This window comes from Schistocerca cancellata, chromosome 9, assembly GCF_023864275.1.
Source record: "Schistocerca cancellata isolate TAMUIC-IGC-003103 chromosome 9, iqSchCanc2.1, whole genome shotgun sequence".
NCBI classification, from domain to species: Eukaryota; Metazoa; Arthropoda; class Insecta; order Orthoptera; family Acrididae; genus Schistocerca; species Schistocerca cancellata.
In genome coordinates, this window is record NC_064634.1 from 398,086,067 (window position 1) to 398,230,245 (window position 144,179).

Sequence of the window (144,179 nt, forward strand, 5' to 3'; positions counted from 1 at the left end):
TCATAAGACAGAAGGATCCAGTTTCTCGCATGTACAGCTCACTATAACATCGTCGTGCCCCTGTTTCACTGTATTCAGTGAATACATACAGGAGGTGCATATCGACCAACTCTTCGTCTGTAAACCTATCCATACTGGTGTGAACCACGTCTGACGTACAATTAACACTATCGGGTAAACAGACCCGAGAGAGAATTGAAGGCGAAGAATTAAGACATTACCGTTGTCAACAGCAAGTACCGGGAGAACATTGTAAAAGTTAGTTTCTAAGCAAGACAAACGTCGCGTACCGATGATATCTGTACTGTTGTGCAGATATTTTCAGTGCAATACGAGTACGTAGATGACAGTAGATAGGAAGTGAAACCAAATGCTGTTGCTCAGTAGCGAGACACCGAAGATTAACTGTCCTTTACACCGACGTAACAAGAAAAACATTTCTGAAAAAGATTAGTTTATTAACATCTAATACAAATTAAAAATTTAGGAAGCGTTTTCTGAACGTTTTTGTCTATAATATAATCTTGTACGGAGACGAAACGTTAGCAGCTGAGACAAGAAGAGAATAGAATCTTTTGAAATATGGTGTAGAGAATAACGCTACAAATTGATTGAGTACATCGTATAGCTAATGGGAAGGTGCTGAACCGAACCGAGGAAAAAAGACAATTATGCGAGAAACTTACTAGAAGAAGGGATCGGTTCATAGGACCCGTCCTGATGCATGAAGGAATAGTCAACCTGGTACTGGCGGGAAATGCCGGTGTTAAAAAGTGTAGAGGGAAACCTGGGCTCGAATGTGTAAGCTGGTTCGAATGGATGCAGGTTGTACTAGTTCTTCAACGAGTAAGAGACTTGCGTAGAATAGATTAGCACGGAGAACTGCATCAAAACAATCTTCATACTATAGATCACACCAGCACACTGAAATATTCAAAAAATAACCCTGACAAATTCGGAAATTTTATCGGTGGAGTACACGATGTCCCAGTCAGTGAGGTGACTTAGGCGAAAGTAGAGTAACGGCTCTTAGCGGTGTCGCGTTGGACAGGGAATGTAGGAACGTGATGCACCGGGCACCTCCGCCAAGTGCGGCAACAGCGAAGGCGGCGGGCAGCTGTTTGTGGCCGCCAAGGCCGCACGTGTCGCCGCGGAAGTGACCGGCGCCGGCCCCGGGCGCGCACGTGCCGCCCACCTGGCCGCGCCGCCCCGCCCCCACCACCGACGGCCGCCGCCGCTGCAGCTTTGATGAGGCGCTCTCTGCAACAGCGACAGACCGCCCGCAGCCTCACGGCGCGCGCGCTTGTGCACATGACAGTTGTCTATGTGTCTGATATGGTATTTCCTTTGTCACCAGTACCAAGTTCTACGTCTGATACCTTTATATCTGATTATCCTGAGATAAGCACACCGTATAAAAAACAGTCACCCCTGGATACATCAGGCTGAAACCGTGTAACACCGCCTCACTTTGGAAAGTACACAAGTTTCTTCTCGTGTGCCACATCCACCTGTAGCGATTCATTACGATTATTCTCGTAGAGCTACCTAATTGAGGGATACTGATTGCTACATTTCGCCAGCTCTCCCACTCTCCCAAATAGTGTTATGGCGCTTAGCGCCAGCTTCAAAAGACAAGTGTCCGAGTGGTAAACACGCGTACAGAATACAATTCTTTTCAGGAAGGTGCATAAATCAAACATGGAATAAATAACAAACATCAATGTGAAATACACATATTGTGAATGCTCAGCTTATACACTGAAGATCTGCATGTGGTGGAGCACAAAGTCCTTTGCCAACTGATAGCGTTGACATGTACGACTTTTTCACAGAAGTAACTGTTCTAACCGTCCTGCGGCGCAGGAAACCTGAATAGCGATGTACGTCACTACAATACTGGCGTCGTTGTTGACTGTTCTGAGTCCCGACGAGTAACTGGAGAGTAATTGCTCTGTCGCAGCAGACGCGGCGCATTTATGTGCGGTCGTGTATCGCGCCCTGGTTGCGATGCCGCACGTGGGGCGTGGGCCTGGCGCTGCTCGGGGTCTCACGAAACTCACCCTGAAGACATCGCAGACCACCTCCAGCCTGAACTACACCCTCCACACACTGCGGATTAAATGCCACGATAGGTTGTCGGCGCACTAGACGCCTAGTATCTTTTGAAAAGCGAAGTACACACCTTTAGTCAACTAGTTTCCAGCTTGTGTGTTGTTTGCCCGATTGAAGCGGTGCAGCTTTATCTGCCGCTGCGGGTAATGACCTTTTGCGAGGCACCCGACACCAAATGTCCATTGCACGCAGTTCCCTTCGCAATGTTTGCTCGAAAACTGCTTTAGCTGGATCTATATTCACGGACAGCATCAATTCTTGCTGGCTGCGGAACCGATTGTTCGCAATCTGTTACTCATTTCCAGTCCCTGTCGGTTAGGGCCTCTGTACTACTACTGTCCATCGGGCCTATGATGTGTTACTTAGCTGCTCCGCGTTGATACACCAACAAACTGGACAACTTCATTGACTGTATACACGATCACGCTAAAGCACATGCACGATCGTCGGTTTCTGATATGGTTAAGAATCGACGTCGATCCATCTTACCACGCTAATTCGATACAACTGACTGGATACAAACATCCGCTTCACTATCATGACCTTGTCCTCTCTTAAGCAGGTGTCTGTATTTTATCTGGTGAGCTTAGCTAAATAATAACTGAAAGATGAGCAACTTAAATAGTTATAAATTTAATGATGATGACAAAATAGTATGCCATTTAACTACTAGGAAGATAATTACCGTCATGTACTGAAGGCCATGCGTATTCGTTCTAATCACGTTTTGTCTACACTTCACATTAGTTTCAGTATCTCATGTTTTGCTCCAGCTCGCCTATTGTGATTTTCAAACCACAGTCGGCTATTGTAAATCACCTCGGTTCCGAGAGTTCTGGAACCTGTATAGAAAACTGTAATAGCGATCATCATAAACGTCACTTCCGCCCTTTTTATTGCTCATGAAAACCCCACATTGCATGTTGTACCATCATACAGCGAGACCTTCAGATGTGGTGATGCAGATTTCTGTACACACCAGTACGTCAAATACCCAGTAGCACGTCCTATTGCATTGATGCATGCTTGTATTCGTCGTGGAATACTATCCACAAGTTCATCAGTGCACAGTTGGTCCACATTGTCCCACTCCTCAACGGAGATTCGGCGTAGATCCCTCAGAGTGGTTGGTGGGTCACGTAGTCCATAAACAGCCCTTTTCAATCTATCCCATTATCCTGAAGGGAGTCATTCACAAGATGTACACAATGGGGGCGCGTATTGTCGTCCATGAAAGCGAATACCTCGCCAATATGCGCCGATATGGTTGCACTATCGGTCGGAGGATGGCATTTACGTATCGTACAGCCGTTGCGACACCTTGTGTGGCGACCAGTGGCGTACGTCGGCCCCACATCATGCTTCTCCAAAACATCAGGGAACCTCCATCTTGCTGCACTCGCTGGACAGTGTGACTAACGAGTTCAGCGTGACCGGGTTGTCTCGAAACACCACTCCGACGATTTGTTGGACGCATGTGTGACGCTCATCGGTGAAGAGAACGTAATGCCAATCCTGAGAGGTCCATGCTGCATGTTGTCGAGCCCATCTGTGCCGCGCTGCATGGTGTCGTGGTTGCAAAGATGGACCTCGCCATGGACGTCGGCAGTGAAGTTGCGCATCACGAAGCCTATTGCGCACAGTTTGAGTCATAACATGACGCCCTGTGGCTGCACGAAAAGCGTCATTCCACATGATGGCGTTGCTGTTAGGCTTCTTCCGGGCCATAGTCCGTATATAGCGGTCATCCACTGCAGTAGCCGCCTTTGGGCGGCCTGAGCGAGGCATGTTACCTCCATGTCCGAACAACATCGCTTTGGTTCACTCCGAGACGTCTGGACACTTCCCTTGTTGACAGCACTTCCTGGCACAAAGTAACAATGCGGACGCGATCGATCCGCGCTATTGACCGTCTGGGCATGGTTGAAATATAAACAACGCGAGCCTTGTATCTCCTTCCTGGTGGAATGACTGGAACTAATCGGCTGTCATACCCGCTCCGTCTAATAGGCGCTGCTAATGCATGGTTGTTTACATATTTGGACGGGTTTAGTGACACCTCTGAACAGTCAAAGGGACTGTGTCAGTGATACAATATCCACAGTCAACGTCTATCTTCAGGAGTTGTCGGAACCGGAGTGATGCAAAACGTTTTTTGACGTGTGTATAAAATTGTCTCCTGGATATGAAAAATGAATCGATTTTGAAGTTGAAGAAAGCAAACAGAACGGCAAATTGCGCAAAGAACGCCTACTCCACTGATTATTATGCTTTACACGTTTAAAGACAAACATTAGCAAAGGTACAGTCACATGCGCATATTAAAATAAGTAGATGTATTCCATATAACAGTTTATTAAAAATAAAATTTACAAAATACGCTTTTTCGGGTCGTCCGTTTAGAATGTCAATGATTCTGTGAACTGACTGATTTGCAGTCTAAACATCGATAGCTCTGTCATACAGAACGCGCTCACACACCCAGACGGATCTTATTTAAATGGACTGTGGAAGCACAAGTCCACATTTATATAAAAATGGACCTTGTATTCAAGTTAAAATATGAAAAAATTTTGATATGTAGGTCTTGGAACACTTTTGAAGAACTTATATCACTGATAATAACTGGAGTAGAAGAATAGTGCACATCGTCAAGCAGACACAGATTAAACATAATCAGCCTCGAGTGTCTAAAATCATATCTTCCCAGTATCAGGCCATATACTTACGATAATATGCAAGAAATATCAAAAAGCAGTTTCGTGAACAAGTTGTTTTGTTTTAGCACGGTAAAACACATTGTTGAACTGGGTCACATACAAAAAACGAGCCAACCAATTTAAAGATAAATTAGTTAACAGACCAATCGAATTCTGTTCCAATCATGCCTTTGCTAATTCAAATGATCTCATCGTATGAGTCCGCCTCCGCAGCCGAGTGGTCAACGCGACAGACCCTCACGCAAGGGACACGGGTTCTATTCCCGGGCCCGCATCTCGTGGTCGTGCGGTAGCGTTCTCGCTTCCCACGCCCGGGTTCCCGGGTTCGATTCCCGGCGGGGTCAGGGATTTTCTCTGCCTCGTGATGGCTGGGTGTTGTGTGCTGTCCTTAGGTTAGTTAGGTTTAAGTAGTTCTAAGTTCTAGGGGACTTATGACCACAGCAGTTGAGTCCCATAGTGCTCAGAGCCATTTGAACCATTTGAACTATTCCCGGTACTGCGGGGGATTTCTTCTTGGTGGGAGGACTCATACGAGGTACACTGAGCCTCGCGATGCCATTTGAGGAGCAACCTGATTGAGAGGTCCTGCTTGCAAGCTCAGAACGTCGACGATGGCCATAAATGTCGCGTGCTTATCTAGTGCGCCACCATAACGCATCCGATGATGACTGAAAGGATAATACGGCGGTAGATCGACTATCGCGTGGTCCTCGGTATCACACCGCACCGTTTCCTTTTCATAATGTAACACCATATCCTTTATTTCAAAATGATGTAATTCCTCATCCTTTTTGTCACTAAGTAAAGAATAAACTAACTCGGAGAAGTATAATGTCGTCTTTAGAAGCAAGTGTAACGGCGTTTTCGAGTATGTTATTAGTTTTACGGATATTAACCCCCTGGGAGAACTATTAAGTGGAAGTAAGTTTACGATTTGCATCGTGAGCAATTTCACTCGCACCTAGGCCTGTTCCAATTGTGTGACTAGGCGACTGCCTTTCGTGATTTTCTGTCACTTTCTGTACTTCTCAAACTACAATGAAGATCGTCCGTTTTCTTACTCACTTGATATTTTGTATCTGATTTTCTGCTGAGCTTTTCTGAAGAGGGATAAATTCGTTTCCTGTCTCTGGGTTTCTTTATTACAACCGTCTACACTATAAGTAAATTGTATAATAATGGAAGGCTGTAAGGAACGTTAGTAAGACACGAAATTCTAAAATCGAACCATGGTATTTATTGATATTTTTTGTAAGTGATAACGAGGAATTTGAACAATGATAGTAGAAGAATTTGAACAATGATAGCAAAGAATGCTCGTTTCAAATGTTTGCAGCTTTCACGAATTATCACCGATTATGAGAGTAAACACATCGTGTAAGAAAAATTGTGTCGTTCACACACTCTAAGTTCAGCACCTGCAGTGTGTATAATTTAAAATTTAAACACAGTTTCTGCTACTGTGTTTAACATCCCAAGTGAATGCCAGTAGATGTGGAAACTTATTCAGTACTGATGCGCTTTGCTGGAAACAATATTTTATATTCCGAGGATTAATTTAAGGAACAACAAATACGTCATGAATGTCCAGGAATTGATTGTTAGGTGTGGGAGATACGGTAGTGCGTCGGCTTTGTCCTGCTTTTGGCGGTCAATTTTGCATAAATCTAGTTTACAAGCGGATTAGCAATAGCAGCTATACCATAAACGCTTTGTGTGTGCAGTTACCGTTTCAGTATTTTCGTCAGAAGTAAGTTCTTCAGCCGGCCGGTGTGGCCGTGCGGTTCTAGGCGTTTCAGTCTGGAACCGCGTGACCGCTACGGTCGCAGGTTCGAATCCTGCCTCGGGCATGGATGTGTGTGATGTCCTTAGGTTAGTTAGGTTTAAGTAGTTCTATGTTCTAGGGGACTGATGACCACAGATATTAAGTCCCATAGTGCTCAGAGCCACTTGAACCACTAAGTTCTTCAGACATACTTTGAGCTCAGCAGTAACTTTCTCCGTAGTGATATTCTGGAGATAACTGTCGCTCTATAGGTACTGAAATACTATGATGAATAAGTTAATCTTGCATCTGAAGTACTAGTAGGGGAGGAACAACGAAGCACGATCACATAGTTAATGTTGTGGGGAAGGCAAACAAAAGACTGCGTGTGGAAATATTTTGCATCTGAAGTACTAGTAGGGGAGGAACAACGAAGCACGATCACATAGTTAATGTTGTGGGGAAGGCAAACAAAAGACTGCGTGTGGAAATATTTTGTCGCCAACCGACGTCGGGAGAACTGATTATTGTGAAAACATAAGAGAAATCAGAATTCGTCCACAAAGACTTAAGTAATCGTTCTTCGCTGTTAAAGAGTAGAACGGTAGAGAAAGAATCTGAAATAGAGTAGCCAGCCGTTGTGGCCGAGTGGTTCTAGGCGCTTCAGTCCGGAACTGCGCTGCTGCTAAGGTCGCAGGTTCGAATCCTGCCTCGGCCACGGATGTGTGTGATGTCTTTAGGTTAGTTAGGTTTAAGTAGTTCTAAGTCTAGGGGACTGATGACCTCAGATGTTAAGTCCCATAGTGCTCAGAGTCATTTGAACTACACTCCTGGAAATTGAAATAAGAACACCGTGAATTCATTGTCCCAGGAAGGGGAAACTTTATTGACACATTCCTGGGCTCAGATACATCACATGATCACACTGACAGAACCACAGGCACATAGACACAGGCAACAGAGCATGCACAATGTCGGCACTAGTACAGTGTATATCCACTTTTCGCAGCAATGCAGGCTGCTATTCTCCCATGGAGACGATCGTAGAGATGCTGGATGTAGTCCTGTGGAACGGCTTGCCATGCCATTTCCACCTGGCGCCTCAGTTGGACCAGCGTTCGTGCTGGGCGTGCAGAGCGCGTGAGACGACGCTTCATCCAGTCCCAAACATGCTCAATGGGAGACAGATCCGGAGATCTTGCTGGCCAGGGTAGTTGACTTACACCTTCTAGAGCACGTTGGGTGGCACGGGATACATGCGGACGTGCATTGTCCTGTTGGAACAGCAAGTTCCCTTGCCGGTCTAGGAATGGTAGAACGATGGGTTCGATGACGGTTTGGATGTACCGTGCACTATTCAGTGTCCCCTCGACGATCACCGGTGGTGTACGGCCAGTGTAGGAGATCGCTCCCCACACCATGATGCCGGGTGTTGGCCCTGTGTGCCTCGGTCGTATGCAGTCCTGATTGTGGCGCTCACCTGCACGGCGCCAAACACGCATACGACCATCACTGGCACCAAGGCAGAAGCGACTATCATCGCTGAAGACGACACGTCTCCATTCGTCCCTCCATTCACGCCTGTCGCGACACCACTGGAGGCGGGCTGCACGATGTTGGGGCGTGAGCGGAAGACGGCCTAACGGCGTGCGGGACCGTAGCCCAGCTTCATGGAGACGGTTGCGAATGGTCCTCGCCGATACCCCAGGAGCAACAGTGTCCCTAATTTGCTGGGGAGTGGCGGTGCGGTCCCCTACGGCACTGCGTAGGATCCTACGGTCTTGGCGTGCATCCGTGCGTCGCTGCGGTCCGGTCCCAGGTCGACGGGCACGTGCACCTTCCGCCGACCACTGGCGACAACATCGATGTACTGTGGAGACCTCACGCCCCACGTGTTGAGCAATTCGGCGGTACGTCCACCAGGCCTCCCGCATGCCCACTATACGCCCTCGCTCAAAGTCCGTCAACTGCACATACGGTTCACGTCCACGCTGTCGCGGCATGCTACCAGTGTTAAAGACTGCGATGGAGCTCCGTATGCCACGGCAAACTGGCTGACACTGACGGCGGCGGTGCACAAATGCTGCGCAGCTAGCGCCATTCGACGGCCAACACCGCGGTTCCTGGTGTGTCCGCTGTGCCGTGTGTGTGATCATTGCTTGTACAGCCCTCTCGCAGTGTCCGGAGCAAGTATGGTGGGTCTGACACACCGGTGTCAATGTGTTCTTTTTTCCATTTCCAGGAGTGTATTTGAAATTGAGTGGATGAACCCTCTGCCAGGCACTTAAATGTGAACTGCTGAGTAGCCTCGTACATGTACATGAACTGCATTATGCTCACCTCCCAGCAACAAAAATATACACTGGACACCCTACTTCGTCAATTTCCGTACTTAGGATGCAGAGAACCTTACAGAATGCCAAAACTTGAGTCTGCCGCCAACGTAAGGGCCTTGAAACTACTAGCGAACTTCCTTACCACACAGTGTGTGAAGATATAACAATCATACTTTAACAACAACAAAAAAAAAAAAAAGAAAAAAGTCTGCGTAGTTACCTGTTCGTAAGTGCATTGTTGTGATGTGAGTGGGGTAGTACGTATTGAAGAGTCTATTCGCTGGGTGAAAATTTTGTGAATGTACTGCGAACAATAGTGGTAGCTGTGGACTGTTGCTTGTCAGATCAGTGCCCAACAGAAAAGAATATAATTCTCTGGAATATCGTCGTGCCTGAGTTAGCAATCGCACCCAATAACCTTCAGTGTTGTTGAGATACGAAACGCGAGACAGCGGCGTGGTGCAGCGGTTAGTTGGCGCCTGTGCAACAAGGCCGCGAGCCACTGATCTAGGAGAAGGCGCGGCCGGTTGCGCGAGGAGACGAGAGGCCCGCCAGACGGGCTTGCGCAACGCCGTCTGCGCCCGCCAGGCGGCGGCGAAAGTGGCACGCGCCGAGCCGCGCCGCGGCGCGACGCCCCACCACGGGGCACGGCAGCAGCGGGCGGCGTGCTTCTCGCTGTCACATTCATATCCAACCGTGAGCCCGTATCATCGCCCGTCTCTCTTCACAGTCCTCATACACTGTCGAGTCACTTTAATGTGCCTACCTGTCATAAGCCACGGACCGCTGCGAGACGTACAGGAGGAGAGTGAAGGTCTGCATAATACCGACAGGGATGTGGACCCATGCCGACTCCGGTGTCGCAGCCAGCTGAACTAGGTTTCTCGGTTGAGGATCCATGGTGCGAGCAGTCCAGTCGAGATGGTGCCACAAATTCTAGATTGGGTTTATATCTTGGTGGTGGGTAGGGCAGTGCGGTAAACACATCCTGGTGCTCTTCGAACCACGCACATACACTGCGAACTGTGTGACAGTGTTGCATTATCCTGCTGAAAGATACCATCGTGCCGAAGAAAAACAAACTGTGTGTACAGGTGGACATGGTCACCAAGAAGATATGCAAACTTAAAGTTGACCTATTGTACCTTCCGGAATGAAGAGATCACCAAGAGAGAACATTCCTCAGCCCATATCTCTCCCTTCTCCTGCCTGAACCCTTCCGACGATAGCTGCATAAATGCAATGTCTTTGCTTTTAGACGTTTCACACCATGCACCTCAATGTTCATCTTTACGACGGAGCATAAGACGTGGTTCGTCTGAAATGGTCACCTGTCGCCACACAATGGACGCCCAATTGATGTTTAGGCGTGGAGATTTCGGCCTTCGTCGGCAGTGAACACAAAGTTAGCGTTACTGACTTCTGGTCAGGGGATGTTGTGGTCTAGCATCTCCCACTGGTGAATGTTTTTCGTGTTTAACTGTCATGGATAAGAAGAGAACACATTATTACTCTCGTAAGACGGCGCTGTTTCGTCATGTATGTTTACTATCGCTGACGGTCATTTTATAGGAGATGATGAGAACATAAAAAAGTTTTCGAACTATAAGCGCATATGAATTTGATAAACAGCTACTGTTATACACATCCGGGAACCTATAAATGGTTTGCGTAAAACAGAATCAATGTTGTATGTTGTTCAAGGTAGTAATTACACCCTCTTAAAGTTTGTGATCGTAATGTGTGGAACCTGCTTGCGGGATGTATGTACTGCCGGATGGGATGGGATTGTGTGGTTTGCCACCTCATCCTGTGTGCATACATCTCATACTCAAGAAAGGCGAAAAAATGGTCTACCATTTTAAAAAATTTGCACAGTTCGTGAGATACGTGTGTGGAGCGTTTAGCTTTCAAGCTGTGGCTGTTTCGTGTCTTTGGGGGAAATGTGATTATCTTAACGTGGTAATTCAAGGGATAGTACTATCATATGTCAGAACTGCAAGGGAAGACTTTTGAGGCTTACCATAAGCAGCATGAATTCGACATGTTATTCGTTGATTTAACTATAAAATTGACAAGAAAATTCAATGATTTCCTATGTGTATGTCACCTATCACCTTTACAAATCTTAAGGGGGCTCCTTATGTTAAGTAAGCACTGTAAAATTTCCGTGACATTACGGAAAATTCGACTGGCCGTGGTCGACTAGGCAACAGCATTGCATACCGGGTGACGCTGTCGGGTGCTACCGCCCGTTCACCGCATTCCGTCTGCGCTTCGAATCTTGTCATTCAAACTGTAGTCTGTTTGTGGAACCTTGAAGCTGTGCCCTCGTGCTGGGAGAGCATGCTGGAGACCGTTGACTATACTATACCAACTACACTCCTGGAAATGGAAAAAAGAACACATTGACACCGGTGTGTCAGACCCACCATACTTGCTCCGGACACTGCGAGAGGGCTGTACAAGCAATGATCACACGCACGGCACAGCGGACACACCAGGAACCGCGGTGTTGGCCGTCGAATGGCGCTAGCTGCGCAGCATTTGTGCACCGCCGCCGTCAGAGTCAGCCAGTTTGCCGTGGCATACGGAGCTCCATCGCAGTCTTTAACACTGGTAGCATGCCGCGACAGCGTGGACGTGAACCGTATGTGCAGTTGACGGACTTTGAGCGAGGGCGTATAGTGGGCATGCGGGAGGCCGGGTGGACGTACCGCCGAATTGCTCAACACGTGGGGCGTGAGGTCTCCACAGTACATCGATGTTGTCGCCAGTGGTCGGCGGAAGGTGCACGTGCCCGTCGACCTGGGACCGGACCGCAGCGACGCACGGATGCACGCCAAGACCGTAGGATCCTACGCAGTGCCGTAGGGGACCGCACCGCCACTTCCCAGCAAATTAGGGACACTGTTGCTCCTGGGGTATCGGCGAGGACCATTCGCAACCGTCTCCATGAAGCTGGGCTACGGTCCCGCACACCGTTAGGCCGTCTTCCGCTCACGCCCCAACATCGTGCAGCCCGCCTCCAGTGGTGTCGCGACAGGCGTGAATGGAGGGACGAATGGAGACGTGTCGTCTTCAGCGATGAGAGTCGCTTCTGCCTTGGTGCCAATGATGGTCGTATGCGTGTTTGGCGCCGTGCAGGTGAGCGCCACAATCAGGACTGCATATGACCGAGGCACACAGGGCCAACACCCGGCATCATGGTGTGGGGAGCGATCTCCTACACTGGCCGTACACCACCGGTGATCGTCGAGGGGACACTGAATAGTGCACGGTACATCGAAACCGTCATCGAACCCATCGTTCTACCATTCCTAGACCGGCAAGGGAACTTGCTGTTCCAACAGGACAATGCACGTCCGCATGTATCCCGTGCCACCCAACGTGCTCTAGAAGGTGTAAGTCAACTACCCTGGCCAGCAAGATCTCCGGATCTGTCCCCCATTGAGCATGTTTGGGACTGGATGAAGCGTCGTCTCACGCGCTCTGCACGCCCAGCACGAACGCTGGTCCAACTGAGGCGCCAGGTGGAAATGGCATGGCAAGCCGTTCCACAGGGCTACATCCAGCATCTCTACGATCGTCTCCATGGGAGAATAGCAGCCTGCATTGCTGCGAAAGGTGGATATACACTGTACTAGTGCCGACATTGTGCATGCTCTGTTGCCTGTGTCTATGTGCCTGTGGTTCTGTCAGTGTGATCATGTGATGTATCTGACCCCAGGAATGTGTCAATAAAGTTTCCCCTTCCTGGGACAATGAATTCACGGTGTTCTTATTTCAATTTGCAGGAGTGTAGATGGCATAGAACTCTGATGGTGGTAGTAGTTCAATTTTTCCTCTTGAAATGTGGTACAACTTTATGCTAATTACCAAAATTCTCGTAGAAAATATCATACTTTCCCATCATATGTATTTGCTGCCTTTTTGGCTGTGATTCGACTTGTAAGTAGTATAGTATAAGTGTATCTCATTCTCAAATGCTTTTTTTACATGCCTGGTGCATCGCGCGTTTGACGGCTCTGTGATGGATGTTGTTTATGTTAATGTCAGTAAACAGCAACATATAATTTATTTTTGTGGTGAAATTTACAAGCATAGCACCTCAATTTATTTTCCAGAGTCACCACACAAGGGTCCACCGTAGTGTTAGAAATCAGAGCTTCTAGACATCATTTCGCCTTATTCGCGTTAGATTATCGAATTAATAGTATGCGTGTATTGTGTCTCTATGTCTATATCTATATCTACATGGATACTCTGCAAATCACATTTAAGTGCCTGGCAGAGGGTTCATCGAACCACCTTCACAATTCTCTATTATTCCAATCTCGTATAGCGCGCGGAAAGAATGAACACCTATATCTTTCCGTTCGAGCTCTGACTTCCCTTATTTTATCGTGGTGATCGTTCCTCCCTATGTAGGTCGGTGTCAACAAAATATTTTCCCATTCGAAGGAGAAAGTTGGTGATTGGAATTTCGTGAGAAGATTCCGTCGCAACGGAAAACGCCTTTCTTTTAATGATTTCCAGCACAAATTCTGTATCATTTCTGTGACACTCTGTCCCATATTTCGCGATAATACAAAACGTGCTGCATTTCTTTGAATTTTGTCGATGTACTCCGTCAGTCCTATCTGGTAAGGTTCCCACACCGCGCAGCAGTATTCTAAACTAGGACGGACAGGCGTATTGTTGTCAGTCTCCTTAGTAGGTCTGTTACATTTTCTAAGTGTCCTGCCAATAAAACGCAGTCTTTGGTTAGTCTTCCTCACAACATTTTCTATGTCTTCCTTCCAATTTAATTTGTTCTTAATTGTAATACCTAGGTATTTAGTTGAATTTACGGCTTTTAGATTAGACTGATTTATCGTGTAACCGAAGTTTAATGAGTTCATTTTAGCACATGTGGAGGACCTCACACTTTCCGCACCAGTCAGATATCTTTGCTAGATCGTTTTGCAGTTTGTTTTGATCATCTGATGACTTTATTAGTCGATAAATGACAGCGTCATCTGCAAACAACCGAAGGCGGCTGCTAAGATTGTCTCCAAAATCGGTTATATAGATAAGGAACAGCAAAGGGCCTATAACACTGCCGTTGGGAACGCTAGAAATCACTTCTTTTGTACTCGATGGCTTTACGTCAGTTACTTTGAACTGTGACCTTTCTGACAGGAAATCACAAATCCAGTCACAAAACTCTGACAATATTCCATAAGCATACAATTTCACTATGAGCTGCTTGTGTGGTACAGTGTCAAAAGCCTTCCAGAAGTCTAGAAATACGGAATCGATCTGAAATCCCTTGTCAATAGCACTCAACACTTCATGTGAATAAAGAGCTGCCGGCCAGTGTGGCCGGGCGGTTCTAGGCACTTCAGTTAGGAAGTTCGAATCCTGCCTCGGGCATGGATGTGTGTGATGTCCTTACGTTAGATAGGTTTAAGTAGTTCTAAGTTCTAGGGGGACTGATGATCTCAGATGTTAAGTCCCATAGTGTTCAGAGCCATTTGAACCATTTTTTTAAAATAAAGAGCTAGTTGTGTTTCACAGGAACGATGTTTTCTAAACCCATGTTGACTATGTGTCAATAGACCGTTTTCTTCGAAGTAATTCATAATGTCTGAACAAAATATATGTTCTTAAATCCTGCTGCATATCGACGTTAACGATATGGGCACGGCGCTGTCAGTCATGGGTGGTGGCACGACTGTGTGGCTGGTGGAGCTGTACTGCCGTGTCCTACGTGAGCGACAGAAGCGAGCGACTTCTGGTTACGCGACACTCCAGCGACAAGCAGCAGCATCGGGCGAAAAGCTTGGGTGTCCTGCATGCGAGCGCCCATGTCGCGCTACAAGATAGCTGCTTAGAGCCAACCAGCTGTTTCTATGAAACGGCGTCCTTAACCTGCAGAATACTGCAGCTGGAGAGTAAGACTACAGAATTAGCTTTACTTAAGAAAATAAAACGAAAAGGAATGCTGTGTATGAAATTTACAAAGGGAGGAATCTACATGAAGAATTTCATAAATATCATCAACTAGGAAGATCACCAGACAAATTCTTCAAATACACATGAATGAGCAGAGGAGCATTCGACTATCTCATCAATAAATGAAATACGAATGTTTCTTTACATGATCAAGAATTTTAAACAGCCAATAAATGTGGAGGAGTGACTACTACATGACTAACTACACTAAATGCAAACATAAGTATACTGATTGATACCAGTGAACGAAAGATACCTGTGGTGTAGGAGTAACGTGTACAGTTCGTGATTTCGTGAAGGTCTGCGGTTTGATTCCAGGACGTTTGACATTTTGGTGACTCAGTTACAATTCTGTATGCTATGGTAAGTTTTATGTATACTCTTTACACTGCATCGATAAGTATATTTTTAAGGTCTTGCCAAAGAACTTGATCTTCACACCTATCGCAGTATATCACACACATTTAATTCCTAATAAATTACAATGAACCATGAAATTTTACAAATATTTGATGCAAACGTAGTTCATCAGTCGTCAATGTTAAGGCCAAGCGTTTCAATTACTCTAAATAGTCTGTAAAAGTAAAGCTTACAACAATTTTTAAAAGAAAGTCAAACGTTTTGTGTAAAGATTTGTCTAAAAGTATGAAATAAAAAAATATTAGGGAAACGTTTGGTGCACGTCATTTTCTGTTCCTGATTTCGAGCATCATTCAAAGGCACGTAGAATGTTTCTCTGATCTACTTATTTCTTTTACACAAATCATTTCATAAAATATTAGACTGATTTCTTTCATTTTTTAATTCCAAGTTTTATTTAGAAAGCGTGATCTTACTGACTCCTCGTTTGCCTTCCTAACGCACTTGATTCGAAGGAAGCCTTTTTGATATTTAAATACTGCACCAATGTATCTGTTTATGTGCAAAATAGCTAGGTCTTGAACAGATACATTTTTTGACATTTCGTTTATACAGATTGGCGTCAGCTTTTCGTGAAATATTTCAATTTTTCCTCATCTTATTAATTCAGTTTTCGTTAATTACCCTGATTACTTTCAACCAGGTAAATATTTTCATGACAAACTAGACCTCATGCTGGTCACTTTGATATCCCGTTTACCTGTTTCTCTCCCTTTGTTTGGCTATGAAAATTTGGACAAAACCTCATGGTGGGTCATTCCATCTCAAATCAACTAACAGTCTGAACCTTGATATCTCAGATTTGGATGAATTTTTTTTTCAGGTAATGTACTCACTAACACTAGTTTAAATTGGAAATTTCAAATTTTTCTGACCTTTGGTTTTTGAGTTTGAAGGGTTTAAAAATCAAAAAAATGAAAATATCTTAGCGCATGGCGTCTTATGGTCCTCTGAAACGATTATCACTGACATTAATTAATGCAGGAATGACGTACAAACGGCGTCATTGTGAAAGAACTGTGCTGACAGGCATCAGTGAGACGATAAACGCATCTCCCCCAGACGACAATTTATCATCATCATGTGGAAAGTAATGTAGTCTCATCTAGCATTTGTTCCATAGATCCAGTCTACGCAGTTTATCTACTGTTTTCTTATGTTCTCTTTTTTCGTTCAGTATCAGTTTTGGGTCTCAGTATAAGATCCTTATAATTAAACTTTCACTGCTTCAGCCAGTGCAGAAGGAAAACTGTTTATCGTCTAGGTACCCAATTTTATAGGAACGGTGCTCAGACTGTGTCCTGTAGACTTTCCGTTCTTAGCAGAGAGGTCCTCTTACCTCACGGAGAGTTGCGGAACATAATTCGGAAGTTTAAAGTAACTGGCCATATGGTAATTGATTCCGGGAGAGGCCGACAGTCAGTTGTGCCACGCATTGTTGAAGAAGTTGCCACGGCTGAGAATGCAGGGTGCAATGTGTGGCCTTCAAGTGGTGCACGAGCTGTGTCACAACAACTAAACATTCCGTGGTCCACCCCCGTTCGAAAACTGCAGCGAACAATTGTGAAATGTTATCCGTACAAACTTCTAATTACTCAACAGCTTTTGCAGAGAGGCGTCTAATTCAAATGTTTCCATAACTTAAACAAAAAACGTAGAAAATAAGAAAAGTTTTGCAAATATAACTCGTGAAAGAGAAAATAATTGTTTTGCGTAAAGGCGAAAATTATAAAGCATGCTAAAGCTCATGAAAGAAAGCAGCCGACACTGAAGTTCGGTGGGTTGCTGCCATAGTAACGACGATCAAAAATATTACTTCCAAGCCGGTAGCCTTGCTGTCCGGTTGTGTTAGGTTTATGCTGTAAACAACTACATGTTTCATAGAAGAATATCGGATGGAAAGGCAAGGACTGCAACTTGAAAACGTTTGCTGTTACACCTCAAAAGTGTAGGGCCGCAACACCTTTCTAACGGCAATCTGCACTTGGTACTCCACCGGAAGGTTGATAAAATCGAGCACCGTGCGTAGAACGCTTCATTAAGGTGGTTTGTATGCGTGGCGCACACGTCAGTGCGTGCTGCTGACCGCTTTTCCGGAGGATTGTATTTGTGGTGCACATGTGAATATTTACACTGTGAATTTCCAGTCAAAGAAGGACTCTTCTCTTTGCGGATGAGCCATAATTTGGCTTGCAAAATAACGGCAGACTTGAATGAGATTTTCACTCTGCAGCGGCGCTGATATGAAACTTCCTGGCAGATTAAAACTGTGTGCCGAACCGAGACTCGAACTCGGGACCTTTGCCATTCGCGGGCAAGTGCTGTACCAATTGAGCTACCCAAGCACGACTCACGCCCCGTCCTCACAGCTTCTGTCAGTACCTCGTCTCCTACCCGAGTTCGAGTCTCGGTCCGGCTCACAGTTTTAATCTGCCAGTAAGTTTCATATCAGCGCGCACTCCGCTGCAGAGCGAAAATTGGAAACATCCCCCAGGCTGTGGCTAAGCCACGTCTCCGCAATATCCTTTCTTTCAGGAGTGGTAGTTCTGCAAGTTTCGCAGGAGAGCTTCTGTTAAGTTTGGAAGGTAGGAGACGAAGTACTGGCAGAAATAAAGCTGTGAGGACGGGGCGTGAGTCGTGCTTGGGTAGCTCAATTGGTACAGCATTTGCCTGCGAAAGGCAAAGGTCCCGTTCGAGTCTCGGTCTGGCACACAGTTTTAATCTGCCAGGAAGTTTCAACGGCAGACTTGTTTTGATTTAGGTGGGAACTAGGAAAAGGAGAATTCAGTGTCTGTGTTGGGGATCATAATATCGTTAGAAGGGCACACCGAACGTCCGTGGCATTCCATGAGGTAGTGTGGCTGCACAGGCTTGTGGAAAAAGTGGATTAAGGCTTAACATCATTAGGAACAGAACAGAAGCTCATATTCGAAACGAATGAAGAAAAACTGGCTGTGTCCTTTTTTAAACGATCCTTCCTGTCATTTCCCCTAGGTGATTTAGGAAAACAGAGACCTTTGGAGATGACATAATTGATAGTTACATAGTTCTTGTGCCAGCACAATAGGTGACCATTTCATTCTTGATTACTACAGCACTTGACCACACACAGTTCGCCTCTCATGAGCGACGGAATTAGCGACACATATTTACTGCAAATTGTCTCTGAAGACCTCACATAATAGTTGTATGTCTGTATTCATGCGCCAGTACATGCGAGCTTTGACAGTTTAATATGCCTTCCCGAGTAAACTTACTTCCCTGCGTAAACAGAACAACTTCAGGACACTAAGGGTCTTGACTAGCTTCTTGCAGAGTCCATTGTAAAAGCTCGAGCCAAGTTGGATAATCGTCTGGTCCGAGGGCCAGTACTCTGGTAGAACGAAAAGGATAAAGCATATTCCACACTTAATTATGGTGAACGTCGAACTCAGCGGCCATTGCTTGTGGTCTGTCCGCTTTCGGCCTACATATCAGCAATGTGCCGATATCGTCCAGTCGATGGTGGATTGCAGTAAATGTGCAACAATATGGACATCTTTGTGCAGGGAAACGTTCGTGGTACATTGGCTGAGCTTTTCGACCATTGCCTTCAGCCGCACAGTAAACAACGTGCATGTCTCTCAGTTCTCTGGATTTGCTGCGCTCATGTTATGTACTGCGACTTCAAGTAGGCACAACAGCGATACATACTACTGTTTACTGGCTCGTCGTGTGCATTTGGACGTCACAGCACTATGTTCCTCAAATCAACTTTGGTGTAACGCTGTTTAAATAAAGTACTTTTGTTTATCTTCTTCGCCACGGACGTACTTACGAATACTTCGTGCTCTCTCCAATGAGCGTTTCCCTCTCTTGGTTGCGTAACGAATATTTGTTGTGCGCTCACTCGTAATATCAGTCACTTTTGGTACTGAATTTTTTATCATTCTGCATGCCAGTGGTGGCAGTTATCTACGTTTTGGAAGCCGAAAACTGATCCGAAAAGTGCCGTACATTAGCAACTAATAGTTACCATTAATTAAGAGACATTTATTTATTTTGTTTTAAAAGTAAAATGAACTTGAGTGTTGAATACAGTGATTCATACACACAAGCAGTTCCAAAAATCATTATAAGTGTCCGCTCTGAAAGTCCCACAAGTCCATTTTTGTGTTCTCGCATAGATGGTACACCATGGATAGCAGTGCTTACGATCTTCCCTTTGCCACTGCTTTTTTCACTAAAACACCGTCCATGGTTCCTTTAATGTCGCAACCTCGAGCAGTAAGTATCCTTCAATGTAAAGAAGCCTAGGAGCGTTTCTATTACCTACAAGTCATTTGTTAATTACAATATCCTACAAATATGACAAGAAGTTGTTGATATCTGTAGATTCATGCAAAATCAGATCATTTCTGAAGACTCACAATTTATTTACAGTATAGCAGTATAATTCTATAGCAGTATAGTGCTAATAACAGGAACTTGCAAATATATTGCTTGTTTTCTAGCAGACCTTGCTAAATTATTATTTGGAGTTTCTCATTTCAGGGTGTAAAACAGAAAAAAATGGTGATATATTCATCTTTACCTTTATAAGCACTCCTTCCATGTGAGATTTCTTTGGTTTTGCAATATTAAAAGCCAAGGCGAAGCCAGCTTCAGTTGATAAATCTGTTTCAATCTTAAACATGAGCATTACCTTACTCTGATGCTGAAGCTTTTCCTTCAGTGACGTCAGTTTAGTTTTCCCTAACTTTATGAAACCACACTGCCGTCTTCTTGCAGTTTCAGATTACTGGTCTCGAAGTGTGACACTGTGTATCTCTACAGAAACGAATTCCTCTTCCGACTCTTTTTCAAATAGTGTATCCATTTCCTTATATTTACTTCTTAGACAAGATCATAATTGTTGGAGCACCAGCAATAATCATACTGCATAGAGAACTACAATCATGTTACTCCCTGCAAATATGACTTACAGACTGCTAACTGATGCATATTTTTATCGTGACATGTGTTAAGCATTGCCAAGTCGATAAGGGCTAAACTGAAGTGAGGTAAGAGCAGTACGTGCCTCGCGAGCTGCGTTGTGGACGTCTATGCAGTACATTGTTTAACATTGCTTTTAGTACCTGTCGAATATACACTACCTGACAAAAAAGTGAAGCACTCAGAATACATGGTTGGATGTCAGTGTAACTTCGTACACTTATACTCCACTGGTGAACATGTAAACGACTAGTGCTCCAACTCTCTGGTGGCCGAGCGGTTAAAGGCGCTCCAGTCTGGAACCGCACGACCGCTACGGTCGCAGGTTCGAATCCTGCCTCGAGCATGGATGTGTGTGATGTCCTTAGGTTAGTTAGGTTTAAGTAGTTCTAAGTTCTAGGGGACTTATGACCACAGCAGTTGAGTCCCATAGCGCTCAGAGCCATTTGAACCATTTTGAACCAACTCTCTGCGACAAGTAGAATGACCACCAGAGAGCATCAGTGTTGTTCGTGTTTAGTGTTGCTACCAGGCCTGGTAGAGCATATAAGTGGCTTGAAAAGTGTCGATGCTGAGTGATTATTGTGGAGAGCACGGAGATGCAGCTTTATCGGCACCTGTCAAGAGTAGATTATTAAATGGCCCTTATTGTGGTCGAATCGCGCAAAATCCAGATTTGTGGGGCTTTCCGATGTGGCAGTGCCCCGATGCCGTACTCACTATAAAGATTCCGATGGAGCGCATCTGGCCACCACAAGGGAGAACTGCCGTATTGTGCCCGCCACTCGAGAACAAGTAATGGACACCCTGCAACATTCTGCGTCACTGTGCGCCATTGATCGGAGACTAGCTGCAGCTGGATAGGGAGTTGCCGTCCAGTGCATAGGCTGCCGTTAATACCACACCAAAAACGGCAACGGCTGGAGCAGTGCCGTGACAGGGAAGCGTGGACTGTTGATGAATGGCTTCACAATGTGTTCAGGGGTGAACCACGATTCTGTGCTGCTGCGGATGATTTTTGCCGGCGATAAGGCGGCGACCTGGTGAGAGGTCCCATTCTTCCAATGTTTTGAAGAGGTACAGCGCTGTTACTTCTGGTGTCATAGCGTGGGGTTACATCGGGTATGACTTCAGGTCACAGCTGGTAGTGACTACGGATACTCTAGATGTGCTGACTTTCCTTCGTCTCGAATTATGACGAAAAATGAGGTCAGAAAAAGGCCAATGGTCTACATCCTGTGTCCTCATGGTCACCTCTTACGCGACAGTATTGTAGTGCCACTTTTCAACAAGACAATGCTCTTCCATGCACGACACGTCTCTCTATGAACTATAGTCTAAAGTTACCGTTTCAGTCCATGCATCCACGCTAGAAAGGGTGAATCGTCATATTGATTTCCATTTCGTTTCCTTCATCGCTTCTGGGAATTTTACTTTTTTTGTCAGGCTGTGGAAGTCTTGTCTTTGTTTCCGTTTTTTAAACGTCCAGCTTATGCCATGTAAGTATTTTACGTACCAAGTATTATTCATCACTTTGGACCAAAATCATTTTGACGGATAATTATTTTTGTGGATTTTTCTTTTTTATATAAACCGGTATACTTAAAGTAGCATGCGTTAGCCTATAGTTTTTTCTTTAGTTCAGGACGCAGCTATGAATGCTTCCAGGTATCAAATGCCCGTCGTTAAACTGACATCGAAGGCACCCATCTCGTATTTGGGAGGGTGACGGTTAAAATCGCCGTCTGGGCATCCAGATTAAGGTTTTTTGTGGTTCACCTAAATCGCTTAAGGCAAAAGCCGGTATGATTCCTTTGAAGCGAATTTCCTTCCCCATCCTTCAGCCATCCAAACTTGTCTCTAGATACCTCATCATCGATAGAATGTTAAATCCTAATCTCACTTCTTTATTTCTTTACTGACTCTTTCATAATTTGCTTACTGCTAAAATGATATCAATGTGTACTGTTAAGCAGTTTTTACTTTTATGTAAGCTGATAAAGAATGTAATTGGATTTAAGGAATATTACGAGCAAAACACGTGGAAAATAATGACTATTTCGATATTGTATTGACGTAGTTCCCCTGCGCCCTAAACTCGAATGCATCCATCCATTCATCCAGGCAATACGTCTTTCATTAATAACGCACTATTTAGCAAAAATAACAGAAAAATCCGAACAGAATCTTTAAATTTAGGTATATGTGAAACAATTACTTCACTTGCAGATATAAAGTTGTTTAGAGTAGTTAAGAGGAGAACGTAAAACTTCCTACATTAAACACAAATGTTGTCCGGGCACTGATCTACAACCGTGAGAAAATTCTTACATATTCATGAATGCCGTTACATCAGAACTAGTCCGACAGGAAGTGCTCAGAAAAGAGCATTGTGTTGCAGTTTGTGGTAGCTGTATGCAAGTTAATTGTCTGATTAATGTACTTGCAGCAGGTGTCGCATTGCATCAGCCAAGGTACGAAATGTCAGTTATGCGAAACAGAAGACGTCTCTTTAAATTCACGAGCTAGCTTTCCTTCGTCTGGAATTATGACGAAGAGTGAGGCCAGACAAAAACTAATGATCTACATCGCGTGGGTATTCTATGAGTAGTAATAGGAGGAGTGACATAGGGATACAAGTCTCAATTGCTCCCAAAATGAGCAGTCGTCACACTCTGCATGACCTTCACTTCGTGGGTTTATTATAAGCAGGTCAAATGGATGGCCTTACCACGCTGCCATGACTAAAGACAGAACGTACTGAGATGAGGGCTGCTTGGATTAAAACAAGTAGGTTGTTGTTGGTGTGGTCTTCAGTCCGAAGACTGGTTTGATGTAGCAGTCCATGCTGCTCTATCTTGTGCGACCCTCTTCATCTCCGAATAACTACTGCAACCTACAGCCTTCTGAAACAGCTTATTTTATGTATCTCCTAGTCTCCCTCCACAATTTTTACCCCCCCCCCCCAAAACACACACACACACTTTTCTCCAGTACTAAATTGGTGATCCCTTGATGCCTCATAATGTGTCCTAGCAACGGATCCCTTCTTTTCGTCAAGTCTGCCACAAATTCCTTGTCTCCTCAGTTCTCTTCAGTACCTCCTCATTAGCTACGTGATCGACCCATCTAATATTCAACATTCTTCTGTAGCACTACAGTTCGAAAGCTTCTGTTCTCTTTTTATGTTAACTGTTTATCATCCATGTTTCAATTCCATCCATGGCTGCACTCTAGACAAATACCATCAGAAAATACTTCCTAGCACTTAAATCTATATTCAATGTTAACAAAATTCCTTTCTTCAGAAATAATTTTCTTAGCATTGCCAGTCTATATTTTATTTCCTCTCTACTTCGGTTATCATCAATTATTTTGCTGTCCAAATAGCAAAACTCATCCACTACTTTAAGTGTCTCGTTCCCTTAGCATCACCTAATTTAATTCGATTACATTTCATTTTCCTTGTTTTGCCTTTGTTGATGTTCATCTTATATCCTCCTTTGAAGCCACTGTCCATTCCGTTCAAATGTTCTTCCGCGTCCATTGCTTCTCTGACAGAATTACAATGTCTCAAAGTTTTTATTTCTTGGCTCTGAGCTCTATGGGACTCAATATCTGAGGTCCTCAGTCCCCTAGAACTTAGAACTACTTAAACCTAACTAACCTAAGGATATCACACAACACCCAGTCATCACGAGGCAGAGAAAATCCCTGATCCCGCCGGGAATCGAACCCGGGAACCCGGGCGCGGGAAGCGAGAACGATACCGCACGACCACGAGCTGCGGACTTTTATTTCTTCTCCCTGAACTTTAATTCCTATTCCACATCTTTCTTTCGTTTCCTTTACTGCTTGTTCAATGTACATTTGAGTAACATCGAGGATAGACTACAACCCTGTCACACTCCCCGCTAAACCACTGCTTCTCTTTCATGTCCCTCGACTATTATAACAGCCGTCTGGTTTCTGTACAAGCTGTAAATAGCTTTTCGCTCCCTGTATTGTAGCACTACTACCTTCAGAATTTCAAAGATACTGTTCCAGTCAACATTATCAAAAGCTTTTCCACAAATGCTATAAATGTATATCTTTCCTTAACCTATCTTATAATTCGGAGGGGCAGTATTGCCTCAAGCGTTATATTTCCCCGGAATCGACGTTGATCTTCCCCGAGGTCTGCCTCTATCAGGTTCCCCATTCTTCTGTAAAGAATTCGTCTTAATATTTTGCAGCCGTGACTTATTAAACTGATTCTTCGATAATTTTCACACCCGTGAGCAACTGCTTTCTTTGGAATTGGAATTACTACTTTCTTCTTAAAGTCTGAGAGTATTTCACCTGTCTCATACATCTCACCCATGGTTGGCTCTCTCAAGGCTATCGGTCGTTCTGACGGAATGTAGTCTACTGCTTGTCCACTTTCCTTTCTATACTATTGCTTGCAACTTCATCTCCCTTGCGTAGACACTCTATATACTCCTTCCACCTTTCAGCATTAAATTTTCGAGTCTTTCAACTATCTTTATAATTTCTTTTATCTCATCAAATGTTTCTTCAGTCTCCTCAGCCTTCTGTGGAGCTAGTTGACATGTAGACTTGTACTACTGTCTAGGCCTGGTCTTGGTGTCTGTGTTTGCTACAATAATGCGTTCACTATGCCGTTCATGGTGACTTACCCGCATTCGTATTTTCTTATTCATTATTAAACCTACTTTTACATTACCTCTATTTCATTTTTTATTTACAACCCTTTATTCACCTGACCAGAAGTCCTTTACCTCCTGCCACCGAACTTCTTTCCTCCTGCCACCTAACTTCCATAACTCCCACTATACCTAACTTCAATCTATCCTTTTATCTTTTTAAATTTACTTACCTACCTGCCTGATTAAGGGATCTAACATTCTTCTTTCCAATCCGTAGAGTGCCAGTTTTATTTCTCACGATGACGACATCCTCCTAACTATCCCCGCCCGTAGATCGGAACTGGTGGCTATTTTACCTCAGGAAAATTTTACCCAAGAAGATGCCATCATCATTTAGCCGCACAGTAGAGGTGCATGTCCGCGGGAAAAATTATGGCTGTAGTTTCTCCTTGCCTCCAGCCGTTCGCAGTACCAGCACATCAAGGCCGTTTTGATTCATGTTACAAGGCCAAATTAATCAATCATTCAGACTGTTGCCACTGCAACTACTGAAAAGGCTGCTGCCCCTCTTCAGGAACCACACGTTTGTCTGGCCTCTCAACAGACACCCCTCCGTTGTGATTGTACCAACAGTACGGCTATCTGTATCGCTGAGGCACGTAAGACACCCCACCGTTGGCAAGGTGCGTGTTTCATGGGGGCCCATACAAATGTCTAACAGAGATACCGAGGGAAGTGACGCAGTCGTTAACACGATGGACTTGCTTTCGGGAGAACGACGGTTCAAACCCGCGTCCTGCCGTCCTTATTTAGGTTTGTCTTGATTCCCGTTAATCACTTCAGGCAAATGCCGGGATGATTCCTTTGAAAGGGCATGCCAAATTTCCTAGCCCTATCGTTCTCTAATCCGAGCTCATTGGAAGAAGCACGACGCTCTTATCAAAGGAATTTAATGGGTTGGTTTACACGGAGTGATTTCCGAAACGTGAGAAAACGTCACCTGCAGAAAGCACAATTTGCCGACGAAAATTCCTCTTCCATTTTGGCCTATGGTTTAGCTAATAATTAAAGTCATAGGTCTTTTGTTTGTAGAAATGACCTTTGGAAATTCTCTATGGATTAACTGGCAGCTGCGCTCGAATGTCAGAAGAGGCACGGGTAAAGCTCACGCACATAATGCTAGCAAATTTGCACTTTCTATCATGTGCGAAACAACTAAGCGGGAACACCAACTGTTTGTCACTATATGAAAACCGTGAGTTGCGACAGGACGTCATATCAAAGCAACGTCCCAATGATTTTAGCCCTACTAGAGATTAATGATATTTCCGAAAATATGGTTGTACCTGAGGGAAACAGATGACATCCATGCGCCACTCAGAAATCAGTTTCTTCAGATGTTGTGTTTGTATAGGGAGTTCGTATCGTTATGTACTGCTATACATTTGACGTCTATAAGTAATACATTTTGCATCTGAGCAGCCCAATGCCCCAGCTCTATTCAAATTCAGAAGCGTCTGACACAGGAAAAAAGGAGTTTTGTGCCGCAATGACTGCTATTTTTTGGAAAAACAGTGAAGTTAACGGTTAGTTGCACGGGAGGAGACAGTACGAGGGTGATCAAAAAACTAACGGGAACTTTTGTTTTCCTTAAAGAATCTTTATTTATTCATCAACATCAACATTGGCCTCTTCAAAGTAAACCGCTTCAGATTTAATACATTTGTGGCAGCCCTTTTTCCAATCTTGGTAGCACTTCTGGAACTCACTGTTAGCTATGGTGTTCAACTCCTTCAGCGATTCTGTTTCTTCTGTCTAATCAGTTGTGGCAAAATGACGTCCTTTCAAGGTTCTCTTGAACCTTGGAAATAGAAAGAAGTTACAGGATACCATGTACGGTCCTGTTTTTTTTTCCAAAACAAAATCACAAACAAACATTACCGTGATGCAGTCTCCACGAGTGGTTTTACCACAATTCTGGTCGTTGTCATCGGATTGCTTCACGCAAACGGCGCATGACTTCTAGGTAGTATTCCTTAACGACGGCCCACCACAGGCAGGAACTCATGATGCACTATCCCATCGTATTCGAAGAAAACAGTGAGAAAAACCTTCATATGTGATCGAACTTGTTGATTCTTTTCGGCCTTGGCTTTTCAGGCAGTCTCCATTGGGACGAATGAGCCTTGGAGTCGACGTCATACCCATATATATCCATATCCAGTTATAACGTTTTTTAGAAATTCTGGATCGTTGTCGACATCATTTAGCAATTATTGAGCGATGCCTATGCGACGTCATTTGTGATGGAAATTCTACAACTTCGGAACGAACTTAGCTGCTACCCGTTTCATGCCCAAAACACCCGGGAAAATTGCATGACATAATCAGCAACCACTCTGATAGTTATATGTCGATTTTCGAGAACCATTTATAGTACTTCTTCCACATTACTATCGGTAATTGATGTGCTAGCGCGTTCAGGACGGTCATCGTCTTCAACAACTCCTCGGCTCTCTTTGAAACGTTTATACCATTCGTAAACTCTTACCTTACTCATAGTAGATTCGCCAAAAGCCATAGTCGATATTTCGTAAGTGGCACAGCACTTTATTCCATATTTCAAGAAAAATTTAATGCAGATTCTTAGATCCATGGTTTTCGAAAGTAAAAATTCACCGAACACTTAAAAACACGTATAACCTTTTCGACTGCCAACAATAAAGTAAATATTCAAAAGAGTCGAAAATGCAAACACACATGAGGAACAAGTCCACCACCAAAATAAGAAAACATTTGAAAATTATATACGTAAAGTCCGCGAAATTATGAAATTCTCGTTGATTTTTGATCACACCACGTATGCGGTGCAGATACTGAGCGGCCGCGTGACTTGTTTGAACGGCGGGTTGTCGCCTTCTGGCAACACGACCTAAGCGCCTCTCCACTAGCGACTGCCCAAGGTGCTACCTCACCCAGTCAACCCTGCCCTGTACATGGACTGCTTTGGGTGCACAGGCAACGGCGTCCTTTGTAAAGGCGCTCTCGCTCGCACAATCTATGGCGATGACCGTGCGATGGGGGCCAGTGGTGAGGAATTGGACACAGCAGACTGGAAGGCAGCTGTTTAAAGTAATACTGGTCCAAACTTTCCTTACTGTAATACAAAAGGCAACACTTGTATCTATAAAAAATGTGTAAAGATTAGACGTGACAATGTGAACGCTCTCGTACAAAGTCTCATTTTCAATGCGCAAATTGCCACACTCAAACTTCAGTACAGTTTTACTGTCGATTTTGGATAAGATTGTTGTTATTCGGCGTGTTTAACCAACTGTAATATCAGATTGCAAGTATACTGTCTTCTCTATCATATTCCTCTGTTTCATTTCCTCCTTAGGCATCCGTGGCTTCAATTTTAAACGTGTTTATCTGCTAGCTACTTACGTTATGTAAACTGAAAATTGCTCACAGAGCTGAAGCAAATGCCAAATCAAGAATATACGAGGGTTGGAACTTTAATAGTGGCAACTATTTATCTACTGTTTGAACAAAATAGATACGTGTTTCAAAAGTTTTACTGACCTTCAAAGTATTCACCAACATTGTGTATAAACCGTTGCCAGCGATGTGGAAGTCGTAGGATACTCTTAGCAGTGCCAGTTGTGTTGACAGTTCGAGCGGCGCGGTCTATTGCCCGACGAATTTGTAGCTGTTCTGATGCAAATGCCATGAAATATTTCCTTCAGTTTAGAAATCGAGTTGAACTCACGAGGGCTTAAGTCAGGGGAGTGCACTAGGTGTTATAGCACTTAGCAGCCCCGTCAGTCAAACAAATCAGTTACAGCTTGCACTGTACGTGCTTGAGCATTGTCCTGCAAAATGATGGTCAGGTCCTGCAGAAAGTATCATCACTTCTGTCCCTAAGCTGGTCGTAAGTTGTGTTCCAAAAATGAACAGCATAGAGGCAGAAGTGATGACACTTTCTGCAGGACCTGACCATCATTTTGCAGGACAATGCTCAAGCACGTCTTGACTGATGAGGCTGCTAAGTGCTATACCACCTACTACACTCCCCTGACTTAAGCCCTCGTAAAGTCAACTCGATTTCTAAACTACAGGAAAAACTTCACGGCATTCGCTTCAGAACTGCTACAAATTCCTCGGGCAATAGACCGCGCCGCTCGAACTGTCAACACAACTGGCACGGGTAAGAGTATCCCACGACTTCCACTTCGCTGGCAACAGGCTATACACAATGCTGGTGACTACTCTGAAGGTCAGAAAAACTTTGAAACACGTATCTACTTTGTACGAGCTGCAAATAAATAGTTGCCACTATTAAAGTTCTAACTCTCGTATCTTATCTATTGCAGTGCTCTCAATATTTTGTGCAATTCTGCATAAAATAGGTAAATTCAATGAGCAGACAAATCTCTGGAAAACAATTGTACAGCATATTTGGACCCATCTGTGGATACTGCTATATGGAAGAAGCAGTCAAATGAAAACGAGACAGATAGAAAAAAGTAAGTAAACTGTTAATTGTTTAAAAAATAATCGCCATAACTGTTAACACATTTATCCCACAGTGAGGTAAAACGATTAGTGTCTTCATGGAAAACGGTCTATAATGCTCTGGGGAACACATAAGTGGGCATCCATGGGTCCAGTGGAGCACGTGCAAGACACGATGACAGCCAACGAGTATCGTACACTGGTTGAGGACCACTTACACTCCTTTATGACCATCATGTTTCCTGACGGCAGGGGCACTTTTCTACAAGATAATGCCAGGAGTGTGATGGAGTGGTTTAAGCAACACAATGGCGAGTTGCAATTGATGTGCTGGCCCCCCAACTCGCCAGATCTGAACCCGATCGAACACGTCTGGGATGTGATTGAAAGTGGCGTCAGAGCTCATCACTCCCCTCCCTGGAATTTATGGGAATTAGATGACTCGTGTGCGCAGACGTGGTGCCAACTCCCTCCAGCGATCCACCAAAGACTCATTGCTTCCATGGCAGGAAGCGTTGCCGCTGTTGACCGTGCCAAAGATGGACATACCGGCTATTATTAGGTAGGTGGTCATAATGTTCTTGCTGATCAGTGTACATAATATGAATAATTTTTCAGTACTCAGCGGTACGTCTTGCAGAGTTAAAATAATGCATGATAATACGCTGGTAAAGTATTTATACTAACCTGGATAAACATAAGGCAGATCAGTGTTTGTGACAACGTAGACAAGTGGCATGTGAAGGTGAAGGTTCCTTAAAAATACTGCATTATAGTCAAGCAAGGTGAGCACATGGTGCTTCTAATACTTGTTAAAAGTGGTATGTATCCAATTTTTGTGGTCGTCACTTACAAATGTCACTGTTAATTAAATGTTCCGAGCTATTGTGCCGTGGTCGAATGGATTTCACCTTAAAATCCAATGTTTCGGACCCATCTGCGGAGGACAGTTTCTAATCGGTTCGTAGCTACTTTGAATGTTCGATTCACATCCTAGCTCGCTACTGACTACAGCAAAATTCCGGAAGCGGAAGCCTGGTGACATGTCGCATTCTCATTTATAAAAATGAAGTCCATGAATGGCTGCAAATGATCTCCAAGTAGCCGAACGCAACCATTTCTACAACTACATCATACTCCTTAAGCCCCATCTAATGATATGTGATCGAGGATACTTTTTGTACCACTACATGAGCCCTCCAACCCTGTTTCACTCGCGAATAGAGCCAGGGATTTCTCGAATTCTCTGCGTGGTCATTAAGCGAAACGTCTGTGGAAGAGAGGTGGGGCCGGGGGGGGGGGGGGAAGTAGGAAGTACTCGTTACATGCTGTCTGACTCTTTCCGGAAACTGGTGTCTCGAAATTTCGGTAGTAAATCCCTCCGTGATGCACAACGCCTCTCTTGTAGCGTCTGCCAGTGGAGTCTGTTGAGCATCTCCGTAACGCTCTTGCACCGGCTAAACGATTCCGTGACGAAACGTACCGATATTCTATACGTCTTCTATCAGTCCTACCTAGTAGGGATCCCAGATAGATGAACAATACTGAAGAATCGGTCGAACAATCGCCTTATAAGCCACTTCCTTCGTAGATGAGTTACATTCCTTAAGATTCTTACAATCAATCTGAGTCTGCCATCTGATTTTCCCACTATTAGCTTTATGTGGTCAGTCCACTTAAGGTCGCTCTGGAGAATTATTCCCTGATATTTTACGGCAGATACTGTTTCCAGCGGTTTGTCGTCAGTAGTGTAGCCGTACAGTAGTGCATTTCTTTTCCTGTGCATGTGCAATACATTGCGTTTATTTAGGTTCATGGTCAACTGCCAGGGTCTGCATCATTCATCAATTTTCTGGAGGTCATTCAGCATACCGTTACTATCTCCTGGCGTTGCTACTTTGTTACAGACAACCGCATCATCTGCGAACAGCCTTAAAGAGCATCCAACACTTTCTACTACATCATTTATATATATTGCAAACAGTAACGGTTCTATCACACTTCCTTGGGGTACTCTGGAAATTATCTTTACATCTGTCGATTTTGTTCCGTTAGGAACACTTGTTGAGTTCTCTCTATAAGGAAGTCTTCAATACAGTCGCAAATCTCCTCTGATACTGGATAAGCTCCTATATTTTTCTCTAAACGGCAGTGCGGGGCGGTGTCAAATACCTTCTTGAAGTCAAGGAACACGGCATCAACGTGAGCGCTGTGGATCTCGTGGAGGATCAGAGCGAGCTACGTTTTGCAGGATCTCCGTTCGCCGAATCCATGTTGATTTTTATAGATAAGAATTTAATTCTTCAGAAACGTCGTAATTCTTGAGCATAAAACATGTTCCACAGTTCTACAATAGGTCGAAGTCAACAATATATATCTATAATTGTGTGCATCTGTCCTACGGCCCTTCTTAAAAACGGGAATAAGTTGCGCTTTCTTCCAGTCGTTAGGTACCCTTCGTTGCTCAGGCGATCTACAATAAATTACTGCTAGAAGTGGATCAGTCCTTAAGCATAGTCTTTCTAGAATCTTATAGGTATATCATTTAGTCCTGAAGCCTTTCCGCTACTATGCGATTTAATTGTTTTTCTATTCCGCGGCCGGTTATCTTAATATCTGCCATTTCGACGTTCGTATGACAGTTGAGAGGGGGGACTGTGTTAAGAACTTCTGCTGTGAAACGCTTTCGGAAGACCGAATCCAATATTTCGGCCTTCTCCTTGCCATATTACGTTTCGGTGCCATTATGGTTACTAAGTGAATGAATAGATGATTTTGACCCGCTTACTAATTTTACATACGACCAAAACCTCTTAGGATTTATACGCAGATCGGTTGAAAAAGTTATACTGTCAGAGTGATTGAACGCTTATCTCATTGTTCTCCTTACGTTCATTATGAAGCCGCCACCAGCTTGCATACTGCCTTGTTCACTACTTGGGTCCATGGCTTCGTGGGGTCTGCACCACAAAAAATGGTGCAAATGGCTCTAAGCACTATGGGAACTAACATCTGAGGTCATCTGTCCCCTAGACTTAGAACTACTTAAACCTAACTAACCTAAGGACATCACACACATCCATGACCGAGGCAGGATTCGAACCTGCGACCGTAGCAGCAGCTCTGCTCCGGACGGAAGCGCCTAGAACCGCTCGAACCCTACCGTCGCCTGCAAACAACTGAAACTGGGACTAATCTGATCAGGCCACGGCTTTCCAGTCGTCTAATGTCCAACCGATATGGGATCACGAGCCCAGGGAAGGCGTTGCAGGCGATGTCGTGCTGTTAAGAAAGGTACTCGCGTCGGTCGCCTGCTGGCAATTGACGCCAAATTTCGCTGCACTGTCCTAATGGATATGTTCATCGTACGTCCCACATTGATTTCTGCGGTTATATGACGCTGTGTTTTGTTTGTTTGCGCTGAAAACTCGGTGCAAACCCCTCCGTTGTCGGTCGTTAAGTGAAGGCCGTCGGCCACTGCGTTGTCAGTGGTGAGAGGTAATGCCTGGAATTTGGTGTTTTTGGCACAGTCTTGACACTGTGCATCTCAGAATATTGAATTCCGTAGCGATTTACGAAATGGAATGTCCCATGCGTCTAGCTCCAACTATGATATCGCGTTCAAAGTCCGTTAATTCTCGTCTTGCGGCGATACAGCGCATACCTTATCACACGACTCAACCGAGTTTAAGTGACAGCTCCGGTAAAGCTTTGACTTTCATACTTTGTGTATGCGATACTACCGCCGTCGGTACATGTATATCAAAACAGTCTCTACACTGTAAAACGCAGCAAGAAAAGCAGTTGTTTACAAAATTATACAGAGGGATCCAAAAAAATGTATCCACTGTTTAAAAGTCCATAACTGGAAAATTAATTGACGGAGTTGTCTCATCTTTGGTAGTGTAATAGTTTGTAGTTCCGGCAATCGCCACACAAGCGTTGTATTGCGTTGTTTTGTTTTGTCAGATGACAGTCGCTAGATAGTCAGTGTTTTGTTCTTAGTTGCACACAGTTACTCGAGTATATATGGCAGGCGCCAGGCTTACATTCGATGAAAGGAAGTCAGTTTTGAAGTGGTATTTTAAGTACGAAAACATTAATGAGGTTCAACGGCAATGGCGAAATGAGTATCAAACAGAGCCACCGACACGTTTAACGATTCGCCGCATTCGAGACAAATTTGAAGTCGAAGGCTGTGTTAAAGATGTACACAAACAACGATCTGGACGACCTATAACAGTAACAAGTCCAGCTAACTCCCGTCGTGTGTTACAACAATACACTCGCTCTCCACAGAAGTCTGTGAGACAGTGTGCCCGTGAAACTGGAGTGAGTCGCTCAAGTGTTCGGCGAATTTTGATGACAGCAAAGTGGAAGTGCTACTCCCACGATTGCTACACGCACCCAGATCGTAGAATGGAGTACTGCGAGTGGTTTACTAACATGGTGCGCAACGATAAAGTGTTCGCAGAGATGATTGTGTGGTGTGATGAGGCACAGTTCAAACTCAGTGGTACAGTAAATCCCCACAATTCCATCTACTGGGCAGCCGCAAATCTGAACGTCCATGTAGAAAAAGCCGCGAATTTTCCAGGAGTAAATGTGTGGTGTGAGTGGTCTTACCGGGGCTTGATTGGGCCATTCTTCTTTGACAGCGCAGTTACCGGTGAGGTGTACCTTCAGGAGCTTCAGACATCCATTTTACATGCCATCCGAGACTTGTATGGAGACGGAAGGGTTTACTTTCAGCACGATGGTGCCCCAGCCCACTACCAAAATCGTGTTAGGGCGTATCTCGACGAAAATCTGCCAGGAAGATGGATAGGCTGTAGAGGTGTGGAGTATCCACCACGTTCCCCAGACCTAACTACTCTGGAATTTACCTGTGGGGAACACTAAAGGACGTCGTTTATCGACAAAAGCTACGCACACTGGATGAACTTGGAGAATCCATCGTACATTCATGTGCAAATATCCAACTGAACACGTTGCAGTCAGTAGTTCGTGCTGCAGTTCGGCGGCATCGTTTGTGTGTGGATGTTAATGGTGACCATTTCGAACACCTACAGTTATATCTTTAAGTTGGACTTTAAGCTACACTTTCACCAAAAATGAGACAACTCCGTTATTTAGTTTGCAAGTTATGGACTTTTAAACAGTGGATACATTTTTTTGGACCCCTCTGTAGAATCGAGATGAAAGAATTTACAGGAGCTTTGATGGTAAGTGCATTTTTCGAAACAAGCACCGATCATCGCTGCCGACTGCGGCACGGCAAAGCATTTGCCCGATCCGAGAATATGGGCAGTCGGCAGGGAGGGCAGGGCGTACGCCCGGTAGCGGCGCGTGGTACCTGCGAGCGCGGTAAGCCACGCAGTTACGTAAGGCGCACCGGAGAGAGCCGGCCGGCTGCGGCAGGGCGGGCTGCGCTGCTGGCGGCGCGGCGCGCGGAATGCGAATTTTGCCCCTGGCGTTCCTTTTTTCTCGCTTTGTGTCTGCGCGGCGCGGCTCGGCGCGGCGAGCGCAGGCCGGCGAGCGAGCGCGCAGTTTTTCCCTTTTGGTTTTTTGGCGGCGCGGCGCGGACGGCGGGCAGGGCAGCCAACGACACCCAAGGCCGGCGGTGGCCCGGGCCAGCTCGGGCCGGCGCTGTTGCCGGCTGAAACTCGGCGCTGCCCGCCGCCGTCGCCGCCGCCGCTGCCGCCGCTGCCCGCCTCGCTGTTGACAAACACCCACCTCCACTGCGGTCGTCAGCTGTCGCACACGTCGTACATCTGCCACGCTAATGTCAAGCGTCATCGACTGACTGACGGGGAAAACCGTGATTCCATTGGCACTATAAACTTATTGACAAAAAAAAAAAAAAAAATCACTCCCATCCGCTACACGCCTGCCCGCCTTTTAAGCTATTGCTAAGTGATACCTAGAGAAATATGCATGGAATGTATATGTTACGTTGGGGCTGAAATTCGTAGCGCGTTTGTTTTACATGTTGGTATTCTGAGTACTATGGGTTTCTTTATCGTCATTTTTTGTTTGTAGTTCACTGTTGCTATTTGAGTTTACATATTGTGACCTTCTTATTTAGACCCGTGGACGCTAGAAATCGGAACATTTCTGACATATTTTTCTGATTGATTTCAATAGAGAGGGCCAGAAAAATCTACTGCGTATGAGGGGATAATGCCATAAGATAGAGCACGGCAAGAAAATGGTTTTCTCGTTTTTAGGATGATCGTTTTGACATTAGCGATTTCCATGTTTAGGAAGACCTTCGAAGTTCGATGAAGATCGTATAAACGCATTAATTCACAATGATGCATGTCAGTGCACTCGGGAACTGCAACTGTGATGAAATATCTACCATCATACTGCATTTGCATACAATGGGGAAGGTATAATAATCGGGTATGGGTACCGCATGCTCTAAGCCAAAATCACAAAAATCAGCAAGTGACCATAATTGCATCTCTGCTTGCTCGTCGTCAGTTGGCTCGTCAGCAACATCGACCATTCCAGTCCTGTAACGTTACTGGTGACAATAAATTGTGTCTTTACGCTAACATAAGGAAAAGGAAAGAATGGTTGAGCCAAACAAAGCAGCAACTCCCCGTACAAAGGTCTGCGTGCATTCACAAAGATAATGTTATGCATCTGGTGGAACACCGACCGTGTGGCGTGCTATGAATTCCTTCCCCGAGGGTGTAACCGTCACTACTGACATGTGTTGTCAACAAGTGAGACGTCTTGCAGACGGAGTCCAGGAACTACGACCAGAAAGACTGCGCCAAGTGATACTGCTCCACGAGAACGCCGCGAGCATTCCGCTAGACTGACAAAAAACTCTATAGAGGAGTTGGGGAGGGATGCCATTCCTCACCCACTTTATTCGCATGATCTTGGGCCCTCAGATTTCCACCTTTTCCGTTCTCTAGCGAACAACCTACAAGGAACTACCATTCCGGATGAAAATGCGCTCCGAATATAGGTCTTCAAGTTCTTCGCCTGAAAGCCACGTGATTTCTACAGCTGTGGAACCGAATAGTTATCCCAGCGTTGGCAGACAGTTGTAAATAGTGAAGAACACATTATCAATGACTAAAGTCTCTGTTACATGTATCTGTTAACTTAGGAAAAAACTTTATGAACTTATGCACCAACCTAATAGGAATAAAGCAACATATAACGTCAAGTACCACAGCAGGTATATCACAGTAATAATAAATTTCTGGCAGTGTCATTAAGAAATAATATTTTAAAAAGCCAGTTACATTAATTGTCATGGAGGACTGAAATTCGAGAGTATGCAAGAGAATAAAAAATAGTAAAACAGCTTGCACTTGGGAAATGAATGAAAGGAGAAGCCGCCTGATAGTAGGCCTATGTGCATGGAGCACTGACTACAGAGTCTTGGTTTAAGAATTATAAAAGACGGTTGTATAAGTGGAACAGACCTGGAGGCAGTGGAAGGTTTCAGACAGATTATTGTTAAGGTCAGAGAGCAATTTCGAAACCAGATTTTAAGCTGCAAAACATTTCTAGGAGCAGAGTGGACTCTGACCGTAGTTGATTGATTATGAACTGCAGATTACAACTGGAGAACCTGCAGAAAGAGTTGGGATTTGCATGAATTGGAAGAACGAGATATTGCGATTTACAAAAGAAATGTTAGACAAATTACTTGAAACTGGAGGGGAGGTGGAAGCAGTACAATAAAACTTTGAGAGATAAAATAATGAAAGCAGCAAACGATCGAATAGGCACAAAGACAAGGCCCATTTGAAGCTCTTGAATAACACTCGAAATACGAATACTACATACGAAAGGAGAAAGTATAAAAATGCAGCAATGAAACAAACGAAAGAGAATACAGACGACTGAAAAATGACGTTCACAGGAACCGCAGAAAGGCAAGATAAGAACTCCTAGAGGAGAAATGCAAAGCTCTAGAAGCATGCATGACTATGACAAAGACAGATTCTGTTTATATGAAAATTAAAGAGATCTTTACAGAAAAGACATGCTGTTCTATTAATATCAAGGAGCTTATATGGCAAGCCAGTTCTAAGCAAAGAAGCAAAAACTAAAAAATTGAAGGAATAGACAAAGGAAATGTACTTGAAGCCAAGAATATAAAAAGGCAAGAGGACGTAAATAAAGCAGGAGATACGATACTCCGAGAAAAATTTGAAAACGGGCTGAAAGACTGAAATCGAAACGAGGTACATGGGAATAGACGAGTGCCCCTCCGAATTATTCATACCTTTGGGAGAGCCAGCCCTGGGAAAACCGTTTCACATGTTGTGCAAGATGTAAGAGATTGGCAAAATACGCCCAGACCTCAAGGAGAATATAATAATTCCTGTTACATAGAAGATGGATGCTGATAGGTGTGAATACTATCAGACTATCACTTTAATGAATCAGATCTGCAAAATAATAAAATGAATTATTTACAGAACAACAGAAAGAGCGTACAATCCGAGCTTGGGGAACATCAATTCGCGTTCTAGAGAAATGTTAAACATATGAGGCAATACCGATCCTACGACTTAACTTAGAATAGATTGGAGAAATGCTACATTTACAACATTTGTAGATTTAAATGATCCTTTTTAGAATGTTGACTCGACTACACTCTAAATTCTGACAGTAGCAGGAATAAAATTCAGAGAATGAAAGGTTTTTTGTCATCAACATCATCATCATCATCATCATCATCATTTAAGACTGATTATGCCTTTCAGCGTTCAGTCTGGAGCATAGCCCCCTTTATACAGTTCCTCCATGATCCCCTATTCAGTGCTAACATTGGTGCCTCTTCTGATGTTAAACCTATTACTTCAAAATCATTCTTAACCGAATCCAGGTACCTTCTCCTCGGTCTGCCCCGACTCCTCCTACCCTCTACTGCTGACTCCATGAGTCTCTTGGGTAACCTTGCTTCTCTCATGCGTGTAACATGACCCCACCATCTAAGCCTGTTCGCCCTGACTGCTACATCTATAGAGTTCATTCCCAGTTTTTCTTTGATTTCCTCATTGTGGACACCCTCCTGCCATTGTTCCCATCTACTAGTACCTGCAATCATCCTAGCTACTTTCATATCCGTAACCTCAACCTTGTTGATAAGGTAACCTGAATCCACCCAGCTTTCGCTCCCATACAACAAAGTTGGTCGAAAGATTGAACGGTGCACAGATAACTTAGTCTTGGTACTGACTTCCTTCTTGCAGAAGAGAGTAGATCGTAGTTGAGGGCTCACTGCATTAGCTTTGCTACACCTCGCTTCCAGTTCTTTCACTATGTTGCCATCCTGTGAGAATATGCATCCTAAGTACTTGAAACCGTCCACCTATTCTAACTTTGTTCCTCCTATTTGGCACTCAATCCGTTTATATTTCTTTCCCACTGACATTACTTTCGTTTTGGAGATGCTAATCTTCATACCATAGTCCTTACATTTCTGATCTAGCTCTGAAATATTACCTTGCAAACTTTCAATCGAATCTGCCATCACAACTAAGTCATCCGCATATGCAAGACTGCTTATTTTGTGTTCACATATCTTAATCTCACCCAGCCAGTCTATTGTTTTCAACATATGATCCATAAATAATATGAACAACAGTGGAGACAGGTTGCAGCCTTGTCTTACCCCTGAAACTACTCTGAACCATGAACTCAATTTACCGTCAACTCTAACTGCTGCCTGACTATCCATGTAACGACCTTTAATTGCTTGCAAAAGTTTGCCTCCAGAGAATAACTTCCTCCTAGGAACCCGGTCATATGCCTTTTCTAGATCTATAAAGCATAGATACAATTGCCTGTTCCACTCATAACACTTCTCCATTATTTGCCGTAAGCTAAAGATCTGGTCCTGACAACCTCTAAGAGGCCTAAACCCACACTGATTTTCATCCAATTGGTCCTCAACTAATACTCGCACTTTCCTTTCAACAATACCTGCGAAGATTTTACCCACAACGCTGATTAAAGAGATACCTCTGTAGTTGTTACAATCTTTTCTGTTTCCATGTTTAAAGATTGGTGTGATTACTGCTTTTGTCCAGTCTGATGGAACCTGTCCCGACTCCCAGGCCATTTCAATTATCCTGTGTAGCCATTTAAGACCTGACATTCCACTGTATTTGATGAGTTCCGACTTAATTTCATCCACCCCAGCCGCTTTATTGCACTGCAATCCATTGACCATTTCTCCACTTCCTCAAATGTGATCCTATTTCACATTGGTTCATGGTGTGGGTTCCTGTAGTCATGTCCTAGTTCATGAACCACGGGCAACGTATGAGTGGCCAAGTAAGTGGTTCCGACGGGATACCAGTTACTTTGGAATAAGGCTGGGCATCTCGGACATATTCTGAGTCGTGGTCACCTTTGTGCTCATACGGCAAAGACTACCAAATCCACCGGTTAGTCCCTCAACTGTTAGGGGTAAAACCCAATGGGACTCGGGGCAAGTAAGGCTAGCAACCTGCTTCCCTGGTACTTTAAATATGATGCTGGCAATAATCAGAGCAAAATGCCTCGGACCTTTGGAGGTGACAGAGTCCCACCTCTAACTGAGGTTTTTTGTAACTTGCATAAAAACCAAATTGATGCTAGAAGAATCAAAGAACAAAATGAAATGAAGCTAGTCGTTAAGAAAGGAGTGATAGCGGTTGTCACCTGCCACCAATGTTATTCAGTGAGTGCACTGAGTAAGTGTAAAGGAAACCAAAGATAAATTTTGAAAGGGAATTTAAGTTGACAGAGGAACTTCAAAGATGAGTTGAACGAAACCGGTAGTGATATGTTGTTCACCGGTTAAGACACAATGAGAACAGTGCCTAGGTGGATTATGTAGAAAAAGATTATTAAATATTCGTAAACACAAGTCTCTTTCATGGAGTTTAAGTTACTTACTGATGAACGTTGGGTTGGTACTTTGAGTTCCAACAAGGAAAGCAAGTAATGATCAAGTGGGCAAAGGCCAAAGTGAAAAACAAAAGATTTAAGTCCAGGTTCATTTAGAATGTGCAGGAATTAATAAAATAATGTTGGTCACAGCAAAGGGAGGCAGTATGTGTTTAGTTTGCGTAAGGCCAAAGTCTGAAGTAAAGTCACTGCCCTAAGCTCGATAAGGATTGGAAGTTAAACAGCAAGGCGACAGTCCGATGATGGTTCCTTAGTAGGAGCACTAAGTGATGGACCATTACTGCGCTCGGCACCTGAGAACTCGAAAGAAGGACTGGTTCGACAGCTACGAGTGAAATGCTGTCCTGTGGTTGTGCACCAGAGTAAACACCGTTGCTGCACATGGGCAAGGCATGGCCTGCTAGTGGACTCGTGATATCGTGTAAGAAACCAGTGCCCGCGATCACAGAGCCACAGACATGGGAGCACGCTCTGCTAGCTGTAGACCTCTTGCCTATCCCTGCCAAAGACTGTATGCAACAAGCCAGCATGTTGTTGTTGTCTGGAATATTTAGCAACATTTGAGGCAACCGTTGATCGGTGGTTCGCAACGGGCACTTCTGCCTCTGATAGGAGGTAATGCCTGAAGCGTGTCCGTCCACGGGATCCGAATGTGTGGTTGGCTGCTGGTTGCTGTCTTGTAGGAGACGCAGCATCCTTTCCCCCAGGGAAGAGATGGTGATTTCATCTTGTTGCAGAGTGACGATCTGGCGTTCTTCCTCCCCCAGAAAACGATGGCATGACTGTTAGGAGATACAGGGCGAGGAGTCAACGCGGCAGTGGTCCTGAGGAAGTGGCATCAGAGATATTCAGCAGCTGTCTCCATAGGCAAAGTTCCCAAACCTTCCACGGAGCGGCATGGGCGGACTTGGGGCGGTTGGTAAGACTGGCAGCAGCTGAGGGGTGTGATCCGGAGCGAGTCTGCAAGGATACCAAAGACAGTAGTAGATATACTACATTCAGATGGCTGACAGGCGTCTAAAAGCACTGTCGAAAAGACTCAGGAAAAGTGCCCATGGAATGCGGATGTGAGTGAGAGAGCACCTGAAAGAAAAGCTGTGCCTGGATGGTGTATGTGAGCGCAGAAGCACCTGAGAAGTACAATTATTGTTTCAGAAGGCATGGGTGAGTATGGTAACACTAGGATGTAAAATAATGCTTCCCAGAGGGCATAGACGGTTGCACGAGCACTTGGGAATTAAAATTGTTGTGTCGGAGGTCACAGATATGTGCAGAAGCACTAGGGTTGTAAAATGATCGTACCCGGAGCGTATGGATGAATGTGGGATCACTTGACAAGTGGAACTGTTATGCCCAGAGGGCACTGATTGTGGAGGAGCAATAGAGACATCAAATGATTGCAGGTGGAGGATATATACGAGTGTGGGAACACTTGAGGTATAAAATTATTGTGCCCAGAGGACTTAATTGGATGCAGGAGTAGTAGAAAAATGGACAGACGATTGCACAGAAGAAATGTTTGTAAAACATGTGCGTAGATTGAGCATAGAAAAGAGGATCAGAGATTGTGTGTGAGGATTAGGCACCTACTAGACCGAAGAACTCAACAAGACAGTTGTCTTAGCCTCTCTCACCTCGATTCTCCACAATCCTACCTACACATGGTGCCCCCGTTAAGCTGAGCAACCCAGTGGAAGGTTGGGGAACTAACCCCAGCGGGAAACTGGGTCAGCAAGCCGACAGGATGTGGAGAACAGTGGAAGGCAACGGAAACCACCACTGGAATTACTTCCCTAGACGTTGATGGGATGGACCTCTTTGTACAATATTCCGGAGGTAAAGCTTCCCCTCAGTCGGATCTCTGGGAAGGGAATACAACGAGGACTCCAGAGATCTACATCTACATCTACATCCATACTCCGCAAGCCACCTGACGGTGTGTGGCGGAGGGTACCTTCAGTACCTCTATCGGTTCTCCCTTCTATTCCAGTCTCGTATTGTTCGTGGAAAGAAGGATTGTCGGTATGCCTCTGTGTGGGCTCTAATCTCTCTGATTTTATCCTCATGGTCTCTTCGCGAGATATACGTAGGAGGGAGCAATATACTGCTTGACTCTTCGGTGAAGGTATGTTCTCGAAACTTTGACAAAAGCCCGTACCGAGCTACTGAGCGTCTCTCCTGCAGAGTCTTCCACTGGAGTTTATCTATCATCTCCGTAACGCTTTCGCGATTACTAAATGATCCTGTAACGAAGCGCGCTGCTCTCCGTTGGATCTTCTCTATGTCTTGTGTCAACCCTATCTGGTACGGATCCCACACTGCTGAGCAGTATTCAAGCAGTGGGCGAACAAGCGTACTGTAACCTACTTCCTTTGTTTTCGGATTGCATTTCCTTAGGATTCTTCCAATGAATCTCAGTCTGGCATCTGCTTTACCGACAATCAACATTATATGATCATTCCATTTTAAATCACTCCTAATGCGTACTCCCAGATAATTTATGGTATTAACTGCTTCCAGTTGCTGACCTGCTATTTTGTAGCTAAATGATAAAGGATCTATCTTTCTGTGTATTCGCAGCACATTACACTTGTCTACATTGAGATTCAGTTGCCATTCCCTGCACCATGCGTCAATTCGCTGCAGATCCTCCTGCATTTCAGTACAATTTTCCATTGTTACAACCTCTCGATACACCACAGCATCATCTGCAAAAAGCCTCAGTGAACTTCCGATGTCATCCACCAGGTCATTTATGTATATTGTGAATAGCAACGGTCCTATGACACTCCCCTGCGGCACACCTGAAATTACTCTTACTTCGGAAGACTTCTCTCCATTGAGAATAACATGCTGCGTCCTGTTATCTAGGAACTCCTCAATCCAATCACACAATTGGTCTGATAGTCCATATGCTCTTACTTTGTTCAATAAACGACTGTGGGGAACTGTATCGAACGCCTTGCGGAAGTCAAGAAACACGGCATCTACCTGTGAACCCGTGTCTATGGCCCTCTGAGTCTCGTGGACGAATAGCGCGAGCTGGGTTTCACATGACCGTCTTTTTCGAAACCCATGCTGATTCCTACAGAGTAGATTTCTAGTCTCCAGAAAGGTCATTATACTCGAACACAGTACGTGTTCCAAAATTCTACAACTGATCGACGTTAGAGATATAGGTCTATAGTTCTGCACATCTGTTCGACGTCCCTTCTTGAAAACGGGGATGACCTGTGCCCTTTTCCAATCCTTTGGAACGCTACGCTCTTCTAGAGACCTACGGTACACCGCTGCAAGAAGGGGGGCAAGTTCCTTCGCGTACTCTGTGTAAAATTGAACTGGTATCCCATCAGGTCCAGAGGCCTTTCCTGTTTTGAGCGATTTTAATTGTTTCTCTATCCCTCTGTCGTCTATTTCGATATCTACCATTTTGTCATCTGTGCGACAATCTAGAGAAGGAACTACAGTGCAATCTTCCTCTGTGAAACAACTTTGGAAAAAGACATTTAGTATCTCGGCCTTTAGTCTGTCATCCTCTGTTTCAGTACCATTTTGGTCACAGAGTGTCTGGACATTTTGTTTTGATCCACCTACCGCTTTGACATAAGACCAAAATTTCTTAGGATTTTCTGCCAAGTCAGTACATAGAATTTTACTTTCGAATTCATTGAACGCCTCTCGCATAGCTCTCTTCACACTACATTTCGCTTCGCGTAATTTTTGTTTGTCTGCAAGGCTTTGGCTATGTTTATGTTTGCTGTGAAGTTCCCTTTGCTTCCGCAGCAGTTTTCTAACTCGGTTGTTGAACCACGGTGGCTCTTTTCCATCTCTTACGATCTTGCTTGGCACATACTCATCTAACGCATATTGTACGATGGTTTTGAACTTTGTCCACTGATCCTCAACACTATCAGTACTTGAGACAAAACTTTTGTGTTGAGCCAACAGGTACTCTGAAATCTGCTTTTTGTCACTTTTTCTAAACAGAAAAATCTTCCTACCCTTTTTAATATTCCTATTTACGGCTGAAATTATCGATGCCGTAACCGCTTTATGATCACTGATTCCCTGTTCTGCGTTAACTTTTTCAAATAGTTCGGGTCTGTTTGTCACCAGAAGGTCTAATATGTTATCGCCACGAGTCGGTTCTCTGTTTAACTGCTCAAGGTAGTTTTCAGATAAAGCACTTTAAAAAATTTCACTGGATTCTTTGTCCCTGCCACCCGTTATGAACGTCTGAGTCTCCCAGTCTATATCCGGCAAATTGAAATCTCCACCCAGAACTATAACATGGTGGGGAAATCTACTCGAAATATTTTCCAAATTATCCTTCAGGTGCTCAGCCACAACAGCTGCTAATTAGATTAGGGCAAATGGAAAAGGAAGGAAGGAGAAGGAAGACTTATTGAGGATTTGGAGTTGGAATGTTTTAACCCTTCTCCAGGAAGAGAAATTACAAAACGCCAAACATGAAATGACAAGAAACAAGTGGGATGTGCTCGGAATGTGTGAGGTGAGATGGGGTGGTTGTGGAGAACTAGAAAGTGAAGACTTCCGATTGTACTATTCAGGTGAAGATAAAAGTGGAATGTATGGGGTTGGAATTTTGATGGTAAAAGACTGAAGGGCAAGATTATCAAGGTTGAATATGCTAGGGGAAGAATAATGATGATGAGATTGAAAGGGAAAAAGAAAGACTTAGTTATCATTCAGGTATATATGCCAACAAGTAATCATTCATATGAAGAGGTAAAAGAATGTTATGAGACGATAGAAAACTTAGCAGAAGAGAGAGAGAGAGAAAAGAAATGCATGTATTGTTATAATGGGTGTTTGGAATGCGGTAGTTGGTGAAGGACCAGGAGGAAAAGCTCTGGGAAAATTTGGACTGGGAGAAAGAAATGAGAGAGGGCAAAGACAGTTGGAATACTACAATGAAAATTTCATGGAAATACTCTATTTAGATACTTGGATATCTGGATTTGACAACAAAAGATATCAAATTGATTACATAATGATACAACAAAGATACCGACATTGTCTAAAGAGTGTCAAAAGCTATCCAAGGGCAGATATTTATTCAGATCATATATTAATAGTAGTTGAGGTTCTAGTTAAATTGAAAAGAACCTGGAAAGGACAGAAGAGAGAGCACATTAATTTGAGAAACTGAAAGACAAAGACAATTGTGAAAAATTAGAGAATGCATATTGTGAAATCATGATGCAAGGACAGGAAGCGGAATGCACAGAACGAAGATGGGATTGTTTTAAGAATGGGATCAAAAAGGCAGTTAAGGAAACGCTCCGAGTCAAGGAGAGGCAAAAAGTAAAGAAAGAATGGGCAACACCAGATATGATAACCAAGATGGATGATCACAGGAGGTTAAATAATGAATTAAGAAGGGAGACAGTAAAAGCAAAGGAGAAATGGCTGACAGAAAAGTGTGACAAAAAGGCAGTTAAGGAAACGCTCCGAGTCAAGGAGAGGAAAAAAGTAAAGAAAGAATGGGCAACACCAGATATGATAACCAAGATGGATGATCACAGGAGGTTAAATAATGAATTAAGAAGGGAGACAGTAAAAGCAAAGGAGAAATGGCTGACAGAAAAGTGTGACAAGATAGAGAAATTAGAGAAAGAAGGAAAATATGATTTGATCTTTAAAGAAGCAATGGATTTGACATCCAGGGAAAAGAGAAACAACAGTGGACTGAAGGAAGTAGAGGCAGCAGATGGTAAAATGGTAAGTGAACCCCAAGAAATAATGAGAAGATGGGAAGAATATATAGAATGGCTATACGCTGCAGACAGCCGATCAAGTGAAGAAGACCTTGGGATAGAAGAAGAAGATAAAGTTGCAGTTGATGACAAAGGAAATGCAATACTAATAAGTGAATTGAAGAGTCTATGAAGGATATGAAATATGGAAATCAAATGGGAATTGATGAGATTCCTGCGGAACTGTCAAAGTCACTGGTGAAAGAAGGTTCAAAATGGCTCTGAGCACTATGGGACTTAACTTCTAAGGTCATCAGTCCCCTAGAACTGAGAACTACTTAAACCTAACTAACCTAAGAACATCACAAACATCCATGCCCGAGGTAGGATTCGAACCTGTGACCGTAGCGGTCACGCGGTTCCAGACTGTAGCGCCTTTAACCACTTGGCCACTCCGGCCGGCGGTGAAAGAAGGGAAAATGGAGTTGATTGAATTGTGTAATCAAATATACATGACAGGAAACTGGCCAAAGGACTTTATAGAAAGTATCTTAACACCTACAGAAAAGAAAAAGAACAGCAAAAAGTGTGAGGAACATAGAACAGTGAGCCTGATATCGCATGCAGCCAAAGTCTTGCTCAGGGCGCGTAACAGAAGGCTATATGAAAAGTTGAATTGCTTAATAGGAGATGAACAGTTTGGTTTCAGGCGAGGAGTGGGAACTAGAGATGCCATTGGGTTACTGAGAGTGATAAGGGAGAGGTACAAGGAGAAGAAAAGGAAGGTGTATGTTGTGTTCATTGATCTGTGTCAGATGGGACAAACTGATGGAAACCCTAAGGAAACATGGAGTTGACTGGAGGGATAGACGGCTAATTAGAAATTTATATTTGAACGAAAGAGCAAGAGTTAGAACAGGAGGTGTGATGAGTGAAGAAGTAGAACTGGGAAGAGGTGTAAGACAAGGTTGTTGTTAATCACCAACACTGTTCAATATATATCTGGAGGAAATCATTAGTGAAAGTTTTGATGGAAGGAGAGGAGCTTATATAGGGGATCGGAGAGTGGAGTGTATAAGATTTGCAGACGACATGGTTGTGATGGCAGAGAGTGCAAGAGAGATGGAAAAAATGTTAGATGATCTAAATACAAAATTAGAAGAATATGGAATGAAGATTAACAAAAAGAAAACGAAAAGCATAGTAATTGGAGGAAAGGGAAGATAATGACGTATGAAAATAGGGGGAGAGGAAATAGAACAAGTGAATAACTCCAATTACTTGGGAAGTGTAATAATGGATGATACATATTGCTCAACAGAAATTAGGAAAAGAATTGCAATGGCAAAAGAAGGATTCAAGAGGAAACAGAAATTACTTTGTGGACCACTAAATAAAGATCTGAGAAAAAGACGTGTCAAATGATACATCTGGAGCATTGCACTATATGGTGTGGAGTCCTGGACATTGAGGACGGAAGATGAAAGAAGATTGGAGGCACTAGAGATGTGGATATGGAGAAGAATGGAAAAAGTGAAATAGGAAGACCGAGTAAGGAATGAAGAAGTATTAAGAAGAGTTGGAGAAGAAAGAAACATGCTAAAAGTTATCAGAAGGAGAAAACGGAACTGGATTGGACATTGTTTGAGGAGGGACTATTTATTGAAGGAAGGAATGGAAGGAATGGTGGAGGGAAAAAGGGGAAGAGGAAAAAGAAGATATCAAATACTGGACAATATAAAAGAAGACAAATATTCAGAAATGAAAAGACTGGCTATGGACAGACAAAAGTGGAAGAGCTTAACCCATGACAAGACCTATCGTAAGGCAGAATACCATACTACTACTACTACTACTAGACCGAAGGAAAGGAAGTAAGCTTGACTGCTGAGGTTCACTTCTGGGAGTCGCTGTAGGGTCTGTGTGTGGGGAAGTATTGAGTTGAGGGTTTTGGTGCTGTGCCAGAAGCACGAAACTGCGACAGTAATATCCGGAGGTGGCTGACCCTAGAGTGCTTGTGGGACCATGGTGTCGTAATGAAGCATGCTAGCTACTCCAGACGGCTTCACTGCATCTGCTACATGTTGGGCAAGAAATATGCGACTTGTGGAATTGCTTCAACGTCAATGATGAATATAGTCGTCGTCAACTGATATGACAGATTGTTGAGACGTGGCGTAGGAGCGAAGGGCCCTACTAGAGCAGATGAAAAATCGTTAGCTGATGAGACGAACGTTGGCAGGTGGTACAGGAGCCAGCGGCAGTGCTGGAGCCAATAACCACTTCGTCGTAGTTGATGGAAGGTGCGTAGGAGCGAATGAAAAATCTTTTATCCTTGTCAGCAGCTGATAGGACGATACTTTGAGCATAAGCGCTGGAGACAGTAGTGGCGCCGGAACCAATGAAAATGTTTACCCGTCTCGCGAAATGTTGGGACAAAACTTAGGAGCCCTGGAGCAAAAGCAAACACTGTTGACTGGGATAGATGAGAAACTGAATTCCAAAGAACATACTTCATTGCGAGATGTTCTGGTCGGAATTTGGAGATGTGGGGAAAGTGGGATGGTGCTGGGGCCAGAAAAAGCCCTCATCACCAACTGATATGTTACGTACTGGTTGAGGTGCAATGGGAATACAGCCCAAGAAGACAATGCAGAACAAATATTCATAAACACAAGTCTCTTCCGTGGAGTTTAACTTACACATGAATGAAAGTTCAGTTGGTTCAAAAATGGTTCATATGGCTCTGAGCACTATGGGACTTAACTTCGGAGGTCATCAGTCCCCTAGAACTTAGATCTGCTTAAACCTAACTAACCTAAGGACATACACACACTCATGCCCGAGGCAGGATTCGAACCTGCGATCGTAGCGGTCGCGCTGTTCCAGACTCTAGCGTCTAGAACCTCTGTGCCACCCCGGCCGGCAGTTCAGTTGGTACTTTGAATCCCAGCAAGAAAAGCAAGTAATGATTAGATGGTCAAAGGCCAAGGTGAAGAACAAAAAGATTTAAGTCTTGGTTCACTTGCAGTGTTCTTGAGTTAATAAAACAGTTCGTCTTGGTCTCAGAAAAGGGAGATAGTATGCACTTATTTGGCATAAAGCCAAATTATGAACAAGTCAGTAGGGATCAGAAATTAAACAGCAAGGCGACAGTCCGACGACGGTTATTTACTGAAAAGTCGGATTGACAGACCACAAATGAGCTCAGCACCTGGCGCAGAGAACCTAAAGGAATGATTGGTTCGATGGCTAAGACCGAACTGCTGTTCTGTGGTTGTAACCCGGTATAAATACTGTTTCCGTGCATGGATGTGGCATGACCTGCTCGTGGGAAGATGACACCGTGTAGGAAAATAGTGCACGCGGTTACAGCGCTGTGGTCGTGAAAATGCAGTCTGCTGGCAGAGGAACTGGTCCCACTGACTCTGTCGACCAAAAGCCAGCGTGTTGTTGTTGTCTAGAATATTTACCAACATACGAGCTGGGTACGGATCAACGTTCGGCAACAGGCTCTTTTGTCTGTTGAGGTATACAAAGCCTGAAGTGTGTTCAATTGCGGTACGTGAGTGTGTGGTTGGCTGCAAGGAAAATAGGAGGGACAAAGCAGCAGTTTTTAATTTTTATTTTTTTGGTCATCAGTCTTCTGACTGGTTTGATGCGGCCCTCCACGAATTCCTCTCCTGTGCTAACCTCTTCATGTCAGAATAGATCTTACAAGCTATGTCCTCAATTATTTGTTGGGTGTATTCCAATCTCTGTCTTCCTCTAGAGCTTTTGCCCTCCATAGCTACCTCTAGTACCATGAAAGTCATTCCCTCATCTGTTAACAAATGTTCTATCATCCTGTCCCTTCCTTATCAGTATTTTCCACATGTTCCTTTCCTCTCCGATTTCGCGCAGAACCTCCTCATTCCTTACCTTACCAGTCCACATGATTTTCAACATTCGTGTGTTGCACCACATCTCAAATGCTTCGATTCTCTTCCGTTCCGGTTTTTCCAAACTCCAGACGTACATTCTCAGAAATTTTTTCCTCAAATTAAGGCCGATATTTGGTATTAGTAGACTTCTCTTGGCTAGGAATGCCCTTTTGGCCATTTATAATCCCTTGCTCCGTCCGTCATTGGTTATTTTACTGCCTAGGTAGCAGAATTCCTTAACTTCATCTACTCCGTGACCATCATTCCTGATGTTAACTTTCTCGCTGTCCTCATTTCCGCTACTTCTCATTGCCTTTGTCTTTCTTCGATTTACTCTCAATCCATACTCTGCACTCATTAGACGGTTCATTCCGTTCAGCAGATCATTTAATTCTTCTTCATTTTCACTCAAGTTAGCAATGTAATCAGCGAATCGTATCATTGATATCCTTTCACCTTGAATTTTAATTCCACTCCTGAACCTTTGCCTTATTTCCATCATTGCTTCATCGATGTACAGATTGAACAGTAGGGGCGAAAGGGTACATCCTTTACCCTTCTTAATACGAGCACTTCGTTGTTGTTCGTCCACTCTTATTATTCCTTCTTGGCTGTTGCACATATTGTATACGACCCGTCTCTCCTTATAGCTTACCCCTACTTTTTTTCAGAATTTCGAAAATCTTGTAACATTTTACATTGTCGAACGCTTTTTGCAGGTCGACAAATCCTATAAAAGTGTCTTGATTTTTCTTTAATATTGCTTCCATTATTAAACGCAACGTCAGAATTGCCTCTGTGGTACCTTTACCTTTCCTAAAGCCAAGCTGATCGTCATCTAACGCATCCTCAATTTTCTTTTCCATTCTTCTGTATATTATTCTTCAAAGCAATTTGGGTGCAAGAGCTGTTAAGCTGGTTGCGCGATAATTCTCGCACTTGCAAGCTCTTGCCGTTTTCGGAATTGTGTCGATGATGCTTTTCCGAAAGTCAGATGGTATGTTGCCAGACTCATACATTCTACACACCAACGTGAATAGTCGTTTTCTTGCCACTTCCCCCGAATGATTTCAGAAATTCTGATGGAATGTTATCTATCCCTTCTGCCTTATTTGATCTTAAGTCCTGCAAAGCTCTTTTAAATTCTGATTCTAATACTGGATCCCCTCTCTGTTCTATATCCACTCCTGTTTCTTCCTCTATCACATCAGACAAGTCTTCCTCCTAATAGATGCTTTCAATGTATTCTTTCCACCTATCCGCTTTCTCCTCTGCATTTAACAGTGGAATTCCCGTTGCACTCTTAATGTTACCACCGTTGCTTTTAATGTCACCAAAGGTTGTTTTGACTTTCCTGTATGCTCTGTCTGTCCTCCCGACAATCATTTCTTTTTCGATGTCTTCATATTTTTCCTGGAGCTATTTCGTCCTAGTTTCCCTGCACTTTCTATTTATTTCAGTCCTCAGCGACTTCTGTTTCTATATTCCTGAGTTTCCCGGAACATTTTTGTACTTCCTCCTTTCATTTATCAGTTGAAGTACTTCTTCTGTTACCCACGGTTTCGTCGCAGTTACCGTAACTTTTTTGTACCTATGTTTTGGTGCAAAATGGTTCAAATGGCTCTGAGCACTATGGGACTTAACATCTGTGGTCATCAGTCCCCTAGAACTTAGAACTACTTAAACCTAACTAACCTAAGGACATCACAAACATCCATGCCCCAGGCAGGATTCGAACCTGCGACCGTAGCAGTCGTGCGGTTCCGGACTGAGCGCCTAGAACCGCTAGACCACCGCGGCCGGCACCTATGTTTTCCTTCCTAACTTCTGTGATGGCCCTTTTTAGAGATGTCCATCCCTCTTCAACTGTACTGCCTACTGAGCTATTCCTTATTGCTGTATCTACGGCCTTAGAGAACTTCAACCGTATCTCGTCATTCCTTAGTACTTCCGTGTCGTACTTCTTTGCTTATTGATTCTTCTTGACTAATATCTGACACTTCAGTCTACTCTTCATCACTACTATGTTGTAATCTGAGTCTATATCTGCTCCTGGGTACACCTTAAAATCCAGTGTCTGGTTTCAGAATCTCTGTCTGTCTTCCCGTATCACCCGACCTTTTCCAAGTATACCTCATCCTCTTGTGATTCTTGAACAGAGTAATCGCTATTACTAGCTGAAACTTGTTACAGAACTCAATTAGTCTTTCTCCTCTCTCTTTTCTTCTACTCCTTCCCCGACAACTGCATTCCAGTCCTCCATGACTATTAGATTTTATCCCCCTTTATATGCTGTATTACCCCTTCAATATCCTCATACACTTTATCTATCTCTTCATCTTCAGCTTGCGTCATCGTTGTTGATCTTGGTTTGTTGTCGATTCTGTTAAGAACAACCCTGTCACTGAACTGTTCACAGTAACACACTCTTTGCCCTACCTTCCTATTCATAACGAATCCTACTCCTATTATACCACTTTCTGCTGCTGTTGATATTACCGTATTACCTGAAATCCTAGTCTTCTTTCCACTTCACTTCACTGATCCCTACTATATCTAGATTGAGTCTTTGAATTTCGCTTTTCAGCAGGTAGTTTTTTGAAAACAGGTTGTAAGATGAAAATCAACAAAAATAAAAGGTAATAAAATATAGCCGAATTAAATCAGAAGATGCTCAGGGAATTAGATTAAAAAATAAGGCACTAAAAGTAGGAAATGACATTTGCAGTTGGATAGCAAAATAATTCATAACAGTCAAAGTAGGAAGAATATAAGACGTGGAGTTGCATGGCAAGAAATGCGTTTCTGAAACAGAGTTCGAGCTTTATACGTGACTGGAACGATTGAGAAATTGAAAAAATTCTGTGAGCGCTGTAAGAAAATCGTAACTGTGAGTTAGAGAATAATCGTGTATCGTTGTGGTGTAAATGAAGTTCCTCAACGGAACGTAATTTCCGTCGTACGGCACTTATTACTTCAGACACTGAGTACACTTTACCAGTGCTCAAAATACGAATGATATACTATGTGCACGCAATTATCTTGCAAGGTTGCCACGAAACTGTCTACTTTTAAAATCCTCTTACTTATCTTTGTAGAACACATACTGTCTTAAGGTGTGATTTAATGCAGACTTATAGCAAAATATCTCTAGCTGCGTTAGTTTATACTACAGACCTGCCTGGGAGCAGCTGAAACGTTTGACCCTTCAAGGGGTGAACGTGGCTTAATAGCCTGGGCCTGTACTAGCTGTGGCCAGCCAGGCAGGATGGCTGATGGGCTGGCCGGCCAGCTGCAGCTTGGTACCCAGGCGAGACTGCAGCGAGTGAGCTGGCGGTGGCAGCCCGCCCGGGGACCAGCATGGTCGCAGCACATAACTCTGCCGCTCCTTTTGACATAAATATGTTGACTTCCTCCCCTGGCATCAGTACAAGAGCGGCAAGCAGAAATACACATCAAGCCGGCTGTTGCAGTGACTCACTGGGAAGGATCAACTCAAGAGTCGCCAATCTTATTGGAGTAGGTAGATGTCAGAGAAGCTTTCAGAAGGTATGGCGTGTCACATATCAGTGTAACGAGATGGTAACGTACTACTTTGACACTACCATCAGAGCTCCTCCTCATGGAAGTCAGTTAACTCATAGCAGGAGTTCAGGGAGCTAGTGTCTAAAAGCAGAGAAAAACCCCTTTGTGAACGTGAAGCAGATGCGGCGGGAGACCAACTTCCCCAGCTCCAGTGACACGATTCGCCGAAATCTGAGGGACGCTGGACTGCACGCACATCGATCTGCCGTGAAATAAGAGCTCAGCGAAGACAGTGCTTTATACTGGCTGGCATATGTGGAGCTCCATCTGAGTGTGTCGTGGGAAACCGTCATTTTCACAAACGAGAAGGAGTTTTGAACCAGTAACGACGGTCGAAGAGTCGTTTACAGGTCACAAGGGACTCGACAGTGACGCGAATGTGTAACTATGATGAGAAGAAGTGGGTGACTATATTTTCCTGCTGGGATGGATTTCTGCGAGAGATTCTTTGAACTTTTTCGATGTGTTCCATCAGCCCTACTTCGTAGGGATCCCATACCGCGCAGGAATACTCATGAAGAGGATGGACAAGTGTGTTGTTGGCGATCACTTTAATTGATTTGTTGAATCTTTACGTTTTCCACTAACAAACGCGGCCTTTGTGTTTCCTTCCCCTTAATATTTTCCATATGACAGTGCCAGTTTAAGCTGTTCGTGATCGAAGCTCCTAGATATTTAGTTCAATTGACAACTTTTAAATGTGAGCGATTTATTATGTAAGCCAACTTTAACAGAATTGTTTTGGTATTCATGTGGAGCACCTCACACAGCGTCCTGGGACCTCTGCTGTTCCTGATCTATACAGGGTGTTACAAAAAGATACGGCCAAACTTTCAGGAAACATTCCTCACACACAAAGAAAGAAAATATGTTATGTGGACATGTGTCCGGAAACGCTTACTTTACATGTTAGAGCTCATTTTATTACTTCTCTTCAAATCACATTAATCATGGAATGGAAACACACAGCAACAGAACGTACCAGCGTGGCTTCAAACACTTTGCTACAGGAAATGTTCAAAATGTCCTCCGTTAGCGAGGATACATGCATCCACCCTCCGTCGCATGGAATCCCTGATGCGCTGATGCAGCCCTGGAGAATGGCGTATTGTATCGCAGCCGTCCACAATACGAGCACGAAGAGTCTCTACATTTGGTACCGGGGTTGCGTAGGCAAGAGCTTTCAAATGCCCCCATAAATGAAAGTCAAGAGGGTTGAGGTCAGGAGAGCGTGGAGGCCATGGAATCGGTCCGCCTCTACCAATCCATCGGTCACCAAATCTGTTGTTGAGAAGCGTACGAACACTTCGACTGAAATGTGCAGGAGCTCCATCTTGCATTAACCACATGTTGTGTCGTACTTTTAAAGGCACATGTTCTAGCAGCACAGGTAGAGTATCCCGTATGAAATCATGATAAGGTGCTCCATTGAGCGTAGGTGGAAGAACATGGGGCCCAATCAAGACATCACCAACAATGCATGCTCAAACGTTCACAGATAATCTGTGTTGATGACGTGATTGCACAACTGCGTGCGTATTCTCGTCAGCCCACACATGTTGATTGTGAAAATTTACAATTTGATCACGTTGGAATGACGAAACTAAAATGAGCTCTAACATGGAAATTAAGCATTTCCGGACACATGTCCACATAACATATTTTCTTTATTTGTGTGTGAGGAATGTTTCCTGAAAGTTTGGCCGTACCTTTTTGTAACACCCTGTATAAATGACCTAGGTGACAATCTGAGCAGTTCTCTTAGGTTGTTCGCAGATGATGCTGTAATTTACCGTCTAGTAAGGTCATCCGAAGACCAGTGTCAGTTGCAAAGCGATTTAGAAAAGATTGCTGTATGGTGTGGCAGGTGGCAGTTGACGCTAAATAACGAAAAGTGTGAGGTGATCCACATGAGTTCCAAAAGAAATCCGTTGGAATTCCATTACTCGATAAATAGTACAATTCTCAAGGCTGTCAATTCAACTAAGTACCTGGGTGTTAAAATTACGAACAGCTTCAGTTGGAAAGACCACATAGATAATATTGTGGGGAAGGCAAGCCAAAGATTGCGTTTCATTGTCAGGACACTTAGAAGATGCAACAAGTCCACTAAAGAGACAGCTTACACTACACTCGTTCGTCCTCTGTTAGAATATTGCTGCGCGGTGTGGGATCCTTACCAGGTGGGATTGACGGAGGACATCGAAAGGGTGCAAAAAAGGGCAGCTCATTTTGTATTATCACGTAATAGGGGAGAGAGTGTGGCAGATATGATAAGCGAGTTGGGATGGAAGTCATTAAAGCAAAGACGTTTTTCGTCGCGGCGAAATCTACACACCTGGAAATGGAAAAAAGAACACATTGACACCGGAGTGTCAGACCCACCATACTTGCTCCGGACACTGCGAGAGGGCTGTACAAGCAATGATCACACGCACGGCACAGCGGACACACCAGGAACCGCGGTGTTGGCCGTCGAATGGCGCTAGCTGCGCAGCATTTGTGCACCGCCGCCGTCAGTGTCAGCCAGTTTGCCGTGGCATACGGAGCTCCATCGCAGTCTTTAACACTGGTAGCATGCCGCGACAGCGTGGACGTGAACCGTATGTGCAGTTGACGGACTTTGAGCGAGGGCGCATAGTGGGCATGCGGGAGGCCGGGTGGACGTACCGCCGAATTGCTCAACACGTGGGGCGTGAGGTCTCCACAGTACATCGATGTTGTCGCCAGTGGTCGGCGGAAGGTGCACGTGCCCGTCGACCTGGGACCGGACCGCAGCGACGCACGGATGCACGCCAAGACCGTAGGATCCTACGCAGTGCCGTAGGGGACCGCACCGCCACTTCCCAGCAAATTAGGGACACTGTTGCTCCTGGGGTATCGGCGAGGACCATTCGCAACCGTCTCCATGAAGCTGGGCTACGGTCCCGCACACCGTTAGGCCGTCTTCCGCTCACGCCCCAACATCGTGCAGCCCGCCTCCAGTGGTGTCGCGACAGGCGTGAATGGAGGGACGAATGGAGACGTGTCGTCTTCAGCGATGAGAGTCGCTTCTGCCTTGGTGCCAATGATGGTCGTATGCGTGTTTGGCGCCGTGCAGGTGAGCGCCACAATCAGGACTGCATACGACCGAGGCACACAGGGCCAACACCCGGCATCATGGTGTGGGGAGCGATCTCCTACACTGGCCGTACACCACTGGTGATCGTCGAGGGGACACTGAATAGTGCACGGTACATCCAAACCGTCATCGAACCCATCGTTCTACCATTCCTAGACCGGCAAGGGAACTTGCTGTTCCAACAGGACAATGCACGTCCGCATGTATCCCGTGCCACCCAACGTGCTCTAGAAGGTGTAAGTCAACTACCCTGGCCAGCAAGATCTCCGGATCTGTCCCCCATTGAGCATGTTTGGGACTGGATGAAGCGTCGTCTCACGCGGTCTGCACGCCCAGCACGAACGCTGGTCCAACTGAGGCGCCAGGTGGAAATGGCATGGCAAGCCGTTCCACAGGACTACATCCAGCATCTCTACGATCGTCTCCATGGGAGAATAGCAGCCTGCATTGCTGAGAAAGGTGGATATACACTGTACTAGTGCCGACATTGTGCATGCTCTGTTGCCTGTGTCTATGTGCCTGTGGTTCTGTCAGTGTGATCATGTGATGTATCTGACCCCAGGAATGTGTCAATAAAGTTTCCCCTTCCTGGGACAATGAATTCACGGTGTTCTTATTTCAATTTCCAGGAGTGTATTTACGAAATTTCAGTCACCAGCTTTCTCTTCCGAATGCGAAAATATTTTGTTGAGCCCAACCTACATTGGTAAGAATGATAATCAAAATAAAATAAGAGAAATGAGAGCTCGAACAGAAAGGTTTAGGTGTTCGTTTTTCCCGCGCGCTGTTCGGGAGTGGAATGGTAGAAACATAGTATGATTGTGGTTCGATGAACCCTCTGCCAAGCATTTAAATGTGAATTGCAGAGTAATCATGTAGATGTAGATTATACAATTCCCTTGGCTTTTCTGAGGAGTCTATTAGACGGCAGCATTAACTGCCACAAACCTAGTTCCAACTGTCTCTCATAATAGTGATGATTTTCAGTTCCATGCTGGTTGGATGTCAATAGGTAATATATTTCTGGGTATCACATAACGTTGGAACACAGTATTTATTCACTCGTCGTGCTCCATGTCGATGTCAATGAAATGAATGTGTAACTCAGTGGATTACGTTTATTTTCTTTCGTATGTGTTACGGTGTCTGTGCAACGTTCCATCCTCCTCCCTCACCATAAATACTGAAATACTCCTCATGACGTCGTAGGAAAAATAATTAAGCCGCTGCATCGTTGATGCACAACATATAGTCCTAAATTATTAGCCCACTCAAGGAAGACATTGCCTGTGGAAACATAATCGCCCTGCTACGACTATAATAGTCCGGTGACGCTGTGATACTTCTGTTACTTCCTGTAATGACAGAGAATTACGTTGCAAGATTCGCTTGATAAGTATTTGTGGTAGACCAATTAAAGATTCTGAATGAATTCAACTTTGGTGTGTCATCGACTTGTCAAATATATGTTTACAGACAGGGGAGATTACTTTCACACAACAACTGTAATGAATCTCGTTGTCTGTACTGCGAATTATCTGTATCAGCCATTACAAGGGCAATGAGGAGGCGATGAACGTTGCACTTAGTTGCTTGCTCTACGAAAATGTCAACGCCCGGTAAAGAGTGGAAGGCAGTAGCTCTCATATCCAAACATGCAAGAGTAACATTCTACCTCCTCTGTGACAGAGCTACAAACAACTATATCGAACTCAGAAAGACATTCTTAGAAATTTTGTCATAAGACGTCTCAATATGTTCAGCAACCAGTAGATCTAGAGGTAAGAAACATAAAATACTGCAGAACTGCTACTGAAAATACGCTAATCTCTTAATGAAATGGTATCTTTGAATACCCTGTCTTTCATTCAGAAATTACTCTCACAGCCACACTGTCGTATTTATGCTGTAGTTCGGTAAAGTTACTGACAAAATACTTCACTTTTAATTAAGATAGCCATTCGTTGTATGGTATTATAATGAGACACCACTTGTATTAGTGCAGTGCATATTAATAACGTTCCCGTTCGGTTATTGAACAAAGTAAACACAAATATCACCGGCCGTTATGGCCGAACGATTGTAGGCGCTTCAGTCTGGAACCGCGCGACAGCTACGGTCGCGGGTTCTAATCCTGCCTCGGGCATGGATGCGTGTGATATCCTTAGGTTTAAGTAGGTCCAAGTTCTAGGGGACTGATGACCTCAGATGTTAAGTGTCATAGTGCTCAGAGCCATTTCAACCATTTTTGAAACACAAATATCAGAGAAATGGTCAACAATATATTCCATCTCGTTATCTAAAACTGTCTGAAGATGCGCAGGTAGTTTTTCAATTCCACGCATGTAGCGGCTTCCTGATTCTGAGTTAAGCCACATTTAAAGTGCAATCACCAAAACAAAACAAACAAAAGAAAACAAAAATAACTTTGTTGGTTGTTGCTCAATAAGCGTCGAGAGAGGTAAACACATGCAGGTACCGCATAAGTAGATGTGTGGTAGGTGTGTTTGCCAAACAGGCTCTTTGGTACTGTCTTCCAGGTCGCATGCGATCCGTAGAACGCCAGTTTTGTTTCCCCTGATGACGATCTCCTCTTGAGTAGCCCCCGCCCAGAGATCCGAATGGGAAACTGCTTTACGTCAGGAATACTTTACCCAAGAGGACACCACCATCATTTAACCGTACAGTAGAGCTGCATACCACCCGGAAAGGTTGCGGTTGTAGTTTACACTTGCTTTCAGCAGTCCCCAGTACCAGTACACCAAGGCCGGATTTGGTTGGTGTTACAAGGCCAGATCAGTAAATCACCCAGACTGCTGCTCCTGCAACTGATGAAAAGGCTGCTGCCCCTCTTTAGGAACCACAAGTTTGTCTGTCGTCTCAACAGATACTCTCTGATGTGGTTGCACCTACGGTATGGCTACCTGTGTCGCTGAAGAGTGCAAGACACCTCACCGACGGGAAAGTCCATGGTTGAGATCTGCTAAATTCAAAGCGTATTTACATTCAAAGCTCTCACTAGAACAAATGACAGACTAAAACGATAAAAAGTGACACATTTTGTAGCATTGAACAAAAACGCCACGAACTTACGTATGAACCTAACACTTCCTTGAGAAATCTGGATGGTTTAACGTCATGTTTCCTTAAATGGACGATGTAGACTGGATACGCATTTTTTTCGTAGCTACTTCATCCGCGAATATGTTTGCTGACAGAGAAAAAGAGTCAAAAAATGGTGAATATGCTTCCTAAAGAAGAGTTTCATAGTACATACATAGCTGTATTTCAGCTTCCACTATTACTTCACATTGTCGTGAGGCATTCAAACGTCCGTTTATTCCAGTCCATGTCCAGCACTACGTGATGAGTCTGTCCATCACGATACATAATTTCTGAGCATATTACTTTCTACCAATGGGCAAAAATAAAGCAATCAATCACCCCTCAAATATCAAGTATTCTTTCATGTATTAGAAATGATATTTGATAATGTTTGCGTTTCGATAACATCAGATAATATCAATTTTTCGGTACATAACGCTGACTTTCAGAAAAACTTAATGATTTTACTTGAGCAGGCACAATTGAAGGTCGCATGACATATATTGTCAAATGAGTGGGCGGTGAATCCACTTACTTTACCTTTTCAAGTTACGGAGCTGTTGCAAGCACCGAAAAGTGTCAGTCATGTCCAGTGTAATTTTAGAAGAAATATTGACTCATTATGTTTGTCGAACATTAAAATTTCTAAAACAATATTTATGAGATTGTTTATAGCACGGTTTCAGACTTGGACAGATTGGCGCAAGACATGAAGAAACAGAAAACCGTAACGGACAGGTGGAGGAGTGGTGGCGAGAAAAATAAAAAATGAAATGTGGAAAAAGTATTGGAGCTGGCTTTTGTGTACGTAGCGGTGTGAGCAGGTCTTTATCTATTGAAAGTGAGGTGTATGAAAGGGATGAACGGAAATGCACTTCAGTGCCGAGACAGAAGTGCAAAAGTCGGCAGATGGAGTGGAAAAGAGAACAGGAAGGAAGTGACGAAAGCAGTTTCAGTCAGATATGTTGCGCCATTTGGTTTGGTAGACAACGGACCACAGTGGAGTTCCATGACTTACCAGCTGATGGCCGAGTTCTCCAAGGTGCAGGAGTGAGATTTGGCGTGAGGGAAGGGGGTGGGGTGCGATGGGGGGTGTTGGCAATTTTGTGTTTTAAATTCAATACTGTCACATGGTGACACACTTTTTGCGCACTCCCAACCAGATGCACGATACGTTCCGATGATATTTTATGGATATATGCAGCACTCGCCGTTGTCGAGTATATCAACGGTACAGTTCATCCTACGTCTTAGGCTAAAGCCAAAATTTCTAACGAATGTGTACCCACAACCTACGTGAAATTTGCAATCAAAAGTCGTCAATTACAGTATAAACTGTGTAGCACACTCTTAATGCGGATTCTAAGGATGTATACATTCCACCAAATCCAACAGTTCGTGGTTTATGGAGGTAGCACAAACAGCCGTAATAACAATGAGCTTACTTAATACAAAACCTGTAGGCTATAACGAATCCACTGGGTTGTAATCTACTGATTTGCTTCTGAACTGAATGAGGTGTCGTATGTTGGTCTTCAGCCGTATCCATACACAGTAATTCAGTGAACTTATATCAAACAATCTGTATTACACTAGCTCAGGTGACGAGCGATTTATTAACTAAATGTATGGGCTCAATAGTATTTAGTCAAGTTCTTTAGTAAAGTTGACTCAACGTGGTTGGCCATTCAAGTAACTTTCTCCAACCTATCTCATTTACCACTGTAGCACCACTTGACGTGTGAGAACACTATCTGTTAATAAACTGCTGTAGTATACTTCTATCAAAATAACTTTGCTGTTGGTATTTCAGAGAGTAGAGTGGTAGGCGCAAGTCGCCAGCTAATCGCAGTTTTTTTACTAGTGCCGCACTGTCGCTGTAACGCCATTTGTTTAGGTACGTGCACATCCCTGTGATCGTGGCTGCACACCGGCAACACTACTCCCAACCGCCGCCATCGCTAGATACTTTCACTCCAGCTATTGCCTGGCTTCGTTCAGCTCTTATTTTTCAGTCATCTGTTTCTTGTTGACCAACAACAGGGATCGTTGGTTTGATGATACGATAGTTAACTTCTTTTTTTAGAAGAGGAGTGCTTTGGAATATGAAATACCCGCTGTACAAAAGTAAAGCAGCCAAGGCAGTCACAACCGATTAGTAAGAAGAGGCGATGGGAATACCGGAGTTTTGAAGGAAGGAAATTAGACAGAAAATTTAAAGCATCAAGTGAGAAAAACAGAAACGTATGATTTCCGTAGTCGAATGTTTTGTGTCAGGATAGTTAAACAGCGGCCACTAACAAGAACTGACTGCAATTTTGTTGCTGCAGGTATAGCTCCTTTATTTGAGTGCCTTTAGTCTGGTTTTACCTTAGTATGCGAAATAAATCACTTAGCTAAATTAGTGGCCTAGTATGTTTCAGCCCTTAATCCAAGTAGTCCAATCATCCTTTCCACTTTAAATACTGCTATACGTCCGATACAGAAATGCTTAAATACTATGCACGAACGAATGCAGCCCATCGTACATGAACCGTTTGCGTTGGCATGCATAAAAGACACAGCTAGGGGATCAATAAACTGCGTTCGTAGACACACAGGTATACATAAACATAGGGCATCACTAGATGAAATCGTCACAGAGAGTTTGAACGTCGACGTAACGTTGCTTCATGAGCTGATACGACGGGTTTCCTTTCTCTCCGCCCTTAACATTACTTACGTGGTCACTGTACGGTATTTGCTTCTATGGCCACTGGACTATGCTCCAGAACTTTACTTACGGAATCTTTTTTGTATTTCCATACAGATTAATACTTCTGGTGAAGTGTGTCATTTCAACAATTCAGCGTTAAGCTGCAGTAATAAGTGTCAATTTTGGTACTCTCGTACACTAGTTGAGGAGGCCTCGGACATACGGTATTACTTCGACCATCGCCCACCTGGAAGATTGTTAAGTGTATCAAAGATGCAACTTTCACTAGGTGCTCACATTTTAAAGAGCGTTTGGGGACAGTAAGGTAAATACATTTGTTTCGTCCACATTTCCGTTGGGCCTGACGTTGACCGTTAATGTTGATTTACGTGGACTCCAGACACAGCACTGCTGTACAAGATTACTATTGCAGTGTCTTCTCCTCCGAGCCATGTCGTACCCCGTGCCAAATTCACTCGCAAAGAGTGATTCACAAACCGTTAGCTAAATGCTCACCTAATATTCACAGGCTGTCAGAACTTCTACCTGTCTACGTAATCCACTACCCTGTCTCTGGGTGTGGGTAAATTATTCAATGCATCCACTGTAGCAACAGTGTTAGAATATTTCTGATAATGTTTAAATTCATTTCTTTGTGCCACTGAAATGTCTACGCAGAGGGTCCATGAAGTTATACAATTTTTTTTTCCGTGGCAAAATTTTCGGAAGTGTGAAACTTTGATGAACGGCTCTCGTTGTGAGACTTATAACTGATTAAATCATATGTGATGGGTGTGCCAGCGCTGTTTTCATTAGCTCTACAGTCACTTTTACACAGAAGTTTCGCAAATGGACGATCATATTGCAATTTTAGCTAGGAGACATAGCAAACAAATGAAATAGGCGAACGCATTAGCGATAGGGAGTATCGTCATATCAGTTGGCAGGTGAATACTATACCATGTTGTCTGTTACTTGCAACGGCTGCCCCTCACAGCGAGTACGAGCCAAACAGATGATTAAAGGAAAGGACAATTTGATGAACAGGTAGACAAATAAGAAGCAAACGGTATCTCTCTCACATACGACCATCAAAGAAATGTTGAACTGGTGTTGCTGTGCCGAAAGACTTGTCATAGACAGTTCGGCAATGTAGACGACTTTCGTTTGTTCTCATCGTCTTTGAGTGAACATATATCAACAGAGAACGATATGATGGGATGCGGCAGAATCTTTATGTTTCTTCCACAATTTCCACAATTTCCCACTAAACTGCTCAAAAACTGTTTCGCACCCTTTACATGTCTGCGACATTGTGTGGTGTTGTATTCAAGGGGAATATAGAATGAAAAAGTAAACGTTAGAAATCAATAAAATAACTTAACTATGCAATAAAAACAAAATATCAACCAGAATAAAGGCAGTCTGTTCGAAAGTGAACGTCTGTGACATTAAAATCTGCTGCTGGATAACATCAGTACCGTGTTGCTCCACCCCGTGTCTTGCTTGGATCCTCCTTCGCTGCTTAAACATGTCTTACTCTTCAACGGCGGTTCGATTCCCGGCGGGGTCAGGGATTTTCTCTGCCTCGTGATGACTGGGTGTTGTGTGCTGTCCTTAGGTTAGTTAGGTTTAAGTAGTTCTAAGTTCTAGGGGACTGATGACCATATATGTTAAGTCCCATAGTGCTCAGAGCCATTTGAACCTTTTTCAACGGCGGCCCTTCAGATGTTACCCACTATGTGAGTTGGACTCATGCGACGACGCTTTGCAAATTTTAAAAACCCCAACCTTGGTCAATCGGGCGTATGTCAGCGTATACTGCATTGCGTTGATTCCTGCCTCCTGAGTGGTGTGTGAAGTGGGCGTCAAGTGCTCTTGCATTGTCATCTTGAGAGACGAACCAGTTGATAAAATGTTGACTATAGGGTAGACTTTTGGCTATCCTGATACTTCACAGCCCTCAATGTACCCTCGGTAGCGATAAGAGGCATCCAGTACCACCTCCTCGCTGAACCCACGCCCGAGGAGCAGTAGCTTACGCACGGGACAGTATTTCCCCAGTGTAGGATGACACAATATGTAGCCTGTTCACAATGTGTTTACTTGTTCTCAAACGGCAGTCGAAATAGTGTGTTTTGTGCACAATATGACGCTCCTCCCTTGTGGTAGTCAGACGTGGTCGACAGAAACCTTGACGACGAGCATGCTTGACCTCACGTTTCCAAATTGTGAAAAAGCATACATACCACTGTCACATCCGAATGCCTCACAAATCTGGATATTGGACAATACGACCAGCTAGCCCACTGGAGATCCACATTGAGCCCCCTTTCAAGTTCTGAAAGGAGCTAATAATGCTATCTTACAGGATTGCGCTGCATCTCCGTTTGCTCTACAGTGTTCACTCAACATCTGACGTTGATCACATCTCATTTGTACCCTAGCAGGCCTGGAACAGAAAACCAATCAACATTAATGCACTCTGGTGGTCGTTCTACTTGTCACAGAGAACTGCAACTCTGATCATTTACATACCTGCTGATGGAGTGTACATGTTTGAAGTTGGAATGATATCCGGTCATGTCTTCTGGGCACTTTACTTCTTTGCAAGGCTGTGTATTTTAATATTAAATAATTATAAAAATGTATCACAGAATCTTTTAAATTTCATATTGACCTCTGCAAGCATATAACTACAGGACAATCGTTCAGTACAATGCTGCATTTATCGCAATCGAGTAACTAACAAGATCAGATATTTCAAACAATATGGAATAAATATTTAATTGAGTACCATCAGATGTATGACATCATCGTTGCAAAATTTTGCTATTGGCCTTAATATGTAGGAGCTACACAACATTTCCAGTTCATTTCTCAGAACAGAGCCTCACTCAACTCATAACTAACAATGAAATCACTGCGATCTAGTCAGTTTTTTTATCACTAACGAACTGCATCATAAACATCAAGGTACCCAAAAGTTTCTCAGTTATGAACTTGTGTGCACTTACTGTGGTAAATGACATTTTTTCTGTATAAAATCCTGCACACTTGCTTCTGATTATTCTGCAAATTTACTTGTTTCAATATTTTTGAATTAATGATATCCATTTCATCTGTCATGCTCTTGGTCTTCTTAGAGTATAAGCTATTATCACTTTTTAGTATACTTTATAAAAGTTTCGTCATGATAATTTGTTTGAAAACGACCTATTTGAACCAAAGTAGGTGCTACTCTGACTTCAGCAGTCATGGGAGCCGCACCTATGTTGGTGATGACCGCCGGAGAAGTTCTTTCCAGAATCTCAGTTAACATGAAGGTGCCAATAGTAAGTAGTTGCTCGAAGTGTTGTGTTTTGTGTTGTGTTCTTAGTGCAGGGTGGCTACATCAGGGGCAAGCATACAAGCAGGGGCAAACCTATTGTTCTCTTTTGATTGACAGTTCCTTAACCTATTGTTCGCTTAAATGGCTTTTCCTGTGACCCAACCCCCTCTCCCTCCTCCTCTCACTCCCCTCCACTTTCCCCTCCCCCTCCCCATTCCCCCCACTTCCCCCTCCCCCTCCTCCTCCGCTATCCCTGTGCTTAAACAATTTAAACAGTGTGTGGAATATTGTTTATTTAAACAATTTGCGGGATACTAGACAATGTCATCACAGTTGTGATGCTTTATCATCCCGATCACATAAGGAAACACGTATTTACACTGTCACAGACCGCTTAAACATATTTGAGAAACTCTCTCGCTTCTCGGTTGCCATCTCGAGTGGTCTGTATGCGTGAACCAACCGGTCTGATACCATCGCACGCGAGAGATGCCATCCTTTCAAAGCAAATACCTGATTGGGAATCAAACCTGAACTACTGCTGAAGTTAATAAATACACTAAGTAATCAAAAGTATCAAGACACCTGGCTGAAAATTACGTATAAGTTCGTGGCGCCCTCGATCGAAAACGCTGGAATTCAGTATGGTGTTGCGCCACCCTTCGCCCTGATGACAGCATCCACTCTCGCAGGCATACTTTCAATCAGGTGCTGGGAGGTTGCTTCGGGAATGGCAGCCCATTCTTCACGAGAGGTATCGACGTTGGTCGGTGAGGCCTGGCACGTAGTTGGCGTTCCAAAACATCCCAAAGGTGTTCTATAGGATTCTGGTCAGGACTCTGTGCAGACCAGTCCATTGCAGGGATGTTATTGTCGAGTAACCACCCCGCCACAGACCGTGCATTATGAACAGGTGCTCGATCGTGATGAAAGATGTAATCGCCATCCCCGAATTGCTCTCTAACAGTGGGGTAGCAAGAAAATGCTTAAAACACCAATGTGCTGTGATAGTGCCGTGCAAAACAGCAAGGGGTGCAATCCCGCTCCATGAAAAAAATGCGACTACACCATACATAACACAACTGCCTCCGAATTTTACTGTTGGCACTACACACGCTGGCAGATGATGTTCACCGGGCATTCGACATACCCTCCCTCTACCATCGGATCGCCACATTGTGTACCGTAATTCGTCATTCCACACAACGTTTTCCCAACTGTGCAGTCGCCGATAGTTTACGCTGCTTACACTAAGCGAAGCATCGTTTGGCGTTTACCGGCGTGATGTGTGGCTTACGAGCAGCCGCTTGACCATGAAATCGAAGTTTTCTCACCTTCCGCCTAACTGTCATAGTACTTGCAGTGAATCCTGATGCAGTGTAGAATTCCTGTGTGATGGTCTGGGTAGAAGTCTACCAATTACACATTACGACCCTCTTCAACTGTCAGCAGTCTCTGTCAGTCAACAAACGAGGTCAGCCTGTACACTTTTGGGCTGTACGTGTCCGTTCACATTTCCACTTCGCTATCACATCGGAAACATTAACTAGTTTCTGGTCACGTGATCGCGATGTAGGGTGTATAAGGCGGACACAGTGGCTATTTCAGACACACACAAATTGACGGTGTCACAAAACTATTAGTAGGCTGACCCGAAACAGACTTTTAAAAAAATCGTTGCATACAAAGAGAGAGAGAAAGCTATAGTTTGCAGATGACCTAGCAGCTAGCATGGAATACTTCATTCCGCCATGGGCTCTATACTGCCCCAGCCTTCCTGGTGCGCTTTCTTGCGGTGCATTTCACAAACTGCTTTAGGAGTTATTGATTCTGGTGAGGAATATCACATCTTGAAGATGTCACAAATGTTCCTTTAGAAGATGTGCCACGGGAAAAATTAATTAAATCGTTAATATAGCTGTTGTGTCTAGGAATCCTGCATATTCAAACAATCAAACAACCCGTATTAATGTTTTTTATTACAACAAGTACAAATACAATTTTGGTCTGAGAATTCTTGTAGTCCTTTATACATGATCATCCACAAGGGCAATTACACAGATGTGTCGCAAGCAAAGGGCAACATTGAAAATAATGTATTGTTCAGAATAAACAAACACAAGTACCACTTCTGCTCCTAGCGACTGCTTCTAACAACAGTCTGTCAACTGAACTGCTGTGATTGCTGATCTCTAACTGTGCTACGTAGAGATTGCTAATGAAGAGGCTACAATGCGTCGGCCAACAAAGTGGCTAACGTTGAAGCTGCTATCGAAGTTTGTGCCACCAGTCGGGCGCTGAGCTTATGTCGCTGCTGTCGCGTTGTCGTCCTAGAGAGACGTCGGTCAGCGTGCGATTGGCTGACCTCTTCTCACAGACCTCTTTTCTCTGTCGTTCCCGACTGGCTTTCAACAATTTGTTTCACACAGTTGAAAACTACCCGAAATAAAAAAGGTCGACACTGCTCAGTAGTTAGCGTGCATAAACAACATGTAATGCTTTTGACAAGAAATGTCATTAAATAACCCAAACCTGTTATTATTTGACATCACGATTGGAAGTGGTTTTGTATGAAATGACAGTTGAATTTCGAAGTGAATTTATTCCCTCACGGTTACAGAGTTCCCGACCACTTTGGGTCTGCTAAGAGTATTTTCTTTTTTAAAGCGCTACAGAATTCCTAAGTTAACTGGTTCTCTCCGCTACACCATGACGAAGAAGGAAGGAGGAAAGGGTTTACCATGCAGTGGTACAGAAGCAACAACAACAACAAATACCTACGCAAGACAGACTACTGAGAAGCTGTAAACACGACTCACATTTATACCGCGATACAATAGTAGTAAGTTGTCGTAGTAATAAGATGTCAGAGATTGCTATATATCGGGAATTTGACGTTGCTATTACGTTTTTAAAGCACTATAGAATTTCTAAAATTGTTTCTCTAGACTACATTCGGAAGGCCTACTGCATGATAGGATAGAGACAACAGAAAATACCACTGCAAGACAAAGTCCAGTGCGATGTATTGAGAAGCACTAAACGTGACACTCTTTAACCATGATCCAGTGCGTAGCAGTAGCTAGCATGGCTAGATGTCACAGATCGCTGAAACATTCGTACATCCGGTACGCTTATATCCCGATGTAAACTCGAAGCGTGCCACCGTCGCCAGGCCCCAGAGGTCGGTGGAAACTACCTCTCCGGCTGGACCCGCACTCTTGGACGCGCATGTATGCCAGATTGCACCACCCCCGGCAATGGAGGGCATCCATGAATTCGTATGTTATATTTCCAGCACAAACACACGCCCATAATGAATCTTCTCTCACGCAACACACACGTCCGCTTCTGTCGCGCTCACCCAGCACACTGGTCACTTCGCCAGCCCTTGCTGCCGTGGGCAAGATCAGAAAGGTCGACCCGTTACAGGCTGAGTTAATCCCCAACTTCCGGTCACTAAAGCCTCGTGACCGCCCTTGGAGCCAGCCGCGGTGCGCTGTGAAACAAGCACTTGCAGCTTGTCGTATAGAGTAGTTCTAACAATTCCACTCCAACATAGACCTACCTGTTTAAAAAAATGTACTTTATCCTATCTGAGGCAGCGCCGCTAAGGACCATACATTACGAATTTCTCACGTGAAATGTAGATTTCTCCCATTTATACGAGTTATTTCCGAAGACAGAAGAATTCAGGACATACACGCGTTCTCACACCGCCAAAGTATCGTTACTTGTTGCGAAAACCCTGTAACAGTATGGCATAGGATACATTTCCTCTATGCATTTTCTCATCAGGTAGGAAAAAATCTTTTCTTATCTCTTACGTCATGCATCACAGGACTAGAATGTGAAACTCAATTTTGGCTCATGACAGAGTGCTAAGATCTACCTCTATCACAGGACGCCTCCTCACTTTCGAACTCCCTTACAGTAAGCAAATGCCTCGCCACATAAGAAGTCTTGTTCTTGTTGAGAGCAGGCCAGGGTGGCCGAGCGGTTCTAGGCGCTACAGTCTGGAACCGCACGACCGCTACGGTCGCAGGTTCGAATCCTGCGTCGGGCATGGATGTGTGTGATGTCCTTAGTTAGGTTTAAGTAGTTCTCAGTTCTAGGGGACTGATGACCTCAGAAGTTAAGTCCCATAGTGCTCAGAGGCATTTGAACCATTTTTTCTTGTTGTGATCTTCAGTCCTGAGACTGGTTTGATGCAGCTCTCCATGCTACTCTATCTTGTGCAAGCTTCTTCATCTCCGAGTAACTACCGCAACCTACATCCTTCTGAATCTGCTTAGTGTAATCATCTCTTGTTCTCCCTCTACGATTTTTACCCTCCGCGCTGAGCTCCAATACTAAACTGGTGATCCCTTGATGCCTCAGAATGTGTCCTACCAACCGATCCCTTCTTATAGTCAAGTTGTGACACAAATTCCTCTTCTCCCCAGTTCTATTCAGTACCTCCTCATTAGTTATATACCCATCCAATCTTCAGCATTCTTCTGTAGCACCACATTTCGAAAGCTTCTATTCTCTTTTTGTCAAAGCTATTTATCGTCTATGTTTCACTTCCATGCGTGGCTACACTCCATACAAATACTTTCAGAAAAGACTTCCTGACACTTACACCTATACTCGATGTTAACAATTTTCTCTTCTTCAGAAACGATTTCCTTGCCATGAACAGTTTACATTTTATATCCTCTCTACTTCGACCATCATCAGTTATTTTGCTCCCCAAATAAAAAACTCATCTACTACTTTAAACGTCTCAATCCCTAAATTAATGCCCTGAGCATTCCCTGATTTCATTTGACTACTTTACAATATCCTCGTTTTGCTTTTGTTGGTGTTCATCTTATATCCTCCTTTCAAGACATTATCCATTCCGTTCAGTTGCTCTACCAGGTTCTTTTCTGTCTGTCATCGGCAAACGTGGAAGTTTTTATATCTTCTCTCTGGTTTTTAATTCCTACTCCAAAATTTTTTTGTTTCCTTTACTGCTTGCTCAATATACAGATTAAATAACATGGGAGATAGACTACAACCCTGTCTCACTCCCTTCTGAACCACTGCTTCCCTTTCATGCCCCTCGACTCGTATAACTGCCATCTGGTCTCTCTACAAATTGTAAACAGCCTTTCGCGCCCTATATTTGACTCTTGTTACCTTCAGAATTTGAAAGAGAGTATTCTAGTCAACATTGTCTACGTCTACAAATGCTAGAAACGTAGGTTTGCCTTTCCTTAATCTATGATAAGTCGTAAGGTACAGACGTCACGTGTTCCAACATTTCTGCGGAATCCAAACTGGTCTTCCCCAAGATCGGCTTCTACCATTTTTTCCAATCGTCCGTAAAGAATTCGTGTCAGTATTTTGCAGCCGTTACTTATTAAACTGAAAGTTCGGTAATTTTCACACCAGTAACACTTGCTTTCTTTGGGATAGGAATTATTATATTCTTCTTGAAGTCTGAGGGTATTTCTCCTGTCTCATACATCTTGCGCACCGCACGGTAGAGTTTTGTCAGGGCTGGCTCTCCCAAGGCTGTCAGTAGTTCTAATGGAATGTTGTCTACTCCCGGGGCCTTATTTCGACTTAGGTCTTTCAGTGCTCTGTCAAACTCTTCACGCAATACCATATCTCCTATTTCATCTTCATCTACGCCCTTTTCCATTTCCATAAAACTGCCCTCAAGTACATCGTCGTTGTATAGACCCTCCGTGTAATCCTTCCACCTCTCTGCTCTCCCTGTTCTGCTTAGAACTGGTTTTCCATCTGAGCTTTTGATATTCATGCACGTGGTTCTCTTTTCTACAAAGGTCTCTTTAATTTTCCTATAGGCAGTATCTATCTTACCCCCTAGTGATATATATATATATATATATATATATATATATATATATATATATATATATATATATATATACCTCTACATCCTTACATTTGTCCTGTAGCCATTCCTCTTTAGCCATTTTACACCTCCTGTCGATCTCATTTTTGAGATGTTTGTATTCCTTTTTGTCTGCTTCACTTACTGCATTTTTATATTTTCTCCTTTCATCAATTGAATCCAATATCTCTTCTGCTACCCAAGGATTTCTACTTGCCCTCGTCTTTCTATCTACTTGATTCTCTGCTGCCTTCACTATTTCATCTTTCAAAGCTATCCATTTTTCTTCTACTGTATTTCTTTCACCCGTTCTTGTCAATCGTTCCCTAATGCTCTCTCTGAAGCTCTCTACAACCTCTGGTTCTTTCGGTTTATCCAGGTCCCATGTCCTTAAATTCCGATCTCTTTACAGTTTTTTCAGTTTTAATCTACAGTTCATAACCAATAGATTGTGGTCAGAGTCCACATATGCCCCTGAAAATGCCTTACAGTCTAAAACCTGGCTCCTAAATCTCTCTCTTACCACAACTTCCAGTGTCTCCAGGCCCCTTCGACGTATATAACCTTCTTTCATATGTTAGTCATGATTTCAAGTGTTAGCTATGATTAAGTTACTTTCTGTGCAAAATTCTACCAGGCGGCTTCCTCTTTCATTCTTTAGCCCCAGTCCATGTTCACCTAGTAATTTTGCTTCTCTTCCTTTTCCTGCTATCGAATTCCAGTCACCCATGACTATTAAATTTTCGTCTTCCTTCACTATCTGAATAATTTCATTTATCTCATCATACATTTCATCAGTCTCTTCGTCATCTTCGGAGATAGTTGGAATATGAACTTGTACTAGTGGGCTTCGTGTCTATCTTTGCTACAATATACGTTCACTGTGCTGTTCGTAGTAGCTTACCCGAGCTCCTATTTTTTATTCATTGTTAAACCTACTCCTGCATTACCCCTATTTGATTTTGAATTTATAACCCTGTATTTACCTAACCATAAGTCCCGTTCCTCCTGCTACCGAACTTCACTAACTCCGACTATTTCTAGCTTTAACATATCCATTTCCTTTTTAAATTTTCTAATCTACCTGTCCCATTAAGGACTCTTGACATTCCATGCTCCCATCCTTAGAACGCCAGTTTTCTTTCTCCTGATAACAATGTCCTCCTGACTAGTTCCTGCCCAGAGATCCGAATGGGAGGCTACTTTACCTCCAGAATATTTTACCCAACAGAACGCCATCATCATTTAACCATACAGTACAGCTGCATGCCCTCATGAAAAATTAGGACTCTAGTTTCCCCATGCTTTCAGCAGTTAAAAGTACCAGGACAGCAAGACCGTATCAGTCAATCATCCAGACTGTTCCCCATGCAACTACTGAAAAGGCTGCTGCCCCTCTTCAGGAACCACACGTTTGTCTTTCCTCTCAACAGATACCCCTCCATTGCGGTTGCACCTACGGTACGGCTATCCGTATCGCTGAGGCACGCAAGCCTCCCCATCAACGGTAAGCTATATGGTTCATGGTAGAGGATCAGGTGGGGAAAAATCTTTCCTTTTCTGTTACATCATGCGTCACAGGACTAGAATGTTAAACTCATTTTTGGCTCATGACGGAGTGCTAAGATCTACCTCAGTCACAGGACGCCTCCTTACTTTCGATCCTCCCTTAAACTCACCAAAAGCGTCGCCACATACCAAGTTTCTTAAGGTAACAGCAAGGAGAAGCTATAAAAATCAGGTTGATACTACGTGTCACTTTATAAATTCGGTAAGCCGGCCGGTGTGGCCGAGAGGTTCTAGGCGCTTCAGTCTGGAACCACGCGACCGCTACGGTCGCGGGTTCGAATCCTGTCTCGGACATGAATGTGTGTGATGTCCTTAGGTTAGTTAGGTTTAAGTAGTTCTAAGTTCTAGGGGACTGATGACCTCCGATGTTAAGTCCCATAGTGCTCAGAGCCATTTGCACCATTTATAAGTTCGGTAATACATCTGATTTTATTACAACGGTCGTCTCCCTGTGTAGGCGAGAGACTGAAATATCGCTAAAGATATCGCTACAGCGAAAAAAACTCCAAGTCAAGGACCATTTCCGTGGAGCCGTAGCCATCACTTCAGCCCGCCAGGCAGCACGTCATTGGCATCAAATTGATAAGGTAATTAATTAAATTGATCGTGAGAATCGCTTTGCATGGCGAGTAATTTTTTTCCGGCAGTCGGATAACACTCAACACGTAGCTGAAGTGGGAATACCTGGAGGGAAAACGATGTTCTGTTTTAGGAACGCTATTGAGAACCTACATTTGAAGCTGATCCTAGAAGGATTCTGTGGCCGTCAACATACATTTCGCGTAAGGACCACGCGATTGAAAACACAATCGCAACTATTATGTTACTGTTACCATGCAGAAAAAGTGGTCTTGGTTCTACAGGCACACACAAGAGTTACTGATAGTGTTACACTTTCTGGTGGAAATGCTGTCTGTGACTTGGAATCAAATCTGTCTATTCAACAACATACTTGCGTTAGATCCCAAGGATATGTCTTTTAATGATTACAGCTACTGGTGAATCATATTCGTGACACGCTAATATCTCGAAACGAGTCACCTTTCTTTGAAACAATCTGCTACAGAAATCATTCCCGGATGCCTTGGCCGGCTGCGGCCGCAGTCGCAGCAATGGTTTTCACCGACTTCTGAGCGCTGGCGCTGGTGGAGAGCTTCGTGTCGACATCGGGACATGAACGCACGGGATGTGCGAGTATTTCAGTGATTTCTGACATCTACCCATGACAGATACTGCTATGCACTGGATCATGTTTTAAGTGTGTCGTGTTAAGTGCTTCTCAATACATCGCGGTGGGCTTCGGCTTGCAGTGGTATTTGCTGTTGTCTCTATCCTGTCAAATGGGTAAAATGGCTCTGAGGACTATGGGACTCAACTGCTGAGGTCATTAGTCCCCTAGAACTTAGAACTAGTTAAACCTAACTAACCTAAGGACATCACAAACATCCATGCCCGAGGCAGGATTCGAACCTGCGACCGTAGCGGTCTTGCGGTTCCAGACTGCAGCGCCTTTAACCCCACGGCCACTTCGGCCGGCTCTATCCTGTCATGCAGTAGGTTTTCCTCCTTCTGAATGTAGTGGAGAGTACCAATTTTGGAATTCCATAGTGCTTTAAAAACTCAGTGGCGACGTTAAATTCCTGATTTATAGCGATCTCTGACATCTAGCCATGACAACTTGTTACTATGGATTGGATCGCAGTTTAAGTGTGTGTCACGTTTAGTGCTTCTCAGTCCATCACAGTAGGCTCTGTCTTGCATAGATATTTGTTGTTGTTGTTGCTACTATTCCATCATGCGGTAGACACGTTCCTCCCCCTATCTTGGCCCTGATGTAGCAAAGAGAACCACTCAACGTAGGAATTCTGTAGCGCTTTAAACAAGAAAATACAGACCTATAGTGGTCGGGAACTCTGTAACCGTGACGGTAAAAATTCACTTCGAAATTTGAAACTTAAACTTTCATTTCATACATTTTACGACTATCAGTTGTGACGTCAAATAATAATAGGTTTGGATGGATTATTTAATGAAATGTCTCGTCGAAAACATAACACTGTCGTTTATGCACGCAAATTACTGTACAGTGTAGATATTTTTTATTTCGAGTAGTTTTAAACTGCTTGAAGCAAATTGTGTGAACGCTGTATTAACGATTTAATTAATATTTCCCTTGACATATCTTCTAAAAGAACGTTTGTAACATCTTCATGATATCATATTCCACACTAGAGTTAATAACTAACGTCAGCAGTAGTTCAGGATTGGTTACCAGTCAGGTATTTGCTTTGAAAGGATGGCATCTCTGACGTGCAATGGTATCCGACAGGTTGGTTCACGCATACGTACCACTCGAGATGGCAGCCGACAACCGACAGCGTCCCGACTCCAGGCAGTCCGCGCACGTGGAGAGAAGCGAGAGAGTTTCTCAAATATGTTTAAGCGGTCTGCGACAGTGTAAATTCGTGTTTCCATTTGTGATCGGAATGAAAAACATCGCAGTTGTTTAAATATGCCACACATTGCCTAGTATTTGGTGAATTGTTTAAATAAACAATACTCCACACACCGTCTAAATTGTTTAAGCAGTATTTCATACACTGCTATCGGCTTCCCACCGAATTCTTTACGTAAATAAATAAACTATATTCCATACACAGCCTTGTATCTCATAAAATGTTTAAATAAACAATATTCCAAACATTATCTAAATTGTTTAAACAAATTCCATACACTGCAATCGTTTTCCCACCAAATTCTTTAAATAAAAAAATAAATTATTTTCATCCAATGTTTTGTATCCAGTAAATTGTTTAAATAAACAATATTGTATACATTGTGTAAATTGTTTAAATAATATTCCATATATTGTAACCAATTTCCCAGCAAATGCCCAATCAAATAAGTCCTTTTCCCACCAAAATCCGGCTGTTAGAGGGGAGGTGAAGGTCTGGGGTCTTATTTCCCAGAAGAGAGGGTGCTGATTGATTGATTGATTTAATTAATTAGTAAATCAAATTGATACCAAAAGTGTGCATGTATCAGCGAGGGGAGTACCCATAGGTATGGGGGAGGAGGAGGGGGTGGGTGATGAGGAGGGGGAGGGGAAGGAAGAGGCTGTGGGGATCGGTGACATGGAAGACCACTTAACTGAACAATAGGTTAAGCACTTGTGAATCAAAAGGGCAGATTATCTCCAGGAGTTCATAATGCTCTTAGCAGAACAATAGGTTAAGGACCTATCAATGAAAAGAAATCAATTGGTTTGCCCTAAATGTATAGTTGCCCTTGATGTAGGCAACCTGCGTTAACAAAACGCCCCAAAACGAACTTTGTCCTACCACTCACAATCTGATTCAATTTCTCACATCTCTCAACAGTAATATCAGACTCAACACTAAAGTTAAGTTTCATGTCAGTGAGAAGCAGCCTATTCAGGTCGCCATTTCAACACAGTTAACCCTTGGTTGATCATGGTACTACAAAATCTTCAAAAAAATGTTAATGGTGTGTGTAGATGCAGCTCTTATTCCGACCAGGTCATCATATTTTCAACCAGACAGTTATCTGTCCAATCTACTAGGAACACCACAATTTATTTGCCGAAATACTGGCATATGAAACATGCGGGCTCTGTCACTTGAGTACTCCAAGAATTTGCCTTTGCAGTATTTCTGGCCAGATAATCTGAAACACATCGTTTGCATTGTGTACAAGTAAGAATTTATACACTAACATGCACTCTACATTTACAATGAACACAGAGCTGCTTGCTTTCGAAATGTAGATATAAGACCTACATAAGGAGTTAATGGTATACTTTAAGATAATGAAGCACATAAGAAAAAATAGGTAAATTATTTTGAAAGAATGGGTGATAACAACGAGTTATTAACAATAATGTATTATTACGAAGGCAGAGGGAAACGTAATAGGGAAAGACCACAGAATATGTGAAAAAGGGTGAGAGACTATCTTAGGTAGTATTGAGCATGCCTTGGAACTAATCGATGTCTCGAGGATGGAAGCTTGTCCATTATGAACTACAAACTAGCTGGGATAGAAGCAGTATAACAGTGCACAATGGCAGTCTATAATGCGTATTAGGCCTTACAGATCCTCGGATGCGCTTCTTTCAAGGTGTTTTTGCAGTGCTTCAGCACTTTTTTTACGCTTTTATATTTCATGTGCGTTGTCCTCGCGTCCTAGATTTATTCTTTCTTTGCCAGTCACTTTGCAAAATATTACTATTATGATAAATTACGGTCCACTTTGCCTATTAGCATGCGTAAACTCCCATTTTAAATACTCGAAAGGCTCAAGGAGTATTTGGAATGAGAGCTTTAGTCCACACACACACACACACACACACACACACACACACACACACACACACACACACAGCTCATCAATAACACTAAAGTTAGTCTAATCTGGAAATCGTCATGGCAGTGGCCTCCTATCCAAATTATTGCGTAAGTAGAATGGAATGCAGTTTAGCCTTGAATGAGAAACTGCGAAAGGCTGGTGTGAGCTTGCCTGGTCTGTATCAAATGGACCTGAGAGATAGCTCGATCCTTGAAATCCAAATATCTAATGAAGTTATGCAGAGGAGTTAAATTAACGCAGTTTTTATGACAAGGTATCCCTAGCACTTGATTCCAAGAACCGACATTCCTACAATTATTATACTTATTAATTTAATCAGAGGGGATCTATTGAGTGTTAAATTAACCCTATGACGCAAGTAAATCTCAGTTTCATTACTAGTTATTGTGTGTGCACAGATCAATAGAAAACATTACAACCCTTCGTTGTACTTCAGGAATATACAACTGATACATGAAATCAATTGCAATATTAAATACACTAAGAGTTTGAGAAGGCTGTCGGATAAGGAAATGTATATCAATAATAGGCAGATTCATTAAACTGTATGGCCTCGCGTGAATTCAGTGACTGCATTATAAGCTGCACGTGCCTGTGAATTCAGCCACGGTGAGCCTGCGTGATTTTTCTTGAATCCGCCGCAGTCATAACTTTATTGGAACTTGAACAGCCGGACGTGATATTTCAATCTTATCACAACTGTGTGCAGACGGAATGTCTGCAGACGTGTAGGTGGAGGTCTCCAGAGTACCGACTGTTACGAATCTAATTGCATGTAAGTCCTTTGCCTCTCTCCAAGTCCAGGACCGTCCGTGCTTTCTGCATGTGAAGCAGCGCTAAGTGAAATCTTCAGACACAGCACTCCCAGCATCTCTTCGCACGTGCTTTTGCGCTAAAATACATTGACCGACAATCACAAGATTTTTCGTAGCTTCCGCCAATAGTACTTTTAGTTTTACTGCCATCATGCATTGTAAAAAGCATCCAGTCTGTTGTCCGTCGACCTGCTCTGTACTAAGAATCCTGTGCTTAGGGGCTCCACCATGAAGCGGTTGTTTCGAATGTAAAAACACTGAAACGGCACTTTGTTTCTTCAGGAGTTCTGAGGACGCTTCTTCTGCTTGTGGGTGACAGATTCCTCGCATCCCACTGTCGTCTCTTCCGCCAGTCACCTCCGCAACTGATGGCAAAAACGACACATAGGATGTCTTTCGGAATGTTTTGCTTGCTTTCAGGCTACAGAAAAAAATAGGCATGTGTAGAAATGGGCCTTCCACTCCTGTCTTCTGCGAATTTTGCTGCACGTCCAACTAAGCTTAAAAAATAGGTCGTGCTTTCACAGGAGAGCCGAAAGCTGCACAGTAAAAGAAGGTCGCGCCTCTACTGGGAAGATTCATTATGGTGTCGTCTAGATGGAGAGTGAGTCTGTCAGTATCGTCCCTTAGCTGGCGAAAGCTGGCTTTCTGTCCACCGTGACGCCACACCTGAATGCATTTAATGTGCCTCCCTGTCGTGTCCTAAAACTGCGCGTCCGCCCCTCGCGGGCCAACTGCGAGAAGGGGTCAGCCCGGCCACTGCCCGCGCTCCGCTCTCGGCGCCCCACCACGTGTTTCACAAGTGTGAAATCCAACTTATACATGAGCACATATTTTTAATTATGGAACAAGAAGATGGTATGGTGTTAAAATCAGCGCTATTACTCTCTTTTCAAATCAGCGATAGATCCGATCGATTGAATATGATTTGTCGAATTACGAGGGTCACTCCATAACAATGCACACTATTTTTTTTTAATCCATCTTTTATTCTACATGTTTGAAAGTCTTACAGTGTGTAGATACATCCTTTATGAACAGTATTTTCATTTCTCCACATAATTTCCATCCCTCTCAACTGCCTTACGCTGCCGCGCGGGATTAGCCGAGCGGTCTAAGGCGCTGCGGTCATGGACTGTGCCGCTGATCCCGGCGGAGGTTCGAGTCCTCCCTCGGGCATGGGTGTGTGTGTTTGTCCTTAGGATAATTTAGGTTAAGTAGTGTATAAGCTTAGGGACTGATGACCTTAGCAGTTAACTCCCATTTCACACACATTTGAACATTTTTGCCTTATGCCATCTTGGAACCAGCGCCTGTATACCCGCACGGTAAAATTCGGGACCAACCTGTTGGAGCCACTGTTTGGCAGCGTGCACAAGGGAGTCATCATCTTCAAACTTTGTATCACGAAGAGAGCCTTTCAGTTTCCTAAAGAGATGATAGTCACATGGAGCCAGGCCAGGACTGTAAGGCGCGTGTTTCAGTGTTGTCCATCCGAGTTTTGTGATCGCTCCCATGGGTTTTTGACTGACATTTGGCCTTGCATTGTCGCGCAACGGCAAAACATACTGCTTTTGCCGATGTGGTCGAACACGACTCAGTCGAGCTTGAAATTTCTTAAGTGTCGTCACATATGCATCAGAATTTATGGTGGTTCCGCTTGGCATGATGTTCACAAGCAAGAGTCCTTCGGAATCGAAAAACACCGTAGCCATAACTTTTCCAACAGAAGGGGTGGTTTTTGAATTTTTTTTTCTTGGGTATATTTGCATGATGCCACTCCATTGATTGTCTCTTCGTCTCTGGTGAAAAATGATGGAGCCATGTTTCATCACCTGTCACAATTCTTCCAAGAAATTCATCTCCACCATTCTCCTACTGTTCCAAAAGTTCATACATTTTTCTTGTTTCTTTATGAGCCACTGTCAACATCCTGGGAACCCACCTGGCACAAATCTTTTTTAACGCCAACCCTTTCAGTATTCTGCAAACACTTCTTCCCCTATCCCAACGTAGCGTGACAATTCGTTCACTGTGATGTGTCTGTCAGCAGTCAGCAATTCGTCAATTCCCTGCACACTGTCTGGAGTGTGTGCAGTACGAGGCCTGCTGCTGCGAGGACAATCCTTGCCGTGCCCTCTTTCATCACGTAACCTGCTTGCCCACCGACTAACTGTACTGCGATCGACAGCAGTATCTCCATACACCTTTTTCAACCACTTGTGGATGCTACCCACAGTCTCGTTTTCACAGCACAGGAAATCTATGACAGCACGTTGTTTCTGACGAACGTCAAGTGTAGCAGCCATCTTGAAAACATGTTGTGGCCTCGCCACTCATGGGAACAAGTTGAACTAAATTTAAAAACAAGCGGGAAGGATGTATCTACACACTGTAAAACTTCCACACATGCAAAATGAAAACTGTATTTTCACAAAAATTGTGTGCATTTCATTTGGAGTGACCCTCGTATTAGATGTATTTGCATATCAGAAACGGAAGAAAGTGAGGAGGCTATGGAACTTCTGATGCTTCTCAAAATTGAACTACTTACTGGAATGAGATTCCTTGCTCCGTCTGGACGCTCTCGTGGCGTGTTACTTATTTTCTGCCGCCCAAACTAACGATTTGTAACGCATGGTTAGTGATGGAAGTGATCAGTCCAACCGATGGCAGAAATTAGCTGATTCGTGTTCATACGACATCTGTCGTCCATTACTATTAAATAATATGTGACATTGCGGCTAGAGATGCAATTGTTAACCCTGTCTGAAAAAAACGTATCATCACGCATAAGGATGCAATAAGATCTTCTCCCCGAGCGAGGTCCAGCCACAGTTATCACAATGGACCGTTCAAATCTACACCCGACCATCCTGATTTAGGTTTTCCGTAATTCTCCTAAGTCGCTCTAGGAAAATGCCAGAATGGTCCCTTTGAAAGATTTCGGCTGACTTCCTTCCCTATCCTTGAAACAGTCCGAACGTCTGCTCCATCTTTAATGTCGTCATTGTCGACTGGACGTTAACCACTAATTTTTTGCTCCTTAAAATCTTCTCGCGTCAGTTCGTAACGAAGATGGAAAGAGTATATGCAATTTAACGCTGAAATAAGTGCAATTACACAACGCGAAAACCTTTATTTACAAATACGGATTTCAAAAAACATGTGCGTAAATAATGCATACTACGCTGGAACTTATTTACGCTTAAGTGTGACTGCTGGCAACTCGTAGTTGTATCTAGGATAGACTGAGACATTCAAATCGCAGTGAAAATCATAGTTTCGGCAGCAATGATGGAGGAGAAAAATTTGCTCCTCATCTACTTTTCTAAAACCAACCTCATCATTCCATAAGTTTCAAATTTCTAGACTAAGTGTGGAAACAAGGTGACGAATCTTATCGGCACGTTCATCGACCGTATAGTTTCGAAAATAGTGTCCTTCTTGTCGTACTAATATTTTTCCACCAAATCATGTTAACAACGCCAGAGCGTACGCCACCATTGCGTATGACAGTGTTATGAGGATAATTCCTGTCACTAAAAACATCTTGCAACAGTGTCACAGATGCGTTGGTGGTGTCTGCTCTTTCTGTGTCCTGAATGGAATAACCGTAAGTCTTTTCGTTAGTTGTTTGTTCTTTAAAAAAGATCACACTCGTGTGGACTTTGCTGCGGGTGGGTGGCACCTATGGGGAGGACCCCTGGTCGGAGTGGGTGGCATTAGAGTACATGAAACGCCATGGAGTGTAATACATCAGGCAACTGATGATGACTTTCAGGACTCCAACGTCGATTGTTCAACGATTTAACGTACTCCAATACATGTAGCCATGCTTCGTAAGAAAAAAGGGCATTTGAGGATCAACCTCTCCTTCGTGCACAGACTGCATTATCCAGACGCAGTAGTGACATCGAGTAACATATCTGACTGTCCTGTTAGTCGATGCACTGTCATTACTTCAGAAGGTTTTAATTTGGTTGAAATGGCTCTGAGCTCTATGGTCATCAGTCCCCTAGAACTTAGAACTACTTAAACCTAACTAACCTAAGGACATCACACACATCCATGTCCGAGGCAGGATTCGAACCTGCGACCGTATCTGTCGCGCGGTTCCAGACTGTAGCGCCTAGAACCGCTCGGCTAGCCCGGCCGGCTTTTAATTTGGAATTTTGCACAGCACAGCACTGTCAGCATGTGCTGCAGACATACCAGCCTGAAGCGTGTTATTCGGTGGTTTGGTATTTAACTAATTTGTAAATGGAAATGATAATCCTATTTTATTACACTGAGTAATTACTAAATAATTTTTCTCCCGGCTAAAGATTTGATCAAGTTGCTAAAGAACTCCCAGTTAACGTCGTGTTAAAGTGTTGTCTGTAAGTTGTGAAAGTGTCACTAAATCACAGCTCATACAACAGATTCTATACAACTATGGATTATGATGTAAACAGTTATCTTCAGCAAAATGATCATTAAAACCACAGAATATCAGCCGCGCACAACACTGACGTATGTTACCTGAAACAATATTCTTCGCAACTCGTGCGTTATAACGATCGTGCTATGAGCACTGTTTTTAAAGAACCAATCTGATTCGAATTATTTTCATTAAAATGAGTTCGGGACCACCTGTGTACATTTATTTTTACACATTTGTGTTACGTTCAGCATTTATGTCTGCAGAGTTGCGTAATTTGAATTTGCCGCTGAGACAATTGTTAAGATGGCGGCAGACAATTGATAGAGACTTTGTATTGTTAGACCAAATAAGTATATATTTAAAATGATTATTAAAAGCTATAAACTATACTTTCATATTGTGCAGTATTTAGACCTCATCAAGCAAACATTTGATTTGTTTCTAAGGAAAACACAGACAAAACGCGATACAAATCGCTATCATCAATGGCTGCGCTCGTTGCAGCGGAAAGAAATAATTAACACAGATAATGCTTACTGAGAGAGGGATTAAAGTTACAAATAATTATTCACTCATATTTATAATAATAATGAACTCTATTTTCAAGTAATAATTAACAAATAATTACAATTTCTTAACAGACCTCAGTTTGATATGCGTCTTGCGTGCTGAACCTACAAAAGCCATCCAACAAAAGGTAAAAACAAAGGAAGACAAACGCAGATCATAAAAGGAATTTACAATTATCATTGTCTTTGTATGATACACATCGATATGTCCAATTACATTTTTTCATATGTCCAATAGAAAATGTTTATAACTGCTACAGGCATAATTTCCTCTCGTCGCACTGTAGCCAAAAATTTATCACGTGGATGTTACATCGTTCAGCGCGTCCACAGGTTGCCACTGGTGCCTTCATTTTGGCCTTCAAGAGTGTCACATTACCCGAGAAAGTGAAGGTGATAGTCTACCTCTGTGACGCAAAGCCATATATCTCTCCCCCGATTCAGTGCTTTAAGAGCTGTAAGTTCGGCCATATGTCTTCTATCTGTACTTCCAGCGTCAGCTGTCGGAATTCTGCACGTCCTTCACATCCCAATACTCCCTGTGCCTCGCCTCCCACCTGTATCAACTGTGGAGAGCACCATTCGCCTTTTTCACAAAACTGTAGGATTCTCCAGAAAGAAAGAAAGCCGGTCGCGGTGGCCGAGCGGTTCTAGGCGCTTCAGTCCGGAATCGCGTGACTGCTACGGTCGCAGGTTCGAATCCTGCCTCAGGCATGGATGTGTGTGATGTCCTGAGGTTAGTTAGGTTTAAGTAGTTCTAACTTCTAGAGGGCTGATGACCTCAGGAGATAAGTCCCATAGTGCTCAGAGCCATTTTAGCCTAAAAAGAAAAAGACCCCCAAGAACCAAGGCACTGTGGTGGCACCCACACCACCAGCCAGTATCTACAAGCTCAGTGTCTAAGGATGAAGTGGAGATTTGGGCATCCGCTGAGGACCTAGAGCTTGCTGGGCCCTCAGACACAATGGATGTCGACCACACAGTTATTTATGTGCTGGCAGCAGGTGACCCTGAGTTGTAGACTGCCTCACTGAGTGTTTCATGCCTTCCCATTCTCACGATCACTTAATGCTCCAGTGGAATTGCGGCGGTTTCTTCCACCACCTGGCTGAGCTGTGGCAACTGTAAAGCTTTACATCTGCTTTCTGCATTGCCCTCCAGGAAACCTGGTGCCCGGCAATGTGGACCCCTCCCTACCATGGCTATAAGTGATATTACAGGAACCATAGCGACTATAATAGAATGTCAGGTGGGGTTTGCGTCTATGACCTAAACTCAGTATGTAGTAAACCTGTGCTCCTTCAAACCCCTCTTGAAGCAGTGGCTGTCAGTGTAAGGACGATGCAAGAAATAACTGTCTGCAGTGTATATCTCCCTCCAGATGGTGCAGTACCCCTGAACGTATTGGCTGCACTGACTGATCAACTCCCTAAACCTTCCCTACTTTTGGGAGATTTTAACGCGCATAACGCCTTGTGGGGTAGCGCCATTATTACTGGCCGAATTAAGAAGGTTGAAAATTTGCTGTCACAACTCGACCTCTGCCTCTTAAATACAGATGCCCCCTCACATTTCAGTGTGGTACATGGCACATATTCGGCCACTGATCTCTCGGTCTGCAGTCCTGGCCTTTTCCCATCTATCCACTGGAGTTCACGTGTCGATCTGTGTGGTAGTGACCACTTTCCCATCTTCCTTCACTCCCCCAGCGTCATGCCCATGGACGCCCACCCAGATGGGCCATCAACAAGGCAGACTGGGAAGCCTTCACCTCTGCTGTCACCGCTGAATCTTCGCCACATGATGCTGTCGTTGAGCATGTCACTACAACGACCGTTTCTGCGACGGAGAAGGCGATCCCTTGTTCTTTAAGGTGCCCGTGGCGAAAAACAGTTCCTTTGTGGTCGCCAGAAGTCGCCGAGGCAATTAAAGATCGTCGGCGAGCTCTACAGTGACGTAAGCGGCACCCTTCCCTTGAGCACCTAATAATCTTTAATCAGCTACGTGCCTGCGTTCGCCGGCCGGGGTGGCCGAGCTGTTCTAGGCGCTATAGTCTGGAACCGCGCGACCGCTACTGTCGCAGGTTCGAATCCTGCCTCGGGCAGGTTAGTTAGGTTTAAGTAGTTCTAAGTTCTAGGGGACTGATGACCTCAGAAGTTAAAGTCCCATAGTGCTCAGAGCCATTTGAACAATTTTTTTGCCCGCGTTCACCAGCTTATAAAACGACAGAAACAGGAGTGTTGAGAGACGTACGTATCGACCATTGGGTGCCATATGTCAGCTTCCCAAGTCTGGACGAAGATCAGATGTCTTTTTGGTTACCAAAACCCAACAGGCGTCCCTGTCATTAACATCAATGGCGCGTTATCTACCGACGCAAACGCGATTGCTGAGCACTATATTTGAGCCTCTGTGTCAGTGAAATACCCCTCAGCCTTTCGCATCCTCAAACGGCGGATGAAAAGGAAAGTCCTCTCATTCACTACATGCCACAGTGAACCCTATAACGCCCCATTTACAGAGTGGGAGCTCCTCAGCGCATGTGCACATTGCCCCGAAACAGCTCCTAGGCCGGATCGGATCCGCAGTCAGATGATTAAACATCTCATGTCTGACTACAAGTGACATCTCCTCATCATCTTCAACCGGATCTAGTGCGATGGCGTCCTTACATCGCAATGGTGGAGGAGCATAATCATTCCGGTGCTCAAACCAGTCAAAACCCACGTGATGTGGATAGCTACCAGCCCATCAGTCTCACCAACTTGCTTTGTAAGCTGCTGGAACATATGGTGTGTCAGCAGTTGGGCTGGGTCCTGGAGTCATGTGGCCTGGAGTGAGGGCTGCTTCTGCCAGGGTCACTCTACCAATGATAATCTTGTGACCCTCGAGTCTGCCATCTGAACAGCCTTTTCCAGGCGCCATCATCTGGTTGCCATCTTTTATGGCATGTAAAGCATACTACACGACCTGGCGACATCATATCGTTGCCACATTGTATGAGTGGGGTCTGTAGGGCCCACTCCCGATTTTTACCCAAAACTTCCTGTTGCTATTTACCTTCCATGTCCAAGTCAGTGCCTCGCATAGTTCCCCCCGTATTCAGGAGAATGGCGTTCCACAGGGCTCCGTATTGAGTGTTTCTCTATTTTTAGTGGCTATTAACGGTCTAGCAGCAACTGTAGGGCCGTTGGTCTCAGTTCTCTGCATGCGGATGACTTCTGCATTTCATATTGCTCCTCCAGTACTGGTGTTGCTGAGCGGCGCCTACAGGTAGCTATTAACAAGGCGCAGTCATGGGCTCTAGCCCACAGCTTCCAGTTTCCAGCCGTGAAGTCGTGTGTCATGCATTTTTGTCAGCATCACATCATTCATCCAGAACCAGAACTTTACTTTAATGACTATCCACTAACTGTAGTGGAGACATATCGATTCTTGGGACTAGTTTGCGATGCCCGATTGACTTGGCTACCTCACCTTTGTCAGCTTAAGCGGAAGTGCTAGCAGCACCTCAATGCCCTCCACCGCCTGGGTAACAACACTGTGGTGCAGACCGGTCTACGCTGCTGAAGCTCGCCTTGACTATGGGAATGTGGTTTATCGTTCGGCGGCTCCCTCAGTGTTGCATTTACTCGACACATTGTGTGGCGTTCGCTTAGCGACGGTAGCTTTTAGAATGAGTCCGGTGACGAGTGTCCCGGTGGAGGCCGGAGTCCCTCCATTGAAGGTTAGGTGTGCACAACTGCTCGCCAGTTACATTGCACATGTTTGTAGTTCTCCCGCACATCTGAATTACCATCTCCTTTTCCCAACTACTGTGGTTCATCTCCCACATCGGCGGCCCAGGTCAGGGCTTACAATTGTGGTTCGTGTCCGGTCCTTGTGTCTCAACTGGAGTCTTTCCCATTACCAACCCTACTCGAAGTCCAGTCATGTGCACCTCCATGGTGTACACCTAGGCCACAGATTCTTCTGGACCTTTTGCATGGCCCTAAGGGCTCCGTTAAGGCTACGGCTCTCTGCTATCACTTCCTCTCGATTCTCGACATGTACCAGGGCCATGAAGTGGTTTACACTGACAGCTCAATGGCTGAAGGTCACGTAGGATTTCCGTATGTTCGTGGAGGGCATATTGAACAGCACTGCTTGCCAGATGGCTGCAGTATTTACACTGCATAGCTGGCTGCCATATCTCGTGCTTTTGAGCACACCCACTCATCCTCTGGCGAGTCATTTCTCGTGTGTACTGACTCCTTGAGCAGCCTAAAAGCTATCGACCATTGCTACCCTCGCCATCCTTTGGTAGCGTCCATTCAGGAGTCCATCTCCATCCTGGACAGTCGCATCGTTCAGTGGTGGACCCCAGGACACATCGGAATCCCAGGCAACGAACTTGCCGACAGGCTGGCCAAACAGGTTATGCAGAAACCGCTTCTGGAGATGGGCATCTCCGAAACTGACCTGCGTTTTATCTTACGCCGCAGGGTTTTTCGGCTTTGGGAGATGGCATGGCATAACAGTACGCACAAAAAAACTGCATGCCATTAAGGAGACTACGAATGTGTGAAAGTCTTCCATGCAGTCCTCTTGTAGGGAATCAATTGTCCTCTGCCGGCTCCGCATTGGCCATACGTGGCTAACACATGGTTACCTCCCCTGTTACGAGGACCCACCTTGGTGTCGCTGTGGCTCACAAATGATGGTCGTTCACCTCTTGTTGGTGTGCAAACTTTTAGCCACTCTGCAGTGGACTTTTAACTTTCCCAGCACCCATCATTTGATCTAAGTTTTAGCACATGCCCTTTGTCCCTCTGTGTCCTTCAGCCTAATGCTTTTAGGGTGGAGATTTTAATGTGTTGCAGAGTGGCTGGCTTCTACATTTTATTCTCATGGTCAGCCAGCCATGGTAATCTGCTCTCTCGTTTTGATCTCGTCTACATGTTTCTTACGTTTCTCTGTGGTTTTCTTATCCACTTTTGTCTATTTTAGAGTTTGTTGCCCTTCTGTCATTCTTGTGGTTTTCTCTTTTCTTCCAGCTGTGTTTTGTATGTCTCGCTTATTTTACTCCCACCCTTGTATAATTATTTTAATCGGAACAAGGGACCGATGACCAAGCAGTTTGTCCCTGTCCCCCTCTTTTAAACCAACCAACCAACCTTTGATCATTGCCGTTTCAGGCGGAGTAGAGAGGAGTGGAGTCTAACGATACGACTAGACATCGAATTAATATTTCATTCCACATTGGTTGGTCAGCTGTTTTAAAACAACCTTAGAAATTAAAACTATGTGCCGGACTGGGGCTGTAATCTCTAAGCTTTCCTTTCGTGGGGAATATTCCTACCGACTGATCTATCCAAGCTCAGATCACAAAGAGGGGTGTGAGCAACCATAGCATCCAGCATCATTCTACAAGGACAACGTCAGATCAGTGGGAAAAGGTTGAACGAAATGTATGGTCTGAAATGGGATTACTTCAAGAAATAGGAATATTTTAACGAAAAAAACATACTCCTTCGCTGTCAGATATGGAACATGCATCCGAGTTTCTCTATTTTTTTCATCATAACGAATAAGGAATTCGAATATATGATGGAAGTGTCGTATGTGAACACTCATTGCGTGACACAGGCTATCTCGGCTATAAGGATACAAATCGCAGAGCTCTTGTGTGAATGTTCTTTATTTCTTGATTTAACCCTTCTTAGTTAGCACCTGAGAGTTGTGAACAATAGTAAAGAATTGGTCGGACAATAGTTCTGTAGAAAACTTCCTTCGTGTGTGGGTTTACAGATCACTGTGTAATGGCATAATATTGCACTATAACCGCTGACACTTCCAACAGCCACAGACGAAGACCTGCCAACAAAGCAACCACTTGCTGTTGTATAACTTCCACGTCAACCTCCTTCCGAGCAATTACATCGGCACCTAAACATTGCATCAGTTCAAGACGTTTTGGCGCAACACAGAAACATGGCTTCTTCTCCAATGGTCAGCTTTGGACAGTGGTATTTACACCTTCAGTACCAACCCATTACCGTCAAACAACTGGGCAGTAGTATCATGTCCAGACGGTGCCAGTCAGCACCTACTTATGATGTAGCCACCACAGCTCTCTCCTGGACGTGAATCACCGTCCGTTGACTCTGCCTAGGATCCTGGCAGCGATCCATCCATCATCGCCACATGGTCCAAGACACATGTGACCCATTCAGCGCCACTGCCCCGCATGCTGTGGGGTCCATGCTTTACACCTTGGGTAGACCCAGTGGGTGAACCTGCCTATTCCCTGACCGCTGATAGTTGCATGCTGCCCTTCTGTAGTAGCCAGCATCACCTGCAGCAATACAGAGATGGCAAAAGCTGTACGCTGCCTTCCTCGAAGGAAGCCTGCATTGGTGCATCCATACCAGGGTGCTCGTATTTGAGGTTCATCATCCACTGCCTGTTATCCGCCTGCTGCAGACACACTGCTCTAATTTTTTTCTTGTGATTGCTAATAAAGTGTAGTAGCAACAACATGGCTGCCTACATCATCTACAATTTCACCCACTGCTGGCAGGTAGTCACTCCCCCACAACTTCCTATCGACATCTCCGTTACATTTGGTGCCAGAATAATTGGTGGAGGCTGTAATGATTGATCAACCAAGGGCAGCAATGAAAAGGATGCAGGAGCATTATCCGTCAGTGCTAGAATCAAGTAGGTGCAACTAAGTTTTGTAACTTACCTTGCTGTGTTTTTCCTTTCCTTTCATTTTCATTTGGGTAATTGTTCGTGTGTGGTGGTTGCTGATAATGAAGATTTGCATGGGGAAATAGACTGTTTAAAGGGTGAAAGAAGGGAGACCCTTTTGTGGTAAACCTGGGAAAGATGTTGCTATCTTTTTCGATAAGTTCCAGACAGCCACAAAGTTATGGAACTGGAGTATCAAGCCTTTGTTAGGTTTGATTAAAATTAGTAGTGTATGCTAGAATATATATAACGAGAAATGAGAAAACGCAAGATTCGCAATCCTTCATGGAGTAATAGAAAAGGTTAGTGGTCCATTACAGAAGAAAGAATAAGTCTAAGTGTTATTGGGAACAACGTAATGGTATAGTTCGAGACCGAATCAGGAAAATCTGTTAGTAGAGCACTTGCCCGCGAAAGGCAAAGGTCCCGAGATCGGGTCTCGGTCCGGCACACAGTTTTAATCTGCCAGGAAGTTTCATATCGGCGCACACTCCGCTGCAGAGTGAAAATCTCATTCTGGAAATATCCCCCAGGCTGTGGCTAAGCCATGTCTCCGCAATATCCTTTCTTTTAGGAGTGCTAGTTCTGCAAGGTTCGCAGGAGAGCTTCTGTAAAGTTTGGAAGGTAGGAGACTAGGTACTGGCAGAAGTAAAGCTGTGAGGACGGGGCGTGAGTCGTGCTCTGTTGGTAGAGCACTTGCCCGCGAAAGGCAAAGGTCCCAAGTTCGAGTCTCGGTCCGGTTTTAATCTGCTAGGAAGTTTCATATCGGCGCACACTCCGCTGCAGAGTGAAAATCTCATTCTGAAAATCAATATTGATTCATGAGGATGGTCTTTCCAAGAAGGACATTTTGTAGGAATCAGGAAAACAGGCACTTGATGCGTTTCTATGGGTTGTACTGGTGAAATGTCGTGCACATGGAATTTCTGAAAACTTGGACAACGTAGTAGCAACTGCAGCAGCGTTCGCTGAAATTGACTCGGTAACTAGGCTAAGAGAGAAAGTGTGGTTTCTAATACAGAGGTTATATGTTATAGATGAGGCTCTCTGGGTCACATTCAGCAATTCTGTAGGAAGCTACAGCGTCAAAGCCGCCATCAGGCGGGGCACTCTGATCGAAAATGTCTGCAGGTGCTTGGAAGATGGAATGATGGTAACACATACACGCACTTTTAACAGGACAGTGGGCAGTGACCACTGTAAAATGCACCCAATAAGTGTTACGAAGGGTAACCCCTTGGGAAATCAGGGGCAGAAATTTGTTTAGTTGTGTAACTTTTTGTTAGATGCAGGTAACAGGTATCTTATGACGAGCCAGAGTATATTTGGTGCCGTAGATTTTAATCAGCCACATTATAAATTAATTATATGGCTTGTATTACTGTGTACTCACTCATTTTGCCATTTGTGGATTTCCAAATGGGGTGGAAAGACTTCTGTCTCTGTGTACAGAAAATCTGCTTAGCAAGGGCATAAGCTACGACATCATTATTGGGCTAGATTTTCTGGTTAAATATCACACCAAAGTCTAACTACCGCAGCGGCTAGTGGAACTAGTTGGAACATCATTCCATCTTGCTTTTATTGCTGAAAGAACTGAACTCTCACAAAGAACAGACATAGGGTAATCCAGTTAAACTGTGAACATGGTCTCTTAGATTTGGCTCATGGGATACAGTACCGAAAGCACAGGAAGACTACTTTGGATAAATGTAGTTCATTTGCCAAATAATACTTTATATGTAGTGGAGTCCTTGCCAGGAAACTAGGAACTGGATCAAGCACAATGTTTCACATCACGCAGTTTATCCTTTGTGTACAAAATTGATGGAATCCGACGGACCTATCGCTGTAGACAATTTTGATCTGGAAGGGGTAAAGCATTCAAGGAGTACAGTGACAGCGAAGTTACAGGTCTTAGAGGAGACTGAGTTGAACAGGGATTTCAGCATAGAATACTTGAAGCCGGGATAGTCTGTCGGTAGAGATATTGGGGAAATATGCAGAATTCTTTAACCTGCCTGGACTATTGACAGCTACACCGCTTGTGTAGCACAGAATTCCCAATGGTAACGAGCTGCCTTTATACTGAGAACAGCTTCCCATACCATATACAACAGTGATGAAGAAGTTTATTGATCAGAAGCCCCAGGATGGAATTACAGAAGAAGGCACCAGTCCCTGGGCAGTACCTGTACGCATTCTTCCAAAGCAGTTCTCAGATGATAAGAAGGCTTATAGACTGTGCTACGACTATACATTTTTAAACCAACGGATAGTTATGGATGTGGCTAACATTACAGAGACTTCACACAATCTGGGGCAATGGCATTATTTTACCACCCTGAATTGATGAAGCAAGTACCACCAATCAGAGGTAGCACCAAATGATCGACCGCTTTTTCATTACCAGTACCGTTCAATGCCATGGTGTTTGAAAAATTGACCGTTGAATTTCTAAGACTTGTTTGATGGGGTGCTACGGGGTCTGAAACTGAAGCAATGTGTGGTCTACTTAGACGATTTTGTTGTATTCTCAAAGGACATCCGGAAGTACATGGTGCACCTATGATTTTTGGCTGTGTGAATTTTAATAGTTAGTAATGATGATTACCAGAGTATTGAGGGCAAACCTACAACCAAGGTATACATGCCAATTAGAAAAAAATCCCAACCATTTGCCTGCTAACTCGTGTCCTATCTTCAATAATTCTGATCGTAATTCCTACGAAAATGACTAAATGAAGTTCACATTTTAAATACAAATCAGATTATCCCTACGAGCCTAACCACACTCGTTCTGCATCCGTATCAGTGGCTTTACACCACTGCAGTCGAGTTTATCATTGCTGGTAAATTTCTTATGTCACCTTTAATTTAAGTCATTCCCTGTCTTTCTTAATAACCTCACATCTATCAGGTAATAGCTTTTATACCAGATCATGCACAAGACATACATTTGCAATCATCTCTATATGTGGGCACAGGGCCTGCCGCGGTGGCCGAGCGGTTCCAGGCGCTTCAGTCCGGAACCGCGTGACCGCTACTGTCGCAGGTTCGAATCCTGCCTCGGCCATGGATGTGTGTCATGTCCTTAGGTTAGTTAGGTTTAAGTAGTTCTAAGTCCTAGGGGACTGATGACCTCAGATGTTAAGTCCCATAATGCTCAGAGCCATTTGAACCATTTTTTGATGGGCCAGGCTGGACTCCTGTTTACTCTGTAACGGTGGTTACATCACCAAAATTAATCTTCCCATGAGCTATTTCACTTTTTCCCATGATCATGTAGAGCGTGAACACCCAGGATCTGTCGCGCATACTTATTCAGCCGTCACCGTCTGTCCCACAAAATGGCATAACAGTCCCTGGATCATGTGGGTACACCCTGTTTCGTTCCAAGAAGGCTGCCAAGCGCCCCAGAGATGTCATTACAAGCGAAAACAAATTATTTCAAGAGATAGGGTCACACCGGTTATTCTCAGTGCCAAGATCGGTAGTCAACATTTTCAGCTGCTATGAACAAGGTCTTTTCCGCGACACATAGTGAACGGAACTGCAGGGGCAGAGGTTGTTCAGGACCTTCCTTCTGGTTAGTCGCAATCATCAGCAGAACCACAAAAAATGGTTCAAATGGCTCTGAGCACTATGGGACTTAACATCTGTGGTCATCAGTCCCATAGATCTTAGAACTACTTAAACCGAACTAACCTAAGGACATCACACACATCCATGCCCGAGGCAGGATTCGAACCTGCGACAGTAGCGGTCACGCGGTTCCAGACTGAAGCGCCTAGAACCGCACGGCCACACCGGCCGGCAGCAGAACCACAACCCTAAACACAAACAACTCGTTAATCTACCTGTCAGGTCTACCCTTCGGTGTCTTGCCCAAGGAGAATGTAACTTACTTAAATGACACACACGAAACCTGTTATGTTGCTGGATCAGGTGATAGCTACACAAAATGGTCGTATTACGATGGAACATGTGCTGTACCAAGTGTAAAAATATCGGGCGAAACATTACAAACTCATCAATTTACGAACTTACACATCCGCTGCTTGCGGAAGTATTGTGTACTGCCACATCAGACAATGAGATGCCAGAATCCCACCCTTACGCCGGCCTGGGTGGACGAGCGGTTCTAGCCGCTACAGTTTGGAACCACGCGACCGCTACGGTCGCAGTTTCGAATCCTGCCTCGGGCATGGATGTGTGTGATATCCTTAGGTTAATTAGGTTTAATTAGTTCTAAGTTCTAGGGGGACTGATGACCTCAGAAGTTAAGTCCCATAGTGTTCAGAGCCATTTGAACCAACCCAGCCTTACCTTCTTTTAACTTTTCGGTCCATAGTAACCATGTCAGCGCTATTGGAGAAGTGACTCAACATCAGTGAGTGAAGTGAAGTTTTGCAAAAAATATAAACGGGGGAACTAGAAACTCTGTCTTTGAGAATCACAAGATTGGGGTATTGTACGAAATGCAATATCAGAGGGAAGAAGGACACGCCAAGGTGAAAAGTTATGCAAAAACTCTAAACTGAAAAACCATGCAGATGAATATAAAACGTTAAAACGATCATAGATACGAATATATTAGTGCTTCTGTTGCACCTACACTCTTAAACAGCAATCTGGTTGGACGGACTTATATAAGGAGGGAGGAACTGCAACAGCATGAACCTCCACCAGAATCCACAGCCGTAACCACGCCGCCGTCGCGCCAGAAGCTGAGGCTAAAGATCTGTCGACAAAGAAATCCTTCACTGTTGGGCCACTTTCACGTCAGCCTTCTTCTGAGTGATGACACGCGCACCTGGAACACTAGCCCCATTTCAGACGTTGAAGCGACAAGAAGTAACAGCTGCTTCTGCAAGCGTCAGTGACATACAGCGGTATTAACAAGCCCCAGGACCAAGCCATCACGATCGAACAACTAGGCAATAGTATCATGTTCAGTCTGTGCCTTTTATCTGTACCCTTTATTTTAATAACTGTGTAGCATACAGTACCGCCGTTGTTATCGACTCTTGTATCGACCCTCGTATCGTACAGGCTTTTTTTTTGTTTTGGTTAGTGTAGCAGTGTCAGTTAGATCGTCAGTGACAGAGCACCTCGAGTTCCTGCTGGTAATAACCCAAGTATACCGTTCGTTTGTTACATATTTTTACGAGCTTCAAACAGGAGCGATTCCAGTAATGGATAAGAACTCTGACTGCAGTGTACAAATGTGAGCCGAATAGGTGACCCTTCGCTCACAGCTCCAGCTGCTGCCAAGGGGCACCACTGTGGGGCGTCAGATGCGAGGAACGTGTCCCCCGATCCACTGCTGTGGCCGTCCCGGGTACTGCCTGCACTGAGGTTGACCCCTCACCCGTAGTCGAGTGGGAGATCATTCAAAAGTCTGGCAGGCAGCGAAAGTGGCCGATCGTAGAGCCTTCCCGGTTCGTTTGACGAACAGGTTTCGGACGTTATCTGGGACTGACGAAGTCTCTAAGCCGGATTCAGTTGTCTACCATGTCCCAGAGGAAGCTTCTCGGCCCGTAAGATCTGGGCATTCACAGAGGCTGGGTTTGCGGGTACTTGGGAGCTCCAACGTTAGGCGCGTAATTGGTCCCCTTAGAAACATTGCTGCCAGTTAGGGAGCGGAAGCCAGCGTGCACTCTATGTGCACACCGGGATGAGTCATTCCAGATCCAATAAAGAGTACAGGGTGCAGCCAACTGCAGGTGATGACTCATGTCCCTTTGGATCGGAGGAGATTCTCTCTGGTTTCGGACGGCTAGCGGAGCTGGTAAAGACTGCCAGTCTTGCTTGCGAGATGAAGGCGGAGCTCACTATCAGCAGCATCGTCGATAAAAACGACTGTGATTCTTTGGTGCAGAGCCGAGTGGAGAGTCTGAATCAGGGGATCAGACGGTTCTGTGACCGTGTAGGCTGGAGATTCCTTGACGTGCGCCATCGGGTGGTGGATTACCGGGATGCGCTTAATAGGTCAGGAGTCCACTGCACAGAGGAAGCGGCTGCACGGGTATCGGGGGCTGTGTGGAAGGGCGGTTTTTTAGGTTAGAGGGTCTCAGGGAACCACAGAAAGGGCGTCGATTTAAGAGGGGGCAGGTAAAACACAGTAAGGTAATTGTAGAAACGATCGGTATTGTAGTCGTAAATTGTCGCAGCTGTGTTGGGAAAAGAACCAGAGCTCCAAGCACCCATAGAAAGCACTGAAGCTCAAATAGTTATAGGTACGTAAAGCTGGCTAAAGCCGGAAACAAGTTCAGCCGAATTTTTTTCAAACGACCTTACAGTGTTCAGAAAGGATAGATTAAATACAGTTGTTGGTGGAGTATTTATTGCTGTTAGAAGTAGTTTACCCTACGGTGAAATTGAAGTAGATGTTCCTGCGGAATAGTATGGGTAGAGGTTATACGTGACAATCGGACTACCCTATTAATTGGACCGTTTTACCGACACCCCGACTCAGGAGATATAGTTGTTGAACAGTTCAAAGAAAACTTGAGTCTCATTTCAAATAGGTACCCCACTCATACAATTATAGTCGGAGGTGACTTCAATCTACCCTCGATATGCTGCAAAACTTATTTAAAGCCGGCGGCATGCATAAAACGTCATCCGAAATTGCACTAAATGCTTTCTCAGAACATTATTTTGAACGATTAGCTCATGAGCCCACTGGGAGCGAAAATTTTTGCGAAAGTATGCTTGACTTCTTAGCGACAAATAATTCTGGACAAATAGGGAGTATCATGACGGACACAGGGATTAACGACGACTAGGAAGTTGCTGCTAGGTTGAATGCTGTAACAACCACAACGATCAAAAACAAACTCAAAGTACATCTATTTAAGAAAGCTGATGAAAATGCTCTTAACACCATTTTAAGAGACAGTCTCCACTCCTTCCGATCTGATAATGAAAGCGTAGAAAAGGTGTGGAATGATTTCAAAGAGATAGTATCGATGGCAATTGAGAGATATGTATCACAAAAAATTAATAAGTGATGGTACTGATCCGCCATGGCACACAGAACGGTGCAGATCGCTGGTGCAGAAGCAACGAAAAAAGAATGCCGAATTTAAAAGAACACAAAATCCCCAACATTGAAAAAGTTATGCAGAAGTTCGAATTATAGCGCGTGCTTCAATGCGAGATGCTTTTAATAATTTCCACAACGAAACTCTGTCTCGGAATCTGGCAGAAAACACAAAGAGATTCTAGTCATACATAAAGCACTCCAGTGGCAAGACACAATCAATACCTTCACTGCGCGATAACAACGGTGAGGTCGGTGATTAGACAGTGCCACAAAAGCAGAGTTATTAAACACGGTTTTCCGAAACTCCTTCACCAAAGAAGAGGAAGTAAATATTCCTGAATTCCAATCAAGAACAACTGCCAAGATGAGAAAAATATTAGTAGATATCCTCGGTGTCGCAAACAGCTTAAATCACTTAATAAAGGTAGGATTCCTGGTCCAGATTGTATACCGGTCACGTTCGTTTCAGAGTATGCTGATACAATAGCTCCATATTTAGCGATTATATACAACCGCCCGCTTATAGAAAGATCCATACCTTAGGAAAATTGCTCAAGTCACACCAATACCCAAAAAGGGAAATAGGAGTAATCCGCCGAATTATAGGCCCATATCACTAACGTCGATTTGCAGTAGGGTTTTGGAACATATAATGTGTTCGAACATTATGAATTTCCTCGAAGGAAACGATTTATTGACACATAACTAGCACGAATTAAAAAAAAATATCGATCTTGTGAAGCACAACTAGCTCTTTATACTCATGAAGTAATGAGTGCTATCGACAGGGGATGTCAAAGTGGTTCCGTATTTTCAGATTTCTAGAAGGTTTTCGATACCGTTCCTTACAAGCATCTTCTAACCAAACTGCGCGCCTATGGAATATCGCCTCAGTTGTGCGACTGAATTCGTGATTTCCTGTCAGAAAGCCCACAGTTCGTGGTAATGGAGGGAAAATCATCGAGTAAAACAGAAGTAATACACGGCGTTCCAGAAGGAGGTGCGACATAGGAGACAATCTGAGTAGCCGTTGCAGATGATGCTGTGATTTACCGTCTTGCAAAGTCATCAGATGACCATAACGAATTGCAAAATTATTTAGATAAAATATCTGTATGATGCGAAAAGTCCCAAATGACCCTGAATAAAGAAAAGTGTGAAGTTATTCCCGTGAGTACTAAGAGAAATCCGCTAAATTTCGATTAAGTGTTAAGTCACACAAATCTGAAGGCTGTAATTCAACTAAATACTTAGTGATTACCTTTAAATGTGAACATTTTTAGGTTAGGCTTTACCGTGACTGTTATTGACATTAAATGAAACAACAAGATGTGCCACTAGGCAGTGCCACAAGTTCCTCCAAAAAATCGTAATACAACACTCGCACAAATGTCATCCTAACTAATGTAAATCCACTCGATGATGGAGGTTTAAACCTTCGAAACGCGTCGTGGAAATAAATAAAACGTTGACTGGTAACAATAAACTTATTGTTTCATTTAACTTAGTGATTACAATTACAAATGACCTAAATTGGAAAGATCATATAGATAATGTTGTGGGTAGAGCAAACCGAAGACTGCGATTCACTGGCAGAATACTTACAAGGTGCAACAGGTCTACTAAAGAGACACCACGCTTGACCGTCCTGTCCTGGAGTATTGCGGTGCGGTGTGGGATCCGCATCAGGTGGGGCTGAAGGATGACGTCTAAAAAGTTCAAAGACGGGCAGTTCATTTCGCATTATCGCGAAATAGGGGAGATAATGCAACAGACATGATACGTGAATTGGACTGGCAATCATTAAAACAAAGACGTTTTTCGTTGCGACGACATCTTCTCATGAAATTTCAATCACCAGTTTTCTCCTCCAATTGCGAAAACATTCTGTTGGCACCCACCTACATAGGGAGAAATGATCATTACGATAAAATTGGAGAAATCAGGGCTCTCGCACGGAAAATTTTAAGGGCTCGTTTTTCCCGCACCGTTCGAGAGTGGAACGGTAGAGAGACAGTTTGAAGGTGGTTCATTGAAACCTCTGCCAGGCACTTTATCGTGAATAGCAGAGTAATCACGTAAATGTAGCTGTAGATGCTACTCATCGCTGCACGGGGAGCAAACCACCATCCGTTGACTGACTGAGCTCCTGGCAGTCAGCCCTCTGCTACCTCCACACGGCCCACCAACTGCAGTCGGATGTGGCTGGCTTGGCACCGCCGTCCCCTAGCCTGTGGGGCCGCGTGCTCAACACCCAGGGCGGGGTTGCTGGGTGAGCCTGCCTATTCCATGGGTGCCGGTCGTCGCTCCACCACCACGCCATCCTGTCGTAACCAGCATTGCCCACCGTAATGCGAAGGTAGCAGAAGCTTGTGAGTTATCGAGCATTTCGCTCTCATTTAAATATATGGCTGAAAGAGACAGCCTTCCAGGAATTGTGAAACGTATTCTGTCATCCAGGACTGTGTGCCACAAAGAGCGCAGATTCGCCACGAGATGGGGAAATGCACAGGCGTCTATTGTGTTGAATGAGGCCAGGCTGATCGGGCCTAAGCGTTGTAGTGTTCGAGTGAGACACGGCAACCTACGTCATAGGGAAACCGCATAGGGGCTGTTTGTGGCCGGGGAGGCGTAGCAGTGTTAAATATGGCGGACCTAAGATCGGCAACAAAGGGAAACATTTATGAAAACTATTTAATTCTGTTGTAACTCAAGGAATGAAACCACTGTAATTTTAATCAACCATCTTTTTTAGATTTTTACGATGATCCCAATAAAACTTGAATATTGACCATATCTATAATAGTTTATTATTTACTGTTAAAGTGAAATTAACGAGTATTGTAACGAAGACCTGAACACTAAAATCTGAACGCTTTGGTCAATCTTAACGATCGACATTTCATATAAAAGCGCATCATTAAAATGACAAATGTTGTAAATATCAATTCGGTAACTTTATTTGTTTAAAAGATACAGTAAATTTAAATTATCAGTATTTTCAGTTAAGAATCAGCTCATCATTTCCTCCATACAAAACACTTTGAACGATGACAGCATGATGCCTTAATGAATCATTAGGTAATAGAATATTTGTTGTAAAGTTTAGTACATAGTAGTTACTTTTGTTCTTTATATATTTATCAGAAAGCACATTGGTACAAGGCTACTGGCCGCGACATCCAAAGCTAAGAAGGAAATTGTATTGGTTTTGTGTAAAAGAATTTAACGTTTATTGTGTAATGGATATTATTGTTACTTTATATAGAACGTGGAAGTGGTCAAGCTTTGATTATTTAAATATGTTAAAATGTAAAATAATGTAGAATAAGCTGTAGCCAGTCATATGGACGGCTTCAGGGAAGGGAACTGCACTAGTAAGTTGAGAGACGACGTTCGGCACGCGGGAGAAGCGGCCGGAGACGGGCAGAGGGACAGTGCTGGTGCAGACGCGAAAGCGGACAGTTCGGCTGGAGACACCAAAGTGGACAGTTCTGGTCCAGGCACCAAAGGGTACAGTTCGGATTGAGACGCGAAAGCGGACAATCGTTTAGGTAGCTAGGAAGTGAAACGACTTAGAAAATTTTGCGTTGTGTGGTATCGCGAGACTTATTCTCTGAGCGGTGAGCAGCCGCGCGCCTTGTGTGAATTCTAACTTTTCGTGTAGATAACGAGGTGGAGTATTGGACTTGTATTTCGCGATAAGATTGTGAATGATCGAACTGTGTCCAATGAATATGTGCTCGAGTGTAACGGTAACACTAAATACAAGCACTTTCGCTATTAGTTTTCTTTCTGAACAAGCATTATTTGAACCAAATCGCAACTTTGTGGCCTACATAATTTATGGGTCGTTGATTTAGTTCCCGATATTATTATTACTGTTATTATATGTTATGTTAACTTTGTATGTTTCATACAATTTCGTAAACTTGCCATCGCTCAGACAATTTAACCAAAAGGACACAAGTGTCTAATTTAGGGCCTGTAATAGCGACACCTGCGGTTCAACCCCTAGACAAGTTTGAGCCAAGACATTTCGACGAAGAGCAACCGCATGTGAGCCCGAACATCTTTCGGTTGATCCCGAACGAGCTCCCAATTGCGAGCTAACGTCCCAAAGATGTGACGAACATAGGACCAGTCTTTAGTTTTAGTAGTACTGATCTTGTTTGTTACAGCTGTAGTTGCTCGGTTCTAGTTGAAACAATAATCCGATAGAAAAGCCTTTATTACGACCCAACAAAACTTAAATAGGATTTGATTTATATGTCTAACTATGCATCTTTATTCATTGTTTATTCATTACGGAGAATTGCCAGAATAGGGGTAGCAAGTCATCGGCACACACGTCACAGCACACAAACATAGAGCAGCGCCCACAGATTTTCCACGGCGGAGGGGGCGATACGAGAGCACGTTAGGGCGGCACGGAGGAGGATACGCCGGACGCGCCGTCTCGCCGCTCGGTTCGACGCCCCGGGGAGCGGCAGCCACAGCCGCAGCCGCGGCAGATCAATGCGTCTGGTGCCTGACCTCGGATGACCTCTGGTGTGGCGCGGCCGGCGCGCGTTGCCATAGCTACAGCCGCTCGCCGGACACCACCTCCGCAGCTCCTACGCCAAACTCCCGACTTCACTTCAGTGCGCCTTATAACCTCTGCTCACCTACCCATTCTGAGTCACAATCGGTCATTTTACGGGTAGCCCGTCTCCAGTCGGCCTTTTACCTGCTTTATTTGAAAATCGACCTGTCAGCGGGAACACTGTATGCCTAATGGAGCTGCTCTTATAGTCTCCACAAGTAGTGGATCGAAAAAATAAAACTAGCCGAAACTGCGTACTAAACGCCGATCTTAAGTTCATACAACAGTCGTTCAATGTACTGGTGAGATTTTCTTGGCGCTGACGTGATGCGAGTCCATATACCGGACAAGCTGTATCAGGCTTCATTAGAAGAAATGAAAACTATGGATACAAGTGTACCTACATCTCTTCATTCAAAAACCACCCGCAGAAATGAACGTGCGCAAATCAGTGTGAAAGATTTAACTCTTCCACAACGGAAAAACGTGTAATGATTAGATAATCCACAAATCCCTAGGTGGAGGAGTAAAACTTTTGGATAAAAAAAAGAGGAAGATTAGGGTTTAATGTCTCGGCGACAACGTGGTCATTAGAGATAGTTATAGGTCAAGTACAATGAGAAGACAAAAGTCATGGGATACCTCCTAATGTCCTTTTGCCCGACGTACTGTATCAACTCGACGTGGCATGGACTCAATAAGTTGGTGGAAGTCTCTCGCAGAAATATTGAGCCATGCTGACTCTACAGCCGTCGACAATTGCGAACTGGAGCCGGTGCAAGATTTTGTACATGAAATGACCTCTCGGTTATGTCGCATAAATGTTCAATGCCATTCATGTTGGGCGCCCGAACGGTCCTAAATGTTCTTCAAACCAATTGCGAGCAACTGTGTCCCCGTGACATGGCGCATTGTCATCCATAAAAATTCCATAGTTGTTTGGGCATATCAAGTCCATGAATGATTGCAAATGGTCTCCAAGTAGCCGAACATAACCATTTTCAGTCACTGATTGGTTCATTGCGACCAGACGACCTACTCCATTTCATGCAACCACAGGCCACACTATTATGGAACCACCACCAGCTTGCACAGTGCCTTTCTGACAACTCGGGTCCATGGCTTCGTGTGGTCGGCCGCACACTCAGATCCTACCATCAGCTCTTACCAGTTGAAATCGGGACTCACCTGACCAGGCCACGATTTTACAGTCGTCTAGGCTCCAACTGGTCCAGCTTATATGGTTGCGACCCGAGAAGAAGTGCTGCGGGCGATGTCGAGCTGTTAGCAAAACAGCTGTTTGCTGCCATGGCCCATTAACACTAAATTTCGCCACAATGTCCTAATGGATACGTTAGCTGTACGTCCAACATCGATTTCTGGTGTTACTTCACGCGGTGTTGCTTGTCTGTTAGCACTGACAACTCTACACAGACGCCACTGCTCTCAGTCGTTAAGTAAAGGCCACCAGACACTGCGTTCTCCGTGGTGGGAGGTAACGCCTGAAATCTGATATTCTCGTCACACTCTTCACGCCGTGGATCTTGGAACATCGAATTCCCTAAAAATTCCTCTTCTGTGTATCTAGCTTCAACTATCATTCCGCTTTCAGTGTCTGTTAATTCCCGTTGCGCTGCCATAATCACGTCGGAAATTTTTTCACGTGAATCGCCTGAGTACAAATGACAGCTCTACCAATGCACTGCCATTTTATACTATGTTTACGTGATATTACCGCCATCTGTCTATGTGCATACCGCTATCCCATGGCTTTTGTCATTTCAGCATAATACACGAACCTGCCAAGGAGTAAGGCAGGGTTGCGACTTTCCCCACTGCTTTCAACTATAGGAATTGAAAGAAAACTACAGAAGTGGAGTAGAAGTTCGAAGTTAACCGACGCCGTACCTTTCTGACCGAATGTAAGAAGGCCATAAAGACATGTTTAAAGGAATGGGTAACATGCGAGTACATAGCACGAAATATCGCTTAAGGATAACAAGGACAAAGACGTAGGATCGATCATTCCTCACACACAAAGAAAGAAAATATGTTACGTGGACACGTGTTCGGAAACGCTTACTTTCCATGTTAGAGCTCATTTTATTACTTCTCTTCAAATCACATTAATCATGGAATGGAAACACACAGCAACCGAACGTACCAGCGTGACTTCAAACACTTTGTTACAGGAAATGTTCAGAATGTTTTCCGTTAGCGAGGATACATGCATCCACCCTCCGTCGCATGGAATCCCTGATGCCCTGATGCAGCCCTGGAGAATGGCGTATTGAATCACAGCCGTCCGCAATACGAGCACGAAGAGTCTCTACATTTGGTACCGGGGTTGCGTAGACAAGAGCTTTCAAATGCCCCCATAAGTGAAGGTTGAGGTCAGGAGAGCGTGGAGGCCATGGAACTGGTCCGCCTCTACCAATCCATCGGTCACCGAATCTGTTGTTGAGAAGCGTACGAACACTTCGACTGAAATGTGCAGGAGCTCCATCGTGCATGAACCACATGTTGTGTCGTACTTGTAAAGGCACGTGTTCTAGCAGCACAGGTAGAGTATCCCGTATGAAATCATGATAAGGTGCTCCATTGAGCGTAGGTGGAAGAACATGGGGCCCAATCAAGACTCACCAACAATGCCTGCCCAAACGTTCACAGAAAATCTGTTTTGATGACGTGATTGCACAATTGCGTGCGGATTCTCGTCAGCCCACACATGTTGATTGTGAAAATTTACAATTTGATCACGTTGGAATGAAGCCTCATCCGTAAAGAGAACATTTGCACTGAAATGAGGATTGACACATTGTTGGATGAACCATTCGCAGAAGTGTACCCGTGGAGGCCAATCAGCTGCTGATAGTGCCTGCACACGCTGTACATGGTACAGAAACAACTGGTTCTCCCGTAGCACTCTCCATACAGTGACGTGGTCAACGTTACCTTCTACAGCAGCAACTTCTCTGACGCTGACATTAGGGTTATCGTCAACTGCACGAAGAATTGCCTCGTCCATTGCAGGTGTCCTTGTCGTTCTAGGTCTTCCCCAATCGCGAGTCAGAGGCTGGAATGTTCCGTGCTCCCTAAGACGCCGATCAGTTGCTTCGAACGTCTTACTGTCGGGACACCTTCGTTCTGGAAATCTGTCTCGATACAAACGTACCGCGCCACGGCTATTGCCCCGTGCTAATCCATACATCAAATGGGCATCTGCCAACTCCGCATTTGTAAACATTGCACTGACTGCAAAACCACGTTCGTGATGAACACTAACCTGTTGATGCTACGTACTGATGTGCTTGATGCTAGTACTGTAGAGCAATGAGTCGCATGTCAACACAAGCACCGAAGTCAACATTACCATCCTTCAATTGGGCCAACTGACGGTGAATCGAGGAAGTACAGTACATACTGACGAAACTAAAATGATCTCTAACATGGAAATTAAGCGTTTCCGGACACATGTCCACATAACATCTTTTCTTTATTTGTGTGTGAGGAATGTTTCCTGAAAGTTTGGCCGTACCTTTTTGTAACACCCTGTATAGGAAGTAAGATTGCACATGATGGCCGACGCAAGACAGATATTAGATAGTGCAGAAAACTTTCTTCATTTAAAGAGCTCTACAGGTATCAGGTATTTATACGGAAGTGGGGGGGGGGACATTCTTGAATGTGTACATCTTCAGCAAAGTACTGTACGCAAGTGAAAATGGGGAACTGGAAATAAGGAGAAGAGGATACTGAAAATATTTGAAATGGGGTGCTGTCAAAGAATGGTAAAACGTAGGTTCAAATGGTTCAAATGGCTCTGAGCACTATGGACTTAACTTCTGAGGTCATCAGTCCCCTAGAACTTAGAACTACTTAAACCTAACCAACCTAAGGACATCACATACATTCATGCCTGAGACAGGATTCGAACCTGCGACCGTAGCGGAAAACGTAGGTGAGCAGATGTATGAAATGAAAGAGTACTGAAAAAGACCCGCACCAGAAGACCAGATATGCTAATGGAATACTTGCTACGACATGTTGGAGAAGTTAACCTGACGTTGGAAGGAATATTAGATGGGAAAATTTGTAGGGGTAGAATATGTAAAAACATATTGTGGAGTTATAGAGAATGTTGGATGTAATAGTTACATAGAGATGACTAGATCAGCAGAACTTAATAAAAGCTCGATAACAGCGTCAACTATCCGACTAAAAACAGAAAAAACAATGCTTTTCTTTTTGAAATATTGCGGCACAACAGTTTTTATTTCCATTTTCAGAGCTAATCGGCGTCGGACTTTTCTGCAATTTTACATTTAGATGAGCAAATTGTTACGGTGTTATGAATAATTTCGTAGAGTAATCTAATGATCTATTTGCTATTTAATACTGTGTCGCAACATGTCAGAAACACAGGTCGGACCAATTTTACTAACAAGGGAACCTCCCCATCGCACCCCCCTCAGATTTAGTTATAAGTTGGCACAGTGGATAGGCCTTGAAAAACTGAACACAGATCAATCGAGGAAACAGGAAGAAATTATGTAGAACTATGAAAAAAATTAGTAAAATATACAAACTGAGTAGTCCATGCGAAGATAAGCAACATCAAGGACACTCGGAGTCAAGGATCACCGTGGTCCCGTGGTTTGCGAGAGCAGCTACGGAACGAGAGGTCCTAGGTTCAAGACTTCCCTGGAGTGAAAACTTTAATTTTTTATTTTCAGTTTATGTGACAAACTCTTATGTTTTCACCACTTTTTTGGGAGTGATTATCACATCCACAAGAAAACCTAAATCGAGCAAGGTAGAAGAATCTTTTTACCCATTCGCCAAGTGTACAAGTTAGGTGGGTCGACAACATATTCCTGTCATGTGACGCACATGCCGTCACCAGTGTCGTATAGAATATATCAGACGTGTTTTCCCGTGGAGGAATCGGTTGACGTATGACCTTGCGATCAAATGTTTTCGGTTCCCATTGGAGAGGCACGTCCTTTCGTCTACTAATCGCACGGTTTTGCGGTGCGGTCGCAAAACACAGACACTAAACTTATTGCAGTGAACAGAGACGTCAGTGAACGAACGGACAGATCATAACTTTGGGAAAATAAAGAAGGTAAAATCTTCACTCGAGGGAAGACTTGAACCAAGGACCTCTCGTTTTGCAGCTACTCACGCTAACCACGGGACCACGGCGCTCCTGAGCTTACGTTCTCCTTGATGTTGTATATCTTGCGCATGGACTACTCAGTTTGTATATTTTACTAATTTTTTTCACTGTTCCACACAACTTCTTCCTATTTTCTCGATTGATATGTGTTCAGTTTTTCAAGGCCTATCCACTGTACCAACTTATAACTAAATCTGAGGGGGGTGCGATGGGGAGGTTCCCTTGTAAGTGAACAGCGAAAATATAGCAAGCGATAAACATTTCCCCTCTCATCATTTTGTGTGCGTAGCGGAGGCGGGGGGTGACAGAGGGGCGAATTATCAGCGAGAAAAAGTTTTGTAAATATTTAAAATTACGTGTAAAATTTGCTGAAAGTCGGTAAGGGTTCTCGTTCTCAAATATTGGCTAGATATGGTGTGGGTAATTTTGCAGATGTGATTTCCAGTTCCTGAAGACATACACACAGTTTCTAACCCTGATATTTCTCTTGCACAACTAAATATATTAAGGAGTAGAATCTGACAACATTTCAGATTTTTAAATTGGGTCAACAATTACACTGGTTTGCAAAACGTAAGGACGAAAGCAACTTTCGCCTGATGTGTCACTGCCATATAACATCGCTCGATGAAACTTGACCACACATGGGAAGAACTGCTACAGTATAGTACAGTACTGTACAGAAGGTAATGCAAAGAAATAAGCGTTGATACCAACAGAAATGACACTTTTATTTAAAGAATAATTACACTTAAGTTACCGCGATGTGTGATGGCCCCTTGGAGTTTACAAAAGGGGGAACATGGTTCTTAAAACGGATGGCACTGTGTGCCCTGCATTGCGCTCCCATGCTGGCTGGCTACGTGATCGGTAAGGAATTCTTGTGGCACAACGTTCCAGTCCTCCAGCAGCTCGGTTCATAAATTCTGGATTCTGATTTTAATTGAGATATTTTGGTTCAATCTGTCGATTTTATCCTAATATCTATCTGTTTGACATAGTTTAATATGGGCTTCATCGCTAAGCCATTGTATACTTGCTGTAATTGAAGAGAGTTACTGTTAATACCTTGGTCTTGTTGAACCTGTGTTCCTGATTAAAACCACAGTACGTGACCAGTCCGTCTGCTGTAGTAAAGAAAGAAAGAAAGCCGGCCGCGGTGGTCTAGCGGTTCTAGGCGCTCAGTCCGGAGCCGCTAGACTGCTACGGTCGCAGGTTCGAATCCTGCCTCGGGCATGGATGTGTGTGATGTCCTTAGGTTAGTTAGATTTAAGTAGTTCTAAGTTCTAGGGGACTGATGACCATAGATGTTAAGTCCCATAGTGCTCAAAAAAAACAAAAAAAAAACGGAACATGCATCTTTCATTATGTATAGACAATGAATGGATCCATTCCCTCCATATTGTCTCACGCAGACCAATAAAAAGAGCGCCGGCACAACAGTGTCCTGAAACCGTAACAATATTTATATGCCACACGAACGTAAATCGGTGATATAGCAATAATGACTAATGCTATTTTAAAAAAGGAAACTACATATTGCGAACAAAGCGGCAGCACCTACTACGGTTTACATAGAATACTGAACTGTTGTCTCTTGAGCTTCGATTGCGAAACGAGTACTACTGTACAATTCGTAAAAATCTCAGATCAATGCTCTTAACAGGAGAGGAGTAGGTAAATAACAGTACGAGTCTACGAGGCGGGTCTTAGCCCATTTCACAGTTTGAATACAAAAATGTACGAGAAGCAGATAACAGAGAATAAACAGATAATTTTTATCACAAAAACTAAATGATTCAAATGGCTCTGAGCACTATGGGACTCAACATCTTAGGTCATAAGTCCCCTAGAACTTACAACTACTTAAACCTAACTTACCTAAGGACATCACACACACCCATGCCCGAGGCAGGATTCGAACCTGCGACCGTAGCAGTCCCGCGGTTCCGGACTGCAGCGCCAGAACCGCTAGACCACCGCGGCCGGCCACAAAAACTAAACTTTATGTTCTTATGTTTTCTTCATAAAAATCAGAAAGACTTCAAACTCAATTTGAAAAATTACCCAAATTTTTGAAATATTTTCTGAGAGTTGTTGAACCCCCCCCCCCGCACTCCCCCCCCACCCACACCCCTCACACACAGGATCACATTTTAGGTAAAATAGAGGAGTTATTTGATGCAGACTCCAACCCAGAGATAAATTTCAGGTGCTTTAAGTGCTGAGATGAGGTAAGCATCCGCTGAAGTTTCAGAAGACGTTCCAGAACTGCGCAGGAGCTGTTATGGGTTTCTTCCTCTATTAGTAACCTTTCGAGGATGGGATGATATTTAGAAAATTTGAGCGTAGTGTGGCACTCCGGAAAGCCATTCACCAAGTGCTATCCAGGCCCGACAGCGCCCAACTTCAGTGAGCTGACGAGAAGTGGTGTTACCACAGCGGCAATGGTGTAGGGGATGAGGTCTCATTGAAACAACTAAATTCGGTTGTTCGGGTATATACTTGAAGTGTAGCGTACGTGTCCTTGCCCCTTCGACTTTATTTATCTATTTATCAATTTATTTAACCTTATTTGATTAGGGCCATCAGGCCGTCTCTTTCAGTGGGATATCTCTGACCTTAAGGAAACAATTTCGTCATTTATTTCGCGAAATTCAGTAATGAGTGACTCTACCAGATGACAGTACCAACTTGAATGCCATTATTGGCTGAAGACATGGCTGAATCAGTGACCACAATGACATTACATTACTCATCAGCTACCTAATCCGCCACACTACCTTAGCTGCATCTAACCGCCTCCTTTGGCTAACGCAGAGTCTTTATTCTGGCGTGCATTAGAAACGTGGGATTTGAAGGATATCGCGACAGAGACGTTTAGCAGCGCACTGTAGCTGTTTAGGATAGAGAATTTTAGTTTTGTGCAATATTCTGAGCACAAGTTGCAGCCAGGTGCGGGGCAGATTGCAGTGAATTACGCATACCAACAATTACGAAGTAGAATAGAGTCATCAAATTGCTGAAAGAGTATACGTAGCGGTTCTGGACATGTCGCAAGTCACAGGCAGAAGGGGCCCAGTGAGACCTAGCGTGTTATGAGTAAGTGACGCAAAGTGGCGCTTATGGCAAAACAGAGGCGCACAGCCACGTATAAATAGGTACGTGTTTCTAACGAGATTCATTCAAGTGTGGCAGCTGTCCTGGACTGCTGGGCGTATCACACCACCAGCTGCATGCAGCAACAGATGGGGCGCCAGCATTCCAGTCCTCAGCGGGTCGCTGGGTCGACCCTCTGAGGGTCAGCCAGTGGTAAATCACCTGGATAGCTCGAACGAGTCTTAATACGGTACCTTCTACCTCTTCCCACTACATTTGGTCATCCTGATACATTTGGTGGCATAAACTCCCACTACAGCACCTTCAACTAGAAAAATATGTGTAAACATAATTCAGTAATACTAAATCTGTATGAATCTTCTACATGTGTTGACTGCTGGTCTAATAATGTTACAGTGCAATTTGAAACTTTTTTTAAATTTTACATTTGATTTTTATGTGTTTTAGTAAGAAACAATTTGAATTTGGTACAGGAAAATTACAATACTCTAGTGCTCCTTAGTTTACCAAGTGCGAATTATCTATGGGGTTAAGATTTAGCTCTCCATAACTGCTCCGTAATTTGTGGTGTGAAAGAATTTGCATATAAATGTGTAAGGAGTGGTAGAGGTAAGTTACAAATGGAATTATACGGCATTGATAATAACAACAAACCGAAAAGCTAGTCATTCAGGTTTAATTATTTTTCCTGATTCAGGAGCATCTACTGTCTGTGAACTGTGCAACATCTCGTCGACTACAGTTGGTTGATTGGTTAACTTGGGGGAGGGGACAAACAGCGAGATAAGATCCCGTCGGATGAGGGAAGGATGATGAAGGAAGTCGGCCATGCCCTTTCAAAGGAACTATCCCGGCGTTTACCTGAAGCGATTTAGGGAAATCACGAAAACCCTAAATCAGGATGGCCGGACGCTGGTTTGAACCGTCGTTCTCCCGAATGCTCGACTACAGTAAAGAGTAAAATATCGTGAATAAAAGTTTAGTTTATTTCCGTTCTTTCGAAGATTTTGTGACACTCTCATAATGGAATGATCCCATCGCCAGTTACACTCGTTGTACTTCTATTTTGCGATCTTATTGCATTTACGTTTAAAGTGCAATGTTTTCATTGTTGATGATATAGATGAAAGGAGAGGATGAAACACGTTACTGGTACATTGTTACCTGCCTATATATTTCTTCTTGCCATAATTATTAGCCCCTTTCAAATATGTTCCTAGGACAGACTGTGAACTAAGTTACGTTCCGTATTCTATCGTTTGCGTAGTATGCCAAGAAAGTGCTGCTCTTTTTGAACGTCTCCCTTGATGTTTGGGTGGTTTCACCATACGGAAAAGAAATGATAGCAGTAAGGTAAATCATCTGCCAACAACCTACGTCCATAGAGTGCCCATGCCATAGACGACTACTACAACATCACGTGTCGATACTTCATTAGGATCTGAACGCTCTGACGATCAAAAACTTGACAGCACAATCATTCCATCCACGCTGTATGTTGTAGTTAAATTTTGTGCCGCTATAGTGCAAACGTGAAGTTTTCTATAGAATTAAGGCCTACCGTCCACCCTTCCTTAACTAATGTATTCGTATGTACAGATAGCTGACATCAACGTCACACTGCGAAAATTATTTTGAATATTAATCATTAGTGTGCGAACTGACCGAAGAATCGAGTGTATACAGTCCGTAGTGAGCACGTAATGTGGGTAGGCTTAGGGTGCCGGAAGTGAATATGTCAACAGTGATATGAGCTGATGCCATTTCCGCCTGTTTTAACAGACACCCGTTGGTAGACCGCACCCAGAGAACCGCATGGCATGTAGGACAGACGAATTGGTTAATCTTCCTTGCAAGAATGCTGACCACACTTCTCATGTGTTACAACCAGCACAATAGATATTCTGGGAATAAGTTCGGCTAAGGACGTTAAAAGGGCATACGATCTTGAACAATAACTATATAACTATAGCCCCATGCGTAATTGGCGACGCAGAAGACCAACATTTGGCCGCTACACGCCTTGTAAACGAAGAGCATGCAGTAACAAAAACGAACTACAATATGCAAAAAAAGAAGAAGAGGAAAAGCTCAGCCAAAAGCGTTGTTAAAAGTAATTATAGATGTCACCCAAACACCAGAAGAAGGGAGATAAGTGAAAAGGAACGTTTCGTTTGGAGATGCAGAAGAAGAAATATTGTCGCTTGAGATTCGGAAGAGGAAAGAGGTCTTGGAATGGGCGCTGGAGGTAGGTGGTACATATCGTTTCCTGCCCACGGTCGTCAGCTCGTCCTCTTCGCTGTTGAGGATGCTGGATCAAATCTACAGTATTCAGAGGAAGGGGACATTTGCCCAAGCTTCTAAATGAAATGTCATTGGGCTGACATGGCTGATTTAAAGGGAGCGTAATATTTCCACGACGGTCGGTGTTTCCCAGCACCTGGGGAAACAGACGTCTTTAGGTCCTGGCAGGAAACAGCACCAATGCACTTATCTCTAATCAAGTACTGTCTATAAAAAATGCACAGATATTGTTATATCTTTATGTTATATGTTTAAAAAAATCCAGAAGGATGTAAAGTTTGGCAGGTCGCTTTAAATGCGCAGAATTGTAGAATTGTGCGCTTCACAAAAAAAGAACATTGAATATTGTACTACAGTGTCAACGACTCGCTGACTCGATTAATTGGTTCTATGCATTCTATAAAGGAGACTGCGTCCAACACACTGGTGTGGCTGATCCTAGAATATTGGTTAAGTGTGTGGAACCAGAGGAAATATCAGGGAATATTGTTCATATACAAAAAAGGGCAGCACGAATGGTAACAGCTTTGCTTGACTCAAGGGAGGGCTTCACGGAGTTGTTGAAAAAATTGAACAGACAGACGCTTGGACAGCCCAATTATGCTGCGAAAACCTACTTACGGGTTTTTAGTAATTAGCTTAATCTGTGATTATACTAATGACACTGCGTGTCGTTCCCCTAGTTACCGCGAGACTAAGATTAGACTAATTAAAGCATTCACAGTCGTTTTCAAACGATCATATTTCCACACTCCGTAACGAATAGAAGAGAAACAAATTCTTTTGCATACATTTCACAGTGGTGTGTAGAGGCTAGATGCTTGAGGCCGACATCGACCTGGGGGAAATCTCCTAGATATGGCAAATTTTAAATATGCGCGCATCTGCGCAACAGTACTTTGTAAGCAGACGCCGTCGGCCTGGTGATGACTTCCGTGGCGGCTCCTTTGGATGTGGTGCACGGCCAGGGGGGAAGGAGGGGGTGGAGAGGAGGAAGGAGGCGTGGGCCGTGGCTGTGGCGTGGGCAGGGGTGGGGGTGGGGGCGGGTGCGGCGCTTCGAGAAGGCCAGACGGCGGCATCGCTTATCTGGCGGTGCGGCCTTGGCGTCTGCGTCTGCGTCTGGCGGCCAGCAAGTGGCTCTCCGCTGGCTTCTCCCTCAAGTCACCTGGTGTCCAGATAGTAACGCCAACACATCACTTCTGGCACATCCTTTTCGTAGTTTTTTTGTTGTCCCCATAGACTGGGATTGTTCTTAGCTGCCAGAAAAGCTACGATGATTGTGCTGTAAGAACATTCAAAAATCAACTAGGAGTATCTAGAGTTATCGGATCTCCTCTCTTGATATTACAGTGCAGCATAACATGTTTTGGTCTCAACTCTGTGCCCGCCCTGTTCGCTATTGTGTACGCTAGAGCCGTTTTCCCATATCAGGGAGCTGGGAGGGTGTGTTTGTCCTGGGGATAGTAGACTGCTGTAATCCTTGTAAAGAGCTTTTGGTTGGGGCCTAAGGGGCTTGTGACCCCCGCAGGACATTAGGTGTTCTCTAGTAGCCATTAGGATGATACTGGCAGGAATTAGTGCTTTACAGAATAGCGTGGTTAGTGTGAGCAGGAAATGGCTAATGGAAACGCCAGTACTGCGCCCTGATTAGCAGAAAGCCCTAGATGTCAAACAATACAATGGAGCGGTTGAGAGCTCGCGACGGCCCTCGGCTCTGTAGGAGGGAAGTTATGTCTCTCTGCGACAGAGGTTTTGTTTCCAAATGGTTATTATTCCGTAAGAAAAAGTTAGTGATCCTTTCTGATGAACATGGGTATTTGTCGAGTATGGAAAACCTAAAAAAATTCTAAAATGCATTCCCGTCTGCAGGTAAGGCGTTTTCTGGTTTTCTAGCCGAGTGTGCTAGTTTTGGTTGGTAGAAAGCAACCTTAGGTTGTGCACCCAGTAGTTGGCTAAAGGCGATGTTCGTTAAACGAAGCGGACTTGATGATGTCTAGTAAAAATTCCGTCACAACAGGCCCGGAAGGTTCAGTGGAACCGACCGACCGCCATGTCATCCTCAGGCGATATCAGTCAAGTACCTCCTTAATCGGCCACACAAGGGCTGAGTGCACCCCGCTCGCCAACAGCGCCTGGTAGACCCGGCCGGCCACTCACCAAGTGCTATCCAAGCCCGACAGCACTTAACTACGCTGATCTGACGAGAATCCGTGTTACCACAGCGCCAATTCCATCGGCGATGGGGTCTCTTAGAAACATCTAAATTCGCTTGTTCGAGTATAAACTTGAAGTGCAGCGTTTTTGTGTAGGTCCTTGCCCCTTCGACTTTATTTACCTATTTATTTCCCCTTATCTGACTAGGGCCATCAGGCCCTTTCTTATATCGCACCGGGGTTTCACACGTACGGTACCCTTTTTGCATTATAGTTACTTAAGAAATAACACTTTTAATACCCCAAAGAGTATTAAAATGATTGGAGTGTCTTTAGAAACAATGTAAGTAAATAATATTGGCTATGAACTAGTAAAGTTAATACGGGCAGTATTAATACTACTGGAGTTGCTGCCGCCAATAGTGATAAAGACGGTAATAATAACAATAGTAATAATAATGACAGTAATAACAGTAACGAAAGTGGCAGATATAAAAAGACTTTGTAGATGTACAAAACAGATGTTTTCTGATACAGCGACTTCTAGGAAAAGAACATTAAACTCTTCTCTCATTATGTTTGCACAGGAAATTATTGGCCATAGCTGCTATAAACCAATGTGTGACAATGTAATTATTGTTAGTTGAAAATGTAGTCCAGTCTAGTGATCACACTCAAGATCTTCCTGAGAGTATTTTATAGGTACAAATTCCCAATTAATTATGGATTTTGAATTAGGGAGCGGTTTCTCCTGCCATCGTTATTCATAGCAACTCTTACTTTAGACTGATGTTATAAACATATATGTGCAGAGAATAAGTCAGAGCCCACAAATAAAAGAGTATGGTCGAAATATATGTAGAAAAAGTCTAATGCCAAGTCAGCTATGCAGAAACAGGAAGCAAACTTTACACTTCTTGCACAAATATAAATTGTCAGAAATTAGCAACAGAAACTAAATTAATTCTGTTGGGTATGAGGACTTTCAGGCATAAGTGATAATAATGAGGCTACTACATATTTTCTATGATTTATGTCAAAGTAGTTGATTGCTTGACCATGTTAAACATGTCTATGAGTAGGGGCATTGTTTAATCGGGAGTGAACCTCATCAGTCGTTCCTTTGCAATTACGAAACACGAATTTACCCTAAGAATACCCTCCAGTATGATACAACCTTCCGTTCTTCGCTGTTGTTTTTGAGGTATGTAGGAAAAAAACTGTTCGACTTTCAAATAAAATATTTCTGTTACCGTAGTTCAGACCTGGCCAAGATACGCGTTCCCAGAACGTGCTCGTGCTCCACGATTGCAGCCAAATCCGCTGACAACGGGAGCGTGCGAACGTCCTCTCACCGATTTAATTCATATTGACGGGTTGTTTAGGGCACGACTAGTGTTTCAACATACGTAAATATCAAGACGCAACTCACAACCGTTTTCGAGTTTGAGCATTTTAGGCGTGCTTATATGTTTCTTGTAGTCGCTAGAATCAAGGACCACGTAGCCAAGCGAGTAAGCGGTTACATTCATAAGCTGAGGTCTGTGGGTCGAATCTCTCTTTCGGTACCCTGTTTTAATTGATTCCTACGTAATTCTCACAATAGATATGCGTGCTACGCCGTGAAGTTGTGTGATGGCCGAGAACGTTTACGAATTTAGCCCAAGTTGGTCTTGCTATAGCTACCTTGAAAAAGCCGTGCACATGCAAAATACGCCGTTCATTAGAAGTGCTGCATGTTGCAGTAGCTGTTGTTTCCCATGTTCCTGTGATCAGTATTATCCTGACTCATGGAGTGTTCCATATGTTTCTCCAATAGCGACTAAATCCAGTGTTCGAACATTAATTAATGAATGTTATGAAAAGTAGCTATTTACAGAATAAATCATTCTTCGTTATCAAATCAGATCAGAAATCCAGCGATGTGGATATAACTGGCACTAATTTTTGGTTATTTGCTAACGCGATTTTTTTAACATGTTAACAAAGTATCATTAATTCTGTTCTATGTTTCTTTACCTAAGTTGACTCACTAATTACTATATGGCTGCATGTTTTATAATGTTTTTCTTAATCTCAGAGTTAAATATGAAAGTAGTCTTTCCTCTCAAGAGAAGAGAAGTGTTTTATTTTTATTTCTTTATATTCTTATTGCGTAATATCAGGTCTGACTAGAAAAGTAGAGGTTAAAGTTCTTTGTAATGCTGTAATTCACATACAAATTTATTTTTCATTTCGAGAATCCATTCGCTGCCCTCAAACTCCACTGTGTCACTGAGCGAGATGGTGCAACGGTTAGCACACTGGACTCGCATTCGGCAGGATGACGATTTAAACCCGCGTTCGACTATCCTGATTCAGGTGTTCTGTCATTTCCCTAAATCGCTGCAGGCAAATGCAGGATGGTTTCTTTGAAAGGGCACGGAGAATTTCCTTTTGCATTCTTGAGACAATCCGATGTTTTGCTCCAGATCCAACAACTTTGTTCTCGACAGGACTTTAAACCCTAATCTTCCTTTCTTCCACCGTATTCGCTAATGAGAATAACTTGGCCTGTTCTAAATAAAAGACTTATTGCCAATGCCACTATGGCTCCATCAGTTGTAAATTTCAATAACAAGTCTCATCCACGTCTGGCATCTATCTAACAATAGTAATTCCAAATAATTTATTACAGTAGTTCGTGGATATTCGAAGCAGACTTTCGTTCGGCTGGAAATAACGTTGTTCCTGGTAATTATATTGTTGTTCAGTATCGCAAGGAAAAGGGTAACTTGAATGTTTCTAGGCTGAGTCGACAGTGAAAACATATAACGAATCGAATTATCTAGTAAACAACAATAGTAGCCCCATTTCACCGTCAAACTCTGTAATAGAGTATTTCTCTGAACTCTGATCAAACTGCAATCCTTATCACACAAAGAACAGAAAACAGTAACCTCTCTCAATAGATAAGGTCCTGTCACAACAAAGTTACCTCAAACTGGATAATGATCGGAAATACTACACCAAACACTGTTTCCACCCAAACAGCTACAACAAAGATTCGAAAAGTTACTGGTTCAAATATCAACTAAGGATCACTCAAATTTTACTCGATCGATAATTCTTTTATCTATATTTTGCCATATTACGATAGTAACAGTTTCCCACAAAAAAACTTCGGAATTTAATCCGAAATGCCATTATAGATCGATATACGTTACAGATTGTACTTAACTGAACCCAAGAAGCTGATTTCCATGTAACGTTTTAGGTGACTTTACGCAGTGACCCATCCATGTAGTTGGATCTCGATCAAAACCCGAACTCTTCTAAAAACCATTCTTAACTGGTGCCTGAAGTACAACAGAAACAAACGAACGGCGTTAATGACCCTTTTAACAATAATTATATTTTATGCAATTGCTTTCGTGCTTCGTTAACATCCATGCATTGTGCGCCCATTTGCTTCCATTTCTTCAATGCATTTCCGAAACTCTCCTTAGCAATAGGGTAATGTATGTTCTGGCGCTCTTTTGATATGCAAATTAATTTAATTGTCACAGCTGATTGATTTATGACTTTAACCTACTATTCTGCTAAACGGTTTTTCATCTAACCATTTTCCCTCACCTCCAATTAACCTATTGTTTTACTAATTAATGTATGATCCCCTGGGCATAATCCACACTTCTGAGAAACCCCCATCCCTCCTCCTCCCTTTAACGTATTCTTCTGTTAATTGATTTATGACGCCTTGGGGTTGATTTATGACCCCATGGGAATAATCGATCATCCTGAGAACCCCCACCACTCCCTTCCTCTTCCACCTTCCCCACCACTCTAGAAAATCTCCATCCCTCCCCCTCACCGATACAAGCACACTTTTGACATCAAATTAATTGAGTAATTAATTAAATCGATAAATTAATTAACCCCTCTCCTCTGCAAAATCCTCCTCCTTTCCTATCCTTCTGCACTTCCCCTTCCTACTTCTCCCAGAAAAAATTCACGAGAAAAAGATTGGCTTAAAATATCACAACTAAACAATATGGCTGAAGGCCTAGTTAAAGAAAACTTGAGATGCTTTCTGGGCTGAAGGCCCAAAACCACACAGCGAACAGAAGAACGGCTGAAGGCCTGGCTTAGAAATCAAAAGCAATTAAAAATAGAAGGTACAATTAAAAAAAAAAAAAAGAAACATGCAATGAAAACACTTAACAACAGAAGGCCTACACTACACATCTGAAGAACAACTAAAATTAAGGCACATTAATAAACATTTTTTTAGCAAGAAAATTTCCTTTTAAACTTACAACAGAATGGCTAAAACGTGACTAACGTATTGCACGGCTGACGGCCATAAACAAATTTGAAACAATGGCTGAAGGCCGGAACAAAAAGTAAGATAAATAATTTAGAATAAACCCCTTGCTTCTTATAAAATATTTTCGTTTAGAGAATACACGTGGCTAGAGGCCTTATTAAGTGGTTCACGCAAATCCTTGGCTGAAGGCCACACATAACACATGGAACAACTAATGGCCTAGGGCCTGGATTAGAAACAATTTCAGATGGAACAATTTCTAAAAATAAAAAAAAATTCTAAAAATCAATGCTCAAAATCTTAATTTATCACGGCTGAAGGCCTTTATGTAAAATTTAAAAAAACTGAATTAATACACGGCCAAAGGCCTCACACAATACTTCAACTAAAATGAAAATTACAATTGAAAACAAACAGAACAAGGGGTGCTCAGAAGTGTTCCAAGGGTCGACCTGGGAAGGTAGCTCAAACGTAAGGGGAGGTGAGACAGGCAGCCAAGAGTTGAAGTTAGGTAATCGGATGGCAATCAAAACTAGGGACAGCCCAAGGACCAACCAACAATTTAACCAATTCCCTTCCGTCCGACCAACGGCACGACGATGGAAAATATCGGCCGAGGACAAGAATACGAGCAGCACTACGCCTCCAGAAATTGGTGCCTAAAAAGAGCCAGGGGAACAATAACCACTATAAGCAAATATGAACCGAGCAACTTAAAAGGCTGTCGTACTAAATGCTGTGCTGGACAGCAACAACATGACGAGAAAAAGGCACTCTGCCTACAAACTACGCTAACGACCAGGGCAGGTAACTGGAGTATTAATGGCCACAGGGCAGAAAATACCGCTGGTGCACTTCAGTGATAAGTAACAGTCAATTTAATAATTAGTCACAACATGGGAAGACGGCTGCAAGATTTTGCCGACTTCAACATATCATACGATGCTGCTAGCCAGAATGGCCAAAGAGGCAACACCCACAAATGAGCAAAGAGATGTCACAGTAGTTGAGGTTTCATAACAGATTAACTGATCACTCAACTTCAGCATCCAGTTTCAGTGGGCAACGAACTTGTCGCTCTCGCATCTAGCGCCTCATGATCTGACAGCGCGTGCACGCCGCCAGCGGCCTCGGCCTGGGTTCGCGCCGCAGAGAGTAGCTTGCTGCTCTGTACCAACGGACTCACTAGCACGCAGACAGCATTAAAATAACTGCTCAGTGAAATCACACAAGTCACACATGGTTCTGCGAAAACACTCCGACAAACAACTCGAACAATACTAAAACCAGTCACTGTGGAACAACAAGAACAAATCACAAGTCGACACACACACACACACACACACACACAGAAAACCCAGAAGCGGTTGGCGACCATATACACGTAGCCCGAATAAACGACTCACCGAACGACCAACCAAGGTCGTCCACACTCAAGTCATGTGTGTTGCCAGTGATCGGGCGAGTCATGGCTGTCCAGACTTCACTGCTACTCTATCCCGACTGCCTTCGGGCGAACGACGTCCCAGAGACACTGGATCGGACCCAACCTTGCAGAGGGAACACCGGCCCAATGGCCACCCGACATCTCTGCACAAGGTAGGAACCGACCAAAGTCCCGCAAGATGATCAATTGAAGGGCCCCAGAAGCGATCGGAAGACCAAATAAACGTCGCCTGATGAGACGACCGACCGAACGACCAACCAGCGGTCGTCCCCGCTCAAATCTACTTCCATTGGACAGTGGATGTGTGTCCCCCAGCAGTCGGGCGAGTATTGGCTGTGCGGACCTCCCTGGAGCTCCATCCTGACAGACATCCCGACATATGACTACCCAGAAATACTAGTGGTCGCTCCAAAGATAATACGACAGTGCTCTTATCGATAAGCGCTGCTGCAGCCACTCGTGGGCAGGCAAGCCAGCAACTTAGTGACGCCAGTAAATCAAATAAGAAACGAGGCAGCAGTACTGTAAAGACAAAATGACAAGCAATAAACACCACGAACACGAGCTGCGCACGGCTCACTGCTGTAGAAGAAAGAAAAAAGTTCAATGTTTGATTTAAGGAAAGAAAGAAAGGAAGAATACAGGCAATCACATGGTTATAAGCGGAGTGAGTAATTACCTTTCCCGCTCTGGAACTACGGTGTGAGCAACTCATCTGTGTTGTCTGGTATTCCTACCATCTCTTCAGGGAAGTCATTCTCCTCCTCTAAAAAGGCCAGGTCGCGCTGCCATTCTACCTGTTCTTCTAGGGCCATTTCCGCAAAAGATTCAGATATTTCATTCTTGTCAGAATTGATATGCTGCTGATCCATCTCGCCCACAACAGCAATAAGATACATATATTTAAATATACAAATTTGTTAGAGAAAATAAGTATACTACTACAAATTTAAAAAATTAGAATTCTTTTTACACTTATAGGACTGCTCTGCCGTCTCATTAGGTACTGGAAACTGCTGCTGCAGATGGCGAATAGCCTAGGAGGAGTTAGCTGCAGCCACCCTCCTTGTGTTTACCCTTGCAATCAAGAATAAAATCTTGGAGCTGAACTGTAAAACAAGGAGAAGAAACTGAATTACTGACGAGAACTTATTAACATAATACATATTTTTATTGGACTCCAGACTCCAAACGTCATCGAGGACACAATGGATGGAGCTACTGCCTATGACATCTCAAATGGTTTAAATAAACAATGCATACAAAATAAAGACTTATGTCTGTCCTGTCTGGCAGGCCAGCGCAGACTGAGTCCTTTTCCCACCAATTTCCGGAAGGGGGAAAGAAGCAGAGGGGAGCAATGCATCCAAAATAAAGACTTAATCCATCCTTTCTGGCAACCCAGCACAGACTGAATCCTTTTCCCACCAATTTCCAGATGGGGAAGGGGAGCGGAGGGTGGAGGGGAGGGGTTTAGATTAGTGGAGGTAGCCCAATTGACCTATTTTCCCGCCAAAATTTGAACTTCCTGCCATAACGTCACTGTGGCATTGCCACATCTATGGCCACCTTCTTGGATCCGCCATCTTGAATAAATATGACAACAGTGCAACGTTGGGTGGCACATACTTTTCTCTACTACTGGCATGACACTCATGGTTAGATCTGGACGTCGATCTTCACTTACAGACTTGCTATCCCCTGAGTTGGATAGACCAAACTGTGAACTGCTGGGTGTTCAGACTGTGAGTAAAGACGCTGTGAACTATATCCGGACGTGTAGTGTTCATGGAGATCATTTAGAATTTCGCATCAAAATGGTGTCTAAAGAAGAAGGTAAAGGAACACCCATCAGTTTTAGAAAAATACACAGTGAATTAAGTGTGTACAAGAAATCTTTATTTTTAAAATACTGTACTGTTGTGAAATGAACCAGTGACTTCTTACTGCTGTATACCATTCCTGTGTATAAATAAAAAATTATTATTGCAAATCTTTGTTTTTTTTCTTATTTAACTACGTCATCACTATGTAATGTAATGCGTAGCCACAGTGGCGCAGTCGGTAATATGATTTTGCTATAGTGACTAAAGATATTATTATTAAAAATGTTCACTTCGACGTAAAAACCCATTACGCACCCAACCATGTTGTAGTCGGTATCGTGGCAGTTTGGGTGAAACACTAGGACTTTGTTGTAAGTGACTGGTCCTGTGATGGTGCAGAAGAAAGACTAGAAGAAGGAGAAGAATGGGATACTTCTACCCAATAATATACGAGTGATAATTGTAAGTCCATACAACTGCGGAAGGATAAATGTTCTCATGTCACTACTTACACACCCAGATGCATCCTTCTTTGAGCGTGTCTGTGTACGAGGGATTTAAAAAAAATTAAAAAAAATAGCGGAGCTTGCGTAGCACGCATTTGTGCCGCTAGGCGAGTGTAGCGCAACTCTTGGCCAGTTCAGTGCAGCCTATGTTGTCGACCTCGCTTATTCTGGTCATCTGCAGTGATTGTTCTAGCTAGCGCTGTTTTGTTCATTTTTCGTCTTTAATAATGGTAGGTTTAAGGGAGCCACGTGCAGCTGTGAATTTGTGTTTTCTACTCGGTAAAAATGCCGCTGAAACTGTTTTAATGTTGAAAATAGCTTACCAGTATGACGCTAGGGGGAAAACCAAACTGTACGAGTGGTTTGCTCGATTTATAAATAGTGACGTGTCGATCGATGACAACCCCTCTTTCTGGACGTCTAACAACTGCCCGAATCTTCGAAAATATTGAAAAGATTGCTTGTGCTCACAGGCCGTCAACAAACAGTTGATCAACTCTCAAAGATTAATGGGTTTTCTTGCAGCTCGGTTCAGCGAATTTTAACTGAAGATTTGGGAATGGAAACGATTGCTGCCAAACTTGTTCCTCGAGTTCCGACTGACAATCAAAAGGAACATCGAGTTGAAATATGTCCTGCTTGAAACTTATCCATATTTTTTGTCAAAGGTCATTACTGGTGATGAGTCATGGCGCTATGTTTACGACCCGGAAACAAAGTAACAGTCAAGCCAATGGAAGAAGTCATCGTGATCCTATCCAAAAATGTCGTCAGGTCAACTCAAATAGCAACACAATACTGAGTTTTGATGCCAAAGGCGTGGTTCACTCAGAGTTTGTTCCCCCAGGTAAGACCGTCAATCAAATCTTTTATTCACAAGTTTTAAGAAGATTGCGCAACGCACCTGCACACACAGCCATCTCTGTTACACAGTTTTTGGCTAAATATGGCATAGTTCCGCTGCCCTACCAATCTTAGTCGCCTGGCCTAACTTCTTGTGACTTTATCTTATTTCCATATATGAAAAGGGGCATAAAAGAACACCAATTTGACAATATTAAAAAATTCAAGACGAAAACGAGGGAGGAGCTGTCAGCCATTTGTACAGATGACTACAAAAACTATTTCGTAAAGTGGAAGCACCGGTGGGTCAATGTGTTAGTTGTAATGGAGAGTATTTTGAAGGGGTAAGGTGGTTTTGTAAACAATTTGAAAATATATAGCTTATAAAATAATTCCGCTTTTTTTTTGGTACCCCTCGTATTTTTAAAAACGCTGTTTCGACTCAAGTACCAGCTACTGCAAAAGATAAACAGGGTGTAGATGTTTAACCTATACGGCAGAGCAGTCAAATAACCCCAGCAGAAAAAGCAAAGCCAAACATACACTCGTACTTGACGATGTTGAGACGCTCTGCTAAACCCTCAGGACAGGACAGGTAGTTTAAGTTATGGGAAGGGACCAACATAAGCGGCTGTCAGCTACACTCGAACATACAACCTTTTATTTGATCAAACATACAAGAGCCAAGAAAATATAAAAAAAAACACAGCTTTAGTTTTGGAACTTAATTAGCGGCTGAATGCGCCACATACTCTCATGCCTTAAGGGCAAGACCACTTTAATTTAAAAACGGCTGAAAGCCAACAACTTAAAGCTCAACTAAAACCAGAAATTTAAAAGGGAAAGCCTTATCTTAAAACAGTTCCTTAATTAGGCTGAAGGCCTAAAGAATCTCAAATCTTAAGAGCAAAAAACTTAAATTCAAAATCGGCTGAAGGCCCAACACTTAAGACTCAATAACATTTATTTTAAAAATCCCAAAGGCTGTACATAAAACAGTTCTTAAATTAGGCTGAAGGCCCAAACCATCTAACACCTTAAGAGCAGAACAACTTTAATTCAAAATCGGCTGAAGTCCCCAAGAATCTGACACGTTAAGAGCAAAACAACTTAAATTCAAAATCGGCTGAAGGCCCAACACTTAAGACTCAATAACATTAATTTTAAAACTGCCAAAGGCTTTACGTAAAACAGTTCTTAAATTAGGGTGAAGGCTCGAACCATCTGATGCCTTATGGGCAAAACAACCTTAATCTAAAAATCGGCTAGAAGCCACACAAGTAATAAACAACGTGAACAAACAAGGGAAGTTAGTACACCCAAGGGTGCTCAGAAGTTCCGAGGGTCGGCCTGGAATTCAAACACTAACACTCGCTTAGGTGAGACAGGCAGTCGGCCCAACCATTGTCGATCCAACGACAACTCAACAAACAGACAGTCAACGGACCTACCGACAAGATAACCTCCGCTTCACCCAATCAACACACAACAGGGAGTTCAATGGAACAAAGTAGAAGGTATTGGCGCCCACAACCAATTATACATTGAGGTGTCAAACTACACACTGTGCTGGGCAGTGACAACACAATGAAGAAAATACACTGCCTGAATTTACGTCAGCAGCCATGGCAGGTAACCGGAACGTTAACGGCCACACGGCAGAAGATTCCACTGCTGCACTTCAATGCAAGTAACCAAGTACAGTCAAACTCCACCGCAGGGTGGCTAAAATTTGCTAACTTGAAAACACTCATTGATGTTCCGGGAATATCCCAACAGCCGACAACGAAATCCAAATGACACAATGTGAACAGTCGTGACTTGCTGGTAGATTAAGTCAAAACTCAACTTTCATGTCCAGGATCGGTGAGCCACGAACTTCGTAGCAATGGGAACAGCACCACACACTCCGACACTGCATAGAGGCCGCCATCGGGCCCGGACAAACTATGCGCCGCGGAGATTACACGGATTATTTTCCTTCGCATGACTGTGGATACATTGGCAAAGTCACACATAAATCTATCACTCAAAGAAAAGATGTATGTGAGCATCGGTGAGTGGTTTGATGTTGCGTTTCGTTCTCTTGAACACAGCGTCTCAGGACAACCCAGGTGCCTTGTAATAAAAAGAAGAATATGTGGCCATGCATAGACTGTGGAATTTCCGCAAGCAAGTGCGTGCCCAAGTAATGCTGTGTATATACTCCTAAAGTGTAGATGCTGCATTCCCACCAGACATTCACAGCATTTTCATACTCTGCATCCAATATAGCATCAACTGTAAGGTTGCTGGAGAATGCATTTATATCGAGAAGCCGGGTTTTGTTGAGTTTTGCCATACTATCTAGGTACTAGTGTGGAAAAATCCCTTCCTAGCCGTGGATTGAAAATTTTGCTCATCGGGAAATACAGCTTGAGTGATATGTATATCCCCCAAGGTAGAGATTCAACGAGTTTATGGAGTGATGGCTGTATGAAATGTTGTGAGTCAAGAGAGTGGAGAGTAATTCTTGACATCATTCGTTTTGAGAATGAAATATTTTTTTCAACGCTTTGAGGAAGGACACTGGCCTGATTGTTCTCGATGCTGAAATCAGCCAAGTGCTCAACAAGAAAATGAGTATCATACCCGCTTAAATTATGGAATAAAACGGGTATGTGTCCTGGCAACTGGTACTTAAAATAGCATGTATTATGAGTCGCACCACAGAATTTCCCTGCAACATGAGTGATCCCTATGAGGAGTTTCCGCCCTTCTGTCTAACGGCGGCCCACAAATGTGACAGTCAGGTCATGGGAACGTGTCGCTGTAAAGCTTATCAACCTCTCACGAAAGTTTTTCAAACTCAATGAGCAACCAAACTGCAGTATTATCCCCGACACAAGATTTGTAGCGGTTAAGACTTGAATCATAGGGTGGTACAATTTGGAATGCAGCTGTATATGGTATGTGTTTTTCTGTAAAGATAGCATGTAGGCAGTGGGTCACCTTCCCCAGCAAGTAACAGAAGCAAAGAGATATTCAAAATCATCATACACCACAAATGGGCATCGCTCCTGATGGTGAACATTCTTAAACTTCACAAATTTGTTTTCCTCAGTGGGCATAGTCACACATACCGCGTCCTTGAAAAAGAGATTTTCTACATACTTTGCTGTGAATTCGCTTGCTGAAAGGGATCTGAGGCACCTTAAGCAAATATGCTATACACGTGTGTTTTTTGACAGTTGGAAGGAAAGGAGTTGTGACATTTCTTTGATCCAAACATAATGATAATTATCATTCTCTTTATTTTTCTCATTTAAAAATAACAGCATGTTTACATGCATCTTATACTCACCGACAAATTTTGAGAAATGGAGGAGGCGAAGATTATGTGCTCGGTTTTCCCACCTGAATTGTGTTTTTCCAGGTCATGAACATGAACCAATATTTCATAATTCTGCACCTCAAACTTAGGTATGTCCTGAACCTTGATAAGGAACTCGATAACATCAAAGTTATACCTTCGGGGAATAGTATCTTTATGCATGTGGTAATTTCTCTCACAAGCAAGGATTAACCATGAAAAACAAGCCTGCTCGGTTTTTTTTACGACATTAATGGATGACTTCTTATCAGCTATATCCTTAGGAAGCTTGATATAGATGGATCCTCCATTTACCGGATCATAGACATGTATGTGGATATCAAGGTCTACTATTTGGCTGAGTGCTTTAGCTGACCTAATTTTCACCTCAGAAAACCAGTCCAATATAGCACTCAAGGTGGACTCACAAAACCACCTAGCGATAGATGTGCTCCACATTATCACTCCATTCCCTCCCCCCCCCTCCCAACATACTGAAAGCTTGCCTCTTCAATACCAGAGGCTTTTTTTTTTGGGGGGGGGGGGGGGGCGGGACTTGCGACAGTTCAATGCACAGCACGGCACTGCATTTAATGACGGAATAATTAACAACCTTGATGAGCTCGATTACCAGAACAGAAAGGTATGCTTTCAGAAATCCTAAAGTTCATGATACTCTCCTGCTGGATTTTCGATCCTAGTGAAGATAGCCCTTCAGTATATTTGGGGGGGGGGGGGGGGGAGGGGCGGGGGCAAATGGAGTGATAATGTGGAGCACATCAATCACCAGGTGGTTTTGTGAGTCCACCTTGAGTGCTATATTGGACTAGTTTCTGAGATGGAAGTTAGGTCAGCTAAAGCACTCAGCCAAATAGTACACCTTGATATCCATACACATGTATATGAGCCGGTAAATGGAGGCTCTATCTATATCAAGCCTCCTAAGGATGTAGCTAATAAGAAGTCATGCATTAATGTCGAAAATAAAACAGAGCTGCTGGGAGTGTGGCTCGGTGGGTGTGCTCCATTGGACCCTCCAGATTCCACATGACCGGTATCGGCGTTGCACTGAAACTTGCATTTCCATTGTCACCTTAAAACCCGTGGGGTGATATCGATATGTAATCCCACAGGTAGCTGGCTGTATTTCAAAATGTACAAGTGTTCACAACTGACTGGTTGACGTCATCGGCCTGGCCGCTGAAGCATCCGTGCCAAATGGGGAAAATTACATAGAACAAGCCCTGCCAGAATCCCACTTTCCATCACTGAGAGGGTCTGTTACCACTTAACCCCCACCAAAGATGAAATCTGAAACTATCGCCCCCCTATGTTAGAGCAGGATTCACAATGGACTGCAGCATGCAATACGGCATCCCCGAAAAGCGGCACTTTCCACTGCCTTGATACTTGTACGAGATCAATGTGTCGTATATGGCCGACATCCGAGTGTAGCGCCCGAATTAAGTCGGTGTTGCCGAGTGAGGGAGGCCCGGAAAGACGAGCGTGTCGTGGGACAGGTGAGAAGTGAGGCGAGGAGGGGCGCGGCAGGGCGTGGCGTCTGTCACTCACGGCCGGCCGGTGTATCGATTTCGGCGGCGAGGTCGCTGGCCGCGGCCTTTCTCACTCTCGCCCGCGTCGTCCCGGAACGGCCGCTGCGACCGCCGGCAACACTTCTGCGGCACTAGTAAATACACTCGTCTCGAAGCTAATCTACACTACCAGTTAAACACACACACACACACACACACACACACACACACACACACACACTGGGATTAATATCCTAAAGATCCCATGACGGCCACGAGAATGCAATTTTAAAAAACGTTTCTTTTTAACGTTGCAGTTAACATATGACTTCCAAACTGCTAAAAATATATCAGATATATCTTTTTCAATACTGCTTTGACCACACCTTGTCGCCTAAGAAATGTCATTTACATGTCGAATTAGTCCAAAGACAGTCTTGCTGTGGAAAGGTCTTTGATGGTACTTAAGATTCTGGCTGTATTCTACGATGTGAAGATTACACTTAGGTGACAAAAGTCATCGGAAAGCGATATGCGCATAAACAGGTGGCGGTAGTGTCAGCCACACAAGGTAAAGCACATTGTACTGGCAGAGATGTCTTTCGACTCAGGTTCAAATGGCTCTGAGCACTATGGGACTTAACATCTGAGGTCATCAGTCCCCTAGAACTTAGAACTAACTAACCTAAGGACATCACACACATCCATGCCCGAGGCAGAATTCGAACCTGCGACCGTAGCGGTCGCGCGGTTCCAGACTGAAGCGCCTAGAACCGCTCGGCCACACCGGTCGTCATCTCAGGTTACTCATGTGTAATGTTTCCGACGTGATTATAGCCCGCACGACGGGAATTAACAGACTTCGAACGGGGAATGGTAGGTGGAATAAGACACGTAAAACATTCCATTTCAGAAGTCATTAGGAAATTCAGTATTCCGAGATCCATAGTGTCAAGAGTGTGCCGAGAACACCATGACTTCTCGCCACGGATAACGCAGTGGCCGATGGCAGTCACTTAACGACCGAGGACAGCGGGGTTTGCGTAGAGAGAGTTGTCAGTGCTAACAGACAAACTACATTGCCTGAAATAACCACATAAATCAATGTGGGACGCACGACGAACGTATCCGTTAGGACAGTACGGCGAAATTTTGCGTTAATGGACTATGGGAGCAGATGACCAATGCGGGTGCCTTTGCCAACAGCACATCGCCTACAGCGCATCTTCTGGGCTCATGACCATATCGGTTGGACCCAAGACGCCTGTAAAAACGTGGCCTGGTCAGGTGAGTCCCGATTTCAGTTGAAACGAGCTGATAATAATGTTCGAATGTCGCGCAGATCCCACGAAGCCATGGACCCAAATTGTCGACGAGGCAGTGTGAAAGCTGTTAGCGGCTCCAAATTGGTGTGGGCTGTGTTTGCACGGAATGGATTGGGTCCTCTGATCCAACTGAAGCTATCACTGACTGTAAATGGTTATGTTCGGCTATTGTTGACGATTTGCAACAGTTCATGGACTTCATTTTGTCACTGGGCCACAACTGTTGGCAGTTTGTCTGAATAACATTCTGGGCAGTTCGACTGACTCATTTAGCCACACAGATCTCCAGACACGAATCCCATCGGACATTTACGGGAGATAATCGAGAGGTCAGTTCGTGCACAAAATCCTACACCGGCAACACTTTCGCAGTTATGAACGGCTGTAGAGGTAGCATGGCTCAATATTTCCGCAGGGGCTTCCGACGACTTGTTGAGGCCATGCCACGTCGAGTTGTTGCACTACGCAGGGCGAAACGAGGTCCAATACGATATTGGTAGGTATCGCGTGACTTTTGTTACCTCAGTGTGTATAAATGTAATATTTCGAATACGTAGAATTCAGGCAACGATCAGAGACTATATAGTGAACTTCTTTCTGGGTCATTGAAAACTGTAGTGATAAGTAACTGCAGTGGATGCATGCACTGATTCGGTAGGGGAACTGTTATCTCTTTTCCTGGTCAATTGCTCCTTGAGATAGTGGATACTGGCACTGGGAGCAGCTGACGTCCGAGTTGGTTCACACATGGTCAATCAGGGGCAGACCTGGGGTTCTTGCTGACCGCGGGACCACGTCACGCAGGCATTTCTTAGAGACAAGTGCCATGTGCAGTCGAGCATAGTCCTGCTGAAAATGACAACACAACCCTTCTGGGTGACAGGTTAACAACTGCGTATTTCATTATGTTCGAGACGTACCATTCTGGAGCCACAGTAGTAGTGCAACGGTGTGGATACAATCCCAGATAACGATTTTAGCTCAAAGTCACGCCCACGCTTCCAGGAAATCTCGCACACCTCACCACACGTCTTGAGCAAATAAATGAGGCACTTTCAATGTCAGTGTGCAACCTGCTATGTGTCACGTGTCCTACCCACGCTTTGGGGCATTTGTGTGTGGCATAGTCAAGGTCAAGATGTAACCTAATACCCCATCCATGAGACTTGGATAATTGTATAACAAAAATAGTTTAACTGTATATGACGGTAGTATTTGTTCCCGAAAGAACAGTTACTGTGGATGACCATGCAGCTTTGCTAGAAATGAAATGATAATTAAATGGACACCCTAGCTGCAAACGGGCGTTGACATTGGGGACATGTTGAAATACACGCTCCGCGTGAGATCCACATTCCCAACATGTCCACACCACTACATTCGTAGTAGTCCCGAACTCGTACGGGACTTGGTAGATTAATCTACCACGAGTAATGAGTATGATGGGCAAACATCTATTAGGCGCACTACGAATGTAGTGGTGTGGACATGTTGGGAATGTGGATCTCACGGGGAGCGTGTAAGAGATAAGTCCCTGCGGACGCACTATCCTCTGTGCCCGCGGTGGCTCAGATGGATAGAGCGTCTGCCATGTAAGCAGGATATCCCGGGTTCGAGTCCCGGTCGGGGCACACATTTTCAACATGTCCCCAATGAAGTTCAGCTAGGGTGTCCATTTAATTATCATTTCATAAAAATAGTTTACTCATTTACTGTAGCGGTTCTACCACAGATAACGATCTAAGATGTAGTTATCCTCCCTCCACTGATATAGCCTAACAGGATGCCTTAAAAAAAGGAGGGGAAAATATTTCCCCCCGCTCTTTTCTCTCCAGATAAATGGCAACAAAACTAAAGTAGCAGGAAACCCTCTTCCATTTTCTCACTAGAGCAATTACTTGACTGCCGTTATCTGAGGTCTGTACGATGTAGTGAGAGGATCATCACCAACAGAGTTATCCTACTCAAAAAGTTACCATAATTTTGGAGGTAAGACACTTTGGCATTACAGTGTGTGATAGCGGTGTGGTTAAATTACTACAATTTAATCACGTTATGGCATCTTCTGCAAAATGACAGAAAATATTAACATAACGTATGACATAAGACAGTTCGATGTTACAGCCTTTTATGGATATGAGTGACACTCGTTCTGTAGGACCTATCCAACAAAACAAACGCCACTCATACCTACAATTCCATGGGCACGACGACTGTTTGATGAAAAAGCTGTACAACCAACGTCCGAAACCCCTGTGCGGACCAGAAATGTGAGTAGGGGGTTAACGGGCGGGAGTCGTTGCGATACGGCTAGCGAGAAGTTGGGAATTTGGGTCTGACAGAATGCCTGTCCGAATGACCGAGGCAGCTAAAGCAACCGTTCTAGAGGCAGCTAAAGCAACCGTTCTAGAGAAGCGAAGTGTCCGTGATATAGTCCCGGTCTGGCACAAATATTCAACTCGCGCCCTTGCATTGTCACAATGGCCCTGTGCAGCTTAAAGTCATTGTTTCCATCCTTCATCCCAAAATAATTATTACAGTGTGTGAGTGGAGCGCTGCTGGATTACTCTAGATTAATGACGTCACGAAATTTTCTGAGAGCCCTCCAACGTTCGAGTACCTCCCATTGTCATTTACAGTTTCGACCAATTTTCTTCAAATACCCACGTGTCCATTTTAAGATATATGTAATACGAGATTTTAAAAGTTTAACAGTCACAACAGTTTGATACTTAAACAAATACATCGATATCCCATATTTAAAAAAAAGCACAGCCTGGTACTTTAACGAATACACCTTTAGGTCTCGTTAAACAAATAGCACACAGCAACGAAGTCTCGGCTTGTTGTTGTTGTTGTGGTCTTCAGTCCTGAGACTGGTTTGATGCAGCTCTCCATGCTACTCTATCCTGTGCAAGCTTCTTCATCTCCCAGTATCTACTGCAACCTACATCCTTCTGAATCTGCTTAGTGTATTCATCTCTTGGTCTCCCTCTACGATTTTTACCCTCCACACTGCCCTCCAATGCTAAATTTGTGATCCCTTGATGCCTCAAAACATGTCCTACCAACCGATCCCTTCTTCTAGTCAAGTTGTGCCACAAACTTCTCTTCTCCCCAATCCTATTCAATACCTCCTCCTTAGTTACATGATCTACCCATCTGATCTTCAGCATTCTTCTGTAGCACCACATTTCGAAAGCTTCTATTCTCTTCTTGTCCAAACTAGTTACCGTCCATGTTTCACTTCCATACATGGCTACACTCCATACAAATACTTTCAGAAACGACTTCCTGACACTTAAATCTATACTCGATGTTAACAAAGTCCTCTTCTTGAGAAACGCTTTCCTTGCCATTGCCAGTCTACATTTTATATCCTCTCTACTTCGACCATCATCGGTTATTTTACTCCCTAAATAGCAAAAGTCCTTTACTACTTTAAGTTTCTCATTTCCTAATCTAATTCCCTCAGCATCACCCGATTTAATTTGACTACATTCCATTATCCTCGTTTTGCTTTTGTTGATGTTCATCTTATATCCTCCTTTCAAGACACTGTCCATTCCGTTCAACTGCTCTTCCAGGTCCTTTGCGGTCTCTGACAGAATTACAATGTCATCGGCAAACCTCAAGGTTTTTATTTCTTCTCCATGGATTTTAATACCTACTCCGAATTTTTCTTTTGTTTCCTTTACTGCTTGCTCAATATACAGATTGAATAACATCGGGGAGAGGCTACAATCCTGTCTTACTCCTTTCCCAACCACTGCTTCCCTTTCATGCCCCTCGATTCTTATAACTGCCATCTGGTTTCTGTACAAACTGTAAATAGCCTTTCGCTCCCTGTATTTTACCCCAGCCACCTTCAGAATTTGAAAGAGAGTATTCCAGTCAACATTGTCAAAAGCTTTCTCTAAATCTACAAATGCTAGAAACGTAGGTTTGCCTTTCCTTAATCTTTCTTCTAAGATAAGTCGTAAGGTCAGTATTGCCTCACGTGTTCCAACATTTCTACGGAATCCAAACTGATCTTCCCCGAGGTCGGTTTCTACCAGTTTTCCCATTCGTCTGTAAAGAATTCGCGTTAGTATTTTGCAGCTGTGACTTATTAAACTGATAGTTCGGTAATTTTCACATCTGTCAACACCTGCTTTCTTTGGGATTGGAATTATTATATTCTTCTTGAAGTCTGAGGGTATTTCGCCTGTCTCATACATAGTGCTCACCAGATGGTAGAGTTTTGTCATGACTGGCTCTCCCGAGGCCATCAGTAGTTCAAATGGAATGTTGTCTACTCCCGGGGCCTTGTTTCGACTCAGGTCTTTCAGTGCTCTGTCAAACTCTTCACGCAGTATCTTATCTCCCATTTCGTCTTCATCTACATCCTCTTCCATTTCCATAATATTGTCCTCAAGTACATCGCCCTTGTATAAACCCTCTATATACTCCTTCCACCTTTCTGCCTTCCCTCCTTTGTTTAGAACTGGGTTGCCATCTGAGCTCTTGACATTCATACAAGTGGTTCTCTTCTCTCCAAAGGTCTCTTTAATTTTCCTGTAGGCAGTATCTATCTTACCCCTAGTGAGACAAGCCTCTACATCCTTACATTTGTCCTCTAGCCATCCCTGCTTAGCCATTTTGCACTTTCTGTCGATATCATTTTTGAGACGTTTGTATTCCTTTTTGCCTGCTTCATTTGCTGCATTTTTATATTTTCTCCTTTCATCAATTAAATTCAATATTTCTTCTGTTACCCAAGGTTTTCTATTAGCCCTCGTCTTTTTACCTACTTGATCCTCTGCTGCCTTCACTACTTCATCCCTCAGAGCTACCCATTCTTCTTCTACTGTATTTCTTTCCCCCATTCCTGTCAATTGTTCCCTTATGCTCTCCCTGAAACTCTCTACAACCTCTGGTTCTTTCAGTTTATCCAGGTCCCATCCCCTTAAATTCCCACCTTTTTGCAGTTTCTTCAGTTTCAATCTGCAGTTCATAACCAATAGATTGTGGTCAGAATCCACATCTGTCCCAGGAAATGTCTTACAATTTAAAACCTGGTTCCTAAATCTCTGTCTTACCATTATATAATCTATCTGATACCTTTTAGTATCTCCAGGATTCTTCCAGGTATACAACCTTCTTCTATGATTCTTGAACCAAGTGTTGGCTATGATTAAGTTATGCTCTGTGCAAAATTCTACAAGGCGGCTTCCTCTTTCATTCCTTCCCCCCAATCCATATTCACCTACTATGTTTCCTTCTCTCCCTTTTCCTACTGACGAATTCCAGTCACCCATGACTATTAAATTTTCGTCTCCCTTCACTACCTGAATAATTTCTTTTATCTCGTCATACATTTCATCTATTTCTTCATCATCTGCAGAGGTAGTTGGCATATAAACTTGTACTACTGTAGTAGGCATGGGCTTTGTGTCTATCTTGGCCACGATAATGCGTTCACTATGCTGTTTGTAGTAGCTAACTCGCACACCTATTTTTTTATTCATTATTAAACCTACTCCTGCATTACTCCTATTTGATTTTGTATTTATAACCCTGTAATCACCTGACCAAAAGTCTTGTTCCTCCTGCCACCGAACTTCACTAATTCCCACTATATCTAACTTTAACCTATCCATTTCCCTTTTTAAATTTTCTAACCTACCTGCCCGATTAAGGGATCTGACATTCCACGCGCCGATCCGTAGAACGCCAGTTTTCTTTCTCCTGATAACGACGTCCTCCTGAGTAGTCCCCGCCCGGAGATCCGAATGGGGGACTATTTTACCTCCGGAATATTTTACCCAAGAGGACGCCATCATCATTTAATCATACAGTAGAGCTGCATGTCCTCGGGAAAAATTACGGCTGTAGTATCCCCTTGCTTTCAGCCGTTCGCAGTACCAGCGCAGCAAGGCCGTTTTGGTTAATGTTACAAGGCCAGATCAGTCAATCATCCAGACTGTTGCCCCTGCAACTACTGAAAAGGCTGCTGCCCCTCTTCAGGAACCACATGTTTGTCTGGCCTCTCAACAGATACCCCTCCGTTGTGGTTGCACCTACGGTACGGCCATCTGTATCGCTGAGGCACGCAAGCCTCCCCACCAACGGCAAGGTCCATGGTTCATGGGGCGGCTATCCTTGCATTATTAGTGTGTGACGTCACTATAAGACTGCCCCGAGTAAATGTTTGACTAATGGCAGAAAAGTCCCTGAATGTATGGGGTGGTCGGGAAGTAAGGACTAATTCAGATTTTGCGCCATTTTGTCACATGACGGTTGGCAGCCGTGATTTTTTCACGTTTGTTATCTGCAATCCTTCTCATTAGTAGTCTGATAGCTTTTGTGTGCTGAGCATTGTGGTTTGATGTTTATTTTCGTCATGGAGCAGTTACAACTGAGCAACGTACCAAGTGATCAAATTTTTTTACAAAAACAGCGTAAGTCTCACGGCAACGATTCGTGAATTGCGCGTGATATTTGGACGTAATGCTGCTCCAACCGAATCATCAGTTCGGAGGTTGATCCGGAAGTTTGAGACCACGGGTTCTGTTTCAAACGTTAAGAAAACAGGACGACCGTGTTCTGTTCGAACACAAGAAAACACTGCTGTCGTGCGTGACAATGTGATCGTAAGCCCCAGAAAATCGGTTCGCCGACGAGCTCAACAACTAAATTTACCACCAAGTTGAAATCCTTTCGCCGGGCGGGGTGGCGGAGCGGTTCTAGACACTGCAGTATGGAACCGCACGACCGCTATGGTCGCAGGTTCGAGTCCTGCCCGGGCATGGATGTGTGTGATGTCCTTAGGTTAGTTAGGTTTAATTAGTTCTAAGTAGTAGTTCATGACATCCATTTTTACAAATATCAAACCTCCGCCATTTCTCTCCCCACATCCACCACTGCTGGCGGCTCACCTCCAACTCAACAGCGCAACGCTACGCGCTGTTCACATCCAGCTGCCGCTGCCCAACACTACAATGGCAGACAACAATGCAAACTAGCCACAGACTGCACACAGCACAGCCAGTGATTTTCGTACAGAGCGCTACGTAACGTTGCCAATAAGAAAACATAAACAGCCTACTTACATAGCCCCCATGCTCCCCACAAAAAAATTTACAAATTGTTTTGGGCAGTGGCCAATACAGATTTGAAAAAAAAATTTTCATAATTACAATATCAAAGAAATCAAATGCACACACTTGTAACGCCACGTAGCGCTCTGTATGAAAATCACTGGCTGTGCTGTGTGCAGTCTGTGGTTAGTTTGCATTGTTGTCTGCCATTGTAGTGTTGGGCAGCGGCAGCTGGATGTGAACAGCGCGTAGCGTTGCGCAGTTGGAGGTGAGCCGCCAGCAGTGGTGGATGTGGGGAGAGAAATGGCGGAGTTTTGATATTTGTAAGAATGGATGTTATGAACTGCTATATATATTATGACTATTAAGGTAAATACAATGTTTGTTCTCTATTAAAATCTTTCATTTGCTAACTATGCCTATTAGTAGTTAGTGCTTTCCGTAGTTTGAATCTTTTATTTAGCTGGCAATAGTGGCGCTCGCTGTATTGCAGTAGATCGAGTAACCAAGATTTTTGTGAGGTAAGTGATTTGTGAAAGGTATAGGTTAATGTTAGTCAGGGCCATTCTTTTGTAGGGATTTTTGAAAGTCAGATTGCGTTGCGCAAAAAAATATTGTGTGTCAGTTTAAGCACAGTCGTGTATAATTGTTCTAAGGGGACGTTTCATAGTCTCTCACTTTGTCGCACAGGCGCAGTCAGAAAGCACCCCACGCGCTTGAGATAGCACTGGTGCAGCTCACGGAAGTCGCACTTGCGTCTTCCAGATATCAGTCGATTTCAAGGCTGCTTCGATTATTAAAGACGTCTGCCCGCCACCAGCACCTATGCTCATTTGGAAACCAGTGACACTCTGGCTCTGCCGTTGCCACGAACAGTAAAGCCCACGCACAGGCCACACATGTACGCACGCGCTCCAGCGGAAGTAACGGAGTTCTGTGGCTATGTGTGACGATAATTGAATCAAAGTGCTACTTGCTTAAGCGTCAAATACAACACAGGAAAGTGACTGTAATGATGTTTTAATAACTAGGCTATTAATACAGAATATTTTGAGAAATGAACTGTTACTAACGTTCCGTATATCAGCGATGTTCACCTGTACAGTAATACTGTTTTAGAGTTGACTGTACTAAAAAAATGCCATATGTTCCTTCAAGGTAAAGTTTGCACTTCTTAGCTATGATACTTCTCTTTGAAGAAATATGAAAGCCGAAATAAATAATAAAATTGATTTTAAAAAGGAATTTTACGTCATTGTTCCATACAGCAGTTTTATCTTCGTTTAATCGGTATATATTTCCAGGGACTTTTAAAAAAGCATGAAAAACACTCTGGACCCCAACATAGCAAAGAGGTAATCTATTCCTTTCAACTCACAATTCGATCCTGCTTAGGGAGCACTATTTTTGTATTCCTTGGTTATAACCTTAGCATTTCTTAATGAATGTCTTACAATGTTCTACGTTAGTATTTAGCCACATACTACTGGACGTCAATACTGTATCTTCTAGCCGCGTGGAGTGGCCGGGGCGGTTAGAGGCGCGACGTCACGGATCGGGCAGCCCTTCCCGCTGGAGCTTCGAGTCCTCCCTCGAACATGTGTGTGTGCATGTGTGTTGTTCTTAGCATAAGTTAGCTTAAGCAATGTGTAAGTCTAGGGACCGATTACCTCAATAGTTTGGTCCCTTAGGAAATCACATTTTTGAATATGCAATCTACATTTAGTAAAAGAATAACCACGACTTACAAGTGTGGGAAATGTGTGCATTTATCTTTTTTCATAGTTCATCCTTGTAATAACCATATGCTGCTGGCTCTAAAGGAGAAAAAGCCTTTAATTTTATTTGTACGGTGCTTAGTACAGTATCTGCACCGTGTCAGATTTCGACTAGAGTGGATTGTGTCTCACCCCTATACGGACACTATGTGAACTCGTCCCTTTTAGTTTTCTAATAACGCACTGTATGATGCTGACACGTCTCTGACCCCGCCCCCATGGCTCATTCTGCTGGGCCTCTCTGCGCGACACCTGTATCATATTCGTTGCACTCGTCACTTCTAAAGTGAGTCCAGAAAGCAATTGAAAGTACCCAACACCAAGTTAGATTACAAAAAAGTTTTACAGTTTACTTTAATTATTATGGAGTTCAGAATAGTTTAAGATATGATGATTTGACCCAAGATTATTTGTGTAGTTGAAGGTCTGCTCACTCTGAAGTAATGTTTCGTCAGTAGTAGATTTTCGAGCTGATATTCCAAAGAAAGAAGGAAACGATAAATTACGTGAAACAGAGGAAATAATTTCCAAAAAGTATTGGACCTAATATTTTATCACGAAGTAGTTATGATGATCTGTATGCCTCTGGTCCCAGATAGCTTTGTGTCCAAGGATGGCTGGAATAAGTGACTTTTTAAAATCGTTACTTATAGTTTTCACAACATCAGTGTCTGCGTATAGTCGTTTCATTTGTAGGATACTGGGAAATTAGAAACCATCTCTCGATGAAGTACTTACAAAGTTTCAACTACCAGAAATTCAACCGCCTGCAGCTCAAGTAAATTTCCAGACTTACGCAAGAGTGAGCTAATAACAGTAGCTCCTTAGCGAATTCTTGCAACGAAATTATATACTAAGGCAAATCGTCATCAGGCAAATAGTGCGCTCGGCGCTTTGTTTGTCGAAGAAACACAGAAGACAGAAGGTTATAAGATCTGACGTAGCATAGAATTTTCTCAATATCCATGTTCATGTTTCACCCGAAACTGCTTAATAAACACTAAGTATGGGGTAACTAATGCTGCCCCCGGCAATCGCCGAATATGTAACATCATGCAATTTGGGAAGCAACGTTAGCAAAACTCCGATAAAGGGAGAAAGAGCTGTTATAGAGAACTCACCGCTTCTTACGACGTCATGATGCCGTCTTCCTTTGTTGAAGTTCCAGAGGTAAAACAACTGAATCAACACAGACGAAATAAAGCACTGCATATTTGGACTTCGATCTGTTGTAGCTTGCTACAATCAGAAGAACATAAAAATCTTAGGAGAGCAATGAAAATCAGTAAAATAGGTGTTATAGGACAAGTGAAGTTAGATGGGGAGGACAAAAAGTGAAACGAAGAGTGAAGATGTCGCAGTCCATAACTCAGGGAGAGAAAAATGTAGCAATTGGCTTCACATTATAGTATGCAGTGAGGTAGCAGATCGAGTACACAGAGTAATATATGGGGAAGTTAGACTCACTGCTCACTGAACAGGAATAATACGTAAAGACCTATTATTAGTTCAGGTGTACCTGCCAACAAAAAGGTAGCAGTTTGGGTATACGATGCTTTTTGTTGAGCAATGTTTATTATGTAGCACCTCATTTAGTATCCTTGTCAAAAAATGGCTCTAAGCACCATGGGACTTAACAGCTGAGGTCATCTGTCCCTACTTAAACCTAACTAAACTAAGAACATCACACACATCCATGCCCGAGGCAGGATTAGAACCTGCGACAGTACCAGCTGCGTGGTTCCGGACTGAAGTGCCTAGAACCGATCGGCCACAGCAGCCGGCTATCATCCTTGTCATACTGAGACAAAACAACTCAGCTGCAATTTGTGTGCAGCAATCAGTTCAACATCAATGACAAATGCAATACATTATCAGAAACTTTAATTAGGCCAGAATTTCAAAACGGTCTGGACGTAAACAGGCCTATTGATCGAACCTAACCTGGAATAGGTAAATGTTTGAATTTGTTTGCAAATTAAATACTACAAATCTTGTATTTCATGTATTTGCAAATACTGGAGACAAAAAAATACACATTAACATTACAGCAATTATTTTATCTTCAGTTTTTGGATAATCTGTTGGAGACAAAAAAATACATATTAACATTATAGCAATTATTTTATCTTCAGTTTCTGGATAATCTCTTATTTACAGCTGATTTAACACGAAGCTCTTATCTTAAGTCTATCAAAAGATATTTTTCTACAATCAGAATCGCAAAACAGATATAATAATTTCTCTGACTGCCTCGAGTTGGAAAGTTCCTAGAGAGTCGTTCCATTCTAATTTAAACCTTGAGTTTACGCACGCGAGACTGTGGTGTTTTGTGTTACCGAAAGGAACTGTCGCCCAGTGCTTAGACCACAGTGCTGTAAACAGATCCCTGTTTATTCCAGAAGCAGAACGGCTCGGTATAATGTGTGCCACTGGTCACGGCAAGGCAAGTCGGAAAAAGCAAATTAAAACCGAGTGTACGTCGGCTATTGTTTTGACGAGAGGCGGGAGTGCCGTCGGGAGCCCCTCGGCCTCGGTGCGGCAGCAGTGAAAGCGCGGGCCAGCTGGCAGTTTTCCGCGAGCCGACCGCTTTGTTTTCCGCACGGCCGAGCAGCCGGGCCAGGGCTGAGCTCGCGAGCGCGAATGGCACAACAACGGCTGGCTTGCGCCTCCCCAGCGCCCGGCACAGCTCTTCCACGCATGCGCCGCGCCGCGCTGTTGCTACGGGGCTGTGACGTCACAGTCAGAGCACTCTGGCCACGCAGACACTCCGTCTGCCCCGGCGAGCGAGCGACCTCGTCTCTTGCGACCTCGTCTGCCGTTTCCGGTACGCCGGCGACGAGCAACGAATTGAGTAACTGTCTGTACGTCTGCGGTGGCGACCAGCGTGACACATTATCCTCATTATGACGTCCTCCACGCAAAACCTGTGCTTAAATCGTTTCGTAGAAAGAACCCAAGAAGTGTTTCCTTTCCAGTCAAAATGAATCACGAAATGAATTCACTGTTGTTAAAAGAAAAAGGATACAATCTGCTCTTAGCGGAACCACACTTCCTGCTGTTGGAAGTAAACTAGAGCAGCTGCTTGCCTGCAGTACGTTTTTATCTCATCTCGTCAAGAATTTTCAAACACCTGTAAAATGCGTTCGACTACGATATTGATAAGCCGAGACTGGGTTTAGGATAGGAACGCTGTAGGTTAACTGAAGAACGCGAGATTATCTGATATTAGGTAAAAATATCTGTTGTATCGTTGTGAGATGAGCAGCTTCACCCTTCTAAAGAACTAGCTCCTCTCTCTTTCAGAGATTTTGTTTCCTACTAATCTATATTACTAAACTGCTATCCCAGAAACTAATAGCAGTTGCAGGTTGCCTATCTAACGCTTCAAGGCGCAACAAAAATTTGATTTTAAGTACTTCATATAATTATTGACCGAATTCGAAAATCTGAAATCCTTTCATAATCCACTCATTAAGAGCTATGATCTTACGTTAAAACTTTAACACAATAAGAGAAGTATTACCGTTAGTAACTGTGTATATATCTTGAGGCAGCATAACTAACGGCGCACAAATACGCAGACTGCATTCATTCAGTATTTGACAATGAGTGTACTTAGCGGCCGCCAACAAACTTCATACGTTATTTCAAACCTTCACGACCACAAAACGATGAAAAGAAAGAAGTTTATGGGTTACTGCATGTTCGCTATTCATGTAGTGAGAATTCCTCATCAGACATGACATTTTAATTTATTACTTTCTTACTACCGACGCTATTCGTAACACATTTAGCAGACACCAACCACAAATACCACTGAATATACCCACAAAATTATGTCATTGTACGACACATAGGCCAGGAAATACGGCATCATACACATTAGATGCGTCAAAAACTAGCTTTTGCTTGTAATGGCGCATAAATTACGTACATGACATTCACACAGTGGTTGATAATCAGAACACCTGCAACTTCCAACAAACTTTAAGGATAATTTCAAACATTTCCTGAATTTTTCTCGCTTACATGCTGAATATCAAATGTTTGGGACATCAACTCGTTTGTAAAGTAGCCAGACGTTTGAAGCTGTTTTATACATGTGAGTTCAATTCCTTAAAGAGTCGGTGATTTACTACTTAAACACTAAACTGAGCAAATGAGCGGTACACACAGACTTCAAAAAAGAAAACATGGCGTTTAAAGCTGCCTGTAGTCCGAAGTTTGACTGAAACACTGTTGTTCTTTACTTGGCATGCTCCTATTGGAGGATCTGCCTTCTTTCCACCTCGAAATTCACTAACCTAGACAGTTACAGGAGACCTCAATTTGAATCTGGACTCTGATACACCATACAATATCGCATTTTTCAGATTATCTTTCATTGCTACAGGGGAGAGGAGAAAGGAGCGAAAAGATAACGGGGCAGTGAGACCCAATCTTTTGGATTTCTAGTTTGACGCTTACCCTCTTTCCGCTTTCCACCCCTGTTTTACGCTCTCCAACTTTTTGCCTCATGTATTGGCATTCTCCCCCGTTTAATGTTATTGAAGCAAAAAAATTGTTTCTCAAAGACTGTCTTTTTAACTTAAGATTTTGCCTCGTTCTGTCTTAATAAACGTTTCTCCCTAACTTAGTGATGATTATTAATTATGTTAAAATATTGCACACTAATAAAACCTAAATTCTTTTGTCTTGTATATACGTAAAAGAACAACACTAGTAAGAAAAACTCAAGATCGTTTAATCGGCTTGCTAACAATTTTCTAGTTAATTTTGAACATAAAAATGTAAAGGATTTAAACGAATATTCTTTCCTCTCTTAGGTTAAATGTTTTTATTGCACTGAGAGTGTGGAACAAAGAAAGTTTTAAAATACTTTGTCGTACTTACGTTGTAGGTTATCCCGTTAACTGCAAAATTGTATTTCTTCAATCTGCATTTATTTCTGGGTTGCCTGATCGACAAAGTTTCTGGAAAAAGGAACGTAAAATAATAAAAATATGACCTTGAAATAAACGGTATATTTTATTCGATCCTCAAATGGGGATACATTGCCTCATATTTTCTGTGCCAGACAACAATGCATTCAGTATGGAACCCCACATTGCACACAGAGGACTCATTCTTGACATTTTTCTTGCAAATTCCACGTTTTATTTCTTTCCCCAATGTCGTGCGTTCAGTTATGTGTCACATTCGACTAGTCCTGAGTCCAACAGGACCACGTGAAGTGGAAGTCTTCGAGAATGATGGACGACCTGCCCTTTTTGGATCGGAAGCAGCGGACGACTGAGTACGATATACTCTTGCCACCAACCCTATGAACTGGAACAGTGGAATATTTTCATTCATGAGGCAGTAGATGACGCGAATAGTACATGATCCACTGCCTGAATCCGAATCTCACTGATTTCTCGTGAATGAATTGTTTTAGGTATGGAACCATTCCTTATCGATGCTCAGG

General features: G+C 43.7%; 1 non-coding gene across 1 annotated transcript; it reads left to right on the top strand.

The window, feature by feature from the left end:
• The first annotated feature begins 131,405 nt into the window (after nt 1-131,405).
• Nucleotides 131,406-131,480, top strand: Trnat-ugu (transfer RNA threonine (anticodon UGU)). The gene has a single exon. It is a non-coding gene; the product is annotated as a tRNA-Thr (tRNA).
• The last annotated feature ends 12,699 nt before the right edge of the window (nt 131,481-144,179 follow it).